General features: G+C 41.3%; 10 protein-coding genes across 16 annotated transcripts; 4 read left to right on the top strand and 6 right to left on the bottom strand.

Moving 5' to 3' along the window:
• Positions 1-8,567: 8,567 nt before the first annotated feature.
• grcc10 (gene rich cluster, C10 gene) lies at positions 8,568-10,854 on the bottom strand. 2 transcript variants are annotated; one of them, XM_041958878.1, is made up of 4 exons: positions 10,810-10,854; positions 10,193-10,246; positions 9,662-9,838; positions 8,568-9,112 (listed from the first exon to the last, which is right to left on the bottom strand). In XM_041958878.1, the coding sequence occupies exons 2-4, from the start codon at positions 10,242-10,244 to the stop codon at positions 8,973-8,975; spliced, it is 369 nt and encodes a 122-aa protein (XP_041814812.1). In that variant the 5' UTR covers positions 10,245-10,246; positions 10,810-10,854; the 3' UTR covers positions 8,568-8,972. The 2 variants fall into 2 exon arrangements, with proteins under 2 accessions (XP_041814812.1, XP_041814811.1); XM_041958877.1 differs by having other exon boundaries at positions 10,193-10,339; positions 10,810-10,837.
• A 47-nt stretch (positions 10,855-10,901) lies between these two features.
• On the top strand, positions 10,902-12,723 carry saysd1 (SAYSVFN motif domain containing 1). The gene is made up of 2 exons (XM_041958876.1): positions 10,902-11,317; positions 11,891-12,723. The coding sequence occupies exons 1-2, from the start codon at positions 11,159-11,161 to the stop codon at positions 12,212-12,214; spliced, it is 483 nt and encodes a 160-aa protein (XP_041814810.1). The 5' UTR covers positions 10,902-11,158; the 3' UTR covers positions 12,215-12,723.
• A 161-nt stretch (positions 12,724-12,884) lies between these two features.
• On the top strand, positions 12,885-20,052 carry bpnt1 (bisphosphate nucleotidase 1). Its single transcript, XM_041958087.1, has 10 exons — positions 12,885-13,023; positions 13,190-13,240; positions 13,656-13,777; positions 13,931-14,035; positions 14,175-14,282; positions 14,489-14,537; positions 15,843-15,934; positions 16,008-16,205; positions 16,408-16,513; positions 16,673-20,052. The coding sequence occupies exons 3-10, from the start codon at positions 13,658-13,660 to the stop codon at positions 16,822-16,824; spliced, it is 930 nt and encodes a 309-aa protein (XP_041814021.1). The 5' UTR covers positions 12,885-13,023; positions 13,190-13,240; positions 13,656-13,657; the 3' UTR covers positions 16,825-20,052.
• LOC121621599 (serine/threonine-protein phosphatase PP1-beta catalytic subunit-like) lies at positions 17,094-23,361 on the bottom strand. Its single transcript, XM_041958088.1, has 8 exons — positions 23,287-23,361; positions 21,649-21,780; positions 21,223-21,453; positions 20,763-20,867; positions 20,521-20,592; positions 19,867-20,018; positions 19,212-19,346; positions 17,094-19,122 (listed from the first exon to the last, which is right to left on the bottom strand). Exons 1-8 carry the CDS (start codon positions 23,336-23,338, stop codon positions 19,018-19,020), a joined length of 984 nt encoding a protein of 327 aa, XP_041814022.1. The 5' UTR covers positions 23,339-23,361; the 3' UTR covers positions 17,094-19,017.
• A 1,776-nt stretch (positions 23,362-25,137) lies between these two features.
• Positions 25,138-39,675, bottom strand: LOC121622436 (phospholipase B1, membrane-associated-like). The gene is made up of 41 exons (XM_041959393.1): positions 39,645-39,675; positions 39,113-39,173; positions 38,991-39,025; positions 38,185-38,269; positions 38,032-38,083; positions 37,647-37,727; positions 36,744-36,809; positions 36,586-36,644; positions 35,705-35,780; positions 35,461-35,568; positions 34,795-34,860; positions 34,616-34,687; positions 34,433-34,507; positions 34,286-34,346; positions 33,976-34,034; positions 33,061-33,134; positions 32,885-32,928; positions 32,668-32,776; positions 32,109-32,160; positions 31,720-31,800; positions 31,572-31,637; positions 31,385-31,485; positions 31,132-31,213; positions 30,953-31,057; positions 30,126-30,221; positions 29,961-30,032; positions 29,788-29,865; positions 29,186-29,246; positions 28,960-29,018; positions 28,544-28,611; positions 28,413-28,456; positions 27,940-28,039; positions 27,805-27,856; positions 27,643-27,723; positions 27,477-27,542; positions 27,286-27,380; positions 26,405-26,486; positions 26,196-26,300; positions 26,012-26,107; positions 25,857-25,931; positions 25,138-25,365 (listed from the first exon to the last, which is right to left on the bottom strand). The coding sequence occupies exons 1-41, from the start codon at positions 39,673-39,675 to the stop codon at positions 25,138-25,140; spliced, it is 3,159 nt and encodes a 1,052-aa protein (XP_041815327.1).
• A 3,508-nt stretch (positions 39,676-43,183) lies between these two features.
• Positions 43,184-47,469, top strand: LOC121622204 (protein yippee-like 5). Of its 4 annotated transcripts, none has more exons than XM_041959099.1 (3): positions 43,184-43,193; positions 45,683-45,828; positions 46,520-47,469. In XM_041959099.1, exons 2-3 carry the CDS (start codon positions 45,688-45,690, stop codon positions 46,739-46,741), a joined length of 363 nt encoding a protein of 120 aa, XP_041815033.1. In that variant the 5' UTR covers positions 43,184-43,193; positions 45,683-45,687; the 3' UTR covers positions 46,742-47,469. The 4 variants fall into 4 exon arrangements, with proteins under 4 accessions (XP_041815033.1, XP_041815031.1, XP_041815032.1 ...); XM_041959097.1 differs by lacking the exon at positions 43,184-43,193 and adding an exon at positions 44,712-44,819 and having other exon boundaries at positions 45,680-45,828; XM_041959098.1 differs by lacking the exon at positions 43,184-43,193 and adding an exon at positions 44,716-44,819.
• Positions 47,470-48,985: 1,516 nt separating this feature from the next.
• On the top strand, positions 48,986-64,212 carry slc35a1 (solute carrier family 35 member A1). Its single transcript, XM_041958242.1, has 8 exons — positions 48,986-49,163; positions 49,448-49,628; positions 50,251-50,410; positions 58,120-58,272; positions 58,452-58,518; positions 58,847-59,023; positions 59,112-59,246; positions 61,129-64,212. The coding sequence occupies exons 1-8, from the start codon at positions 49,154-49,156 to the stop codon at positions 61,260-61,262; spliced, it is 1,017 nt and encodes a 338-aa protein (XP_041814176.1). The 5' UTR covers positions 48,986-49,153; the 3' UTR covers positions 61,263-64,212.
• On the bottom strand, positions 62,349-73,184 carry rars2 (arginyl-tRNA synthetase 2, mitochondrial). 3 transcript variants are annotated; one of them, XM_041958238.1, is made up of 20 exons: positions 73,048-73,184; positions 72,851-72,924; positions 72,654-72,756; positions 71,477-71,560; positions 71,297-71,397; positions 71,145-71,200; positions 70,625-70,708; positions 70,468-70,544; positions 70,123-70,281; positions 69,879-69,985; positions 68,878-68,973; positions 68,371-68,431; positions 67,462-67,538; positions 66,520-66,644; positions 66,120-66,187; positions 65,891-66,000; positions 64,983-65,078; positions 64,770-64,844; positions 64,559-64,622; positions 62,349-62,848 (listed from the first exon to the last, which is right to left on the bottom strand). In XM_041958238.1, exons 1-20 carry the CDS (start codon positions 73,081-73,083, stop codon positions 62,762-62,764), a joined length of 1,740 nt encoding a protein of 579 aa, XP_041814172.1. In that variant the 5' UTR covers positions 73,084-73,184; the 3' UTR covers positions 62,349-62,761. The 3 variants fall into 3 exon arrangements, with proteins under 3 accessions (XP_041814172.1, XP_041814173.1, XP_041814174.1); XM_041958239.1 differs by lacking the exon at positions 73,048-73,184 and having other exon boundaries at positions 62,353-62,848; positions 72,654-72,752; positions 72,851-72,907; XM_041958240.1 differs by lacking the exon at positions 73,048-73,184 and having other exon boundaries at positions 62,353-62,848; positions 71,297-71,560; positions 72,654-72,752; positions 72,851-72,907.
• A 947-nt stretch (positions 73,185-74,131) lies between these two features.
• On the bottom strand, positions 74,132-78,770 carry akirin2 (akirin 2). Its single transcript, XM_041958249.1, has 5 exons — positions 78,268-78,770; positions 77,536-77,670; positions 75,981-76,130; positions 75,820-75,891; positions 74,132-74,780 (listed from the first exon to the last, which is right to left on the bottom strand). The coding sequence occupies exons 1-5, from the start codon at positions 78,437-78,439 to the stop codon at positions 74,770-74,772; spliced, it is 540 nt and encodes a 179-aa protein (XP_041814183.1). The 5' UTR covers positions 78,440-78,770; the 3' UTR covers positions 74,132-74,769.
• A 1,686-nt stretch (positions 78,771-80,456) lies between these two features.
• Positions 80,457-84,540, bottom strand: cnr1 (cannabinoid receptor 1). Its single transcript, XM_041958803.1, has 2 exons — positions 84,357-84,540; positions 80,457-83,511 (listed from the first exon to the last, which is right to left on the bottom strand). Exon 2 carries the CDS (start codon positions 83,464-83,466, stop codon positions 82,057-82,059), a length of 1,410 nt encoding a protein of 469 aa, XP_041814737.1. The 5' UTR covers positions 83,467-83,511; positions 84,357-84,540; the 3' UTR covers positions 80,457-82,056.
• Between the last annotated feature and the right edge of the window lie 37,356 nt (positions 84,541-121,896).

Below are 121,896 nucleotides of genomic sequence, written 5' to 3'. Positions count from 1 at the left end.
GTTCCCTATTTATTTCATCGCTCTGCTGACAGTCAGACCCCTGTGTGCCCTAAAGGGATAAACTTAGAGGTCATTGTCAGTCTGATGTGTAATGTGGATAAATTCCTTTGAATTGTGATTTTAAAACTATACATTTTATCACACAAATTTAATTCAAAGCCAAACTCCTTCGTCTCCCTTTTGTGATTTCATTGGTTTAAAGTTTAATTGCTCGTTCGATTTTGCAGCTGGATTTGCATTTTATGTCTTTATTCTGAAATTTTATGATGAAATGTTCTTTCAATTAGAAAACAGAGGGGATGTCTGTTAGTGTCAGTGATGTTTTTCAGATTCATGTGGACCCTGTGCCTATGTTCACCCTCCACACCTAAAAATACAGTGACTTTGCACTGCTCAGTTTTGGTGCAGTTAGAGGTTCTGACCAGTATGGGCCAGTACACGACAGGTGGGCCCACTGGACCCTCTTCACTGACTCTCGGAAATCCCAGTTCAGACCCAAACTTGTGGACCTGCTTACTGGATTTAGCCAAGTCATGTCTGCTAAAGCTGATGTGGGTTGTTTTCCCTTCACATCCTGTGAGCTGTGACAGATGCTATGTGACATAAACCAGAGCGTGTGAAGCTGTAACCTGCTACCTGCGTTTCCCCACACCTGCATTAAAGATAATTAGCCTCCAGCTGGTGTGTGTGTGCGTCCTGGCGCTGCTCTCCCACTATTTCATTCAATAGACGACTCATCATTTAGTCTCTGGAATCGTCACTTAGCGTGAAAACATTTTCAAACACTAAATCATGCCACTGACAACACTCATGTCGTCGGTCCAACGTGCAGCTGCTGCGCAACCGGTTTGTTTCTGCCTCCTTCTCCGCTTTTTGTCGCATTGGATTTAAAGGCGAAGCGGAGTTGGATATTAGTGGGATTTGGACCCAACTTAGAGATGGTGGCCGCCTCTCTCTAGCTGTGTGGTGAACATGGGGTGTCGGGAAAACATGATTGTCGGTAACTGGAGCAGTGTTGTCTGGTGAATTTGGGGAGACGGGACGCAGAAAAATCCCCGACGGTGAGGTCGAGACACCCGGAGAAGAAAGCCGCCGGCGGGCAGCGGAGGTCCAGGCTGGAGGGCGTCCAGCTGGAGGGCTGAGCAGGTAAGATGAATGAAGCGGGGGGTAACGGTGCGTGCAGTGTCGCTGGGTGCATGCAACGCATGTCACAGCCAAAATAGCTTCTGGAAATAAAATCACCCTCCCCAATACAGGAAAAAAAAAAACGTGACTCCAAACTTCATTCGCCAAGCGTAGAGTTTAGTGCTGCGTGGCTCCCTGCAAGCGGGACGGTGCAGCACAGCGCATTTTCAGGACATTTTGCAAATTGATGGGCGGTCTCGTTTATACGGCACACAATTCATTAAGCAGCACCTTGATTTGATAAAAGCTCCGGTTTTAGAATTAGCTCTCCTGGTGGCAGTAAAATTATCTGCCGAGGCCAGCAGACAGCAGTGTGAGCTGTAAAAAATAAATAAAAATGAAATTTAGTGAGTCAGAGGAAATTATGTGCATGCCGAATTTCCCTGGGGATGCGACACATGACTTACCGAGGTTAGCTGTGACGTTTAATCCTTGCATTTTTTCTTAATAAGCGTGATAACCTTAATCGCCAGATTTTTCACTGGAGTTTGGTTTATCAGAGACTCGGCTCCATAGCACTGCAGAGGAGCCTGTGTATACGTTGTTGTGAGGGATGTTATTGTTTTAACACATCTGTAGCTCTTTGTTGCAACCTGCGTTTATGTTAATGTGTGTGAAAGCTGTGCATCAGCTCTTAATGCTTGAGGAGGCCGGCTAAAAATCAGACAGCTATTGTGAGCTGCTCATCCAAAACTGCAGACAGGTGACACACCTGACACCAACCAAAAACCAATGATATTAGTATATTCAATAAGAAGTGCTAATCTTAAAGGACCTCATTGTCATGCTAGGGAAAATGTGTGGGCTCCCACCTCCAAGTTTACAAGACTGTGCACCAAACATATCCACAACAAAAGTCTCATAAGTGTCTTTTCTTGCCATGTTGCACTCATTTTATTCTCCTGATCAAGAGTTCAGCGATGAGTCACTCTCATGGAAGATTCATATGTACTCCCTCTCGTCCAGACAGCAGTGGACCTCGAGAGACAGAAGACGCAGTGAAGGACACTGAGGTGGCCTATCCAGATCCCCACCCCTGCTGGATCATGGGTAACCACACCGGCAAAGACAGCCACAGCACTAAAGGTACCTGAGGATAAAGGCAAATGACACAAACGATGGTTTTGTTTTAAAACACTAGAAAAATGACTGGTATTTATTCTCATTCATTGAGAATACCACAGTTTATGGACACATGCTTGAACTGACACCTTTCTTCTGCTCATAATACTGTATCACTGACTATATTTAGACTGCTGTCTTCCTGGTTCCAAGACAGAGCATGGAAATAAGCTGGTTTGCACTGAGAACAAAAAAAAAAAAAGTCTTCTGAAGCTTTTATTCTTTTCTGATGTAAGACGGCATCAGGTTTGTGCTTGTCACTCTTCTGCATTACAAAAGAATACAGATGCAGAGTGTATGCATACAGAATGAAGACAGACAATGAGAACGTCAGGAGACTATTAATTCAAACCAGTATATTTTCAGTTACAGTGTGCATACAGTACATTTACACAAAAGTAAACAGATTGACTTGGCTGATTGACACATTTTGGCTGTCTTATATCTGTAAGATTTGGATAAATGTATATGCATATAAGGCTAAATCACAAAGGTGGGCTGCTGTAGAGGTAAGCATCTCATTTCTGCTGCTTGACATTCTATAGATGTTCCCTGTTTGTCTCAATGAAATTCTGCCGTCAGCTCCTATGTGATTATAGAAACATCTCCTGGCAAGCGTGAAGTGATGAATCAGAAGTTTCCAGAGAAAACTTTATCCCAGAGGATTTGGTTAAAGTTGGATGCAGCAACCTCAGATCCTCTATCCTCCCTCGGTATCCCTCGGTTCAAAGCCGGCTGTCATTTGGCTCGGCTGATGTGTGAAATTGCCCTGTGCAGCCTCACACGTCTTGTTCTCTGAAGACGTTAAGCCTTCCACTTGCTTAGTTGAATTCTCACTTAGAGCTGTTTAAAACACTGCTCCTGTGCTCCGGTCTCTTGGCTGACAGTGTGCAGGAGGTACTCTCAGGCTACAGGATGAGAATAGCTCCCCTGCCGTCGCTGAGCAGACTACAACATGCTGCTGCCGGGGAAGTGATGAGTCTGCACTATCCTGCACTACGACGCAAGGGCAAGGAGGATGAAAGAGCGTGAAAAGATCTGAGTCGGAGCAGCCTGCTGAAATCTGCAGGAGTTTATAACCAGTGCACACAATAAACAGCATATACTACCAGCATAATGCAGAAATCACAGCTTTTCAGCAACATTTTAGATGACGTTTCATGATGCATAACCGAGCCAAACTGCTAAAAAAAAATCAATGGACGGTCTCTAATTCCTGGACAAATGTTAATGCATGGTTTTTGCACAATGCTGGCAGCACTGATGATGGATATTATTGCCTCGCGATGGCAGCGAGAGCAGCTGTTAGGTAGTAGATCGGGGGAAAATTGCCTCTCTTCCTGGATCTTGCCACATGGGGGAACGGTGTGTGAGTGTTCGGCTGCCAAGGCGAGGATTTTTGCTGCATCAGTCAGCCCAGGACAGTAAATAAGGGAGCGGACACTGAGAGCTTACATCTGCATCGAGGAAAAGAAGAGGGGGGACTTTGCATTCAGCACACTTTTCAACTAATATTGGACGATTTTAGAGCTCAGGACAGTTTTCTCTTTTATCCCTCTGATGTTCTCTTTGTTTTGCTCCCCAACAATTGATTTCCCCCTCTTAGGTTCTCCTTTAGATTTCTTCCACACGCCTCCAACCACGCCATCAGAGGCAGAGCTGACTGCCATGGCCTTATCCTCTGCAGCTTCCTCTAATAAGGCACAGACGCCATCGCCAGCTGGCAGCACCACCCCCTCCACCGCCTCTCCGGTCGCAGACTGGACACAGCAGCTGTCTGCTCCCTCAGAATGGGCTGTGATAAGCGTAGACAGCGTCGCCTGCTCGGAGACAAACGTGAGCGATGCGTCGGCGAGGCACGGGAAAGCAGCGAGCAGCCCGAGCAGCCCGGCGTCCCCGCCTCCATCTAAAGGATCGCCCTCTGAGCAGAGCTGGCAGGAGAGGGACAGTGGACTGGAGCCGCAGGCTGCAGCAGAGCGAGCCGGAGAGGAGATGACCCTGGTTTTACTCAGCCTGATGGAGCACTACAGGGCCTCACTAGGCCTGAGCCCCAACACTGATGTTACCACAGGAGCAGTAGGTAGGTCCTCCATCTGCACTGTTTTCTGGAAACACTTCAAGTAGATGGTTGTTGACCTCTATTGGAGATCAGAAGAAACTGCAACACTACTTACAGATTATTGATTGCCTAAAACTGTAATTGTGATTCTTTGGATTTAAATTAATCTGACCATGATTTAGTATTGTGACAAGGATGCTTTTTCAGATAGTGTCGCACCACTGAATTCAGCGTAAGGATAAAGAAAATGAGCGAGGTAGGAGGAGGAGGAAACTTGTGCTTCAGTGATTTATTATTTTAAGAATGATCATAATTGAAGCAGTGGAGTCTGAGATAGTGTGGGTCAAAAACACTGGATCCTACATTTCTCACAATGCAAGAGGCATCTTTTGATATACCAACCCTACATGTTAAACCCCCGCACATCTCCAGCTTCACGTCTTCAGGCCCAAACTGAGATAACCCTGATGACATCACAATGACATCATGAGGGTTGTTTTATCAGAACTTGCTCCTTTAAGTACAAGATTTTTCACAATTTAGCTGGACAACTAAGATTTTAACTTAATTGTCCTTCGCTATAGAGTCCAAACTAATTGCACAGGAGACATTATGACTTTTCAAAGATGCGTGTAACAAATAATACAAATCATGGCCACATCCAGTGTAGGTGTACGGGGCCTTGGTATGTAGCATACTGGGTTCACTGATGGCTAAATGAAACAGAGCCACCACGAATGTTATGAGCCTGTCCTTTTCTTGTTCTGTTTAACACCGTTTTTCCTCAACCTCGTCTGTCAGAGCTGCTCCGGCGCTTGATAACACAGAAGGATGAGCTGGTTGAGGAGGTGGACACACTGAAGGAGACACTCAGGGTGAGTTGAAACTGCAGGTCCCAAGACACTTCCCGAACTTCACAGACAGTGCGATAGAGACTTGATTTTGACAACTCTGAACATAAAGGATACTTGTAATTTAATTCATTTTTTCTTTGGCATTTTTAACTTGTGTTGCGCTACTACAAATAGAACAGGCGGTGCTGAAGAAGTTACATGAATTAATAAGTGAATTTATACAAATATTTGTATGATAAGACATCAGAGGCACCAGTAATATCCAGGACTCCAGAGGACACTAAGAGCCACATGGAGAGCGAGATTCCACCGCTCTTTTCCATTTGGTCCTCTTTCTTTTGTCCTCCATGACAGACGGAGAGGTTGGAGTGGCATCAGTTCCAGTGTGACCTGCAGGTCGCGGTGTCTGTGGCCGACCGGCTGCGGGTCGAGTCGGAGCAGGCTCTGGGTTTGCTCCAGGAGAGCCACAGGGCTGTGGAGGAGCAGCTGGCTCAGGCCCTCAGTTCACAGCAGAGGAAGGACAGAGAACTGGAGAGTCTGAGAGTCGAGCACGGAGACGTCTGCAGAAAACTAGCTGAACTCACCCTGCAGCAGCAGCAGGAGCGGGCCGAGCTGGATGCTTTGAGGAACGCACGCCAGGCGAAAGATGAAACAGAGCGGGATCAACAGGCAGACAGACGGGACTCCGAGGAAGGGAAGCAGGAGGAAATACAGGAGGCCGTGCAGGAAAAACCCAAGGAAGCTGAAGCTAAAAGTTTTGAAAAGCAAAAGGAGGAGAATGAAACAAATGCAGCGGTGGATGCTAAAGATGTGGCTCATGATCCTGAGGAGGCAAACGGACCAGAGAGCATACAGCTGACAGGGAAAGGGGTGGCAGAGGGATACCTTCGCAGTTTGGCTGCGCTGGAGAAGAAGAAAGAGAGGGGACAAGTTCAGAGAGATCCAAGGAAGATTGTGATGCTTTCTGAAAGATCTTGGTGAGTCTGCATGAACTCTCACGTCACATTCACCCCTATTAAGAGTACAGCATTAGAAAACATGCGGAAATGTCTTTCAGGAGTCTCTCTCGTCTCCCGCTCCCAGCTGACCCCTCCAGTGAAAATGGGACCTCAAAAAACACAAGCACAACGTTGCCGCTATGCAAGGTAGAGCACTTGTCGAATTGATATGAAAATGTTCTTTAAACTGTCATGATTTCTGGATGAATTATGGGTCAACTTTTCCAGAAAGAAGAGCAACCAAAACGGAGAAGGATGGACCGCATTTTACAGCGGCAGGACAGCTGGTCCAGTTTTTACACAGGTGAGCTGAGACCTACACTCCCAAACCACCCTCATGTCCTGCTAAACAGCTTTGTGAGCATACAGTTGTATGAGTTGTGGCGCCATTTTTGTCTCACAGGAAAACAAGATGAGGATCAAAGCTCAGATTTCATCAAGTAAGTAAGAATTAGGCCCTTTTTCTTTGCTGATATTGACCACCACCACAAAACTCACCTTTTTAAATTGGTTTTAAATTGACTATATCAAACTCATCGCACTACTTTCTGTAATTGTCTTTGTTTAGGCACTTTGTAGCCATGTTAGGAAAACTGTAATACAAATCAGGTTATTCTTAAAACTGTGGTGAGACGTTTTCTTTCCTTCCCAGACCTCAGGACGGTTTCAGTGCTCTGCTGAGGCGTCATGGCGGCTCCAGACGAAACTCCCTGCTGCGCTGGTGCCAGAGTCGTACCCAAGGTTACAAGGTGAGAGGGGAATTCAGGGTGGGTGACTAAAATGCCTATTCACCACTTACAGCTTGTCTTAATCAAGTGTGTTCTGTGGCAGAATATTGAGATCACAAACTTCAGCAGCAGCTGGGAGGACGGCTTGGCGTTCTGCGCTGTTTATCACACGTATTTACCGACTCACATCCTGTACGACACCCTCAACCCAGCAGACAAGGTACAACCGATGCTGTTTATTCTCAGAACGAAAGCAAATTATAGAATTCTTCTAATGTCATTTACAAAGACCTGTGAATCAGCCACAAGTCTCGAAAGCTTTGGAGGCAGAAAATAACAAAAGATATCAGCTTTCCGGTCTGATTATTGATTGATCATCTCTAAATTCATTAAACTGGCCAAACATCATGACAGGTTCACAAAAGATTCTTTCAGTCCAGGTGTGTCACATCATAAACCAAGTCAGAGGACCAAAACATGAGTCCTTGACTGAAAGGTTGTATGTAAAAATGTGTATCTGATGATTCAAAAGCTGCTTCTGGATCAAATGTTGTTACAGAAGGAAAATCTGGACCTCGCCTTTAAGACAGGAGAGAGTGTGGGAATCACCGCCACACTGGTGAGACGTTTTACACAGTCCACTTCTGCTGTCTGTGCAGGCTTTGACAAAACATGTTAGGAAAATGACTTCAAACTAGCCACTGGTCTTCTAATCTTTCCATGTTGACTGTCTGACAGACCATGGAGGAGATGCTGAAGGCCGACGGGCCCGACTGGCAGAAGGTTCTGGGTTACGTCGAAAGCATTTTCCGCCACTTTGAGATGTGAAGTCGTCTCCTCTCGTCCTGCGACCAGAGCGCCAAAGGGCTGAAACACTGTTCACCACAAGAGGGAGTTCTATCTACAACAAACTGGTCCGTGAGGCAATATTCTGTTCAATGTATCAGTACTATTCTGTCACACACAAACAACTTTTTGCCGACGCCCGGATGGAGGAAACCAAACCTTGGAGTATTTTTATTTTTCTATCATCTGTTCAGATCCAAATAGCTGCTGGGTGATGATGCACAAGACACACAAAGATTTGTCAGAGTCCAGAATATTAACACCTGCTCGACAACTACTTTCACATGTTACCGGGTGCTGGGTGCACTGGTTTTGCACTGTTTGCCTTTTTTTAAAAAAAAATTAGCACTTTATGATTAAGCTTGTGTTGTATTTTTAAGTGGATGATTTCAGAATCTGGAGCACTTTAGTGTTATTTATTTGGACTAGTAGCTATTTTTATCATGAATCTCCCCTGCCATGATACAGCATCAGCACGTCTGCATGCACCCAAACCTAAAACCCACAAAACAAAGAAAGGGGACAGACGCGGACCCACATTTGACATGCTGGGATAGTGATGTTTTAATCTAAACACTACAGTCTGTCCAAGGGACGTCGCCTTTGGGGATATGTATATATGTAAATGTGTGTAAGTGCTTCAGTATTTTTAAAAACATGGTAAACATATGAAGATGTTGTTGCCAAAGCCTTATTGCAATAATAAAGTTATGTATATGGACATTTTTGTTTTTTTCTCCCCACATTCTCTCCATTAATAGCACACGGATTCACAGAAAACCTTTTAATATGTAACAAAAGTGACATCTGACAGTATATAAAAATGGTTTAAAATGAGAAAAAAAAGATGGCATTAAAGGAAATGTTTAAGGTTCAATAATGTAAGAAAATGGTCAAAGTGTAACATGTCACAAATAAATACTGATACATTTAAAAAGCAATAATTTAACACGTTTTTGCAAGGATGCTTTAAATGCGACCATAATGTAGGTTAAGTATGAATTTGTCTTTGATGGAACGTATTAGTGTATCAAGCTTGAAACTATCATTTTTCCATTATTTCTCAAGAAAGAAAAGTAGGTGATCGACAAGATATTGGAATTACAGTATGTCCATGCTGATCCAAAGCATTAGATGAAAGCAACCTTGCTGTTGACCAATGAATATAAATATGGAAATCCTATGAAGCTGGAATGGCGCCTCCTATAGGTGGTGTTGACAGCGGTGGCAGGAGGAGAGACTTAAGTTTAACTGACATGGCTGCAATTTCAGGGTCCTGGGTTTCATACATCTTCACCAATCTGGCAAATTTTAGGACACCTGAAAGTGAAGAAGAGCCAAGATCAATGGGACAAAATGCGTGATCTACCCTGAAGGACACAGATAAAGACCATGTGGGTGGACGACAGTACTGTGAGGCGGACTTTAGTCAATTTCAGATGATAGTATCATTTAAAGAAAAAAAATGATGTGTTTATTTTGCTCAGAAAGAAACTCAGCAGGAAATTGTGTCATTTAACTGTATTGCAAAATTTAAGACCAAAAAACACATTTATATACATATTATTCTTATAGTCAAATACCTGATGGCGTTCAGTTTTATATCGTGAAAATGTTACATCAATATGTGGTCAAACTCCATGATCCACCATGATGAATTCTGGTCTAAAGTATTCCTATAAGTTCAATCTTGTGGTGCCCCTGTAGATTATTATATTGCTCTAGCTCAGAATGTACAAATGGTCTGTTATCTATATTATTGGTGCCAGAGTATATCTGACATTCTCAGCAGCAGAATACAGGAAGCCGTCAACTACACTCATATGTACTTTAGGGCATTTTCTAGCCCTAAACCTGCTCTTTGCTTACCCTCTCCTTCGTTGTTGAAGCCGTAAGCTTTGATAACCTCTTGCTGAATCTGGGTGGCCACGGGGAGCACAAGCTGCAGCATCTTGCCCATGTCGTTGCAGGCACTTTCTCGAGCCTCCTCCATCCTCGCAGCATTTTCTGGTACAGAGAAGGCCTGGATCACCTCACTCAGTACCACTGTGAAAGATACGAAACATCAGGAGTTTCTCAACATATCTAACTGCAGCGTAAGTATATGTTGTTTTTAATATAGCATGTAAAGACAGGGTCTTGAAAATAAATTCAACATACTCTTCATTATAGTACATGATATGGCCCGAGCAAGTACAGACAGACAAAGACACTAATAATGAACCTAAATGGAAGTTTTCAGCTTGTGTCTGAACACTGTTGTGACAGATATCAGATCAGCAGTTTGGCATGCTGAAAATGTTTGTCCAGTATGTATTCAGCAATAATGTTGTGGGACACCAAAGAAAGACCAGGAGAGGCAGAATGTACATATCTCAGCTTGCAACCGGTTGTTCTCACCTCTGGTCTGCTCAACAGTGAGGGTGGGCTGCTGTGCTGGAGCTGAGGCCATGTCTGCAGAGGAAACAGAACAACCTGTGATCAGGTATTCACAGAGGACGACACGACCAGGAAGGACAGAAGCTGGATGGCTGAAAGTAATCTTAGCTGTGGAGTTGAAGCGAATAGTCAATCGACAGAATATTTTATGTAGTCATTTGTGTAAATGTACATATATATAGTCAGTTTTTATTTTGTATTTCTCTGTTTCCCCTGGAAATAGAGAAATCCCTAATTGTAAACGGCATATCTGTGTGTCTAGGACTGTCTGGAGACGCTGTTTTCGGCTTTGAGAAGGGGTTTAGCCTGATTTCTCCAGAAATTTGACCATATAACAATACATGTCTAATCTTACGGTAGATTTATAAAAACCCTGTTAGGCAGTGTGGTTTGAGGCAGGGTTATGGTTAGCTGGACGTCTGAGACATCGGCCGTTTTCTTTCTTTCTATCGATAACTTAGACGTAACGTAAGCTAACGTTAGCTTAGGAGAACGTTACCAACAGCGACAACAGCTAAAACATATGTTGCGAAAACATTAACCGCTGAATATTAAAGTATAAAGGTTTGGAAACTCACCACTGATGAAAACAACCAAGCTTGGAGCAGATCAGCGAAAAAGTGCCACAAATCGACATATTTTACGACAATTGAAAGAGTTTTACGACACTACTTCCTTCAGACAAACGAGGATGTAAAAGGTAAACAAACGACTTACTATGGCTTGCTAGCAACATAGTGAAACCTCTCCAAAATGTACTTAAAGTGCAAATTAAAGTGAAAGACAGTTAATATAATTGCACTGGACATTGTGTGAAGCTTTACTGAAGCAAAGCGGCCATCAAGAAGTTTCTCATGAGTTGTACTTTTAGCTGTTGTGCCACGTAAACCTTACAACGTTACTGTAAAGGAGGTGGTTGATGCAGCGATGGAGCAGAAGCTCGCAGAGTTCAGAGCCAGAAGACGGGCTGAAAATGTCGTTAAAAAAACTGTAGCGGACACAACTCCTCAGACTGAAACAACACCAACAACTGACACTCAGCAGACAGAAGATAGCAGAGAGTCACCTCAGAGCTCCCCAGACAAGGTGAGATATGATGAATATGAACACCTGCCAATCATTATTGCACAGACGTCAAAGTGACATCTTCAGGTCGTTTGTTTTGTCTGATCTACCCTTTAAAAAACCCAGAAATATTAAATCTACATTAATATAACACTCAAAAAATCCTCACATATAAGAGGCCGTGAAAGCCATTTTTGCTTGATTAATAGCTGAAACGATTAATTAACTATTGATTTGATGGTCAGTAACTGTTATTAATAACATTCACAGGCAGAACGGAGACTGATGAGTTTGTTTTCTTGATTTGGAAAAAGAAATAAAAAAAACACAAAGTAAATGACTAATACATCAAGATGATTACATTATCAAATTGATCGACATTAGCAAAAAACTGTTTCAGTTTTTTAGTTAGTCTAATGCAGGTCAATAAGAAATATAAGACTTCCATGAAATCCACAGATACAATCTTTAAATGCTAGTTTATATCAGTATTAACTAAACTGAAAATAAATATACACATAAATGTAATCAATAATCAATCACTTCACTCCATAGTACTCCTGGACATACTGAACTGTTGCGTCTTCTCTGCAGGACCGTAGTGACTGGCTGCTGGACAGCGCTCTGGGAAGGTGGCTGGCTTCGAGACAGTTTGTCTTCTCAAACCTTATTCTACTTAAAGTGCTACTGTGGCTGGTGCTGCTTGGTCTCTTTGTTGAACTGGAGTTCGGCCTGCCTTTCTTTGTCATCTCCCTCTTCTACTGGCTCTATGAAGGACTCCGTAGCCCAGCTCCCCGTGAGCCTGGAGAGCTGAGTGCTTATTCTGTCTTCAACCCAGACTGTCAGCCTCTGCTGGGCTCTCTCACTGCAGAGCAGCTTGAAGGAGAGATGGGTTACAGACCTCTGGCTAACAGATGAAATGCTTGTGATTTGCACATTTATATTGAAATTTTCAGGAATATTTAAGGACTTACAATCGTAATTTCAATTTATTATTTCTGTACAAAAAATTAAGTTGAGATTGGTCTACTAATCTTCACTGCCACTTAGTGCACAATATAATAGATGACATGTTCTTAATTATGATTAGAAAATCTTTCTTTCTTTTCTTTTTTGAGCCTTAACCTCAATTTCCTGTATTGATTAACATGGGTTTGATTGAAAAATGTGGGAATGATATTGAGGAGTGATATTTGAATAAACAAAAGGATAAGATGCTTTTTATTTACATGAAAACAAAGTTTACTGTCAACGAACGGCTTCCTAAGTTTAATAAAGAATTTGTAAGCATCAAGCAGTAATGCTTCTTGCCTCTAGGCAAGGTGTTTCAGGAAAATAAGTTATGTCTAATTGAAGAAATGTTAATGTAAATGTATGTAAATAATATTATGTAAATAAATGGGACTGGATTAATAAAAGTAAGGCTCATTGAACACAATGTCAGGCAAGCATATCTAGAATCTTTGGAGTCATCTGTCATTTTTTTCCCCACAAATGAAACCGGCGGGTGCTTGGACCCGTCATATGACTTTTACACAGACAGCATTTTTTTCGCAGCCCAGAGGCGTAACTGCCATATACTTCCGCATTTGCTTAAACGCCGTTACCTGAGTCACAAGCCGGTTTGATCGTTTCTGTGTTTAATTTGGACCATAAAAAGGCTTGACAGGCCAGTTTTGAAAAGCACTACTACGGCATATTTAAGACGGTGCTAACCTCCTGTTTATGTGAGTTAAAGCTCTCATTTGTCAGCAGTTGTTACTCAATGACATGACAAGCTTTCTTGCTAGCTACGCTAGCGCACTATTAATCTTTTGGGTTGCCAGGTAACTATCTTAACAGTCCTTTTGGGTCAAAGATCTTGACGCATTTCCTTTATCTCCTAAATTCAAGTTGTCGACCCTGTGAGAACTGCTTGGTAGCTACTTCTCTGTGTCCAAGTCAGTAAGTATTCACCCCACATCACCATTATTAGTGGTTATTTACTTGATATTCTTGAATGAATGTGTCTGATTTAGCTAGCTATCAAGAGTAACATTTTAGCTAGTTAGCTGATATAGCACATGTTTGCTGCGTGTTCTGTTCACAAGCTCTTTTAGTAACCTGTCTAAACAATTGCTGTAAAAATAAATACAAAAATAAAAGCTGCAACAGGTAGTGTATGAAAGCAGAAAGAGATGTAACACTAGACTGAGAGAAGCAGATAACTTAGAAAAGGATTTTTCAGACAAATAGAAGGAGGGGCAGTTTTTAAAAGATGTGCGCACCTCTACTTCATCCTCAACTCCAGAGGCTGTCGTCAGTTTTTGGTCATGATTTTGAATGTGTCCATTAACAAAGATGTTGCTCTGTCTATCAGCAATGTCTGGAAGCCCTGCTGTCGTGATGCGGCTGTTGGCCTCAGCCTACAGTGTGGCTGAAAAGGCTGGGTCCATTGTGAGGAAGGTCCTTCACAGTGGAGAACTTGGCATCGTGGAAAAGGTGGGACAAATCCATTTGTGGCATTTAAATTCCTTTATATGTGCTACTAGCTTGTGGATGCGTTCAGCAGCACATTACTACTGCCTGCTGTGGAGATTTAAGGGAATAGACTTGTTTTAATCTTTTCTGCTTCCTCCATGTACCCCTGCACAGACAGGAGCCAATGATCTGCAGACACTGGCAGACAGACTGGCACAGCAGAGCATTTGCGCATCACTGGCCAAACATTTCCCCAAAATCACCATCATTGGAGAGGAGGTGAGTACATTAGAGACTCTATTTGGTGTCTTGGTAAAATGAGGTCCATGGACACCCACCCATGTAAGATAATTCTAGTGTTAGGCTTAATCAAAGGCGAGTGAAAGACTGGTCATCATGTGTCTCACTTGTTCATTAGGAGCTTCCGGCTGAGCAGATAAAGGAAGATCTCATTGAGAATGGCCACTCACAGGAAATCCTTCAGAAGACATGTCCAGCAGAATATAGTGGGCTAAAAGAGGAGGAGGTAACCTGCCAATCGAATCAAAAATACAATGAATGAATGAATGTTTCCAGTTAGACATAGAAAAAAGTTTCATCGGTGTCTCCTAAGTACAAAGAAAGAGGTGCAGTGCTGTTGTATCAATTAAAAAATGTACTGTGGTGTTGAGCGATCACACTATTTACTCTTACTGTGTGCATATATTTCTTCTGTTTCTTTCTGAATCTCAGATAGTTGTGTGGGTTGATCCCCTCGATGGCACAAAGGAGTACACTGAAGGTAGGCTCTTAAAACATGCAAACTGCCTTGCATATATGTGTGTGAAATTGTGTGCTATGCAAATGCTTTTGCCTTTAATTTAATGCAGGCTGAGGCATTATCCAGTTCTTGGTAAAGAAACTCCCTAAACAAACACTTTTATCATTCAAGAGACTCCACCTGTTTATATTAAAGGCATTAAAGAACACATTCATTAGCTTCCATATTCTGGATTTGCAGCATGTTGCAACTCTGTACCTTGACCTTGCTTGGTAATCTTTTATTTTCAAAGTCAACAGCAGTTTATGATGTAACTACTCTATAGTTATATTTGTCTCTCTACCAAGTGAATTGGTAAGGTACTGGGTGAAGTGTCGTTGCTATGGTAACAGTTTCAGATTTACTGGGGATGTCGATACTGACATTATCAAGCCGGTATCAGACAGATGTGATTAAATACAGTTAACTCATTATTGTCATTATAAAAGTTCGATGTTGTTTGTTCCTAAAAAACAGTTTGACAGGCAGCTGCTGAACGGGCAGACACAAGCATTTTCTGTGGCCATATATTAACAGGTTTTGCTATTGCATAATCTTTAAAAACAGATATGTGCATATGAATGCACAATCTGTAGGCAAGGGACAAGTTTTTGGTATCGCAAACGTTCTGGTTTCCATTTGTAGTCTACACAGTATTGACCAATCACGTTGAGCGGGCTTTGGTTGCATGCAGGTGAACAGTCCACATGGGGAGCAAAAGAGGCAAAATGCACTGGCTGAAATGTAATCTCATAACCCATCGACTATTGTATTGATTATTTCACTTTTTGTATATTGATTATTTCACTACCTGGCAGCGAATATAAGTACTGCTGCTGCTGAAATCCTTGTTTTGATTTTTGTCAGTTCTTTCTTATTTGCTTGTAAAATGCGCTCTGTAGACCACTTCTTTCTGTCTCTGAACTCTCAGAGCTTCACTATCACTTTTTTCTTTTTCTTCCTTGTGTATCCCTGCTTCTGCTGTCTGCCCGTCTCTCCCTCTCTGCTGACCCAGCGTCGAGGTGTGTCCATCACCCGAATGAGGCCCAGATATCACACAAAGGGTCGCACATCTCTCAGCCTCACAGCACAGCTCTCTGTATGGGAAGGCAGGAAACTGAGAGAAAGATTAAATCCTTAATAATTTACTGTCCTTTACTTTCTGTGCAGCATGTAGTTACCATAATGACACTTGCATGTAACTGGTCACATCAGAAATACAAACTGCAGTAAAACTGATGGCCTTAAGTGGCCTCTAGCTAACATCCTGCTGTTTTCTCATTTAAGGGCTCCTGGATAATGTGACGGTGCTTATCGGTATTGCATGCAGAGGCAGAGCTATTGCAGGTGTCATCAACCAGCCTTTCTACAACTACCAGGTACAGACCAAACTAAATGATCTTGTCTCCTAAAAGCCATCACTCTGGTTAATTCAAAGTGTCCCCATGTCAGCTTGGACCAGGCGCAGATTTAGGAAGAACCATGTGGGGAATGCTGGGATTGGGCGCTTTTGGGTTTAAGCTGCAGGAAGTTCCAGGTGATAGACGTATCATCACCACCACACGTTCCCATAGCAACAAGGTGGTAATGGACTGTGTAGAGGCCATGGAGCCGCATGAAGTTGTACGAGTGGGTGGCGCTGGAAACAAGGTGAGATGGATTGAGAGTTAACAACACCCTGAGCTTGTTAAAATGTAATCTCCACAACCCCAAACTGAACAGGGAGTCCACCTGTGGGCTTGAAACCTGGACTGCATGAGAGGAAATGAATGAACTAAAAGGCTGCCAGTGAATCAGCAAGAGCCTGTTAATGTGTAAAGAGGGTTTATTTTATTGGATCATCTCTTTGCAGATAATCCAGCTTGTTGAAGGAAGGGCTTCTGCTTATGTCTTTGCCAGTCCAGGGTGCAAGAAGTGGGACACTTGCGCTCCTGAAGCCATTCTGCATGCTGTTGGAGGTAAAAAAAACAGTTTAAATACAAAAGTGTGTGTGTACAAACTATAAAGTACTGTACTTTTAAAATGTTAAATTTACATTTTCCAATATGTTTGCTAGTCTTTGAATCATTGTCTAAAATGTTTTTTTTAATTTCTATTCTATTCTTTTTCTTGTGCAGGTAAACTGACTGACATACATGGCAATGCATACCGCTACGATGCTAATGTAAAGCACATGAATTCTGCTGGCGTTCTTGCTACACTACGCAACCACGAGTACTACGTCAGCAATGTACCACAGTCGGTGCTGCAAGCCCTCAAATCAGATTGAGGTCTGTCTTCATCAGAAGTCACACTCATGTCGATCAGTGGTTCGGAGATTCAACACTTAAAATCCAAACAGAGGAAAGTTCCTGGACACACATGCAGGAATTTTCCATGTGGGTAAATGTCATAAAATCTATTTTGTATTATTTTTTAAATTTGATCACACTTTAACAACTTAAAAACATACTTTGTTACACTGTGAAACATGTTTATTCCACAAAGTGAACTGCTGTGGGTTTTGTGTCAGTCAGCATCACAACCAGAAAAACAGAGAACAGGCTCAACAGCACTTCCATTTATTTCACTCGTTTGAAACAAACTCGTACAAATCTCAAAACGTCTTAACATACTGTTTCCAACTTGATGACCAATAGATTTACAAGGCAAAAGGCAAGATTTAAATAAATAAAAATACATTGGTTAAATGTTCATTAGTGAGTTGGAAATGACTGACTTCATTCAATAACCACTAAGTGGGAACAACAACCAAAATGCCATCACCTTAACTGGATGAGTTTGATCTCTTCACAATGTCATGCAATGACTGGAAGTGCAACGAAGTTCAGTGTGTGAGAGCTTGACATCTACTGAAAAAAATGAATATACTGATAAGTCCTCCTTAAAATCCCATACTGTGCTTTAGTTCCTGTCATGTTCTCTAACACCGCCATATCCGTCTCTACTGTCCTACACACCTGCTGTACTTACCAGACTAAAGGACACAAACTCAAAGTGCTCACTCATGTTTGGTTCCCACATTTTCCACATACACTGAATTTACATCAAAACTGAAAATGAAACATTTACGCTATTGCATTACTCAATGGAAATTCTGCTCTTTAATAAGCACAAATGCTCCTTCAGTGATGTGAGAGATGAAAAAGTTTCAGAGCTTGGTACTGGTTTTGAAAAACAGGCTGGGAACATTGATGGAGAGCATCAGATTTGTATGAATGTCCTAGTAAAGGTACAGCTTAGGTTGACTGTCCTTTTTTAAAGTAGGCTTTAATGACCTTTACAGATGTGTTTGGTAATATTTATTGCACTTATATTATTAAACTCAAGATTTTACTGACACCTCCACAGGGAGGAAAACATTCTTGAGTCTTAGGGAAAGTTATATCAATGTGTAACTTCTTAAAGGAAAAATTTCGCGACAAAGTGCATTTCCCAAAATTTTCAAGAGTTGTGCAGGATCGATGCTTAATGTCTCCCCATGAAATATGAATATACAGCCAGCAGCTGGCAAATTTAGCTTAGCATAAAGACTAGAAACAGATAAGCTAGCTGTGTCTAAAGGTAATAAAATCCACCAACAAGAATTTTTTAAACTTGTTAGTTAACACATTGTGTCTCGTTTGTTTAATCCATACAAAAACAAAGCGTAAAAAAAAAAAGCTTTACGTAGGTTGTCTGCCTGACTGAAACAATCAAACACATAAAACTTTGCAAAATGTAGATTTGTTGTTGTCATGCTTGATTGTTGTACAAATTAAACAGACAATATACACTGGATACATTGAACAGAGCCAGGCTAGCTGTTTGCTGTCCCAGTGCTAAGCTATGTTAGCCAGCTGCTGGTGGTAGCTTCATATTCTACAGACATGAGAGCTGTATTGATCTTCTCATCTAACTCTTGACAAAAAAAGCAAATGAGCACATTTCCCAAAATGTCAAACTGTTCCTTTAAGCAGTTTACTACTTCAGCCAATGAAGGGGGAGATGGCAGTAATTAGCTTAACTACATGAACATTAGACAAATCAAGGTCAGACAAGAGAGAGTTGTCTCTGTTGTCTGGGAGAATGTATGGATTTTACAGTGGCTAGGGCAGAACCTGTCTCAATCTCACAAGCGTGCATGCATTCACAAAATCACTATGGACATTGTTAATCTGAAGGCAGAGAAGCATCTTTTCTTAACATCTTGCCCATTCCACAAGAGTTTGGTGTTAATATTGGTGTATGGACTGAGTAGTAGAAGTGAGGGCTGAGTTAATACATACCATGGCATCAAAAGAAATGGAAAAAATACCACATGTTCATAAAAATACCCACAGAACAAGCAAAAAACACTCCTGTAGTTTCTGTTTACACATGAACGAGCTGACTGAGAGAGGGCTGGAGTGTTTGAGGCAGCCTGCAGGGACGTGGGCCAGAGACCAGCCGGGGGAGGAGCAGGAGAGTCAGGGCCAGCTGCTCACCTCTTTTTCGGAGCCTGAGTGGTACGAGGCGGGGTGACAGGGCGCCCTGAATTCACCCCTCCGTACTGGTACTTTGCTTTCTTTTCTGACGGCTTCAGGATCTAATAGAGAGGATGATGGTAGTGATAAATGTGTTACAGCACATGAATCAGGATTCATGTTATGGTATAACAATCACAGAGTTCTCTACCTGAAAGGAGCACATAAGGGACTCGTCCACACTCATCATGCCGCCTGCGTTGTCAAACTCCCCGCAGTAGTTGGGGGCCGAGAACAGCGTCACCAGCTGTCGTTTGGCAAAGAACTCATAGCCATCTTCAACAACCTGTCAGGTGGCAGGATTAGAGCTGGAACAATTAGTTGATCCACAGCAAATTATTTGACACCATTTTTCAAAGTGCCAAAAATTAACCAGATCTAGCTTTGCAAATGTGAATTTTCTTAGTCTTCTATGACAGTATACTGAACATCTTAGAGTTTTGGATGGTTGATCAGAAAAAATGAAATACGTCAACTTGGATGTAGAAAATTTTGATGTACATTTTTCACTACTAATCGATGAAACTATAATCAAAATTGTACAAATCCATAAATAAGTGAATCTTCCTTCATAGGAAGTCAGTGTGTCTTCCTATGCAACTGAACTCAATGAGAATAAAAATGAAAAAAAAAGTTTCTGATTCTATGTTTGAAATGTAATCTCACATTTTAGACGTTCTCTGTGCAGTCCTTGAATTACTAAAATAAGGTTCCAGTTTATCAGTATGCCTTAATAAAGTGAAATATAAGTCTCTCTGGTAATATTTTGAATGTGGCCGTTTATCAAAAAGCAACACAAGTGTTACCTGATGTGCTCGGCAGATGAGGTCCAGGTCGTGACGGTTGAGAAACTTGCTGACCACGTCGGCCCCAAAGGTGAAGGAAACTCCCCGATCATTCTCCCCCCAGCCCTGGACGTCTTTGTCTGGGTCTGACCACAGCAGGTCACACAGCAACCCTAACAAAAGCAAAAAAAAAAAAAAAAAGCATGAGGCATTCACAAACACAAACGTTATCTGAAAAATGATGCAGCATTTCTTCAGGCATCTACAGATCCACAGATTTGTGGTTTCCTAACCGACCCACTAATCCACCTTCAGACACATTCCTCACACAAGTCTAGTCTGTAGTCTCTAAAATGTCAAAACATTGTGAAAATGCTCATCACAACTGCCCATAGCCCAAAGTGACATCTTGAAAACCAATAGTCCAAAACTCAGACACACAAACAGTAAAGTCCAGCAGTCAGTCACAGATTGGAAGTGTATTAAGATGTAATTTTCATTAGTTTTATACTGTAGGTCTTGTGAAGATGAGACTATAGACAAAGCTAATTTAATAAAAATGGTGTCTGAATTTATCAGCTGTATCAGTTTAGGTCTAAAAAAAAAGGACTTTTTGCCAGCATTATTTCTTTAACCCTCCTCCAACACACACACAAATGCTGTAGGACAACAGACCTGTGTCAGGGACATCAGTGGGTCTCATAATGCGTCGAATCTGTTCCATGGACTGTAGGTCAGGTGAGAGCCCTGAGGAACAGATGAGTATGTTATAAGTGACACAAACTAGAATCCTTTGTGAATCACAATGAACATTAAAAAAAGGTGTATTGTTGCAGAATCTGCTGTTTTAAACCCCACACTTTGTTTACAGAAGCACCATCAACATGATGTGTGTGGTACGTTACTGCTTCACAAACCTCCATGGCAGCAGAAAATCTTCTCGTCAATAATAGCAGCAATGGGCAGACAATTAAAACAGTCTGTGAAGGTCTTCCAGAGCTTTATGTTGAACCTGCGCTTGCCTGAGAAAAAAATGAAGACACGTGATTGACAAAGTACAATTGTACATAAGGCTTTTAACTGAATAATATTGGATTTTTTACATTCAGATTTGATGTTTCTGTCATCTAGAGGGCTTTTAATTCCTCTATTCAAACTTGAGAAGCATCTCAGTCAGGAATGAGGACCTTTTTTTGTTTGTGTGTGAAAGTAAGGCTTTTTGCTTTGACAAAGAAATTCAAGGCTGTAAACATAAATCATCAGGTGGCTTGATTCTTAGTTTTATAATTTAGGAAGAATTGTTCATGTTTTTTCCTTGGCTTAATGCAAAACATACATACAACACACACAATAGGCCAACTCCAAGCTCCAGCTTACACTCATCATAGAAGCCGTAAATGCGATTGATGGAGGCACACTCGTGGTTCCCCCTGAGCAAGAAGAAGTTTTCTGGGTATTTGATCTTGTAGGCAAGCAGCAGGCAGATGGTCTCCAGCGACTGCTTCCCTCTGTCCACGTAATCCCCCAGGAACAGGTAGTTGGCCTCTGGAGGGAAGCCTCCATACTCAAATAGCCTCAGCAAGTCTGTGTACTGTCCGTGGATGTCACCTGGAAAGATATGCTCACCTCATTTTTCATTGGTTCACAATTGGCATCACAATCTCAATCAAGGGCAATTAATGAACAGATTATATAAAGTTGGATTAAATGCAAGATATGTTTAAAATTGCTTTACACACACAGGAATATATATTGTATATTAACAAAAAGAAAGGGGTGGCTGTTGATAGGTGCTGTTCTCACCGCAGATTTTGAGTGGAGCCTCCAGTTCTAGCAGGATGGGCTGACTGAGGAAAATCTCTCTGGACTTGATGCAGAGCCCCCGCACCTCAGCCTCTGTCATCTGCACCACCTTCCCTGGACGACATCCTCGCACTGCAAGTACAAAGAGGTCAACAGTCGACGTGGGCCGATCCTTAAACAGGGATGAGTAAGTATTAAACGCCAGACTTTCAGTAACTTATCCCAGTGATCAGGTCTTATATGGATCAAATTCAGTCGAATGATGATGGGCCAAGTACTGTAGCTACATTTTCGTATTATAAGATAAATCAGTACTATTGTACCCATAAAGAAGGTGCATTCAATATATATAATTAACGAGCCTGAGCTATAGCTAAAAGTCAGCAATTTCTGCATTTCAGGCCTGTTTCACACTGATGTTTACACACATACTGTATTTACAAAAATCTCAAAATCTTTCATAGATTTATAAATATTAAAATGCTTTGCAGGTACTCTAAAGAGTGATAGCATGTATCAGTCGTGCACCGGGTTAGCTACCCTTACATCTGCATCACCACATGCCACTAAAGAGAGCTGAGGGGACTTTTGCACATTTGCTTTGCTACTGGCCAGACATGCCATTTACTCCAGTCAGCACGGGTTGTTGTGAACTGGCAAGTAGAGGAATGAACAGCTTGTTGGCTCAGCTGGAGTGTGTGTGAGTGTGTGAGGGCAGTGTGGTGCAAGTAGGACAAACAGTCTAGAGGGCAGCTTCATCCACTGTGTAAAGAACAAACAGCATGCTTGTTTAGTAATTTCTTAGCGTTGGCTGTAAATGCATGTTGGTTGGCGAAGCAGGTTTGTGTTTCTTTACACACGGCAGTGCAGTTTCATCATGGCAGTCCTTTTGCATGTTTATGAGTAGCAAGAAGAAGAAAAACTTGTAATATCAAAGAAGAAAACTAGATACATAGACTAATAACAAAAATAATGAATATAGGTGGAATTAAAACACAATAATATATAAAAAATTAATAAAGAAAAGTAAAAAATGTTAATTAGAAGTGGCTAGGTTATGCAGGCTTTAATGATTTCCTGCGTAAAGGGGGTGTGTCCGGGGAGGTAGCCGACTTGCTAGCTACCTGCGTTGCCAACGGGAACAGTTAACGTTACTTAGCAACCACGGTATTCCGCGGTTATTTCTCGTTCCATTGTACTCCGTGTTTAATGAGAAAACCTTAACCTGACCGCACTCTAATGCCCGGCTACTTTAGCTGTTGTAACGTTAAGTTATAGCACCGGTTAACATGTTAGTTATCTCTCCATCTGGTAGCAGCAAGCTGAATTTTGACGCCACTCTCCCTTTTCACGCTCAGTGCCCCGACTAACATTAGCGAACAATCCAACATTAGCGAATAGGTAGCTACTGGGGGCTGTGACATCATAATAACGCTTACATTACTCCTGGAGCAGAGGGCTTTTAACGTAACGGTTAGCTTACGGCTTGGGGATGAACAACACGGATAGCTAAGGATGCGAGATGCTAAAACGATTCTTGACATGTCGTGAAGTTACTGGTTTCAAACGAGAGCGCACAGTTAGGTCTCTCCAGTGACAAAGAGCGCGGAAAGACAGAATATCACAATGCTACCGTACCTTCCAGTAACCGAGAGATGATGCTGTCAACGTTCAACTCGCTTTCCGCCATGTTTGTGATACTCACACAGGCAGAGCGGCGGGGGAAGTTGGCCCTGAATACTGACTTGTAGGCTCAAACAGGACAAGCCTCCCCAGGCATGTACACAGACCACGCTGTCATGGATCCACCAGTGTTGGAATGTAAATTAAAGTAAATTAGCTTAAGTACTGAACTAAAATTTGAATTATAATTAAAATTTATTCTACTTCACCACATTTCAGAGGAATATCATAGTGCACATCGGCCAACACTCGGCTACACTGACCGGCAGTTATACTTAATACTCACTTTTCTAATTAGGATTTTACATAATGAATAATCATAATTTTAACTTTTTTTTGCAGAATGCGGCGTTCAAAACATTTTTTTAAGTTTTTTGTGGTGCAAACCTTACAGTAAGACAACATGTACATTCAAAAAGACAGTAGTAAAACAAAGATGAAATACCTTAATATACAGAAAAAATAAATCAAATATAGAATTACACAAGAAGATACAGTGAGTAATACCTCAACGCTGTGTTGGAATGTTACATTATAGTCAGGCCTCCATTCAATAGATGTGAATTAAAGGGGTAATGAGTAACAAACTAAAACTTTGGGGGGAAAAGGGATAATTAGTATACAAAATGCAGCCATTTTGCCTTCATTAGATAGCAGCAGTGTTCAAAAATATACAGACAAGCCTCAGCACAAACCATAGGTTAAACAAACCGAAAGAAACCGTGGCAGAGCTTTGTTCAAAGCACATTTTCCTATATCATGTTTGCCATCAAATGAGAGCTGCGTTTTAGACTAAGACTCTGCAGTCATGCTATGTGAGGCTGTACATATGCATGCTAGTGGTTTGTGCTTGTGTTTAACCGGTTTAATGTTTACCATGTTCACAATATTAGTTTAGCTTAAGAAGATGCTAACATTTTCAGTACTGAACACAAAGTGCAGCTGAGGAGAAATTAACATCTTGACCTCATGATGGTGCTAGATGAAACGCACCATCATGATTTATTTTAGTCTGGTGGTGGGCATACCAACTGAACAACTGATATTGTAATTTCTAAAAACAAAACAAAAACAACAAAAATCACCTAGATAATCAGTTTTATTTAAAGTTTATTTGCTGTAGAGATCAGGAAACATCTGATCTGCAGGACTCCTTATTGTCTTAGTGGGTACAACAGTAATCTTTACAAAGTACATCAACTGACTCGAACATCGTTCCGATTTTATTTTCTCAATAAATAAAAACGAGAAATGTACAAAACATCTGGATTCAGTCAATTACATATGGAATATTTCACCATTTCTATGCAGTATAAAAAATCCAAATATTTCACATGTAGCAACATTATATCATATTTTTGATACTAACTAATCACGTAAGTCTGTATAACGTGAACAGGCTGCTAGTGCTGCCAGTGTAACTGAGAATCTACATCCCAGTCTGCAGCTCCATGTGCATGTGGGTCCTCTCAGATAACACCCACACTGCAGCTTCAGACAGGCTGACTGTTCACTGCCTCGAGTACAACAGCACAGAGTTAATCTAAACTCGCAGCTGGTGCATGAAGTAAAAAATGTGGCAAAAAACACAGAGGGGCACATCATTTTCTCAGGAACTAGTGGACCAAACCAGGGCTGTAATGCAACTGAATATTTGACTTTCTTTTGAGCAGAAGAATAAATAATGAAGAACCATAGTGTATATCATTGTTGCTGTTTCCACTGGGTTTCTTCTGTAGTTGACGTTCTCCCCCCTAGTGGCCAAAAATCGCTCAATGTGGCGACAGCTTGATAAGAACAACCGCATTAAAAGACAGTTCCTTTCATTGCTTCTGCTCTCTCCGCTTTACTTTTCTGATGCTGGAAGCAGGAGAAAATAAACGCGGTGACAATAATGCCAACCAGTAAACTGGCGACTCCAGCAACCACTGGCACCCACACAGGCAAAGAGGGGGGGCACTCCATCACAGGGTTGGGGGTGGTCACTGGAGGACTTGGTAGACTGTTGATGTTAGTGAAGATGAAGGGATTGACCTATAGGAAACGTGACACCAATCAGAGCAGACATTTAAGAAATGAAGAACTGAATGAATCTTTGAGCTGTACTCAAGCTCTGTACCCTAAATTATTAAAGATCCACACTTCAGATCAGGGATTAATCCAGTATATTTAAAAAAAAATCAATAATGATAGAAATGCAAAAGTTTAAAATACATTTTTCTTTGAGAGACAGGCAACGTTTTGATCTGTAAGATCTCCCTCAGAACTTCCTTTTTCTCTCACACTTGAGGGTTTTTGCCTGGATGAATGCACACTTGACCAGTCTAGCATTTTTTCCCCTAGTAACTGAGATAAGCCACTTTTATTCCCCTTTTTTTCATGAGACCTTTTCTGCAAAGTTTGCTTCATATTATCCATTTGTCCCAATGAGTCTTATTTCATAATTCCACATTTCTTTGTCAGAACTGTAAGAGCTATGAGCAGTGGGATTTCTCTGCAGACTCTTCAGATATACTGATACCTACCTCAGAGGGACAGTGAATCTTGAAACGGTCATATGTGAAGTTGTTGTAGGCCTGCTTTCTGCCTACTGGCTCCAGCTGTTAAGACAGAAAGACACATTCTGTAAACCGAACAACACTTGCACACATTGTGCTTCAGTCCGGTCCAGCCTGCTCACCATGTTATTCCACAGGGAAATGGCCATCTCAGCATGAGCTCGCTCGCTGATGTGGAAACAGTCCACAGAGAAGAAACTCGGGTCAGCCTCTCCCTCCTGGTGAAAACAGGAGAATTTCAGCAAATATTTCATTATCTGTGTGTGGCTGCTTGTTTGGATGCGCCTGTGTGTCTCCCTAACTTACTCCAATATGAGGGATGAAGAAATTCTCTAAGAAGGGTTGAAGAACAACAGCAAAGTCTTCTTTTCCGTCATAGCGATTTCCAAAAACAAGATCCCTGACCTCAGCCTTAGGAAACAAGTGAAAAACAGAAGGATGGAAAGATGGCAGAGGGAACCCCATTATTTTTTTAAAAATATATTCAAGTGGTTTAAGGAGCTCTTTGTTTTTACCTGATACTCGCGATTGATTCGTTTTATCTCTTGAAGCTCTGGAGAGTTTTCTGCTGGGTTGATGACGCAGGGACAGCTGGTCCTGTAATAATCAGATTCCAGTTAATTGCAAAGATGAGGAGTGAGCTGCATCCAAATCAGTGACGAGAATCAAATACTTTTCTCATGCCAAAATCCTTGAATTCCATCTCAAACGTTCTCAAAAAACAGTGCTCTGCTTCATGTCCACTGAAGCCGCTCTGAGTGAGAAATAAATGAATGAATAATCTAATCTGTAGCACTATACTAACCTGTCTCTTTTAATTCTCACATCTGATTGAGAAAATCTTAATCCATCTAATATTCTTAATTAATAACCTTTGTCTTGACTGGATTTTTAGCCTTTTCAGGGAAATTTATGCCACTGGAATGGTGGCATCGGAAAACAAGCTTAAAACACAGCGCTGGCATATTACTTTTTAAGATGATATTGCAAACCTGTTGGCTAACAGTTCCTTATTTACACGCCCAGCAGACGCAGAGGAACATTATCATTCATTCATTTCATTCATTTTGGTGTTTCAAATCCCGCGATGAATGTAAGTCCAGTATTCCCTCTGTTTTTGGCTCTGTTTTGGCCTCCACCAACAACACCAAAACATTGAAGTTGCAGGCTGTCAAACCAAATCAGTGAGCTGAAAGATGATTAAATGGTCTGTAGAGCTCAGGAGAACTACAGATTGATGATAATGATGATTCCCTGCAAGTTCAACTCTATGAGTGAAACCTTTTACAATACACAGTCATGTGACTGTTAATATAAAAATATTGGTAGGTAATAGGTGCTCTAAAATCATGGCATTTGGGAAGATGAGGACACAGAGAAACAGGAAAAAACAAACCTCTGCAAGAGCGAACAGCCAAGCGTGTTCCTCTTCACTGATTTTACTGGATCTACCTGCAAGATCTCCACGACATTAACCAACACCCTCGGTACCTGAGGATACAGAGAGGGAAGAGGCAGCAAAGACATGATCCACCTGTACTCAAGAGGACAGCAGATGACAATAACTCACAGCTTTTATTATCTCACCTCTTCGTAAAGCATGTCCAAACTGAGCATAAGATTGTGGCTGTAGTTCTTGGGTGACAGGTTATTCTGCAGAGATACACAAAGCATGGTTTTCACTGCAGTCTCATAACATAAAGAGATGTATGGTTGCTCATGCACAGTACTGGAATTTTTTAAGAACACTTACTTGGTCTAGGCAGTAACTGCAAAGATCACTTCCCCCTACGAATATCGTCACAAGTTTCCAGTCCTTTTCAAAATTCACCCCCTGTGTAACAAGTGAGCAGAACATGAGCATGAAGGAGGCAGACACGATTAGAGTCGTCTCATAACTGACTTCAAGTCTTACCTCATGTCCTTTCATGGCCTTGATGAGAGCTTGGACTTGCGCTGGGATCTCTCTGTAGCAGAACAAAGTAGGCATTAGAGGGATGACAGTGGGCTGTTTTACTCAGGTGGAGGAACTACTAGAAAATGCACATACGAGGTTTTAGCTCCAGCCACAGCCATGTTGAAGCCGTCCCTAATTGAGTTGTAGTCCACGGAGAAGCCCTTTAAGGAGGGGTTGAACTTCCTCAAGATGTCTGAGGACAGAAAGAGGAAAAAGGATCAGGTACCTGCTGAGAAGCAGCCCACTGCTGGTTGCTGTCTCTCCTGCAGCAAGGTAACAGCAGACATTGGGCCATTATCTTTAATATCTTTTTACATGAGTGTTGTTAGAGTTAAAGAAAATGCTACATGTGAGGAAATAAGTGAGTCTCGTACGTGACACTTAAGAACGTATCTGTATGTGTGAGTGTTTCTTGCACAAGGCCCATTGTTTAGAAACTGCCCCACAGGCTGCCATTACTAAAAGGAACGCTCCATTGCAGCATTATGTTGGAGAGATTGTTATTCCTGTCAGTTATAGTGACTCAGAGAAATGATTTTTTTGCCAAACAAATGGCCAAAACTCACTTGGCAGTGTTGTGACATACTCCAGAGTCTTATCCCCTCCGATGCTGCAAGAAAAAGCCCACAGTCATCAGCGTGGTTCATAAAATGCGACGGTGAATATGAATCTCATTAACACTGCAGGCTTGTCGTACCTCCACGATACTCCTTTATAGTCTTTATTAAGGTCAGACAGGCTCGTTGCTTTGGCGCCGGTGCCTGCCTGTAAGAACAAATGAGCCGCATGTTAGGAAATGGAAAAAATGAGGTGAAAAAGTGTTAGCGTATGGTGACACACCGTCATAAATAAGTCTGAAAGACCGAACACCAGAACATAAAAGGGATGATCATCACCGGTGCAGGCTATCTGGCTGATAACAAATTGATTAGAGAGTTCATAGTTCAATGACACCAAACAGCTGATACCAACAGGTTCACAGTCAGTGCTGAACTGCAGCTGTTTGCCTTTAATACACACATGTATACCATGTTATGTTAAAGAAAAATCAAGCATCAAGCATCCTCCTGACTGAGAAGAATTAACTGGATATCATTGTGTTACAGCACTAACCGTTGAGGAGTCTCCCAGCGCTGCCACCACCTTGATGTCTGCTGGTCTCAGCTTATGAACTACAAGATAAACACGACATAAGAGATGAAACGTCACCTTTATAACAATGTAATGTTTCAGCCTTTTTATTCTCATACAGCAGCATCTCTGTTTTATGCTTCAGTCAACTGAAAGAGGACGTGGAGTCTCATATCGACTGTGTGCTGATCATGGCTGCCGGCCTCACCTGAAGTTGGCACAGTGTCAGATGGAGCAAGGTCCACGCAGGAGAAATTACTCCCCCAGTTCTGGATGAAAAGAAGCATCAAGTATGTTGGCAGTGTGTAAAATGACTACACCCTGAAATCTATTTCTATAACTTTACCAAAACAGTCATGTGTTCACTGCTGTCAAGTTTCTGTTACTCCCAGAAGACGAGCTGCCATTCAAACCTTCTTCCTGATTTATTTGCCAGTTATTTTAAAAACCAATTGTTTAATCATTTAGTCCGATAAAATGTCTCAAAATAGAGAAACATCTATATGATAAGTTACTAGAGTTCAAAGTGCAAAGTCCAAAACATGAATATCTTCAATTTATAATCATATAAAACAAAGAAAAATAGCAACTTTTCACTTTTAAGAAGCCAGAACCAGAGAATGTTTGGCCATTTTTCTTGATAAATGACTTTAAAATGATAAATAGCTTTTCAGATTCGTCGGTTAATTTTCTAATTCTATTGTTGTTTAATTGTTTCAACGGTATTTGGGTTTCTCTTAAATTTTAGCTTTGTTCAGGTCTCACTAGAAAATCACTCCTCAGCCCCTCACAGTGAGATCACATGCTTACTGTGACAGGTGTAGGTGCTGGAGTGGGACCGGCATAGCTGTAGTTGCTGTTGTTATAGGTGCGGAAGTATGGTGAAGCCTGTAGATGAAGGAAAGAACTCACCATCAGCATCTTTAAAGCCTCAAAATATAGAAAAATTACACCCAAAAACATTATTTAAACACTTTTCCTACCTTGGTTGGACATGTCAGATTAATGCCTACAGTAAAATCTTGTGTGGAAGTCTTATTGCCCAGAGGCTCCAGCTGGGAAAACAAGAGTGACAGCTGAGTGTCATTCAGTACTCTCAATCTGAAATGCTGGTTACCTGTGAGAGCTGCTTGTTGTGTGATGCTCACCATGTTGTTCCAGAGGGAGCGAGCCATCTGCGTCTGGGCCCTCTGGCTGAGATGGAAGCAGTCAGCGCTGAAGAAGGAGCGGTCAGCTCGGCCGTCCTGTGGAAAAGGTGAGGTGGACATTTGAATCCGATGAACTACCGACTACTGCAATGCAATATGGTGCAAGAAAAGTATCGACTAGAAAACAGTTTTTAAAAGAGAGAAAAGGAAAAACTGTATATGATGTGACTGCATGGCAACCACTGCACAACTTTTGAGGCTTATGTCCTAAAATCCGGCATTTCATAATATCTTATGTGGTGACCCTGAAAATTCTCTAAGTGCACAGCCGCAATGGGAAAAGAAGCCGTCTTCCCTCTAGAAACACAGAGTCGATAGATGTTTTTTTCCGCAGGATTCCAGGCTCTCAAATGTGACGTATTTTGTTTATACTGACAAGTAAATGTCAAAAGGGTTACATTTTGGAAAAAAACAGAAATAATGTGTTAGCATTCTTGTAGAGAGTTAAATTAGAAGGTTGATACCACTCTTATTTATGTATTTGAATATAACGCTACAGCTAGCAGCAGGTTAGCTTAGCATAGGTACAAGAACCCGGGGGAAATAGTTAGCACTGCAAAAGGCAACAAAGTCTGCCTACCAGCACCTCTAAAGCTCAGGAGTTAACATGTTATAATTAATTAACTTGTTATAATTAACCTAGAAAGAATGTTAACCAGTGCCTTTGGACAGATGGTTCAACTCTTTGTGCTAAGCTAAGCTAGCTGGTGGCCAACTGTGGTTACGCACTGGATTCGGGGTCTGATGGACAGAGCTTTGTTACTGACCGGCAGTCTGGGGACGATGATTTCTCTGAGGAAAGGCTGGAGAACCACAGTGAAGTCTGAGCGAGTTTCATAGCGGCCAGACTCCACGAGGTCGTGCAGTGAACGCTTGAAGAAAGAAAGAGGAGGTGTCAACTGGACTGTTACTGGAAATATCACATGGTTTCTGTGGTCTTTCCTACCTGATAGTTTCTAGTGAGGTCTTCCACCATTTGGAGGGCTGTAGAGTTTTCCTTCGGCAAGAGAACGCAAGGACACAGAATTCTGACAAAGGGGACATTATAAGGTGTTTATGAGCATTTATTTAGCAGTATTTAGGGGAAGATGGTGAAGATGGGAGCACATGAGCTGGAATCAAAGCTCACATCATGTGACTGCTGCATTGAGGATTTTTATTTTTGTTTTGTAGTGAGGCGGGAACAAAGTGATACTCACTTTACCAGCCAAGTTGGGCATTTAAGTGAAGCGTCATTGTGCATTTCTCTCAGCGGGATGATTTGGAGAGGCTCCACTAAGTTCACCAGAGCCCGAGGCACCTGACGGAGACGAGCTCAGTTAATGCCAACAAACAATCGACCAACCGATGTGTCTGAAAGAGTGGCAGCGTGTTAGTTGATTTTACCTGCTTGTGCAGGTAATCCAGGCTGTCTTGAACGTGACGGGCGTAATTCTCCACAGAGTGGAGCAGCTGTAAAGAACAGGAGAACACTCTCAGGCCGTGTCTTTAAACTGTTCTGACTCATGAATTATTCCTCCGCAGGAGCACTCACAGAGTTGTAGCAGTGGTCACAGATGTCGTTTCCACCGATGAAAACGGTGATCAGCTTCCAGTCTGATTTAAAATTAATTCTCTGTACAAAGAGGAATGTGAGGGAACATGAGTTTTGTCCTAGTTTATGTAACATTTGCTAAAACATGGGCAAGTGATGCATTTATAATGTGTGTTTTCTCTAACTAGCAGGAAGCTATGAGTAAATATATCCCCTTGATGGAAGCATGAATCAAATTCTAGACATACAAACAAAGTTGCAAAGTTTTGACTTTCAAAAAGCAGACTTGTCTTTATTATTGTCATTGTCCAAAGCTGGTGTATACAAGAGGATTTTATTGTGCTGTTTTTAAAAACAAGTGAAGAATGAACGTTAATTTATAAACTTACAGGGTCTTTCTTCATCCTCGTCACCAGAGCTCGGACCTGTGCTGGTACGTCGCTTCAGACATAAACGACATAGACGTTAAAAGCACACTTATCTTAAGATACATTCATCCAAATTCTACATTATTTCAGCTTTTACAACAACTGATTCTCAAAAAGATGTTTCTTCAGAAATGTTTGTGTTGTCTATGACAGTTTTTAGAATTTTCTATAACATTCATTTAATATTAAAGCAAAAGTACATATAAGTAAAACTGCATAACTGCATAAAGGAAAACTGTCAGAAGTTTGTGTTCTCTTGCAAATAAGTATAAATAAATGTACTGACACACTCAATTAATAGAATATCTCTATAAGATTGTTAGATTTGTCTTTTAAAAAATTATAATCATTTCACTCAGCTACATTTAATAGGACAAGGAGGATGTGTTGTCTAGTTGACATCATGCAATGTAAAAATATGAACCAACAGACAATAAATTTGAATATCAGATGGATTTGAACAGCTCTGATGCTTGTATCCAGTGTTCAGGCTGCTGAAAAAGCCTCTGACAGGACTCACCTGCTCTTAGCTCCAGTTACAGCCTGGTTGAGGAACGCCTTAGCAGTGGTCTGCTTGCCAGTGCCAACAGAGTAGCCCGTCACGTTGTGGTTGAAATGTTTCAAGATGTCTGATAGAACAAAGGAATAAAGGTAAAAAAATAAAAGATTTCAGTGTGAACAGTGGCGAAACTGACTTTAACACGTCATTTGAACCATAAAGCAATAAAAGGACTCACTGGGCAGCGTGGTGACCGTTGTGAGGTTTTCATCTCCACCAATACTGCAAAAAACAGACAAAACAGTGTTATGATGAAATCATAGAACCACATTTGTACCAGCACATGCAACATTATGCATGAATGTGTTACCCTGCAGTAATGTGCGATAGTTATGTTGAAAAGTCTGGACTCACCTCCAGGACAAACCTCTGTACTGACGCAGGACGTCCAGGATGTTGTCAGGGCTGGAGGCGATACCGTTTCCTGCCTGACGGACAGAAGAGGACAGTATTTCAGTGACGACAGAAGACAGAAGTTCTCAATACTGTACAGTGTGTGACCTTCCACAAATATACACCAGCATCTCAGGCTCTTCTTTCACTGTACATATTAAGAATGTGCTTCCATTTTGCTGATTCGTTCAAAGACAATTCAGATGGTCCAAATGTCCACTAATGCTTTGAGACCTTGAGAAACTGGAACACTAAACAGCAATAACATTGCGGGGTCGTTACGGGGCAGGTTTTCATTATTCTTATTTATTGTATTTCTGTCAAAAGTTTTTAGTTTGTGAAGCACTTTGTATTGCATTTTAATTGTATTTAAGGTGCTATATAAATAAAGATTGAGTTAGATGTTAGGGAGTTCCTTGACAGATAATTGAAAACTTAAATCCTGCTCCCAAACTACCATCACCTCAGTGGTATTGTTTCATATGATCGACATCTTTTGGAATTGTTTCTGAAAAAGGTTTTGTTCTTCTTGGAATAAATGTTTAATTGAGGAAAAACACATTTTTGTTATTATTTTCGGCCATATATTACTTTGTTAATATAAAAATTTAAACATTAATGGATAATTGTTGGTTAATTTTCCCGATGATAGATTCATGTGTGCCACAACCTAGAACACCCCCACATTTTAAATGGCTGTGACGCCCCTGTTCTACAGTATAGTATATGTAGAGTTAGTATCTACTTTTAGGATCAATGTAATTCTGTTTATTATTGATGGATTATACAGCATTTTGTTCCCACCATCCATCTACCTATCTATCTATCTATTCATTTATTGAATGATTGATTTATAATAGGAAAAAAATGACTCACTGTCAGAGAGTCTCCCACAGCGGCCACCACTTTGATATCTCCTGGCCTGAGTTCATGGACTGGAAGGACACAAAACTTAGTTAATCAGACACTTTCAGAGCGACCGTCCAGTAATATAATGCTCTTAATATGTGTCATTATGATAATATTGCAATAAAAGAGACAGAAATACTGTATAGTGTATAATAAGAATTCAAATGAGCTATTTCAAAGTATTGAAAGTATTCAAGGAAAATTCAGAATAAAGTGTGTTGGGTTATTGGCCCAATATTAGACAAATTGTTCTGTATCTCAATGTAGTGAGTCTTACCTGAGGTGGGCGTGGAGGGTGAGGGGCTGAGGTCTTCACAGGGCATCTCTGTGCCTGTAAACTGAGCAGAAACACAGAGCACATGCACAGTCAGAGCTAAGCAGGAAGCAAACAACGCTGCCATGACCTCCATTTGACAATACTGACTGGGTGAAGGAGAGGAGCGGCATCGCTGTGGTGATACGAAGGAGAGTTCCCCTCCGTCCTCAGGAAGGGTCGGTCCTTGGGGAGGGAGGCGGGAAAAGTATTTTCAATCACAGCGCATGTAATGACGCGCACTAACATGCCGATTTAAGTGCAGGCGTGTGAGTTTTAAGCGCGGTTGCTCACCTCAGTTGGACATGGCAACGCCACCGTCTTTCCACTGGCGTCTGTGTCGCGTTGGCCGCCCGTGGGCTGCAGCTGAAAGACAGAAAACGCTTCATGTCTGAGAGAACAATGACTCTGTGTGTCTGTGTGCCTGCAGGAGAGAGACGAGGACACATTGCTGAGATTGTTTCAGGCCTCACCATGTTTGTCCACATCTGCACCATCAGGTCATCAGCTCGTTGGGCCTCAGAGAGACGCTCCCCGCTCTGTTCAAAGTAGGAACACCAACAACATTGTACAACACGTGAGACACAGAAAGTATATCTACTCAGTAAGATAACCAGCACTCTCTGCATCTGTTACTGTCACAAACAGACATTGGCTTTCATTATCTCTGAAGATAAGGACTTTTTGTTCCTGCCTTTTTTCACTGACTTTATTTCAATTCTTCTACTTCACTTTTTTATTTTAATGATCTTTCAGCTTTGATTAGCCAGCATGCTAGTTGCTGTGATCCCGAGTTAACAGGAAGTTCGTTTTGTGATGTTTATTTCTTTGATTTGCTTGCAGCTGCAGCCCTTTTCCTTTGTTGCTCTCCTCGCTTCTCTAAATTATGTTGTTTTATCCATTTAGTGACTTTTTTAACCCCAATCGTCTGCTTCTAAACAATGGGTCAACAATAAAATGGTATGAAAAGAAAATGTGTCCTACTCACAGGAGGATTTTAAAGGACTATGAATTGCATTGTGAAAAATAATTATAGCTGCCTTTACCTCAGCGAGGACTAACAAGGGATGCAAAATGGTGCAAGCAGGCTATAAAATGAAGATTAAAGGGTCGAAGGACGGTGTCCGTCTGTGACTCACAGAGACAGATGAAGGGTCTGTGATCAAAGGTGAATCCTGCAGGATGACAGTGAAGTCGTCTCTGTCGCCGTACCAGCGCTTCTTCACCACGAGGTTATCCAAGGACTCCTGAGTTTGAGAGGAAAAGGTCACCATGAAGAGGTCTCGCACAGGCTACAGCTAACTCCACCATCACAGCCGCCAGAGCGACCAGAGGTCTGGATGGAGCTAGCGGACATTTTGGACAAATGAATAATGGACAAACCTGCAGAGCTTGACTCAGCATGGCCCTCTGAAGTCTGACCTCTCCTTCACTCTCTGCCTCCGTGCACGGACACGTCCTGCCGTCAAGACAGATTCACTCATTCAGACGTAAAAACGGAGACATTCTGCACTCTCACGCTGCTTCATCAGCAGTTAAACTCATCATCTTCATCGCAGTGCGTCACTCAGGTTGGATGGAATTAATGATCATGTCATGGTGCCGCTTGTCTCTTTCCTATTTTAAATCTTGTAACTACAGAACACCAGTAGAGGATGTACTCACATCTATTCAAGTACTTCTATGTTATTTTACTTTAAACTATATGACTACGTTTAGGAAGCCAACATTGTACTTTTTCCTCCACTACATTTCTTTGACAACATTAGTTACTTTGCAGGTTTAGATTATTTATGCAAATTACAAATCAACTAATTAATTACAATGTATTATTATAGATTAGGCTGCCCATCAGCATATACAGCCATTCTGTATAATTAATGCTTTTACTTTTGGTACTCTAAGTATACTTTGATTTTAATACTTTCATAAGCTGTAGGATGCAGGACAGAGTAGAGCAAAAGTAGTAACAAAGTGAAAGTCAATACTTCCTCCACCATGTCACTACACAATCCAACAATCCACCTCAGATATCTCATACGTAGCACTAGCCTTGGAACGATTATTGTAGTTTTAGGTACTCTGCAGCTTTTAATTGAACTATTAAAAGCTTTACTACGTTCACTCATCACTCGGTTCTCTGGCTTTATTGCAATTGTTGACTGTGTGGCTTTTGATCTCAATGAGACAACATTTATGTTAAGCCAGAGATTAGGAAACAGTGTTTCACCAGATATGAAGCCTAATCTTACAGATGAACTCACTTGTGGAAACTGTCATGCTCTCCATCCCACAATGCAACGCTGACGATGGTCCGCTTCAGCTGCAACACGAGTGAAGTGACACAGAGACCGTGTGAGATGTGTGAACACTGACAACACGGTGACTGAATGAAAAATACTGTATTTACTCTGAAATGTACCTGAGAGTGAAGCACCTGCAGAGCATCATCCACGTCCTTAACCACAGCTTTGATGTCGGACTGAACCTGCACACATACACAACAGTCTGAGACCCCCCGTCGACTAAAAAAACACGTATCTCCAAATCACGTTGATTTTGATTTTTTTTTAATAAATCGAAGTGTTCCTTTGTGAGTTGAGAAAACTCTCCTACTTCTTAAGATAAATTAACAATTTAAAAACCCTCTTGGATCAGCTGGAAAATGCATCACCTCAAAGCTGAAAAGGCTTCTTATGAAAAGTTGACTTTTTAGAGATACGTGGTTCTCACACAGCAATGCAACTAAACATATGATGATCTCATAGAATACGATGCATTGCTGTAGACTAAACTAGCCAACAGAATGTAAAGTAGTTCAAATGAGCTCAACCTTGAACATTTACGGCAGTACAATGCAACACACACATGAATACAGCAATATCACACCATTTTACTGTACAGTAAGTACTTTTACTTTGATACTGATAATACTTACATACTTTTACTAAAGTAAGGCTTGAATGCAGGACTTTAACGTGGAGTGGAGCGTTTTCACAGTGTGATATTAGTACTTTTACTCGAGTAAAGGATCATAATACTTCGTTCACCACTGGCCACAACACCTGTGAGGATTCTGAAAATTACTTCTTTTCCTCTTCACACTTGTTTTAGCTCTTAGGGTTCATTCAGAAACTGTTGGTCATCAAAGACAATATACTGAAGAAAACAATGATAGACACTCTTTATCAGCTTGAAAGGTAGAATAAAAGAATAAAAAAGCTGGACTCTGTAACTTCAGTATTTGAGGCAACAGTGTTTAAAGAGACACAGAAGAGTGATTTGGCCTCTTGGCTTTAACTCTGTGAACACTGTTGCTGTTTACCTGCTGCTGCTCACAGGTACAGAGCTGATCCACCTGAACAAAGAGAACGAGCAGCTTCCAGTCTCTCTCCACATCAGCGACCTGCAGGAGAAAAAAAATCAACCTCTTTTCCTCTTTCCTAACCCAATAACCATCCCATGACCCCTCAGATTTATTTTGAGACCCTTTGGGGGGCCACTTCTTAAGCCTTCTTAAGATGGGAACCACTGGGCTAAATTACAGTATGGAGCATGAGCATTTAATATTAAATGATTTAGTATTACAACCGTTGCACCTGATATTAACTGAGATGGAGATGTAGGTGTATAAATGTCTGATGTAAAAAACAAAGAAATGATAAATATCCTTTAAGATATTTAAAGGAAGCAGGCACCGAAGCACCTACCTGATTGTTTTGGAGGTGGAGGGACACTTCCTTTGCCTGCTCCACCAGTGAGCTACAACCAAACCAAACAAGGAGAAAACAGCTTCAGATCACTGGAAGCAGCCAGAGGCGTTGGCGGCATGTTTGTCATGTGTCACAAAGTGCTGTTTGTACCTGTGCTGACCAAACTGAGGGGCGTACAAGTTTGTCTCATCTGACAGCGGACTGATGAGCGCAGGATTGAACAGGGTCATCAGCTCTGATGGAGGGACATCAACACAAGGTTAACAGCAAAACCCAGAGCTTCTCTTTTTATAGGTGTAGCTACAGCAGAGCTTAAACAATTAGTCAATTAATCAGGTTGTAATGTGGCAGAAAAATTCATCATCAAAGATTTTAATATTTGATTAATTGTTTTGAGTAAAAATGCGAAACATTTACTGACTCTGACTTCTTGTGTGTAAATATTTGCTTTTTTCCAGAACAGAATATCTATTCATACACTTTTAACACCATTACACATGTACTAATTCCCCTTAAGCCAGTACAGTTAGTGTGTAAGTTCAACACTAACGTGACAGTGACATACAGAAAATTATTACTTAAAAACAGTGCTGAGTAACAGTTTTTCAAAAGGGCTGCAAATCCTGGATTGACACTTTTATCAGAAGGAATTCAAATAAAGATAACAGAGCACGGGTCGGGTGCATGGAAAGTGTATCGGGGTTCGCTGTTTCAGATCATTACAGTCAATGCAGATATCAGTGTAGTAAAGATAGCGCACAGTAGTGGAATAGAAAGTCATATCAACCGCGATGCATTACACCATGTGTTGAGACTCTAGGCTCATTCTAATGACAGTCACATTTTGATTTAGCAAATTTACCATCAAGCCTGTTAGAAAGCAGCGGGAAAAAATATAAGAGGGAAGCATGCAAGCGTAAACACAACAAACAATGAAATAAAGCTTTGAATCTCACCTCTGAGTCGGGATATCACCGTGGACAGCTCAGTGCTGCAGGAAAAGAAACCACAGTGTGATCACGTCTCTACGTTGTTGAATTTTAGACCTTCTGTTCGTGCTTGAAGCTAACGTGCTCACCTGTGCATGTCGAGGCCAATGAAGGAGAGCTGAGCCACGTCTGAGGGCTGAACGCTGTGTACTAGAGAGAGAGAACAAATAATCATTTAAAATGGGAGAAATTGCTTTGTTGTAGTCTTGTAGTGGGTCTTTGAGCTGTGATTAAAAAGAAAAGGCTGATATGTTGATGTATCAATCAATCAATTATTTTTTGTTTTCAAATTTCTTGCAAATGAGGCATTATCTAATTAAATATGCATTGATTTGCATATATTTCCAGAGCAGAAATCTGGATTAAAATGAAAACATAAATGTGTATTTTGAACGTTTTCTTCCCACTAGCCTAAAAGGGGACATGTTATGGAAGGTTACTGGTACATAATATCCACAGATTTACAGCAATACTAAACTATACCATCAAACTCAATAATGGAGGTTTTATAAATCAAATCATCATTTTTACATAATGTGCACATTTCCATCCACATTAACAATTAGGGAAACCAATTGAAACCTATAGCAATTAATATAAGTTGGGCTGTAATGAACTTACCATTTGAAGGAGGTGACTGAGAGGGGGACATCTCAGCACAGGGCAGTCCAGCTACTGAAATCAGGGATAGGCAACAAAGAGTGCACATATTTATTTAATATAATGGGTAAAATATTAAGATGACTTAATAATGCTCAAATCACACATATTACTGTTCCATAAAGCTATTTTTCTTCTTCCAACATGAATTTTGCACTTTTTGCATGTGAGAGATGAAAACACTTCAACACACGTGTCTCCATGGGGATTGGTGTGTTTGCTGTAGTGATCCCATGCATTATTTTAATGCAAATTATGAAAAAGTGATTGGAAGTAATGGGAAATTGGTTCAAATTCAGCTAAAACCCACTCATCATTTGTCACTTTTAACAGCTGAGGACCCATGCAGGATCTTTTAATTCACACCTTTTTGTTGTCATTTAAAAAAAATAAATAAAAAAATGTAAAATTCTAGGAGAATAAAACAGAAAGAATAATGCTTTCCGTCAAATCAAATTAAATTAAATGTGATTTTAGAGTAAAACACTGATCTGTTTCTCAGATTTAAAAGAAACTGCAGCATTAAATGAAGCAAACGGTGGAAACCTGTTGTCCATGTGAGCCCCAGGACTGTGATCAGAACCAGCTGCGGAAGCATCATCTCCCTGATTTTCTCTGATTTTGTCCTCATGGATCTTTGCTTGCTGCCGTCCTTCCTCTCTGCTCTCTGTCTGGCGGTCTGTCTTTGTCATTATCAGCCATACCTGTAAACTATAAATATCATAAATATGCACAGAGGGGAGGGACTGGCCTACTTGTTTCGAGGACAAGGCCATAAGGTTTTGTAATGAAACAATCGCAGGGATGATCATTTATCACGATAACGAGTGATAGTGAACTTCAGGGTGTTCATTTGATTTTATTTCTGGACCATCAGAGATTAAGCTTTATTTTTCATTTGGTTAACTGAAACGTTGCTCTATGTTCTTGTTTAGTAGTAGTAGTACTCAATCACACGGAAAGTAACTTTAGGGTTCTAGCATTCCTCTGATGAAAGAGCAATACATTATCTGTTCTGCAGCCAGATAAGAGAAAAGACTAAGATCTTTTTTGGTTCAACGGGCTGCATACAGTCACTATTAATCTGTTTTGTCGTGATGATACAAATCTGCACATCTGCATCTACACAGCATGACTCAATTATATAAGCTTTGTTTCATCGTCATGTCAAAACTGAGGAATAGTGATAAGTGATGGTTATACAAGTTATACAAGTCCTTGCCATGTTGACTTGACCTCTGCATTACTAACTGTGTCCGGTCAGGCTACTTTGTAGGCTTTCCCTCGAACAACAGACCCATGGTGCGACAAGAGAAAGATTATCTTGGTTATTACACAAGTTGATGTGGCTATCGCTGTTTTATCTGTCGATTTTATGAGCACAATGAGCTAAAGAATAACAACTTTCCCGGCGACTGAGCTCCTTCATGTCAGATGATTACATAAATATGAAATAAAGGGACTGAAGTTTCTACACACTCTTTGATTTTTGATGAAAACGGCCACACAGTAGCAGTGGAAGGATTAGAAAAAGCATTTGGTGTAACGTTGGTAAGAAGGTAGCCGCTGAAATGAAACAAGTTGCTTGTTTGACACTATAACTAACTTTTTTACACAAGCAAGGAAATGAGTCAAGTTTATTTAGCATCTCTTGCAGAGAAGGTCAGAAAGTGCTTCACTAGAAAAAAAACAGTGAAAAGAACCAAATAATAAAACAACAGCAGACCTTAAAAACTCAGAAAATGACAAACACTAGGCAGCAGGAGGTGCCTGATCGTGCAGGGCTCTATAGGCGAGAACAAGAACCTTCAGATGAACCCTGAACTTGCAGAGATTTATAGATGGTCCAGAGATGACTTGCTGAAGCAGGTGAAAGGGGGCTTATGGCATGAATGATCATCTCTAGCTCAGGTTTGTGATACAACAGAGCTGAATGTGGCAGCTATTCTAGCCTAATCAAATATAACAGATTTCTAAGATTTGACTGTACAGCTGAAGAGAGAGACCCAATAGACCGAGTAACCTTGAAAGCTCTGCTATCAGAAGCAATGATTTGTACATCACTGTTATGTAACTGTATGAAGTCGTTAGCCATCCAGTCCTTAAAGGCACCCAGACAGTTGTGCAAAACCGTCAGCTTGTCCGTCTCATCAGGCTTGAAAGTGGTATACAGTCAGATATCATCAGCATAACGGTGATAAGAGACACCTAAATTTGCTAATAATACGACATCCAGTAACAGTGATGCTGTGTTGTAAAACTCGACTATCTCTTATCAGCATTCAGATTAGAGAGGTGGTGGCTGACCAGAGGGGCAAAGAAGTTAAAAAAAACACATACATTTTATTATTACTACTGATCTTGTGTCATGACCTACAGACATTAATACTACCCCTAATACTGCTAGCGTTAGCATCATATCAAATCAGCTGGAAACACATTCTGTACAGATTCAAAGGACTCAGCTGAGGGTTGGTCTGTACTGAGGAATATACCGTCACCATTGTGTCCTTCCAGCAGAGCTATGAACGCTGATTACCATAATGGCCAAACTGCCTTTACAGTCTGTTATCTTCCCTCAAGGACGTTAACTTTGCATGAACCCCCTGCAGAAGCATGGCTTTTATCTTCTCAATCTATGCTAATCTTTGTACAGGTTTAGTTGAACAGTATGTCCTGTAGTTGCAATGCTGCATATGGAAACACACCAAACAGTCACCCTCACAACAACTGATCTGGTCTAATTTGACCTGAAATTAATGTCCATTTTCTGTCTTTGTTTTAAGAAAAGGTGCGACAGACAGGATTCCGTCAAAGATCTTAAAACATCTGACCACAAACGAGGCCGGTGCCTGTTCAGAAGCCTGAGATGGAGAACAAGATGTGTAGCGAGGTGAGAAGCAAAATTTGCAGACTTGAATCAAAGCTATATATCAATTTCTTACAACTTAAAAATGCTCTTGAATTTAAGGAAGTGGTGAGTGTAGAGCTTCTGAGCATTTTGGAGTGACTGTATTGATCATGGTGAATAATATATATTTTTGGACTAATATGTGGTTTTTATTTATATACTAAAAATATATTAAACCAACAGTAGAGGAACAAATGTAAAATGTTAGGCATGTTTTTGCTGATTTCTTTTAAAGAATTAACAATATGGCAGATGAGGGCAAATACTTGTATCTGATTGGCTGAAGAGCATACAACTGATTAATCATGTTGCTCTTAAAAGAGAACTCTGCTGATTTAACATTACACTTCTGTAACACTGTTTCCACTTCTAATAGACCGCTTAAAAGAAAGGATCAAAAATGGATGCAGCAGTACCGGAGACGTTGTCAGATTTAATTTCAAACTTTCTTCTTACTTATCAAAACCAGGTGCCTACATTACCCAAAATCGAACACCGACAGTTCAGCTGGAGGTTCAGGTGTGCTATGCTAATAGCTGCTAATGTAGCCTCGAGCGGCTAGCCTCGTGCAGAGATGAGGAGTGGGCTACAGAGGTCGGGTAAGATGACTTCTTTCTAACTCCACACCCTAGATTTTTTTTTCCTCAGGTGTAAACTTGTAGTCTTTAGCTCCACCTTACACTGACTCCTGTGACACAACTTGAGACAATTTATTTTTAATTTCCCTCTGGAGTCACAAGGGGCATAATGCAACTTTTTTCACATGTGCAGCAGAACTCAGCATGACCTGTAAACTGTCTTTAATGTGTAGTTCCCCTTTAAAAGTTACTCTTAAATTGGGTTAAGTTACTTGATAATGATGTGTTTATCACACTCAGTGAGGAACTTTTTTACTCCTAACTTGGCACTTTGGAGCACTTTGGAGTAAAATCCTTGAAAGTTTAAATGAATTTGGACCCTGGAGTAAAAACGGCCTCTGGGAGGAGTGAATGAGATGCCTTAGTAATAAATCTGAGATTTTCAGACTTGTCTGAGGAAGGCAGCAGCTTATGAAGTAATGGAGAAGGCAGTCAAGAATGACTCTGCAGGGAAATATGAAGGATCAATGGGCAGCTTTGCCGAGAGCAAGCAGTCTTTAGAAGAGTTAAACAAAGAGTTGCAAAGCTTTCTGCAAAAACTGACTGAGATTTCCTCAGACAGTCTTTTTGTCCTTGATTATTAAAGTGAAGTATCAAAGGAGGGAACAGAAGAAACAACAACCAAGGGTGTAGGGAGACAGGGCCGCCTTCATATCCCACCAACTGGAGCAATGCACCACCAGATGGATGACACTGATCACTGCTTCTCTGGCTGCTCAGAGAGCACAAACATGATTTGGCACCAGATGCAGCCAGGAGGAGAGAGATCCCTATGTGGTATTTTGGGGGCACTGCTTGATATCTTTGGCTCTCTGTCACACAACTTAAGGTGGCAGGATTTGAGGTTTTTGAACAGTCTGGTGAAGACATATGAAATGCCATGGGAGGATAAAGTGCATGAGGCACACAGCTCGGAAGCATAAAGCTCACTGAGCTGGTAGAGGTGGAGCAGGGTAGTGTGAGTTTGGATGGAAAGCGCTTGCAGTTAAGCCTGCTGGTATTTCTCTCGCATCTGTCTTTTCACGCCCACCCATCCCAACAAAAACTACTCACAACTACCAATTTTCACTTTTAAAAAAGGCTAAATAATTTCTTGAAACAGCTGGGGACTGTAGTTTTCATTAGGTAGTTTGCACTTGGATACACAAATGTCTCTTGTACAGGCGCACTCTGCTGCCTCCCTGTGCTCCTTACTTAGAGGTGCATGAAGCTCCAGGCGACACACGGGATGCACTTCAGAATAAAAGCATAGATATTGTAACTAAAAATCAAATCTGGTTACGCATGAAGTTGTGGACTCTGTTCTTCAGTGCAGACTCTACTACAAATTCGAGATGATGATCAATTATGATTATGATCGTTGCTATTAGGATGTTACAATTTAAAACGGCCTTCTCTCGATAAATATTTTTGGCGATGATTTACTTTGAAAGTATTGCGCGGAAGATGTCGTTGTCGTTATTGCTAACTTGATAAAGACAAACGCCGTTGGGACTACCTGGTTGCATCAACTGCTGTCTTCTGTTGTCAAACTCGCCTCATAGCAAACAGGACCCATTTAATCAGTCGACATTAAAAGACATACAGGTGATTAGAGACACTTCGACGAGAAAAATATCCTTCTCTTCTCGCAGCTGCCATTCTGCTTGCTAACGTTAACATTACAGCTAAGCCGTTGCTTGGCCTGTTAGCGATCATTTGAATGCCTTTGAGATCGTTTCCTTTTTTCTGACCCTGGTAAAGTTGTTCTTTGGTTTCTTAAAACTCACATCTTTTTCTAGTTTATGATAAAAAGCTGATCCACAGAGAAATGTGTTTTTCTTGTCTTTAGCGTAGCCTCGTATCTGACATACATGGCCTAATGATGCTTTCATGTGAGGTTAGTTTGAGTTGCAGAGGCAAGAAAAGGGGGTCAATATCCGACCTACTGTAACGTCAACTGATTACAAATAATGCTTGAAATACCTAAAATTAGTTAAAACATCGAATGCACATGAAACAGCACCCTCAATGGTTATAATTTATGCCAAAACATTATAAAACTGCTTTGATTATATGTTTTTTTTTTTCATTAGGACTCACCCCTTAAATATCACCTTTTAGAAATGTCATAGCAAAAAAAAAAACGTGGGAAATATGGATAAAACCATCTGTCACAGTATAGCTCATTTTATGGAACTATATTGATTCCATAATGTGTAAAATTGATCAATTTGGAATTTTTTTTGGCAAATCCAGAAAATTAGACATGCATCAGATCAAGAAACAAATCTCAGACATCTGCCAGTACACATCGTCATTTTGCTCAACCATAAAAAGAAAACAGCATTTTCTCTTGTATTTGTTTACGTGGGGTTGCACAGTGCTGTCTGTTGCTATGGAAATGTGTGTCACATCATCTAACAGGTCTACTTTCTTTGCATGTTTCTGTTTTTACCTGCTGGCAGTAGGCACAATGGGGCGGATCTTCTTGGACCACATTGGTGGGACTCGCCTCTTCTCCTGCGCCAACTGTGACACTATTCTGACCAACCGAGCTGAGCTCATCTCCACACGCTTCACTGGAGCCACCGGCCGTGCTTTCCTGTTCAACAAGGTACCTGTGCATCGTCTCCTTCACCTGGATGATGGATAACAGTAGTGTTTAATTTGTTTTCAACACACATCTCAGGATGGTAGCCATTTCCACTCTATTTCTTTGTGTAAACACTGAGATATATCTATATTTTAGCCAGATTATGTTGTTCATGTGATCAGATCCTCATTAACAGATTGTAAGACATTTCCTCATTAGATAGTAAGCATGTCAAAATCCAGGAGGTGGCAGTGTCACACCAAGACAAACTAGTACAAAATAGTCCTGATTTATGATTTGTGATTTTAAAGAATTTAAGAATCAGTATTAACACAACTTTGGAAATAGTTTTGAACAAAAATAAGAAATAAATTGGTCCTAATTTGGCTTTGTTGACATTATTAGAGCTAATACAATTACTACGTTAATCAGTTACTTCATCTCTAATTATTTTGAGAGTTTAGTAATTGTTTCTAGCAAAATGCAAAAGTTTTATAGCATTGTAAATTGTAATCAAGAAATTACAGTAATTGTAGTTGCAGCTCTAAGAACCCCAAATTCATTCATTTTGCGCCTGCATCTGTTCCACATTTGTCAGACTCTGAAATGTTTTCTAAAATGTTTTTTACTTGCTGAAATTCGATTGAAAAACCTAAAGGATCCCTGTAGGGAAGCAGTTAACCATGACACACGTGTGACTGCTGCCCCCCAGGTTGTGAACCTGCAGCACAGCGAGGTGCAAGACAGAGTCATGCTGACGGGAAGACACATGGTGCGGGACGTCAGCTGCAAGAACTGCAACAGCAAGCTGGGCTGGATGTACGAGTTCGCCACCGAGGAAAGCCAGCGCTACAAGGAGGGCCGCGTCATCCTGGAGAGGGCGCTGGTGAGGGAGAGCGAGGGCTTCGAGCACGTCCCCTCTGACAACTCCTGAGTTCACATGTGTTGCCGCTTCAGTGCTCAACCCGTGCACACTACAGCTTTTCCTCCAGCAGCGGTGCACGGACTTGCATGGACAGTGTGCCATTCGTGAGTAGAGCTACACCAAAATATCACAAGCTGGGTCGTTGTGGGAAGTTTAAACGTGAAGTGGTGGACATTTTCCCATAAATTTAAACATCTAAGAATTTCTTCTATGATGGGTAATAATACCATTGCTTCTCTGCCCATTTAAAACCGCCTGCAGCTTCAATATGTGCCCGACAAGCTGTGATGTTCGTAGAATGTGTTGGTGTGGTGGGCTTTTTGGCTGCTGTCAGAGCGAGGGGATTCGCTCCTGCTGCTCTACAAGAAGCTCAGACAGATCCACAGACTGTTATGTAGAGGTTTGAACAGCCAATTATCAGCATTGGTGAATTCTGACTCTTAGCACAAGATTTAGTCTCTAAGCAGTGTGTTGCAATACATTCCTTTCCTGACCAGTGATCAGTGTGACGCAGCACCAGAAACAAGTTACTTTCCTTTAATATTAATGTTTATCATCTTGATCATATCCCCACTTTTATTTTATGTTAACAGAAATGTTGATAAATTTCATCAGGTTTAGGTTTATAAGTTTATCCTCTCGATGCCAACCTCCCAGTCACCGGGTTTACTGACCATAAATCCCTGTGCTGTTCATTTTTATGCAGTTAATTAACAGTTTCACCATAAATTACTTAAACGAGAACACAATTATTTTATTTTGTTTTTTTTTTCAAGAATAAATCATTCAAACAATATGTATTTATTGAATCTGTGTATTCTTATGTCTGTCTTGTATTCAGATTTGAATATGGCGTCCTGCCGGAACCATTACAGCTCACCAGTATTTGTACTATCGCCTATGTATTAGTCAGTACTAAGAGCCTATACTGTGTTTTTATCAAGACTCAGCCTGTATCATGGTGGTAACTTAAGCGATACAAAAGTATATCTAAATATCTAAAAGAAATGGCTTCCATTAAATTCCTTAAGTCTAACTAAACATACACTGACTAGAAAAATGAAAACTGGACAATTTCAAAGTATACTCCCATACATAATGTGATACATACAACTACTACCTTATTTAAAATGTTCATTTTTGACATTTAATATTGTGCCAAATATGTTGTCCATGATCAAATGTTTTGAACACCTTACTTTATATAAATCAATGCAAAGCAAAAATCTTAACTCAAAGTTGAAGGTTGAAAGCACCCTCGCAAAAAAAAATCCAAGAAACTCAGAACATTTGATCCCAGGACTCCAGACATTCCTCTGTGTCTCGGTCACATAGAGCACCTCAGATTAGAGGCCACATAAATGCTTCACAGAGTTCCAGTAGCAGCCACATCTCATCATTAACTGTTTGGAGGAGACTGTGTAAATCAGGCCTTCATGGGGGAAAAGAAACCGCTATTGAAGTGGACCAGCAACAAGGAGAGAAGGGCCTGGGCCACAGAACAAAATGGAAATTAGACCAGCGGATATCTGCACTTTGGTCTGATGAGTCCAAACTTGAGATTTTTGGTTCCAACCACTGTCTTTGTGAGATGCAGAGAGGTTGAATGGATGGTATCTGCTTGAGTGGTTCCCACTGTGAGTCATGGAGGAGGTGTGATGGTGTGGTGGTGCTTTGCTGGTGACACTGTTGGGCGATTTACTCAAAATTCAAAGCACTCTTATCCAGCATGGCTACCACAGCACTGTGCAGCAACATGCCCAAGCCATCTGGTTTGTGCTTTGTGGAACCGTAACTTGTTTTACAACATGACAATTACACAAAACAAACCTCCAGGCTATGTAGGGGCTATCTGAGCAAGAAGGAGGGTGATTGAGTGCTGACCTAAACTCAACTGAGATGGTTTGGGATGAGTTGGGCTGCAGAGTGAAGGAAAAGACGCCAACAAATGCTCATCATATATGGAAACTTCTTTTAGACTGTTGGAAAAAGGTGGTTAGCTCATGAAGCTGGCAGAGGGAATACCAAGAGTGTGCAAAGCTTTCATCAAAGCAAAATATGGCTACTGTATGTGTTGTTTTATAGTTATAGTAGTAGTAGTAGTAGTAGTAATAGAATAAATAGATAAGTAAAATTGACTGAGAGGTGTGTCCAAACATTTGAGTGATGTACGGACGTTTAACAAACCGGAAGTAGAGACACAAAACAAACGCACCCCTCCTGTCGTCTAGCATTCCGGGAATTGTAGGAGGTACGATGCGAGGCAGAGAAAGATGAACCCTGTGAGCCTGGTGGCTGCTGGTCGGACAACGTTGCCGAATTCATACTGAATATGTCGATTAGTTTTAATAGCATGTAACGTTTAACTGAGCAGGATAACTGACTTCCTCGCCACCAGGACGGACACAAACCAGAGCAACGATGGCCGGCGGTGAGTTTAACTAGCTAGCATGATTGGCTAATGTTAGCTGTAGAGGACCGTTAGGCGGAAGGATAAAATGAGCAAAATTAAAGAGCTGCTAGCCAGCGGTTATGTGTACTTTACAGTGTACATTTCAGTTAATTAAGTGGCAGTACGTGCTGTGACTGTTAAACAACTGCGATAAAGTTCCCTCTTTTCACTGTAGCCTTGAAACGGTTCTCCACGCTGGACACGTAGGGTAATGACCGTTAGCTACATTAACGTCACTTCATTTTCGCCCTGTTTCTCCTCAGAAAATGTGAGTGTGGTCTTCAAACTGTACTGCCTCACGGTGATGACACTGGTGGCAGCTGCATACACAGTGGCACTGCGATACACAAGGACCACCTCGTCAGGAGATATGTACTTCTCCACAACTGCAGTGTGCATCACTGAGGTCATTAAATTAATACTGAGTCTGGGGATGCTCACGAAGTAAGTGCTTGCCACCGTTGCATGCTCTTTTACAAAGCTGACCACAGGAGTGTACATCAATATTCAACTGTGATTATGCATAAAAGCTTTTACAGTTATCTTGTAAGTAGAAATTAGGGCTGCAACTCATGATTATTTTCATTGTCGATTGTTTTTTTCATTAAAGGATGACTTCAGGAAATGGCGAAGTGTTGATCAGTGTTCCCAAAGTCCAAGATGATGTCCTTCAATGTGTTGTTTTTGTACAGATATTCTGTTCACTGTCATGGAGGAGGGAACCTGAAAATGTTCACCTTTAAAAAGCAGAGGCAGAATATGTTTTAATACATAAACAGTTTCAGCTACTCTCAGATATTTGGGAACCCTGTTCCAGCATAAAAACTAAAACTAACTGAAAAGCAAAGTAAGTAGCATCACTAAACTAGATGTATTATACACTTTTAAACAACTAAATCTTAAGATCAGAGTGCCTGAGCTGCCGACCTGTTTCATACATTGCAAGACACCGTTGTCAGTTGTCAGTGATTAAACATCTTCCATAAGTGGAATTAACGACTATTTATGTGAATCATCTGTATCTACCTCTCCTCTTCATCTGTGTTTTGTATGTGTCCTCTCCCAGAGAAACAGGAAGTCCCGCCAGACTGAAGAATGCCTTAGTGGAACATGTATTCTGCAGTCCGAAAGAACTGCTGAAGCTGAGTGTGCCCTCAGTAGTGTATGCAGTTCAGAACAACATGGCCTTTCTTGCCTTGAGCAACCTTGATGCAGCAGTTTATCAGGTATGTTCTCGTTCCTGTTTTTTTTATTGGGCAAATAAATCCACTGTAGATTCAAGATTTCTTTATTGTCATTGAGCATGACATGTCAATGAAATCTGTATTGCAACCCCCATGTTAATCAAGATACTAGAATAATATAAATCAACATGCAGTAAAAATATTCCTAAATGCAATAAAAATATACCAGAAATGAAAATATACTAAACAATAAACAATAAAATATACCAGTGAAATGTACCAACAGAATAAAATATACCAGTGAAATGAACCGACAGCAACTGAAATATACTAAAATGTATATACTGAATGCAAATGGCTAACCATTTAGCTAAGTGCGTGTGTACTTGAATGTTAAGTACACAGAAGGTGCAGGTGAAGTGCAGTGTGCAGTGGCTCATAGTTCTCACAGTCTCTCACTCCAGTGAGGGGCCGCTGGGCGTGATAGCTCTGACAGCTCTGGGGAAGAAGCTGTCCCTCAGTCTGTTGGTGGTGGTGCGTATGTTCCTGTACCGCTTTCCTGATGGAAGCGGTACAAACAGTCTGTGGCCCGGATGGCTGGGGTCTATGGCGATGGATCTTGCCCTCTTCCTGACCCAGCCTTCATATATAGAGTCTAAGTCAGGAAGGGGGCAGCCCACGATGCCCTGTGCAGTTTTAACCACCTGTGCCAGTTGTTTCCTCTCCTGTGCCGTGCAGCTGCCATACCACACTGTCACACTGAGGCAGAGGATGCTTCCAATTGTGGCCCTGTAGAAGTTGACGAGCAACCAAGAGGAGAGTCCAGCCTGTTTCAGTTTCCTGAGGAAGAAGAGCCTTTGTTGTGCCTTCTTCACCAGGTGGGAGGTGTTCATGGACCAGGAGAGGTCAGATGTGATGTGGAGGCCCAGGAACATGATGTTGTCCACACGCTCCACCACTTCTCCATCCATGAGAAGGGGGGCGTGATTTGTCTTTCTGGACCTCCTGAAGTCCACAATGACCTCCTTGGTCTTCCCTGTGTTCAGCACCAGGTTGTTGGCTGAACACCACTGGGTGAGCTGGCGTATCTCCTCTCTGTAGTGGGTCTCGTTGTTATCTGAGATGAGACCCACTACTGTAGTGTCGTCGGCAAACTTCACGACTGTGTTGGTGGGGTGTATGACAGCACAGTCAAAGTAAAGTAAAGTAAGTAAGAGGGCTGGGTGAATTTGCCTTTGTGGAGAAAGCTGGTTCTGCTGTGTGTCTAATATGCAATGATAAAATTGCATCTATGAAGCGGTCAAATATAAAGCGGCACTTCCACACACGCCATGCTGCATTTGCATCGAAATATCCTACTTGTATTTTTAGTTTTAAACATATTGTATGGCTCTCCTGGAATTTCATTCAAAAATATGTGGTGTTCATGGCTCTCTCAGCCAAAAAGGTTCCCGACCCCTGATATACAGTGTTGAGCTTGGTATGCCAGTTACTTCATTATACAATACAGTGAAAAGCCATATGAAGCAATCTTTTTTTCTTTATTACCATTATTATTGTTAAAGTAATATTTGATTTGCTTCCATATGTAACACACACTTTCTACTCTTAACTGAGTACAATTGCTCCTAGTTTTAAAAAGAGATTTCAACATCACAACAGGCCCGTCCATGAATAATTATGTTACAAAAAGGAGCTGTTATATTACAGAAAAGGAAAATAAATGAAATTCCTCAGCTATCGTGTATTTCAACCCACAGGGAAGCCCATCTACAAGCTTCTAACATCGGGTTCTGTGCTGATCACAACAGAACAAACTTGGAATTGCCGCCTCGTGGCTGTATGCCTCCAACAGCCAGTCAATTTACAGTTAACATCACCTTTTAGTGACTATTTCTGCTTTATTTGTGGGCCTTTGCAGAAATGCTGCTTCCTCACAGGTCTCGGTTTATTACTGAGCGTGATGGGCTTCTGCTATCAGACCCTCAACACGATGAAACTCTCTGGCTTCTTTTAAATCTCACCTCATTCATGTCGACTTGGTTGCGACCTAAGCAGTGTGCATGTGTTTCAGCTGAAAGACTGGGATCTCTGCTCTAAAATGTCCATGCAGCCAATCACACAGATGCTGTCATTAACCTGCACTCGTGCTCATTTGGTCAGCCGGGCTGTCAATCACCGCTGTTCTGAACACACCAAAACAACCACTGGAATATAAAGTAGTCACATCTGTGACCTTTTTCTTCCTCTTTATAATTATAAGACACACTTTGGTTTTTCTGCTACAAGTCCAATAGCTTTATTTCAGGCTGTTAACAATCCTATCTACACAAACAAGACACTTTTGCCACCACCTAATTCCATCAAGTCAAATACAATTTGTATTGGGTTTATTTTAAATTTGTTTATTTTATCGAAATGATTCGTTCTTTGGAGTTACATTTCATTTTGTTTTTGGAAAAAAAAAAAATCAAATTTCAAAAAATAGCCTCCTGCAGCTCTTCTTCTTTGTCTTCTTCGTCGTGAGTTGGATGTTTTCTTGCGTTGGTTGTTGGATGTCTTCGTTCCTTGCTGCCTCTTCGTGGGCCCATATTTTGGGCCCAAGAGCTGCAAGAGGCTATTTTCTGAAATTTGATGACCCTCCTTATCATAAACTACCTTTACATTTTTTTCCAAAAACAAAATGAAATGTAACTCCAAAGAACGAATCATTTCGATAAAATAAACAAATTTAAAATAAACCCAATACAAATTGTATTTGACTTGATGGAATTAGGTGGTGGCAAAAGTGTCTTGTTTGTGTAGATAGGATTGTTAACAGCCTGAAATAAAGCTATTGGACTTGTAGCAGAAAAACCAAAGTGTGTCTTATAATTATTAAGAGGAAGAAAAAGGTCACAGATGTAACTACTTTATATTCCAGTGGTTGGTTTGGTGTGTTGAGAACAGCGGTGATTGACAGCCCGGCTGACCAAATGAGCACGAGTGCAGGTTAATGACAGCATCTGTGTGATTGGCTGCATGGACATTTTAGAGCAGAGATCCCAGTCTTTCAGCTGAAACACATGCACACTGCTTAGGTCGCAACCAAGTCGACATGAATGAGTTACTCTCATTGCAACTGGATGGAGGTCAGAATTCAAGATGAATGAAAGGTGCAAAAAAGACAATGGGTGAAAACACTGAGTCTTATAGATCAGCTCAGTTATTGCAATAGGTGTGTCGTCCCAAGGTGAGCTGTAATCATAATATCATCACGTCAACAAGCTAAGAAGGTGAAGATGTCAGCAAGGAGTTGCCTTTCAGGTAAAAGTCCAGGAGATTTAAGATGCCAGAGGTGTTGGCATACGACACTGACTTCCACACTACAGAAAAAATGCATGTATAATAATAATAATAATACAACAATTAACTTTATTTATATAGCACCTTTCATAACAATGTTACACACAGCTTTACAAAATCAAACTCAAAATAAAACCAGATGAGGCAGAAATGTATCAAACATTTCCAAAAGCTTCCACAAAAAGAAAAGTTTGAAGATGAGATTTAAAAGAATCAAGAGTTCAGGAGGCAGCAAAGTTCCCTCTAATTTTTCATGTGTCTGAGCAGACACACAAGCTCCCTGAGCACACTGAGGACCACCGTGAACAACATCAGATGTGTACGCTGTGGCCACACACCAGTATCATGCCTGTTCAAAACCTTGGATCATAGCAAGTTACATGGCTTATTAAAAGAATCAAATTACAGCAGCAATTTTCATTAGTTTACTTTTAATATAATTGATTTTGCCCACATAAAATGAAAAAGACAAAAATATCGTTGTTCATGAGATGTGTATGTTATATGTGAGAGTCATACACCTCTCAGACATAAAGTTTTGTTCACATTAAAACACTCACATTTTGCACAATGTATATACATTTAAAATTGTTTTAAATCTGGAAAAAAAAAATCATCATTCTGAAGGCGTGGCGGTGCGACACGATGAATTACGTGTAGCGGAAACCCTGCCCATACATTATCAAATAGTAGCAGCATTTAATGATTAATACATATATGTCACTAGAATATGCACAAATCTGTGTTAAATTTTACCTTATTGTTCGCGTCTGTCCTTCTCGCTTCTCCAACGCTTGTACACTTTGTCCAGGTTGATGACTTCCTCTGCTTCTTGCTTTGACTTTGTGCGCATCAGCTGGTCCAAATGTGCCACTTCAAGACGATTTCTGGATGCTTAAAGAACTGCATGTCTTTTTTACCTTGGCTTGATGAGTTGATATGTCGCTGCCCGTTCGTTTCGCCATGATAAGGGCTTAGCATTTGCGTCTCTTCACTCCGCTGCACTGTTGTTAGCTGGGCAGGGCACATAATGCAAACACTGTCAATGCTATGACTGGCTGCGTAGCGTAAGTGAACTGTATGGTATTATTGGCTGGACACCTGTCGCTCATTGAGTTACGTTGCAAAATGGTACAGAAAACAATATTATTGGTCTAATAAACTACATTATATCAGTTCTAAATATAGATATTAATTAATACGTTTCTGTTGAATTTTATTTTGTGCGCTGCATAGATTTTCTTGTGCGCTGAGTATGTTCACGCAGTGCGCGATTGCACAAGCGCGCAGCTTAGAGGGAACATTGGGAGGCAGCAAGTTTCATAGTGTGGGGGTCTGATAGCTAAAGCCCATCACCCTCACTTATAAACCGAGACCAGCGAGGAACCAGCAGGGCTCCATCCACCAATCTTAATGATCAAGGGGGCACGTACCAGGTCAACAGATCAGAAATGGGTTTCGGGACAAGACCATTATAGACCTTTAAATGTAAGCAATACATTTTTAAACCATTTGGAAATCTATCAGGGAGCCAGTGTAGGGAGGCAGCACAGAGGTCCTGTGATCATGCCTCTTTGTTGCTGTAAAGGATTGAGCAGCGGTGCTTTGTAGCGCCTGCAGATGGTGGAGGGAGCCCTAGCTGATCCCCGAGTAAAGTGGGTACCATAGGTCACTTTCTTGATGACTTGAAAAATGTGTCAAATTGACTGAACTTGCTTTATCAAGTTATCAGTTGAAAAAAAGAAAAGCGGGGAGAAATGGCAGTACAACATTTCTATTAACTTAAATATTTTGATTTTACTTTTGTCATTTTTTAAATTTTATTTTTGAGTTAATAAAACTTTTAATTTTTGATTAACTTCAACTGTTTCAACATTACTGCATGCGTGTGACATCACTCAGTAAAACCAGTAACACGCCGCATGCAGGAAAGTGGATCTGCTCCTAATTTTCGGCAGTAATCAGCATCACTGGTTCATGATCTGTATATTTTAATAACCTTTGAACGTCATAAATGCCTCTTTTCATTGGCACAATGGCAGCTGCATCCTCACCACAACCCATGATCCTTCGTGTTGTTGCACCAGACCAGGTTAGAAAATTAAAACTAAGTTCACGTCCAGCCTCTGTTGATGCGCTGATTAAAATAATGAAAGAGCAGTTGGAACTAGACCAGTTTGCAATATGAAGATTCAGACTTTGATGGAAAATTATTTCACATTGACATTGAGGAGTTACCAGAAAAAGGCTGATGTGCATATCTCACTTGCACAATATTTCAGCTCTATCGCATCTACCCTGAATTAGATAGTTCATTAACAGTTTGTGACATCAATATATTTCATCAATGTTGGTACCCCCTTGTCCTGTTAAGGTTTTAGCCAGATAGCCAAAAGCATTCTTTCTTTTCCATTTTCAGGTTTTCAGTCAGGTGGCCCAGACTGCAGTGTACCTTTGTACTAAGGCAGGGGTCGGGAACCAATGGCTCGCGAGCCAGATGTGGCTCTTTTGACGGCCGCATCTGGCTCGCAGACAAATCCTTTGCGCACGCGCGAGCCAGCGACTAGAAAGCCGGTTCGCAGTCATTTCAGTGGGAAAGTGGCAAACATACATGTCGTTGTGTCTATCTATTTATCTATCTATCCATCAATCACAAAGGCAACGCAGATGAGGCAACGCAGATCGGGTAGTGACAGGCACTGTTTAAGTGAGGCTGCTGTATTTTGCTGTCGAAAATAGCGGTCGATGTGCGCATGCGCAAAGGGGCGCACTACAGTGTCGTTAATCCCGCTGTCAGCTAACTAATTTTTGACACGCTTCTGAGAAGATGGCTAAAAGAAAAAAAAGACGACGAGTATCGTACTTTTCAGCAGGAATGGACAGAGGAATTTGCCTTTGTGGAGAAAGCTGGTTCTGCTGTGTGTCTAATATGCAATGATAAAATTGCATCTATGAAGCGGTCAAATATAAAGCGGCACTTCCACACACGCCATGCTGCATTTGCATCGAAATATCCTACTTGTATTTTTAGTTTTAAACATATTGTATGGCTCTCCTGGAATTTCATTCAAAAATATGTGGTGTTCATGGCTCTCTCAGCCAAAAAGGTTCCCGACCCCTGATTTAGACTGTAAAATGTTGAAAAATTTCAAACAGTTTCTTGTGTGACATCTTAAAATGTGACGTCTTAAAATGTCTTTTGACTGGCAAACAGTCTGAAAACCAAAGAAAATCAGTTTACAATGAGAGAAAACAGAGAAGAGCAGCACATCCTCACACTGTAGAAGCTTAAGTCAGAGTAAGCCTAGAGTTTTTAAATAACAAATTACTTAAATGATGAAATAAATGATGAGTTGATTATCAAAATAGTTGCTGATTAATTTTCTGTTGATCAACTGATTGTTGCAGCTCTAATAAACAACTGTTTAGTAGCTTATTTACTATTTGGTGCATTTTAGGACTGTTGTCTCCATTCTGAATATGAAATAGTGTAGAGAACACAATGCAGTTTTCTTATTTACGACATGTCAGATAAAGCGCACTAGCTCGATCTTTACCAAATTATGTGATGTCGACAGCTGCCAAATTATGAAATACAAATTCATATAAAAATTAATATCATACAAATGTACGTTGATGTAATTTTGTGACATGGGCTTTTCATCGCTGCTGTCTTTGAGTTGTGGCTGCAATAATGAGCTTGTACATATTGGACAAAGTGTAGCTTGGCAGTTAGCCTGATCAAACAGAACTGCACCTCTGAGGACTGGACTGCAGCCATTTCATTGGCCATTATAAATGTTTTGATATTGTTTTCTCCTTTGGGTGGCAACTAACAGTTCTTTTATTTATTATTGAATCTGTTGATTATTGCTTAATCATTTAGTCTATGAAATGTCAAAACATAGTGGAAAAAATGGCTGTTGCATGTTGCCAAAAGAGACATTCTCAAATTTCTTATTTTGTTCAACCAGCAGTCCAAAACTCAAGATATTCCAATTAAAACAGAGAAAGGAAGCAAACCCTGGCACTTGTAGAGCTGGAACCAGTGTATGTTTTTTGCATAAAGTTAAACATTAACTTCCTGTTACTCATTTCGGCTCTACTAGACACATCATGATTGTGCACGAAAGCTGAAGCTTGTAGTCCACTTTAGCTTTGGTTTTAGGGTATGGAACACATTTTGATAAACTAAACCTTCCTAAGAGTGACAATGAGATGTGAAGTTCATGGTGGAAAAACAAATGGCTGCACAGTGGCACTTCTCATCAGTTCCCATAGTATTTACAGTATGTGTGGAGTTGTATCAGTGTGAAACAGAGAAGGAATGCTCAGTCCACCTTCCCTACATTAAAAAGGTAGAAAAAACAATAGATATTAGGCCTAACTTTTGTTTTCTGGTGTAGGTGACCTATCAGCTGAAGATCCCGTGCACAGCCTTGTGTACAGTCCTCATGCTGAACCGCTCTCTCAGTCGGCTGCAGTGGTTCTCCGTCTTCATGCTCTGCGGAGGCGTAACGCTCGTCCAGTGGAAGCCTGCAGAGGCCACTAAAGTCCAGGTGGGTGTGGCACAAGTTAAAATTTAACTGGTGCTGAAGTTAATTATAATCCATGTCCTGTGACTCATACTATCATAGATCTGGCTTTTTAGTTACCTACTTTGTATATCTGCTCACACTGCAGATAATATTTTAATGTTTTATTCTTACTGTTATTATATATTTTTTCTTTTTTTCAGATTGAACAAAATCCGCTTGTTGGCTTCATGGCCATTGCTATTGCTGTCCTTTGCTCTGGATTTGCAGGTAAAATTAGCATAGGATTCTGAGGAGTGCTAGTGGTTTCACATTTTTTGCCGGTTACTGATCAATCAACTATACATAATACAAATACATTCAGTTACTAAACAAATACTGTGCCAAAGCATTCACCAGCCAAGTAAACAAATGACAATGGACTCAAACACGATACCAACAGATTTCTTTTGTCATCACAGGCTCATTAAAGCTAATTGATTATTTTATTTGCACTGCTGCTGAGTCAGATCTGTCATCTTGTTTTTAACATTATTTAATACACCCATCATAACATATTTGGGCATATTAACAGTCTTGTGTCTGCTTTCTGTTTGAGGTGTGTACTTTGAGAAGGTACTGAAGAGCTCAGACACATCTCTGTGGGTGAGAAACATCCAGATGTACCTGTCTGGAATCGTGGTCACCCTGATTGGTGTTTACGTGAACGATGGTAAAAAGGTGGTGGAGAATGGCTTCTTCTTCGGTTATACACCCTGGGTGTGCTTTGTAGTGTGTAAGTACGACTAAACCCGAGGATGTTTTCTGTTTGATTTCACTTTTCTTCGCAGTATTTTGGCTGACATTGCTCTTTGTCCTTCCAGTCTTGGCCAGTGTGGGTGGCCTCTACACATCGGTGGTGGTGAAGTACACAGACAACATCATGAAGGGCTTCTCCGCTGCAGCCGCCATCGTCCTCTCAACTGTGGCGTCTGTCATGTTGTTTGGACTAAAGATAAGTACGTTAGTTTCTCACGGTGGTTGTTGTTGAAATAGATTTTTATAGTTTCTGCAGTCCTTCTGTTTGTGGTGTTGTGACTCATGACTTTGTTTTTGTAATTCACTTTTTATTGCTCTTCACTAGAAACTTCACAGAGAACCCTTACCCTTCACAGAGAACACTGTATCGCTTTACTTTCAGAGACATAATGATATCATTATCATACTGTGGAGGCTATCCCTTACAAACGATGATAACAACTCTGATAACATAATCAGTTTCTCCCTAGTAGACATTCAATATTATATTCATGTCAGGGCCCAATATTTTCAAAAATACCTCCTGTCTGTTGTTCAATTTAAAGATGAACTGTTCATAATGGCCTATTTTGGTCATTTCTCCCAACCATTCATTTAAAAGGAGAATGTTTTTTGTTTTGAATGCCTGAGCACAATTGTACGACCTGTGGTTAGGGCCAGTCTGCTGAGCCAGTAATTCCATCCCTTCTGGTGAGATTGTCTCACAAGACTATAAAATCTAGATTTAGATTAGCCACCTGATTTTCCTGAAAATATTTCCTGTAGAGTCTGTTTGAGCTATTAGTCAGAGTTTCCTTAGGGAGTATAGACATTATACAGCTCCTCAATTCCACAAGTCCTTTCTGGGGAGTTTGTATTTAATCATCATGGCCCAAGTCTTTCAATAAAAGGTTTATTAGCCAAAGTGATGAGTTTTTAGTAAAACAAGACTTTGACCCTGTGACCTGGGCTGATTGATAAAAGAAGGTCTTTTGCTCATAAAACAAAGAAAAGCATTTACATCCTTTTTTGAACCTTGTTAGTTACAGAGGAGGGCAGCTAAAAGATAAAGGTTTGCAATATAGTTGATTTGTGGAACAATTATCATTTTCAGGGAGTTTATTTTAGCCAACAAGGATGGCCCCAGTTTAGTCCAGTTCTGTATGTTGATGAATGTTTGCACATTCTTAATAAAAGAAGCCAGCTGCATAACATTTAGCATAGTAATAGCATATCAGAATCATGTGTCTTTTATTAAAGAATAAACAACACACACACACACACTGACACACTGAAGAACGTTTTCAGTTACTTTTTAGCGAGGACAGATGTCAAGTCACCAGGACCAAATTAGCTGTTCTCTGAAACAGGATAGAGAGCATACATGTGTAAATGTGGGTGATCTGAGTGGGCAGCTCATGTTTCCTGTAACCGTGTGGAGCCATTCACAGTCACTGTCAGGTTAGAACTGACAAACTCTGAGACTTACAGGTTTACATGATAATCTTTCTACTGTAGCTGGTCTACGCTTCGTTTTATGGTTCCCATAGTTTCCTCTTCTGTTCTAGAAAGCAGCTGAAATTGTAGCTTTGAGTTCTTACTAATGTTTCTGCAAAGGACGTGCAATTTGGTATTATAGGAAAGTGGAAAAACCGCATTCACTTGATACAATGTTTTAATATTTAATTCCAGTTACACTTATTGCAGGTGAAACACTCACTCATGGTACAATTCACAGAATAAGGACAACAGAGTTTCTTGTAGTGACTATGAATCTTCTCCCCGGTTTAATTGACACTTTCAATCAGTCGACTGATTATACACACACAAACTAACTAAACTCAAATAACTCGTCTGGGACTGCGTCTCTGTTTCCCATATAATTATTACCAAACCAATGTTAATTCTGGGAAACTTGTTCATTTAAATTAGTAGGACATTTCAGGATCTGTAAAATAATTTTTCCCTGTTAATGTTCTGCTTTGAACCTTTCAAAGCGTCTTCAGAAACATTAGAAGAAACAAACTTTCAGAAGTGATACCCATTCCACAGATTTTTAATGAAGGAAATGTCTCGTTTTGCTTCTCTATGCCTCTTGTGCAGCGACCTCGTTTGCCTCTGGAGCCATGCTGGTGTGTATTTCCATCTACCTGTACGGACTTCCAAAGCAAGACACGTCCAAGCTGAGCAGGCAAGACGTGGACAGCGAGTCCAAACAAAAACTGATCACTGTGTGAGTCACCGACCTGCAGCAGAGGAGTCTGTCTCGCTGGTGGACCAGGTCTGTGTTGGGGTTATCTTTTCAAGGGACCTAGAAAAGCTCCTGCACCGGGGAGATCAGGGAGCCAAATGAACACTAAGTTGAGTTGGCTCTGTGTCCACCTCATCACAGAGACACCAGCTTTTGTTCCACTTAAATGTAGGTCTGCTCCCTCTGTCCAGCCCACGTCCACCCATGTGGGACTGGTGACAGTATTATGAATATATAGTATATTTCATTTATAAAAAAACACTTTTTTTTAAACTGACAATTATAGATAGCTGCTTTTTAAGTTTGTAAATAATCAGAAACAATCAATGAAGTCTTGCATTTCATCATCAGCCATGCTGGAGCGATAAGTAGTAACAAGATAAATATCTGCCCATAAGTATCACAACTCCTTATCAATCAGTAGTCTGTTTTACACTGTGCAGTGTTAGTGTCTCATGTCCATATCACATAGTGCTGATTCTGAATGTGCCCAACTCACAAGAAGACATACTTGAAGGAAGGATGACGACAGATTGCATGTGTGATTATGTTTATAGTATCATCTCTCCAGCATCTCGTTATATTTTGTATCACATCTGTGTTGCCTTCTGTTCTGAAGCTTTTATTAAAACTGGATGGGAGTAAAAGAGACAGCTACTATTTCTACTCAGAATGTACACAACCCTACCACTGTACTCTCAGCTGATCGTTCCTTTATTCTCCCCTTTAACAGTGATTGTCCAATTGTAGCTGAGCAACCATAACTTGGCTCAGCGCGTACATTTAAAGAGTTTGGAGGGCGGTTTCTCTTTTGTTCAGCCTTTCCAAATCAGCCACTGTTGTTGATCTGTACCCTGTTATACATACAGGCGGATTATTATTTTGCCTACACCCATTTATATCAATGAAGGTAGGCTAAATAACAGTAACACTTCTGTTTTTAATCATTTTATCCATGAGCTTAGAAGCATCAATACTTTGTCTTGTTCCCATTAAACAAGTCAGCTACTCCATTTATTGTTTTACAGTAAATTGTTTGAAATATTCTGTTTATACTGAGAAAAGCCTTCAGGTGCAACTCATCTGAACCACTTATACCATTCTTCTGTTAACTGTACTGTTATAACGTGCCTCTCATTACTATCAGGTTACCCACTGACGTTAGTCAGCAGCGCATCAACAGTGAGTATAAAATGAGTCGAGCTGCATCACTCTGCTCTGATTTTACACATTTCCAGCATCAGCAACAGTCAATATGAAACCAAAGTGACTCACTGAGGAGTAACTTTCTTTGATTTACACCTGAGTATAATCTGTGTGAGTGGAAAATACCTGAGACAATAGTAGGAAAAGCAAATCCTTCTGTGGGAGAGTTCAATCAATGGGGAGATTTAATTTTGAAAATATGTTTTTTATTATTTACAGTAGAATTTAACTACAGCGGTGAACTAACACTGATAAGGTAATAACAAACTTTGTTAAGTTTCACATTTTATCAACTGGCGTGATGCCCAGTATCCTCATCCCATTGGCCAGGACTGAGCAGGCGGCGCTGAAGAGTCGTAACCTTGCCTGTTGACATTTAGCAAATGAGATAATATACATGTTTAATTTTTGCATTTAAGAGCATTTTTATTTGTTGTAAACAGTTCATGACCAGGCTGATAAGTGGTGTCAGCTAAACCTGAAGACGACTTTTCACTATCTGTGGTCACTTTTTCTCTGCATTAAAGGTCCAGTGTTTAGGATTTAGTGGAATCTAGCAGCGACTGCAACCAGACTGCAACCAAGTGAACAACCCCCGCCTAAAAATGCAAAAGGCCCTCTCTAGAGCCAGAGTTCAGTTTCTGGGCACACTCTGGGGAAGAGGACCCACTCCCTCTGTAGATATAAAGAGCTCATTCTAAGGTAAAGAAAACGCACTGAGCATTATTTTCAGGTAATTATTCACTCATGAAAACATACTTATGAATATTCTATTCCATTTCTGCCAATAGATCCCCCTAAATCTTACACACTGGATCTTTAAGAGGCAGATTTTTCTGTACTATGATATAAAGACTGAATTATCATTTTATACTGAAAACACAATCAAATAGTGCGTTTTCTATTTGCAACACTGGTAATTTTAATAACAGTATTAGAAATGTCTTAAAGTGTTCTTGTCAAAAATAAATGTGTTCTTCTGCCTGGGACAAAGCTACTGTCTATAAGTGTATACTTAAAGCAAGACTAACTTTTCATTTGTAAGAAAAGGGTTATTTGAATTCTTTAGCAATAAAAATAATTTTTCAGTTTATTCTCTAGCTTATGGTGGCTAATGCTAGCACACTTTGGATAGATATTGCAATGGAGCTAACATTACGGAGTCAGCTCGCTTGCTTGATGACTCTCCTGTTCTTGTACTGCAGTTAAAATGTCTTGCTTTAATACTACGCAGACCACCAACAACTAGAGTTTAAACAATACAGTAATAAGTTTCAAATAACAATTTTGGTCTGACAAATATTTTCCTTGAATTTGCAGCCATCTGCAGAGAATAGAAAAGTTACGTTCATAGTGTACTGTATGTCCTGTATGTTGTGCCACAAAATAATGTCACAATGCAGTCCAAACCTGCTGCAGAAAATGTCTGATTCACTGCAGAGGCTGATAGAGGCAACCAATTTGGAAATCTTGTTGATTTATGGTAATTACTTCAATGTCTTTAGGATGCTAAGGATTTCCTGATTATACAACACTGATTCCAAAAAGTCGGTATGCTGTGTAAAACATAAATAAAACTGAATGTGATAACAGCACAAAAACAATATATTCAATGTTTGACCTCATTAGCTTCATTGATTTTTGTAAATATTCTGGATTTGATGCCGCAACATGTTTCACACAAGTTGGGACATGAGCAACAAAAGACTGGGAAAGATGTGAAATGCTCCAAAAACACCTGTTTGGCTCATTCCACAGGCAAACAGGTTGATTGGTAACAGGTGATAGTATCATGATTGGGTATGAAAGGAGCATCCTGGAAAGGCTCAGTCGCTCACAGTGAGGATGGAGCGAGGTTCACCACTTTGTGAACACATGATTGTATAAAAGATGTTACTACATGGGCTCAGGAACACTTCAGAAAACTGCTGGCAGTAAACAGCTAATTTGCAAATGACTCTGTTTTTACGTTTTATACCACGTCCCAACTTTTCTGGAATCAGCGTTGTTTAATGTAACATGATGGTGCATTTATAGGAGAAACCGCAGATATGTACACAAATGATTTTTCTGTACCTGTGCAACATCCTGAGCGCTTCCTTTAACCGGCAGCTCTCTGTGTGCTGAGGCGATCATGTGGCTGAAGGAGATTAGATAAGAATAAATATTAATACCCCTGAGAAAAAATCTGCCAGACACCTTTATGGTCACAGTGACTATAAAGAAGCAGGTAAACACTGTGCAGGAACTGTTCCCAACCCCTCAAGACAAACATCCGGTTCCTTACCACAACTTTAATAAATAGTTGACGAGGTGTTTCGGTTGCAGATCCTGTGATGACTGGTACAACACCTCATCATAGCTACAAGACCAGATCAAGTAATGTGTTAAATGTGGAGCAAATACTGAAAACTGATCAACTGTGACATATTTTATTGTCTTATATTTGAAACACGCAGAGGAATTAAAGGTGACAGGTTTTAAAAAGTACTTTGCCTACCGAAGGAGGTGCTGCAGGATGGTGATACTGGTCTGCTCAAGTAGAAGGGATGGATCAAACGTAGCTGCTTCTACACCTTCATTCCTCTGTATTAAACTGCAGTAAGAACGTCACAGTAAAGTTGTGAATGACTCAGCATCTTGTTGGAGAGTATATGTATGAAATAGCATGCACATATGGATGTATGTGTATCAGACTAAATCCCAAGAGCGACCGCAACTGGTCAGTGGATTCACGATTGTGTTTCTTATATTGCAAACAAACACTAGACCGACATTGGAGGAGAGCTAGTAACTGAAATTAACTGTGCAGACCACACAGCATCGCATTTTTGGAATCTGGGTTGTATTAAGACACACATATTCACCTTTAACTACTATTAATAAGTGCTTTATGATGACAAAGAGCCAGTATGCTACTAATATGCATGCTAACAAGCAGCGGGCTAATGGTGAATATGTGTTCCTTAATAAATATATAATTATAAAGTGTTACCAAAATAATGTAAGACTCAATTTGTACTTCTGATACATACAAGTACATTTTGCTGTTTACTTAAGTACAATTTGGAATGCAGGGTTTCCACTACCTTAATTAAGGACTACTGCAATACATTTAAAGTAATGTAATGTGGAGACTGTTTAACACGTAAAATTTACAGCTGATAAAATAAACTTTACCTCCAGTAAATGATTAGTTGATCAAAGGATGTATGACTTGACATGGCTTGTACTAAATTAATTTATGAAGCCAAAAGTAGGATCGTTTTTCTGTTTTAAATCATCATCTGAATACCTTTGAAATTCTTACTGTTGGTCATTCAAAACAAGATAATTTCTGATTATTTTCAGACATTTAAAACTAAAGACAATTAGTTTTGTCATTTTCAGCAGCCGAAGCTTACAGACCTGCGGAGGCGAGCATGCGTGTACTGGAGGAAAACTCCTGTGTCTCCCCGAGCCTGCAGCATCCTGTCCCAGTCAAACGTATAGTCTGACAGCAGGGGGCCTTTGAAGTCCTGAAACAAAGTCAATGGAAAACTTTCAGTCTCTTTTCACACCGTGCAGACGAATCAAGAGACGAAACAGGCAGGAGTTGAATATTTGAGCTCAGAGGTAAAGTTTAAAACCAGCTCACCTGGACTATTAATGCACTGATGCCCACTTTTTCTGCGGTGTCCTCTGGGTTTTCCATTTCCTTTGTTGCTGTGGACAGAAAGAGAGCTGGTGTCACTGGCACTCTGCCAATCAACATTCAGGCCAGGTTACCAAATTTATCCTGATATATTGGAAAAACAATTGTAAATTATACTGTGGTTGAGACATCGGGGAGCATCTGTATTGAGCTGCACAACACGAGTGCCAGCGCTCACAGTAATGGCCTCATTTCTTTAAGGTAATTATACAAATGCATCAAAGGTCAGTTTCATCGCACAATATTACTCTGCTGTTGCTTGAGCAGCGAAGGGAAACGAGTACCTCTATGTCGTGTGCGCGCCTGTGTGCAAAATAAGTGCCTAATGTGTGAGAGGCTTTACTTGTTGCCCGGCTCATGTTGTGCAGCATCCTGGCCCGAGCTTCATCCAGCACGTCCTCCAGAAACACCACCTCGCCGCTCCGGGTCTTCATGCCCCGCACCAGGCCGAAGGGCACGTGCTGACACCTGCAGACAGTGGTGAACACGCATTTATATCCTTTACTACAGCCAAGGTCACAACACTGTAAAAAATACTTTAAAATGTAGAGGTACTAACTATGCAAAATGGCTATTTTCAGTCTTACTATTTATTATTACTGATGCATTAACAGCAATTTAATGTTGACGATGGTGGAGGTGGAGCCAATTTGAAGGACTTTACAGACTGCTTTTGATATACACTACTTTTAGAAGTAGAGGTATCAAGTAGCATAAAATTGATACAAAACATATAGAAAATGCACATGAAATACTTGAGTGAGACATCTCAAAAGGTTTTTGAAGTAAATTATTGAATGTATTTGGCTACATTTCACTTCACACGAGACAAAACATCAATGTTTCTACAACCTCGAGTCCAAAAAGCTGGGACGCTGTTTAAAACATGACTAAAACAGAATGTGATAACTTCCTGAACCAAATGATGATACAAATTAGTGCATGGGCTCAGAAACACTTCACTGAACAAATGTCGGTAAAGTCTGTTTGTTTGTTGTTCTGTTTTTACATTTTACGCAGCAGTTTACAGTTTTATACAGCGTTCAGACTTCTGAATCAGGGTTGTAATTAAAACAGCTGTCTGTGGTTGGGCGGGTGCTGGTTACATGAAGTGAAACCAGGCAGCGAAAATACTCTTAAAGATGACGTGCATTTCCATCAGAGTGTGAAAAGTTACTCAAAGATATAATACCACCCTCTGATCTCTAATTAACATCTTCCATTAAGTGACATCTGCCAGCTTCATTAAACCTGTCTGTGTGTGTTCAGGTGTTTTTGCTGCTACCTGTCAGCCCACGCGTGTCCCATAGCGAGCAGGATCTGGAACAGCTGGTGGAAGTGATTCGCTTGACTTTTATCTGTCTTGAAAAGAAACAACATGATAAATGAGCAGCAGTAAAGTTCATGGGTGGAGTGTAACAGCTGGACAAACACATGATCTAAACTTTGATTAAGCGGCTCTGTGGTCACACATCAGCAGATAGCTGTGAGTAAACGTCCTCGCTTCCATTTTGCCTTTTTGTGTTTGGCATCGTCACGTTAGTCGTCACGTTAGTTGTCATGTTTTGCATATTTGTTTCTGGTGTCAACAAAGTGGATGAAAGCACTTGTTTCATGAAATGCTCGTCATGAAAAGTGAGTCGGTAAACTGCTGAGTCAGCACCCGTCTGCCACCCCAACTGACTTATTTAGGCATGAATCCTTCATCAGAACATAATGTATAATATATCAAAGTAATCAAAAACACCATTTAAATAAGCTATTTTTATCATCTCTGAAATTTGCAATTAATCAATCGGTTGTTTAGGCCATAAAATGACTAGAAAATGGTGAAAAAGGTCCATCGCACATAATATCACACCCTTATATGTGTTGTTTTTTCAACTGTCAGTCTAAAGCCCAGAGATGTTCAGCTGACTGTCGCATGAGACAAAGAAATCCTCACAAAGAAGAGCCTGGAACTTTGGGATTTTAGCTTAAATGATTCATCAATTATGGAAAAAAATATATAATTAGTGAATCCTCAGAAAATTAACTGTTTTTAACTCTATAAAAGAAGATAATTTAAGCTCCATCATTAAAATCCGTTACGCACTGATCACATATGACTACAGTGCTAATTCTACATTTTACTACTGTAGCTCATGTTGTAGATACGACTGCTCCGTCACGTCTTTAGCAGCAGTTTTCTTACCACATAAATCATCTCGTCGAAGTGGTATTTTTCTGCTCGGTCGATGGCTGCCGCAAGATCTCTGAAATCCAGAAAATGGAAAATAAGCTAATATTGCCAAATGAGCTGTTATATCTTATAAATGATTCATCTGATAACTCAGCTTTGACCTGTCATTTCAAATATCTACATATGTCTGTTTTCAAAGAATCAAGGTCATTTATTTGTCATTTTACACACACATACTTTCCATACAAACATTTTAAATACAAATATTATTGTATAATTTGCATCTGGGGGAATGTTTGCAGCTGCATGTACTTGTACTGAGTTAATGGACTTAAATTCATATATTTTCAACCAATATTTTTTACTGTATATGTTGAATGTTCTGTTAAAGTCTACAGTCACATTGTGTAAACTCTGTGGGCTGCTTCAGTATTTTCTCCAGGTCGGGACGTTAATGGAGTGAAATGCATCATTTTAATAGCTTTTGTATTTTAATCGAGCGTTTCCAGCGGTGCTCACCTGGTGATATAGAGCGTTGTGCCGTCGCTGCGGAGCACTGTGCAGACGCTGCTCATGTCTCCACCCGGGGAGAGATCCACTACACCTGCTCCTTTCCTGTCAATACAAGTCCATTCATTTAAAAATACCTCAGCAATGAAGGAGCACTCATTCAATTCCTTTCATATGAGAAAAAACTGAACACAAAAAGCCACCAGATAATAAAAATCTGTCTGCAGCTTGTCTCTGAATAGATGCTAAAATTAATGAGTAATAAATAATAGGCAGTGATGTAGGAAGGCAAACACCAGAAAACTCATAGTTCTTGCAGCAACTGAGTATTTCTGACTCTGATATTGACATCGATAATGTGAGACTTTAAAAATACATTTTAATAATTTATCAACCGACACATTTCATAGGAATTTCCTGAATTAGTTTTTTAAAGAGCAGTGATCGACTTACAGCTGAAAAATCAACTTGTTAGTGCTCTCTGGTGGATAAGCTGCTGCATGAAACTACTTCACAAATATATCTTTGGTATTTATGCCCTGCGGCACACACACCAGTAAAGATCTGAGATCAGCTGATTATGCTGGTCGGGCGAACTTATTTAATTATTTTTGGGATCAGGGAAAAGAAAAGTCTTATATTTTCTGCCCTCCTCTTTCCTCATGGATGCCAACACTTCCAACACCCTAAACTTCGAAACACACAACAGCCGACCACAGTATGTGTGACTGCATTGCACGTGTGTATCTTCATGTGTCTTTATGTGCATGGATGTTCTTGTTTATCTGCACTTGTATGCTGTTTTACTTTGTCTTTTGTATGTAAAGCCCTTGTTTTTGTACGACACAGAATTGAACTAAACATTAACATTACTCATAAAGTTCATATAGTCCAACTACTCCGTCAGTAAATAAACCCACTGGGACCTACTGGCCTCCAAACACGTGTGTACTTGTCACGTCTGTCACGCCAGTTTCAGATTAAAGGCCGTCACACACGCTGTCACATACTCAGAGGTTTTCAACAGGCCTCTGCTCTGCAGCTGCTGCGCCACCTCCTGGGCTTGATCTTGGTGGAAAGACTCCCCAGAGTAAACATCAAAGTGGACCCCTAACCGCTGGAAAGATGTGAAACGACAGTCTGTCATTACAACAGATGATTCTCTTAATTCTGCTGATATTTTCTTTTCTGTTTCAGAGTTTAGGTTTTTGACCGTGGCGTCAGCTCGCTGTTATTCAGTCCAGATGGTTGTACCTTATAAACGTGTTGATACTCGTTCACTGTGATCTCTCTGAACTGCTGCCATAACGACACAGCCTCGCTCTCGTGCTGCTCCAGCTGTCTAAAGAAGTCTCTGGCAGCCTGTTTTACATCCTCATTGTGCTCTGCTTCTTTGTTCACTTGAACATAAACCTGCAAGACAAAACAAACAAAAAAAACGAATCAGGGGATGGCAGTTCAGCAAACATTTGGGGAGACGGTTAACGTTTCTTATCACACACTCATTCAACTTGTCAAACAGGTCTAAATACATGATAGATACCACAGCGCTCTGTGATTAGAGTCAGTGTGTCACTTTAGCCAAACATTCAGACTCACCTCAAACAGATGCTGTAAGGGATTCTGCTTCAGTTTCTCCTGACAGCCAAACTGGCCAAACCCGGCTCCCAGCAAGCCTGAAATCCACAACTGGTGTCGTCAAGGAAATTCAGTGGATTTGGACCACAGGACACCTTCTGAACAATTATTCACTCACCAAACTGCATACCCCAGTCTCCCAGGTAGTTCATTCGAATAACATTGTTCCCAAGCGACTGCTTCAGGTTAGCGATGAAGTTACCTGGAGATGGAGATAATATTAATGGATTATTATTCATTTTCTTTACCCAACCCATAAAATAAATAAGCATTTTTAACAAGGTTCCCTTAAATGAGTTTATTCAACAATTGCAACCAGGAAATGTAATGGGCGGAGCATTTTGCAGTCTCTACCTAGCTGAAATAACTATAAAGGGAGACACTGCCACCAATCATATATTTGGCATTGTTGGACTTCAGTTTCTTGTCATTTATTGGCTGACGTATAATTCCAAAAAACTTGGGACGCTGTTTGAACCATAAGTAAAACAAGATGCCATGTGATAATCCTGAAAGTACAATATTTCCCTCAGAAATGCAGCAGTACTTTCTCTACTTCACTGCATTTCATGTAACATAAAAACAAAACATAAAAAGCTTGAATTACTGAATTAATTAACTCAAAAGCCAAAACTCACCAATAATTGTGGACCGCAAGTGTCCAGCGTGGAATTTTTTGGCTATATTTGGAGAGCTGCAACATGAAAAACACATTAATTCTGTCTGATCTACAAGGGGAAGACCATGCATGTAGTGTTAAAGAAGATGTACAAACACTTGTCAAACATACCTATACTCAACTAATGTTGTTCCTCTCTTGAGAGTTTTGAAAAGCTCACTATTTAACCCGAATTTCTCATCCTCGCCCTTTCCAAACGGCTCCAGCATTTTCTGAGAGATGCAGGAGAGCAGATTTTGATCACTGTCGAGGCTGTTAATGTCACCACAGCGGAAAAGAAAACTGACAAACCTGTGCAAGAAGTGTGCGATTAACTCTAAAGTTGACGACTCCACATCCAGCTGATATGTCCTCCACCACGCCGTCCTGCTTCAACTGAGAAATGCAAAGTAGATTTCATGACCCTGCGTGTTTCTGACTTCAGGATTCTCTGCAGAAGAATGTACTTATATCCTTTAAATGTGTCTAACATGAAGAGTGGAGCATTCAGACCTATTTTAAAAGCTATAAGAGCATGTGTGCGTCTCTCTATGTCTGTTTTTTGGGTGTACTCTCTCGTCTTTCTGATATTTAAGTGGTAATAAGCTGATCTTGAGACACTGTTGAGGTGTTTGTGAAAACCTGATTCATAACTTGGCCAAAAAAACTGTTCTCAAGTCAAGTCCTGTACTTACCTACAAATTTGAGGTAGTTATACTTAATATTTTCAGCTTTAGCTACTCCATACTTTAAAAATGTATATCGTTACACACAAAAACACACAAAAAGAGTTTAGAAAATACAATGTGCCGTTATAAATTAATCTACCAAGCAGTTTACACAAGTACAGCTGAGACGATTATTAATTAGCTGATTGACAGAAAATAAACTATTTTGATAACATTTCATGGTTCCAGCTTAACAAAACTGAAGATTTGCAGTTTTTCTTTTCAATTATGATAATTTTCATGTATTTTGAATCATTTTCAGGTGAATTAGTTGGACAAAAACAAGCATTGTGAAGGCGCCACTTTGGGCTCTGGCTGATTGTGAATTACCATTATCAGAACTTTTACAAACAAATCAATGAATCAATCGATGGACAAAATAATCAGCAGCTTCATTCATAATGAAAATGATCACTAGTTGCAGTCCTGTATAAAATAGCTCAAAATGAGCTCCACCTCAATCCACCACAACAGTTAAATCCTGCGTTTACAGGAATGAGAAATAAATATACAATAATATAATATGTAACAGTATAACAGTCACAGGGGACACTTTTCTGCAATGAGTAATTTAATACTAAATAAGTACATTTACCTGATTATACTTGCATACTATAACTTACTTTTCAATGCAGGACTTTTGCTTATCATAGAGTATTTACTTCAGTGTGGTATTAGTACTTTTATCAAGCAAAGTATTCGAATACTCCCTCCACCACTGCAATACACTGTGTCATGAAAATCCTTCCTCTGAATCTTACCCGAGAGGCCAAGTCTTCAGTCTGCAGCTGGATGTCACCATTGGATGGTAAAATCCCACTGATTCGTAATGTACTAATTGACAGTTTGAAGTCAACAGTCTGCCTGAGGAGCACAAGGTTCAGGGAGCTTTAACAAACTGGTGAGAGGACACACACATATGTAGACTCAAAGACAAGTAATGTTAAACACACTTAACTGTTTCTTAAAGACTGGAACCGCTGACAGAGCTGGTATGAAGGCATCCTCAGACTGCTGCAACGTCCTACCCAGCTGCACATCAAAACACACAAACAGGTGTAAGACTTGAGTCTGAGGTAAGCTTACAGAGCACAGGCTAACATAAAGTTAGCATTAGCATGCAGAGTCATCTTTCAAGACTTTCAGCTTCATTACCTTTTCTGCAATTCTTCTTCTGAAGAAACAAGCCATGTTTCTTAAGCGTGCAAACAGAAAAAACCTATCGCAAAATTAGCTACAATCAAATTTTGTGTCATCAGTTCACATTGACATAGACATGGACATAGCTACCATACTTCCTCCTTCGTCACGCTACTTCCGCTCAGCTCGCCCAATCACAAGCCTCGTTCGTCACAACGTGGAAAGGTTTGTTCCATTATAATCACCGTTGCTCCCGACTTAGAGTATCGTCTACTCTACGCGGTCACTTGATCCGACGTCCCAGCTCCAAACTTTTAGTTTTCTTGTAACATAAAACATTCATAATTAAATAAGTAACCATCAACGTATAAGTTCTAAAAACAACCCTGATTATTATTCACAGGGTGTTTAACAACTTAAACTCAGGAAACCACTTAATTAAGACCGTTGGGTGCGGTTTGATCTAACTTGATGGCGTTTCCTTGACAACAAAATCTAATGTAAATGGTACGATGCTAAATTCTGATAAGCTCACAGACATTAGTAAGATTTTTTTCAGTATAATCAGGAATATAACAAGCAATTTAATTTATCATTTTGAGTTGAGTCCCATTTAAACTTGTACAGGACGCCTGTGTTCTAGGTTTTAAAGCCCACCTAGAGGATTTCTCTAACAGGTGGGCTTTAAAACCTACAGTATTCATAAGGTTTAGCTTTTGAGACAGGAAGTCTGGTAATTTTCCAAGTAAATCCAACAGCGACAATAAACCTGCCCTTGACTTACTCCACTCATTTCACATCAGTGGATTCCCTGGTTTCCAAAAGCCCAGCTGTCTTACACCTTCTGCTTATTTTAACTACTTTTAATTATTAAAGTCTTAACCTTCCCAATATTGACACACTTATCATTTTCATCATCACTTGCTTAATTGTGAAGTCAGATGCCCTGCAGAAAACAGCAGCCTGGAGCTAACATGTATTGGAGCAAATCCCTACAGAATACTGCAGCTTTACTTTTGTGAACCCTTCAAAAGATGCCGTTAACTGTGGAGACTCAAACTGGTAATTGGAAATTGAAAAACGGCAAACCCGAGCAAACCATGTGTAAACACTTTATTTGTTCGCTTTTCTTGAATCAAAGCACCTTTATACCTAGAGCAAATAAAATCATGAAATTTTGATACAATGAACAAAAGTCAAGCAAAAAAATAAAAAAAAATACAGTGTATACAAATGCAATCGCAGTAACTGCAGTACAGTTTAAAACAATGCTGAAAAAAGCCAAGATGCCTGTCCCTGGAATCCAGACTGAAGGCGGCCTTGGTCTGTCCACTCGTCAATGTTCAATCCCTTTTTCAAAATGTACATATAGAGAAGCTGCACAACTAACATCCTTCTGTGGAAAAAAAACTACATTTGACAAAAATAAAATTAAAAGGCCAAGTGTGTGGTGGCACTCGGCCTTTTAACGAAGGCATCAGAAACAAAGCCAAATAAATATTGACACGGCAGTTAAGAGGCCACTGGTAGAGTCAGAGAGTCCTTGAACAGGTTGGCAGCAGGAAGCCCTCCTAACTCTGGCAGACACAGCAAACGTGGATGCCACTAACTGATGCCTGAGGCAGTGAGTCCACATAGAGGCGATATGGCACAGCTAGGAGAAAAGTCCCACTAGACCCACTGAGTCCCTGGAGTAGTTTGCAGCAAATGGTATTCCTGGATATCACACGCTGACACTCAGGAAACATCTGTGGAGGACAAACCAGACGACATGGCGACAGGTGCATTTTAATATTGACATGTTTCATGACGACTTTAGAACTCATCACTGTGGCTTGTATAGGAGTGTAGGTTAGCCCTCCGTTGGGCAGGCGAGACCAGCACTTCAAAGTTTCAAACACCCTCTAGAAAAACAGCCCATAAACAGTATGCTTCTTTCATCTCTTCTACAGAATTGGCAAGTTCACATCCAAATCTGATCTTTAAACTGCAACAGGAAGTGAAATTGGATCACCTGATATCTTTGGCAGATTGTACATTTTTGAGTCGCTATTGTCCATTCCTGTACCTGTGTTGGTCACAGCTGAGCGAAGAGTGGTTTGTTAAAGTTAACTTGACCTTCGTTTGTGTAAATGCAAAAAACTCCTTTCACAGAACAGCCCTGCGTAACTAAGGGCTGAATTAGTTAATTCTAGGAGTCTGTTTTACAATATATTTACTTATTACCACAGCTAGTTTGTTCTTGAGTTATACTAGCATGGGTCAAATGAAATTTTAAGTCAAACTGTCTCAGTTTTAACTGATTTACACTAATGGGTTAAAAGTTAAGCAAAATTTGGATCACCAGGACAGTGGAAGGACAAATACTGGTTTTACTTGACTACAAAACTGAGAACTGCTGATTCTAGAATAAAGTTTTCTTTAATGCTGACCTGACTCAGCGGCTTAACTTGAATTGAATATGTTACCATGAGCTGATTATGGGGCATCATGACAACTACTGGGGACTTTAAAAACGCTGCATTTTTACAGCGTAAAGCAGAAAATAAGGTGTCATTGGGTTAACAATGAACAACAACAACAAGCAAACTTGTTTAACAGACATCAAGTTTTTATAGAAATGAATTCAATTCAGGACTGATACTTAAATGATGTCTCTAACATTTTTAGCAGCTGATACAATTGACACATTTTCCAATTTATCGCCAATGTGACAAACCCACAGAGGCAAGTTTGGTAGAGACCATCAATTATCTATGAGTGCAAAACAATAATAAATATACTCACAGCTAGCAGGCTGCTCTCCAAACCTTCGCATCAGTTGATCATGCGTGAACTTGACGAATGCATCATATTGCTCTGTTGGAAAAATAAACATTTTTTGGCACCCATTATGGATTACTCAATACAAATTGTTTTCTATAGCATTAAAAAAAGAGAAAACATACCTGCAAGCTTTGTAGTCAGTATCTCGTCGTACTCCTCACGGATTTTGTCCTCTCGCTCTTTCAGTAGTCTTTCACAAATCATCCCAACCTGTCTGAGGGAGAATAAAGGCTGCTCTTTCCTGGTGGGGGATGAGGCACCTGAGGACGTACCTGTTGGGAGGTTTAATATCACACATTTAACACAAGACAAGAGATTAATTACAGTTCTGCAACTTGGCCAGACTCTTATTACAGACATTAGACTGCAATCGCCAAGCAGGTACAGCAGCATACTGATGGACAACAAACATGTATTGTGCAGTGCTGCCATCACCATTCCTCATAAGGGCTCAACACTAACTTTTAAAAGTGGGTGCCAGGCAGCCAACCAGGCATCGACTTCTGGATGCCAAAACTGAAAATATGGTTGCCATTTTTTGTCACCTTTTCTTCTGAGTAATTAAGATACTGTAATACTGTATTGAAAAGGTGAGATAAAAGAATGTTTGTAACTTTGTGTTTTATCTGATACTTAACAGAATGCTAATCTTAAGTGCCATTGGTTAACACATCTACCTTCAAATTACTGATATACAAAATGACAGTGCAGCTGTTGTCGTATTCTTCACAGATCCCTCAAAATTGAATGCAGCTAACCCTAATGGGTGTACCAGTTCTTGCAGCCTACACCTCAGCTGCCTGCTGGTGTTGCCTTGGGCTCCAGTGCTTGTCTAGGCAGATGGGTCTGTAGGATCCACTACCTTGAACAAGTGAACTTGATGTGTCACTAATCAAGGTGCATATTGCACATTATCTGCAGTATAATTTTCTGCCCAGTTTCATCTGATTCTCTCTCAGTTGAATCAATTTGCACATTTATTTGTGGCGCGATTTGCTCTGCCACTGTCTCTACAACAGAAGCCTGTGCGCACATGAGTAAACACAGCCCATGTGCACCATTGATCTGGCTACGATTCTGACTGCAACAGGTATATTTTTTAAATATCCGTAATGCATAAGTATGAAAAATTATTTAAAAATGTATTTTTGAGTGCACCTTTTGCTGTTTGCGGCCTGTATTTATCTTAAAAAGTGGTTGCCACTGATGGCGACCCAAGGCCAAGAATCAGTTGCCAATTCCTCATACTGGTTGGCAACCTGGCAACTGTCGAGCCATGCCCATTGCAATATCATTCCATTTTACTTTCTCACCGAGTGGGTTGAGTTAAAAAAAAATAATAAAAGAAAGTGAAAGGTGTCTTTTCCTCGCTGGGAATTTACTAATCCACAAATTCCGGCGAGCACGGTTGCACCACATTCCAGCTGCAGTCACTAGTAACTGGGTGTGCCAAGAGAAAAGGGCTAATAAGAAGGCAATGTCAGACTGAATTATGAAGTACTGACAAACATGGCCATTCAGTGTGAATATCACACAGTAAGCTTGCCATCCCGAGAGTTGATTGGTAAAATGACATATATATTAACAGCATTATCCTTAAAATTCTGATCTCAAACAGGAGGTTAATGGATTTATGAAAACTATAAAATAATCTTAAAATGTGTCATTGGAAGGTACCTGGTAGCACAGGTCCACTTTGAATGTTCTGCAGCTCTAGAGGACAGCAGCCATCTGCCTGCTGGAAAGCACTGTCCAGGTGTCGTCGTTTCTGCAGCCGCTTGTACTCCTGTTTGATGTTGTGTAGAATTTGCTCTGAAACAGAAACAACATTTGCTCAATCATGCAAGCGACATCTTCACAAATATGCTCCGCTTGAAGAGACAAAGACAGCGCAAAATTTAAATTGGATAGTTTCATGTGGCCTTTATGATGCAGCCTGCTACATCACAACTTCAGACAATTTAAGAGACAGCATAAATCATTCTGAAATTCAGTGCGCATCAAATAACTTAACTGCAAGTAGCACAACATCTGTCTATTATTTACACAGCAGTCACACAAAGCGTAGATAAATGCTGATTGTTATTCACACGCACCTTACTTCTCGAAACCACTGTAACACTAAAAAAATCAAATATAATTTCAGAAATCTGCTGCACAATGTATGCCGAATTTACAACCGGGTAATAAAGATTAACACACATTGTCAACAATGTGCGTTAACCGACGGGAAACATTAACATCAACAACACTCATTGAACATGGCAAACTGCGTATGGACTTTGTTGAGACAAGACACATTAGGGAAATGCTAACGGCGTAAACGCAACGCGGTTTATAAGTAGAACTGGTATAACAATGCTAACTTCAGACAACATTTAAATATAAACTTAGGATTTAGATTCCTACCTGTAGTGAGTCTGGAGGACACTTCCCCGAACGGTGAGGGCTCCATACGCAAATATTTCTGTGGTGAAGAGACTGGAGACATGATCGGGGCGCACCTCCTTCTTTTAGGCGAAGCCGGGTTCATTAACGGATCAAAGTCCAGAGTCCTTTTCAGGGTAGCCCCACAAGCCATCACGCTGAGCTGTGTCTACAGATCTAAAATTGAAAACCTAAAATTCCCTGTTATCCAGGAGAGTCACTGACCTGGGCCCAGGTCTGTGCTACTAATGCTAGCTCACGTTAGCTAGGTCAAATGGCAGAAGCGGTTACGGGCTTCAGACAAATACGTACTCTTTTCGTTCCTCGTTGCCTTCTGCTGATAAATCTCACGGTGCTTAAATCACCGAGTATATCTTGAAGTAGTCTGGATAAACTAACGGAGGGTAAAATTGGTATAAAATCAGATGATAGCAGATTTTGCGACACTACTTCCGATACTAAACACAACGGCTCAAACTGTTTTACCTTTTATTTCGTTCAATTTGATCGGTTACGAGCATGCGCAAGAAAACTGTGTTATGCTGGTACTTGTAGTTCTTATACCCAGTCAGCCCATTAGTGTTTATGATCTCGAATACTACATTTCCCGAAAACCTTAAAACTGTGCTTTTTTTCAAATTTGTTTTCTATGCATCCATAAACAAACCCCCTGAAACCACGGCGAAGTTTCAGTTTTATACGATGCTAACAAAGTATTATTTTGTGCCCACACAAGATATGGATCTTGAGTGCACAAATTAATAACTTCTATTAATAACTGAAACAATTCAAAATTATAAATGAAGTTGTCTGTGGATCGTGTTCAGATTTAAAATAGGAAATTAAGTTGTTCAAAATCCAAATATTTGGTGATAATAGTGTATGATTAACTATGAAGTATGAAGATGATTTGGTATTGATGAAAAGAAAGTGAATTGCTTACTAGGCATGTGCTTAGACTTTCCAAAGTTTACTGTGGCTGCAAAACTCCCTGTCTGGCTTGCAGTTTTTTATTTGAAACAACCTCCCACCTTGCACACACACGCAAAAAAATTTAATATTTCTCTTCTGTCACTACCACTTCCTCAACCCTGTACACACACACACACACACACACACACACACACACATTGAAGTGTACAAAAAACGGAAGAGGAAGTGTGAGCCACTCGTATTTCAACACTCAATCTCCAGCCAAAAAGGAAGGTTTCATATCCATAGACTGTAGTTTTTTTGTGGCATTGCCCTCAAAATCTCAGCAGGAAAGTCTATAAGACAATATGAAAAATACTGTATTTGAGGTACCAACTAGCTGCAAGAAAAGAAAAGAAAAGATAAGATAAGATAAGATAAGATAAGATAAGACTTTATTGATCTCACAATGGAGAAATTCACTAAAAAGATCAATTTCAGTTGCCAATTTTCCTCTTAACTGCGACATATGAGCCAAAGAAAAGAAGCAAACCCTCAAAATTGAGAACTCGAACTAGGTAATGTTTAGTCATTTAGTCAAATCAATTAAACAATTATAAAGAATAGCTGATTAATTTTAATCAATCAGTTAATTGACTAACTGTATTGCCTTTAGTCCCAGCAAATGTTTATTTATTTATGTGTTGTATTCAACCCTGAATGCAGCACATGGTGGGTAAGCTTGCCTCACGGCTTCTCGTAGGTTGGAGAATTTTGGCAGATGAATCAAGAAAACCCTGTTGACATCTGTGTGAACAGATGCTGTATTTTCCCAACCCTTTAAGCCAAGAGATGAAAAGAACAGAGCAGATGTTGCTGTCGGATGATGCTGTGGTGGCCATTTTCTTGCAATTTGTCACTTTCAGGGTTATAAGAAGTAACCAGAATAATACTGACAAAAATAAATTCAATGTGAAGAAATGTCCTCTTCCTTCAAAACGACTGCCTCTATTTGACAGTACGATCCTCCACAAGGGGGCACTATAACACCACTGATGGCTTTGGGTTGCCTTCGCTTCCTCTCACAGTTGGTCTTCCTCCTGGATCAGTGATCGCTGGATGAATTAAGCAAAATGTGCTGTGACCTCCTGTTTCCTCAGGAAATCAAATAATCAACCAAATGACTGCAGGCGCAATGACAACCAGCTGTGACTTTATTCAAAAGTTTGAAAACAGCAATACTAAAAACACTTGACTGACAGTGATTTTTCAGTCGTAGATTCCTCATTATGCCACCACTGTACAGAAGCCACTTGACAATTGACATTTTGATCTTCAATACTCAATAATACAAGAGGCAGCAAAGCATACTGATAAAACAGCTGTCTGTATAACTTTACACCAAGATAAATGTCTACGGAACAATTGTGCTGAGATTTCTAGATTAAAAGTACTACATCACATCTTCTCAGTATCTTTTGCACGGTCAGTTGTCGATTCTCCACACGACGCATACACACAGACTTCCATTCAAGTTGCCAGCTAATGAAAAGACCCTTGTTTCTTTGTTTCGATAAGTAAAATCAACAGCAGACATATTTTCATTTAGAGTTACGCCAAAAGTACTTCACTAGGCCTGTGCATGGGTTGCTTTTATTTTCCGAAATGGTGCCCCGCTGCAACAGTATTGTAGCACTAAAACAAGTCACTGCAATGATCAAAAAGGCTTGGGGTTGGAGATATATCACCAAGTCACAAGGTATCACACACATACAAGGCTGAATCCAGTGAAACCATACATTTGATGACAGCAGCTAAAGGCAGAAACCACAGTAGTGACCAGCACACTGCATCCAAATTCAGTTTCGACGAGTTCAAGCTTTTGCCAAAAGCTTGCTGTTGCTGTTGCTGTTGTTGTTGTGTTGGCTGTAGAACTGGACGAGTCGATTTGAACACTTTATTTTGCGAGAAAGCACTGTACAGTTATTAGGTATACATTAGAACAAAGACACGTTACTCTAAAGGTCTAACAGCTAGCGAGTAAAGAAATGGACAACAGGGACGATCGTCTCTCCGCCACAGAAAATGCCATTTCAGATTAGACATACTCAAAAGCCGTGAATCTATGAATTTCCATCTCATCAGCGTTTATGTGTGATGGTGATAAATATGTTTTGTTTTTGTTTTTGTTTTTTTTTTGTCTTGAGCATGAATCACCTCTCATTTCTCAAAATCTCTTCATACATTTGCCACTCAGTGAGCGTTGTCAGATGAAGTACAAAAATGACATATTTAATGGCAATCCTGGCATTAAACAATCATTTGAACTCTTTTTTTTAATCATTTCCTCAGAGAAATGTTTATATGCAACATGTACATGAAGCCTGTAGAAAGTCAAGGCGCAACGTTTTCTTATATTTATGGTCAAAGACACATGTCGAAGTCTAAATGACACAGTAAAACATCTCGAATTAAAAATGTCAGTAGCCCCTTATCCCATAAATGAAGATATATTGTTTTTAAAACCTGAATTCACAGTACAAAAATATAATATGCCTCCACTAACTGGATATCATGAAGTCTATGGTAAACAGCAGACTTATGATAGTCTCTGATAATCCTTTCAAACTGTGAGTCCTGTCTATCAACTTGCAATACCATTTGGCACTTTGGCACACTATGTACTCACACACTGACATTAAATAATGCAACCACAAAAGCGTCTATGTGAGCATGTAAGTCAATACTTTCAGGAGAGGATTTGTTTTTTTTTCTGTGGAATATCTAACTTCTGCTTTACTGTGTTGAATGGCATTGTTTGGGGTGGATGACATTTACAGTTTCCCCCATGACGGCCAATTAGACAGCCTCTGCAGAAGTTTCAGTTGACACGGACATTGTTACTTTGGCTATTTTCACAGTGGTTTTCACGCAACTCTCCGCAGCCCTGTTGGCAGAAATGTTGGCATTTCTGTTCTGGCAGTCTGACTCGAGGCTATTGTCCAACTGCTGGGCACTGCCCCTGCAGGCATGGCAGGAGCTGAGGAAGGCGTGCCGTAGGTCCTTGCTCCTCAAGGCGTAGATGATTGGGTTGACAGTGGAGTTGAGCAGGCAGAGCATGCTGCAGAATGCAAATACTGTCTTGATGTCATCGTCCATCCTCCAGAAGAGGTCATAGACCATGATGGCGAGCAGTGGGCCCCAGCAGATGACCAGCACCACCAGGATAAGCACCAGGGTCTTGGCCAGACGGATGTCCATGCGCGCCTGCTCGGGGCGTGTGGTCTGCACTTTAGTCCCTTCGGCCGAGTAAACGACGAGGCTCTTCTGGGAGGTGCGGCTCAGCATTCGCACAGCGTGGTGGTGTGCTTTCCACAGGATGTATATGTAGGCGTAGATAATGAAAAGAACCAGCACGCTGGTTACGCCGATCCAGAACAACAGGTAGTTCTCATCAATCAGAGGGAATATGTCTGAGCAAACAGAATTGAGACGTTTACAGTTCCAGCCCAGCAGAGGTAGCACAGCGATGACGATAGAGATGGTCCACATCATGCAAAAGGCAATGACAGCCTTGGTCCGTGTTACGATGCGCCTGTAGGCGAGAGGCCGGTGTATGGAGATGTAGCGGTCGATAGCGGTGAGGAAAAGGCTCCCCACAGATGCGGTGAACGACGCCGTGACTCCACCCAGCTTGAAGAGAAAAACGTTGGGGCTGTCCTTCCTGTGGAAAACATGGAAGTCCAGGAAGCTGTAGACAAATATGACGCTTCCCAGCAGGTCAGCCACAGCCAGGCTGCCGATGAAGTGGTAGGACGGACGGCAGCGGAGGGTGCGGGACTGCAAGATGACACAGAGCACCACCAGGTTCTCCAGCACCGTGAAGGTGCCCAGAGTCAGAGACAGCACAGCCACAGCCAGCTGCTGGCTGGGGGTCAGGATCATGAAACACTCCATGTCCATAAAGTTCTCTCCACATTGTATACTGTCAGACTCATCTCTGAACGTGCTCTTGTTGCCAAACAAGTCTGTGGCATTGGTGGGGTAGAAGGGGATGCCTTTGAGGATGAGCTCCTCATCCGCAGGAACCTTGTCTGGGAAGGAGTTGCTGCGGAAAGCAGATAAGGGCTTCTGCAGAGAGAAACCCGCCTTGAAGTCTACATCATTGAGGGGGTCGTCATAGTTAGCGTCGTTGGAACCCAGATACTGTAAACCAGATGTGATAGTCCGGAAGGTGGTGTCCGCCACACCGTCCAGCACAGATTTCATGGCTGTGTCTGAGGGTAATACGACAGTCTAAGACGCCTGGACAACCTACAAATTGATGACAAACATTTCAGACATGTTTGAAAAGCCTAAAAAAGAATCCCATGCTTATCAGAACAGCAGTGCAATGTCTGAGTCCACACCTTTGATATTAAAATGCCTTTAACATGAGATAACACATTATCACCATTTCACAAACATTTGTCATGGCAAATATTTTGATGTATTTTGAATCGCTGACAGTTTTGCACAACCGGTCTTTAATGCATTTTATAGAGTTGACAGAGACCTGGCTTCTCAGAGCTGGTGCATCATGCGCCCTGTGTCGATCAACACATATGAAATTATTCATCACTGAGCCCTCACTTTTCAAGAACAGAAACACACTTCTGAAAAAAAAAAGAACATGAGGCTGAAAATGAAAACGGCTCTTTTTTTTCTATGATGTGCAGAAGCAGACAAAACACGCAATTCCTTTCTATGGACTGGAACAATATTGCAAATTAATACAGCTAGCTGTAATTGCATTAATGTGTAAAACAATATAGGCCTACAATATACGCATGCTCAAATTTCGGTAGTCTGGTTTACTGTAACAGTAAAGGGGAATTTAGCAGCGAGATAATTGACATTACATAATTTAGAAATACGCAACATTTGGAAAGTTATTTTTATATTTGTCTATTTAGAAAGTCTGATCATCTGCAGAAGTGTGGATTTGTCGTTAATCTGGCGTCAAAAGCAATCAATGCAATCAGGAATCCATACAATGAGGGAAAAAAAAAACACTGATACTTTCATGCAACATAAACAACATAAAGCATCTAAAGTACAAATAAAACAACATAAAAAGCCGCAATTTAACATTTGGAAGAAGAAAAGTGCTTCTTTACCTTACATAATTTGCCAAGTGCGCAGAATCGCCCTTTATCGCGCGTTAATCCAAGTCAGAGGCGCATCATCCAACCGACACAGATCTTACATAAAAGGAGAGACAGCCAGCCTTCATGTGTTAGAAAGAAGCCACAATTAGAGTCATGACTTGTTGTTTCTTTCTCAGATGCTGCTTTGACATAAGTTTTGTAGATGTCTGGAGGGGTGATGCCGTCGCTCTTGGAGTGCGCTCCTGCGTTCTGGACGCAGGCTGCTGTTGCTGCTGCAGCTGCCGGCGGCTCTCCAATCGTTTGCTCCCAGTCTTCACACTTATGAAGCGTCGCTCCTACAAGCCCCGTCACGTGTCTCCATATAGCTTCATCTGCCCAACCCATGAGGCTGTCAAGTGCACTGCACGGGAACAAGGGAGACGACAGTGGCGGCGGAGGCTTGTGAAAGGAGCTGGTTTGAATTCCCAAAGCTCCTCTGAGCAGACGATGCGCTCGGACAAAGAACCAGCATCAGCACAAAGCACACACAAAGATGGATTAATAGCCTCTTAGAATAACCGTTCTTATGTTCCCAATTCAGGTAATTGTGCACACAATTGCCTGCATTTTCTGCATATGAGGGGAACTTTCTAACGGGTTTGAGCAGGCTCTCCTTTCTTTTCCACGCATTCAAAGGCAGCTAGAGGCTGCAGACTTCATTAACAGTCAGTGCATGCTTGATTACTGTGTGAATAATTAAGCAAAATTGAGAATCTCAGAGAACAGAAAGCAAAACATCCTCATCCTCAGATGTGCCCCCCCCCCCCCCCTTTATAGCTGTTTTTACTCTGCACCTTTCACCTTCCTTATGTTTATAGATCCAAACCAACTATTTTTACTATTTAAGAGCAAGTGTTTGTATTTGGATGAAACTCACAATAAATATCAGAGGCAGGTTTATCAGCACATTCAACCTGATCACACATCACCACACTAATCACACATCAAGTCAGATCCTGCTATGCATCACAATAAGAAATATGGCCTTTGCTTGGCCTTAATAAAAACAGATTAAATTCACTGATTATGAATGATCTAATTTCCATTTGTTCAGCTGGTCATATCCCTGCAAAGACAAAAGAGTGTTTTTCTTCTTCTTCTTCTTCTTCTTCTTCACACTGTCTTACACAATGGCAGAATCAGTGGTCCAAGCCAAGGAGGCAGGGAGTTGAGTGGCTGCACTGTCGCACTCAAAATCAGAAAAGATGCCTTAATGTGCCATTCTGCAGCCACAGAACATGAAACCCTTGTCGGGGCTAAAATGAGGCTGTGGCTCTGTCATCGTCACAGGTGTAATCTTTAACATCGCTCAGCCATGGCTGCTGTCTCTGTCTGAAATGAACAACATGTTTCCGGACAACATGAGAAGAAATTTATGGTCAGAAAGCGACAGACATGCTTAGTACACATAGCCCAGCTGTCAAGGAGTTACTTGTAAATCTTCTCCGAGCTGAATCTCATCCATCTTTAGGCGAACTGAGAAAGAACACATTGTATACAGTCATGATCATCTGGACTGATTGAAACCTGAGAGCGGCCCAAAATAAAAGCCTTCTTCCTCACTGATAACTGATTGGCCCTATAGCAGAGTAACTGGCAGATAAACGCCTTGTTCTAGGAAACATCAAAGAACTGTGAGGGGAGAAACACAGGTTCACTTCCCCTTTCTCAGATTGCACAGAAGCTTGGCGTAATGATCCTCTAGTACCCAGTTTGCCTCCTCTTAAACCCTAGGAGGAAAACAACCACCCTCAGACGCAATTTCACTGTTATGGAGCACCCCTCTCTGATGTTTCAGTGCATCCTAGGAGCAATGTTTTGATCATGTGTCGTAGTTTTCATTGTTTGTACCTTCAGTGTTTCGTGACGACATCTGAGTTTTGTTTCCTATGTTTCTGGGAGTTTCTGCGGAGAAGATGTACGATACATGATACATGACACGAAAAGGTATCATCTGAGCCAAACAACTGTGGATCTATGATTGCCGTCACGTCTATAGAGGCTATCTTTTATAAAGGAATCCATATCTCTGCCTCCTCTATGATGGATTTCTCTGTGCATTGTAGGGAAAACAATTATAGCGGGAGCGACACCAAAATGTGTTGTTTATCACTGAGGGGTTAGATTACTGAAAAATAAACAATGCAGCAATTCCTCCACATGACATGGCTAGTTATTAATGGGGGATGCAGCCATGTGATTCGCTCTGTGAGCATACCGGGCACAGTGTTCTTTAAGTAGCTGTTGAGATACGTGAGCATTTTGAGCTGCTGGGGATGAAATGTCAGGGGATCAACGTGGTTTTTAGGGACCAGCATCTGAGGACTGCAAATATCTGGACAAAATGTCATGGCAGTCCATCCTGCAGATGTTGAGATATTTCAGTCTGGACTAAATTGGTGGACCGGTGTGTGGCACATTGGTGGACCGTGGGAGGTTCAGCAGCAGCAGTTCTTACTATAACTGAATATTTTAATGGTACATTTCACTTACTGTAAGCTTGATGTTACTTGGCAGCATGCTGAATTAAGCAGTTTTTTCCTTAAAGCATGTAATTTCTACAAAATGCACAACTGAGTATTCACATCCATTTGATTGACAACTGGCAGCAGCTAAATATGTCTCTGAAGCCTGGATACCTACAGTCCTCCTGTCACAAATGTGCAAAGTTGTCTTTTATGTCTGCTTAGAAATGCAGCACTTAATATAAATTACATCCAGCCCCTAAAATAGCTGAAGGCATGTGTAGAATGACACATAAAAACCCGATATAGGAAATATTAGATGTTTCAGTGAAAATGTTGAACATAATTAGCTTATAATTCTGATCCCAGCTACTGAGACTTTGTAATATCCACCACATGGAGGAGTTAGACTTTAGGCAGCAGGGGAGTTTGCCAAACTGACTGGTGTACTGTGACAGTTTTCTCTGACTTGGTTGGCATGCTAACCTGTGAGTGAGCAATGAGTGATGGCTCAAGCAAAGCTCACGGCCATCTGCGTTTCAGTTGTGGTACATAACATTTTGTCCTGCAGTGACTCACGTTGAGTCCATGGATCAAAGGAAAGAGCTCGGGGGGTAGTGGGGGAGTCTTATGTGATCCAGTTGTAATTTCAACTGATTGCTATTCAGTGTTAAATGTCACAGTCCCCAGTTTAGGTCTGTTTGGCAGTTTATTGCCACTTGAGCACATTAATATTAATATGCATAAATAGAAGATCACCTCTATAATGAAAGGAAATGAATTTCTCAACACGTTACCAACATTATTGTATAAGAAACGTGTTGCACCAAACTACTTTTTACATAGAGGTTAGCTCTTAGTAATTATTCCCCCCATAATAACTTCCAGGTGTAACTGTTGCTTGGCTAGCTGAACTAGCTAACTGACAGAATTAACGTTAGCTTGCTGTACATCTTATGGAGGACTGTTACTAAATACTGCGCAACTGCCAGGTGTAACTATTGTATAGCTAGCTGATCTAGCTATATGACAGAATTAACATTAGCTTGCTATATATTATTAAATACCTCGTAACTGCTCGGTGTAACTATTGCATAGATAGCTGATCTAGCTAGCTGACAGAATTAACGTTAGTTTGCTATAGTTATATTATTAAATACCTAGTAACTGCTAGATGTAGCTCTTGTTTAGCCATCTGATCTAGCTAGCTGACAGAATTAACGTTAGCTTGCTGTAGTTCTTAACAGCCATGTATAATGGTTGCCTAGCTAACTGACGGAGTTAGCGTTAGCTTGCCATATTATTAGACATCGTCATATCTGACCTGACATTCAAAATGCTGTTTAATTGTGATGCTAGCTGGGACTTGAAAACTTGAAAACTTAAACTTGAAGTAATAAATAAAGAAATAAAAGTGAAAACATAGGGCTATTTGAAATTGCAAAAAGTTAATATTAGACTAAATGTCCAAATAATGTTCGTCAATGAGGTTAGCTTAATTGTATATTTCCTACTTGTTCCAAACTTTTAAACATGCTGATTTCTCTGTGTAAAGACTGCATATATGAATGAAGCAAAGTGAAAAGAATCAGTAAAATATAATATAATATATATAATATATATTGTGTGATTATTTTTGAAGTTTTGTTAAAGCTTTGTGCTGCGGCGATTGTCACGCTGCTTCTTTTTAACAACTACATAGCAAGGGCCTTGCACATAAACTTAGTGAAGGATTTACGAATCGGTAGTAGAATCCACTCCAGGAACGCAACAGGTTAAACCCATGAAGTGCTAAGTGCCTCCTTGCTCACATGGTTCGTATTACAGGGATGCTAGATGAGAGGCAGATAGGAGTTCACTCAGGGCTCATAATGCATTTTGCAGCGGCCGCATGTCCGGCGCCTTTCCTCCAGGTTGTTTCACATTCAAGGCTTTTTCAGGGGGAAGCTCTAGCTGACAGAATCCAAGCCAGAAGTGCCCAGATAGCCTAATGCACCAGTAACAACCTCATCAATATGAGACGCCAACTGAGGCTGGATGAACAAACGCTAGGAGCACCAACACACCAGGAGGTATCAATGACCTTGAGCCAGGAGACCCCACAGAGGTTACATGCCTTAGAACTGAAGAAGCAACTTGGATGAGAGGTGAAACAGTTTCAATTTTTTACAACCAAGTCCAGTTGCCCTAGAGTCAACCCTCCTATTAATCAAAATCTGTCTTGGAGGCCTGCCTTCATCGACATTTTGTTCCCACTAGTATTCCCCTGATCTGAATCCTAAAACCGCTGCTCTTCCTGAGAAACATGACAGCACAGTTGTTGCTTTTACTAAATAGGCTAAACCACTGATTAAGGTTATCACACGGACCTGCAACGCCATCTCAAAATAGGTCACATGCACTGCAAGCAGATGCTTTGTCTTTTTTTGCCAGTAAGCACTTCAGCTAACTTGGAGCTCATTTTTCACACGTGGCACTTTGCTCGTGACTCTGTGTGAAATGCTGAGGAAACTATAGAGGCGAACGAGCCGTCGCCTGGCGCCTCCACAAATAGGCACAATCCAGCTAGAAAGTCTGTGTTAATGTTAGAGAGCCGCAGCTGCAGCATCAGTTCAGGACAAATTACGGTGTGCACCAATTCTATGACGACCATACTTAACTTTTACTTAATTATGCTAAACACTGAATAATCATCAGAAATGTGATGGATGTCTTTGATTAGTTTCAACACAGTAGTTATGGGCCATCGCTCGATTAGACTCATTTGTATCTAGTGTGGCTGGAGAAGACTCTCTGTGTCAAATTACTGCTAGATGGATGTTTCCATTGTCAGTCCTAACCCCTTGAAAGCCTCTGTAATTTCAGAAGGACACCCCGTATTGGAAAACTGTCAGGCAAATACTGGGTTTGTTTTTGTTTTTATTGATTAGATTTTACGTATTTGGAGAGCCATTTTCACGTACAAATCAAACAGCCTTCCTTAACAGAGACAGCAACCAAAAAACAGACGGGGCGAAGCAGAAAGGTTGACAGTGCTGGGAACAGAACACCATTTAATGACTCAAATAAAGACTTTAAAGGTTTCTTAAAGGGGCATTTTGAGTCGTAGAGACTCCGTTTCTGTTGGTAAATGTAGAAATAGTGAATTGCCAGTGGCAGTTTTTAAAGAAACATCTGACAACATAGTTTTATGGTATGTTTACAGTGTGCACTGAAATTATTATGTCTCTTGCGACAGTTATGAACATTATTATATATGTTTTGGTTTTACAACTGTCCTACTTTTGGGCTTGCAGCATTACACTAATGATTGCAGTGTAAGTCTGTTGGTCCACCACTTCAGACTGAAATATTTTACCATGGATTAAATTTTCTACAGCTATTCGTGGTCCCCACAGGATGATTTCGAATATTGACTCCTACTGAGTTTGTCGAGCCCCTGATTTTTCCTCTAGCGCCACCAGTAGATGAACATTTGTGACATTTTGAGTGAAACATCTCACTATTTAATACATTGCCATGACATTCGGTACAAACATCAGTGTCTTCTCTCAGGATCAATTGCAGTAACTTCAGTGACTTTTCATTTGGTGCCGCCATCAGGTCAGAATTTGAATTTGTCCAATCCTTAACTTAATGAGCAAAGACCTTCAAAACGAATGCCATTCCATCCATAATTAGCAAATGTCAGCATGCTAACATATGAGACTGAGATGGTGAACATGGTCAACATTATAGCTTCTAGACTTCAGCATGTTAACACGTCATTGTGAGAATATTAGCATGCTTATGTTAGCATTGAGCTCAAAGCACCACTGTACCTAAGAACAGCCTCACAGAGTCTCTTTATTGTAATTTTTTGCAAGTTGCAGGATCTTGGAATGAGAAGAGTATGTTTTGTTGAATACAAGTATAATGACAATAAAAGCTAACCTAAACTGCATTGATAGAGACCAGTGGACTCACCTGCTGGGACCATCCTGGGGGGCTTGCTTGGTTGTTACTGACTGAGTGTGTCCAGTGCAGCACACTCTCACATTTGTTCTTGGGTCTTTATGAAGCAACGTGTGTGTACAAGTGTATGTGCACGTGGTTAATGTGTTCAGTTTGTAGATGTCTATGTATAAACTGCACGTCGTTTCATTTGTCAAAGGGGTGTTGGAAGAGAGTGAAATAGGAAACAAAATGCAGTGCAAGCAGGAAAAAAACGGCAAATCAGCATTTGTTTATCTCCCTGTTCTTGCTAAATGTATATACGTATGCCATAAATTTGGAACGTCTCACATGGATGAACAGCTCTCTGCTGCTGCATGTGGACTGATGATACCACCTTTGCAAGCATCCTCAAACACACTTTATGAATTATAAGTCAGAACGAGTAATGTGGGTGAACACTCTGCACTCTAAGCTGAAAATTAGGACTCCCGAAAAAGGTACATACCTACTTCACTTAATCACATGCGGGCCTCCATCGACTGCACATAGCCTGCATCCCATAATCCTGATGAGAGGGGCATGTGTGTAATCAAACTGGACTGTAAAGGCACAGAAGTGTGAGGATAGCCATTTATCTTGTGAGCTGACTTGTCAGAATCACATTCAGTTCTTAGCTGCCAGTTAACTTTCAGCTTTTTCAAGGAATTGTATTATACAAAAGAGTAAAAATGAGTAGTTGTGGTTTGATCAGGCTAATTCTTGGCTGCAAGCGGTGACTTCCTGAAACTTCTTTTTAAATTGCTTTATGGGTTAAACAAGATATATGTATTCAACAGTGAGCCTGAGAGGTTCTAGTATGTGCATCTTTTATGCTGCACCCCAGTTTCAGTTTCTCCCAGTTTCAAGGTTTTATGCCAAGCTAAGCTAAAGAGCCGCTGAAAATGTTTTTTCCTTTAAAGTAAAATGAGCACATCAGTCTAATGCAGCTCAACACTAAGTAATACTCCAAGATGACAAGTGCAGGATATTTGCATGACAACTTATAATATATTTGAAAATTGTTTGACAAAACGATCTCACATCCATGTCCATTTAGTAGCCGTTCTGGAGCTTTCGAGCGCAGGATCCTCAGCGGTGCCTGGAAAAAAAATTGAATTTTCATTCATTCAAATTTCTTTCATGCCAGCTGAGCGAACTCTTTCTCCTAATGAAGACCATATGATGATCTAAAGCTCCAGAACAGCTACTAAACAGACCCTGAGGTGAGACTCCTATGGCTGGGTCAAGGTTAAGAATGGGCTTTGAAGGTTATGTTTCATAATACTGTGAAAGCTGTTTATTATGACTGGTGATAATCAGAGTGTGCAGGTTTTATTGTTCTGATTCAAGCAACTGATTCATTCAGTTTCGTTGTGTGTGTGTTTTATCTTCCATCTTGTTTTGTTCATTTATCTGTTATATGAGACATGATATCCCATCATTAAAAGGTCGTTACGTGTGGATGGGAAGGTTAAATGATATGGTGGTGGCGTCTTTGCTGTCTGCAGATATTTCGTCCTTTCAGCTACTTTGGGCTGTAATCTTCAATGTGCACTGAAGCAGATGACATTTCAGCTTGACACGGTTCAAACGAGGATCACCACCTCTGAGTCACAGTTCACAATCCTCCCAGAACAAAGAGGCCTGTCCCACCCAGGTGACAGGGGGGCCGCGGCCATCCGGCAGCCGTATTCTTCAGAGAGTTTAAGAAGCACGGTGAGACTGACTGCCTGTCATGCAGGCTTTGTGTCAGGCCGCGGACAGACAGGAGCAGGGCAGCTGGCGAGGATGCCCGCCGGCCTGCTCCTGTTTGGAAGTGCTCTGGGTAAGACTGACTGGGAGGGGACCTCGGGGCAGAACCGGGACTCACTGGAGGACTACGTATCCCATCTGGACTGGGAATGCCTGAGGCCACAACTCATTAAATCTTACTACTCACAACAATAGCTGCATGTGAATGAGAAGCATCACATTTAAGTGCTGCGTTTTGGAAACAGGACAAAGTTAATTAGTAATCAGTGATACAAAAATTTAATGCCAGGAGGCTCCTGATATTGATTCATCTTTATTCTTCAAAGCACAGTGAGACCTAGATCTCGGGATCTATGTTCTGTTAAAAAACAATATTATTTATGATATCTGATCAAACAGAGACCAGTTAGTCTTTGCAGGTGATGATAAAGCTCTCCTGAGATCACGATTTGGTCACAACAAACTTGGTAATGGTGGACAAAACAAAAAGGCTTCTGAATGAAAAATGACCAAATATCTGGAGCTCGTCCTCCTGAGGTGGCTTCCAGAGAGTGATAACAATATTTATCATGGCAATATTAAATCCAGCAGCCTTTGTTAATGTGAAATTATATCAGCTCTATGAGACTTTTTGCCGCAGCACTGAGCCAGACTCAAGCACGTGTTGAATAATTTAATTCAATTTGATCTGACTGTTTGTTTGCAAAATCTTTAAAATCACCTCAAAGGGGCAAGCGACTAATTAAATACTTCACAATGTTAAAACACTGCTACTAAAATCTTTTGGCTTGTGACATTTTAAGGCCCCTCATCTCATGCTGCACGAGTTGTGAGCAGTTCATCACATTGATCCTTATATCAATGCAATTCTAAATTCTTGTTGAGATCCCAAAGATACGCCTCTCACGGTGAACATCACACAGCTTCGGTGAAAAGGTGGGGCAAGATCATGGATTATATTATTAATCAGTGTGGATTAAGAGGATTTTACTAACCTTAAAGGCTGTGAAAACGTATTTCCTTAATCAGCCGCCTACTATCAGCGATGGGAAACAGTTGCTATGCTACGCACCAATCAGGATGTACTGTCACAATCACTGTCTGCGCTGCCAAATAAAGCAGATTACATTACATCCTTTATTTCCTAAATATCAACTTTGTTGCGTACTTAGTTACAAACATTTAATTTCACGGCAAAATACTTTTAAGATAAGTTCTCCCAGGCTTTGAAGGTCATTAAAGCTTTGGCAGGTAATATTTTAAATCTTTACATCCTGACAGCAATCAATAAATCAAATGCTCTGACAAAAAAAAAAAAAAAAAAATCCCAGTATTTTTTGGCTGTTGCAGACCTGTTAGAAGCACATCTAATCATTTCATTCATACCTGCCGACCCACGTGCACTCTGCCTGTGCACTCACTGCAGACATACTGCTAAAGCTATAGCAAGGTCGCGCAAGAATGGCCGAGAAAGTGCATCCAAAATTTCTTAATGCTAACATGCTGACAGCTGTGCAAGACAGCCATGTTCATTGTTTACATTCCTTATGAGAATGTCAGGTGTTTTGCCACATGTGAATGAGCCATATTTGGATACGGTTTCAGTGATGTTGCTCCAGTAAACACAGCCTGCACAAAAAATGTTTCAAAAACTATTTTCAAAATTATTATGTGACCTCTGAAAAAATTACTTCAGCACAGTGGAAGGAAGTGCAATATCCAGTTTTACAATGCAATTATAATGCACTTCTTACATCAAATAACATTGCAAAGGAAAAAAAACAACTGCAAGCTGAGTTACAAATTGGGAAAGAATGCTACAAACCAGCACGTCTTGAGGAAATTATCAGAAAGCTCAAAATGCAAACAGGATGTTTGTTGGACAATCAGGAACTCAAAAGAAGAGCTGACAATCCACTGCAGATTTATTCATCTGAGCAGAGGGCCTGTACATTTACTCCAGATCCTAAATAATGAAAGATCTTGTATCATTAGAGAACATGAACGTGCTTGTGTACCGGCCAAACCAAAGTGCACACTCTGACCTACTGTGTGCACCTACCTGCCTGTCTGTGAAGTGCAAACATCACATCCCTCCACTGAACTGGCACGGCTGCCTTAGATATACTGTTGGCATGACAACCAGCGAGGATTGAAATGACTAGTCACATGACACAGCCAAGGTTGAGCACAGACAAAGCAAGAGAACATAATCATTTTTTCCACAGGGAAAGACTTCACAACAGTCAGCGCTGCACCAAAATAGGGGCCAATAACAAGATGTTCTGTGCCAATTATCCCAGGGACATCCAGTAGGTGCAAGGATGCCTCCTCTGCTGCACAACAGAGCTGAAGTGGGTGTTTATTCCAGCCCGGCACATCGTGATCCGACAAGTGTTACTGAGCCACGCACAAATGGTGCATTACAGCTCCTTGAGGAGAGGTGAGAAGACAACGCACAAAAGAAATAATGAGTAGAAAACGGTAAACATCTGTTATCTGAGCCAAAACTAAGCTTGGGCGTCATCGCATCGGAGTCCCTTTGAATGAGATGTTGGCTGAGTAGCAGGCTTCCGGACAGATATGGTCGTGGAGAGCTGATCCCAGCAGGAGTGCGAGCACTGAGCAGTTGCAGTCATTCACACTACAGCCCAGCACCCGTCCCCCGAGACTTCAGCAGAAGACTCACAACCTTCACTGAGACGGGCGTAGATCCTCAGTCAATAAAAGGTGCTACATTATGCATAGCTTTGTTTAAACATGAATACACATACAGTATGTCCATCAGGTCACAATCCTGAGCCCTCATCCATGTAAGTGGATTTTGATGCTTTTATCATTACTTTATTTATTATAAGGCTAACTGATTAAATGTATTGAACCCAGGATGAAAAGCTTTGAGGTGTGGTATCTTTCTACAACATCTGTTATCTGAGCCAAGGCTAAGACAAGGCAGTGCCTTTTCTATACGGTGGTACTGTAAGATAAGATGAGTCTGATAAGATAAGCTTTGCAATTTGCTTTGAAATTTAAATGCATTTTGATCACGATCCGAAAAACTAAAAAAATGAATTTTGTTACATGGGATGACGTAACAAGAAGACTCTCAAAGTGACACACTGTCAACTGCTGGTCTCTCCTGCAGCTCAAACATGAAAAAATGGATTGCAATGTAGCAAATGTCTTTTTTTTCTGTCTTTCAGAACTTCAAAGGAAAAGAAAGCCGTTGATTGGCTGCACAAATACTGAGTGGAGGTAAATTCCATGTTTGTCTATGAAAACCCATCAGAAATATAATCAGGCTCTGAGCCTGACGGGGTTATGGAAATACTGAGGTCAGGAGCACAAATTCCCCAAGAACAGCCTCACCCACCTAAAAAAAAAAAAAGTTTAACTAGCCACCAATCACTAGAAAATATAAAAAATACATTTCCCAGTGCAAGTTGACACATTACAGTAACTTGTTTTGTCTGATCAGAAGTCCAAAACTCAAATGTATTCAGTTTAATAACAGAAGACAAAAAACATTTGAGAAGCTGGAACCACTTATGTTTTGGTATTTTTGCTTAGAATTAATCACTTATCAAAAATGATATTCTAAATTGGCTTGAATCTGACTGGTTCAGCTCTAATTTATTTCAATGAGTCTTTAAAAAGCCAGCAAGTGAAATATTTGAGTGATTGTAGAATGTGAACTCAATACAATCCAAATTTGGACATTACTCTGGTCACGGTCTGCTCAGGCATCTATTTTTTTATGTTGCGATTTCCATGACTGCTGTTTTTGTTGATGCATAAGTCATTTTTTTTGTGCTTTTCAAGTTTGAAGATTTAAATGTCAGGCTGAATTTTGTTGTTCAATTTAAACTTTAAACGCCTCAGTAAGCTGGAGTCTGCAGTGTGCAAATAGTAATACACATGCAAGAGATATGTGCTGCTTAATTAGCCATCAGGTCTTAATATCTAATGAGAAAACACTGGTAAAAATCAGTCTGATCAACACAGATAAAGCTGCTTTTTCAACACCAACGTGCCTCTCAGTGTCTGACCTGAGTGTCTCTGCCCCACTCACACAAACACAAGCTTTCAGTTTTAACATGCACATGTGCCCAGTGATTATCAAACCCCTGACTCTAAACTTTGCCAGACATACGCATGAAACCGCTGCACATTTTTGCTTCAGACCTGAGCAAGGTCATGTTTTGTACTCTGGCAGCTGGTGCACTCAGCCTGCTGGTGTTTGCCAGGTTTCTGTGGACGGATCACTCAGCGGCCGCTGTTGGGAGACAGTTTGTGTTTCTCTTTCAAGTTCCTGTTTACCAGCGACTCTAGCCAAGCTCCAGAAACAGATTTGGTAAAACAGAGTCAGCGTTTAATATGTCAGCTATTTGGGATGAGACGCTGTTTTTGTGCTAAAATTTTGCCGCTTTTGCTCTTATGCTGTTGTTAATCATTTTGGGAAATGAGAGATAACAGATTTTGCAGCTAATGTTCTACATGCTGCCACCTGCTGCACTGGAGGGGAATGTGGCAAACACATGGAAATATGGGAAAGAAGGGTAAGATACGGGAAAACAAGAGGGTTGACAGGTCTGACGTGTTAACTTAATGTAGACCATGTGGTGGAAATGTTGCTTTAAAGGTTCCTTGTCCCTGGGGAAAGTTCCTGTGACAGAAACATGACGCAAACTAAACAAGAACACCTCGCTTGTATATAATGAGCTTTAAATATGCCGGTAGGCAGATTTCATTTTACCTTTGGACAGAGTCAGGCGATTGGTTTTCCCCATTTTCAGTCTTTATGCTAAGCTAACCGGCTGCTGGCTCTGTAGCATCATATTTAACCTAACATAAGAGTGATATCAATCTTCTCTGTGCAAGAAAGCCAAGAAATGCATTTTCCAGAATGTCAAACTATTACTTTCAAATTTAACATTTCAGAGCGAGAACAGAAAGATGAGGAAGAGAAAAGAAATTCGTCCACATCATAATAAGAGCAACTGTAGAAAAACTCCTATCGCTGCTCCATAACGATGAAAAGAATCAAGCTTTAATGTGAAAATCTAAACTTCAGTCACATAAAGGCTCATTTTCAAAACTGTCATTAGTATTCACTGTGCACCCAGACCGTGTCCTGATATGATTTATGTGGGTAGACTTCATTTATGATCCACATCCACATTAAGATCACATTTTTCTCTGCTGAAATGCAGATGCAGATAAGATGGGAAGGAACTTTAATTACTCTTTGGGTGCAACTGGGATGATGCAGCAGTCTTATTGTAAGAAGACACAACGAAGAATAATCTAAATAAGAATAGACCAAATGGGTTTGTGAACTTCGACTATGCAACAAAACTTCAGCTCTGGAGCGCTTAGAAATACATGAATCCCCTGAGGAACAATTATGCACAGCAGCATTTTAAGTAGCAAGAAGAAGCTGTTGACAATGAACAAGTATGTGTGACTAGTTGAAACATACTGCAGTTAGTAAGCTAATTACTTCATTTGTTGTGTCGTGCACACACCACTGCCAAGCCCACATGGACCTTTAAGACAGCAAAAGCTGCAGCAGTGAAACACTTATCAGACGACAGTTTAGCTTCTTATATAAAACATTACATTGCAAATGAGGACACTTCGTCTCCTGCCCTAAACTCTACCGATAAATATCCACATAACATTGTGGTCTCACCATTAATTTTTCTTTTTTATTCCACTCATTCTTCTTTCTTGGCAAAAACCTGGCACCTACATTGCCCACAATGCATCGGCCTCCAGTGGAGATTTAGTTAGTCCAAATATGGCCACTTCTGGCTCCAAAAAAACCAAGATGGCGACGGCCATAATGCCAAACTTCAGAATGGTCAGTGGGTCTTGTGCAGCTCTGCAGCCACAGAGGGTTTTATACAACTCTTTTCACATATGCAGTTCTACTCCCCAACACCTGCAAGCAGACTTTGATGTGTAAAACTGGTGGTGTTCCCCTTTAAATCTGCCTGTTTATGCAGCTGCTGGTAATGTACCTGAACATAAGAGTGCACACAGAGATCTTTCAGACATCTTTGTTTGTCATCACGGACAATATGTTCCTAATTCACAGTGCAGCATTTAAATGAGATATATAACGAATGACGGGTTATGAAGAGAATACGTAATGAGAAATGAAAAAAATGTGCATCACACTGAGATTAATTGTCCATTTCTACCTCGAGGTGTCTCTGCGTGTTGATGTGCCTTCAGCTTGGCAAGTGTGTCTCGGTCACAGATTTAGATTGTACAAAATGTACAGATCTGAGTCTGTCGGCCATTTTAACACCGAGAAGGGAAAAACTGCACAATGTGAACCGTAGCCTGCGGAGAAAAATGACACTTCACAAGGAGTATTGATCTGCTCACAATGATGATGATGATTACATTTGTACGACACTTTCTATATACAAGAAATATCATGAAATAAAATATGAGAAAAAAATCAACTAATAAAAACTGCAGATGCAACGGAAGTACAGAGTGACACCAAATAAAGATAATTTAAGAGAAGGCAAATCTAAAATGTGTTCATTGATTTGTGTGTGTGTGCGTGTGTGTGTGTGTTCAGCTTGCAGAAGGAAACATTATGCAGCCTCACAGGGTGGGAGGTGTTGCCTCAGAAGAAGCTAAGGTGGAGCGATGCAGGCAGGCTGATGGAGGCCGGTGTGGGAGGTAAGGCTGAGGATGTGACTGACGGACGAGCCGGAGGAGGGGACGGCTGTAGTCTCCCCCTTGTGCTATTTTGATCTTTTCCAGAATTTTGCACGCACGCACACACACACACACATTGTCACAATACAGACTCTTGTTCTTACTTTTTAAAACAGGAGAAGAGGTTTGACACAGTTTAGAGAGCTCTGCTGAGCTGACGAGGAGTGAAAAGGTTCAGGGGTGCTCACCTGACAGAACAATCAAGAAAAACGGGATGTAAGAGCTTTAATAGGACACATATTTTAAATTTTAAATGGTTTCTCCTCAATGTTTTCTACCTGCTGTCTTTGTTTTCTGAGGATCAGGGGCTTAGTGGTGCAGGGATTTAGTATGAATAAGTTTGTTTTTATCTGCAAATTTGTATTATGTTAAGCTGATGCTGCATTTTAGTAATTTGACTATTTCTTGTACCTCAAACAACCTTAGAGCCACTGAAAAATGCATGTGGTTTCCTCCACTCCTGCCGCAGGTTGGACGAAATATTCCCTCTCCAGACTTCTCTTGAGCAGTTGCTGCAAAACTTTGTGTTGAGCAATTGTGTTGTCTCAAAAAAGTAAACTCAGGCTGCCGAAAGAGGGAAAAGAAAGGTAGGAGGGAGACGGAAACCAATCGCGGGAAAGCAGCTGTTGATATCAGTTTGTCAGAAAGGTTTAACAAGGGGAAGAAGCATGACTGCCAGCTAATGTGACAGTAAGCTTGTTCATAAATGAAGCAGCATTGCCTTCAGTTTGAGAACCTGCTTCAAACTGGAAAACACTTAAGTCTGCAAATAAACATCATTCCAGTGAAGTTTTCGGTTTTCTTCTATTATGAAATATAGTAACACAGCAATCCTTCCTCTATGCATAGTTAGGTGACTTCCCCCCTTTGTTTTATGCTCTGAGTAAAATGAGGACCTAAAAACTGTGGCAGAAATGATGCACAATGATGTAAACATGGTGAAAAAAAGGTTCCCATAATAACCGCTACAGGTGCACGTGTTTGCTTCTTGATCCAATCTGCACGGTCACTGCAATGGATTTATTGAAAGGGAAGGGGGGCCACATAGGCTGCATATCTGTGGGACACTGATTTTTGTGCCACACCACTGCTGAGAATAATTTTACGCTGCCGTTGTTTGAAAAGCTCAAAGCTCCGGTGATCAATTAAAGCCTTAAAAAATGTCTTTCGCTGAACAAACGGACACCCAAACAAAGCCAGGAGCAACAGGACTGCGTCCTATCAGTTGGTAACGTACTTCAGCTATAGATCTGGGGCTTTAAGTTAGCCAAGGTGACACCTCTGAGGTGTTTGTAATCGAAATCCCTGTCTAACTCAGGAGATAAAGCCCAGAACTGTCAGTCCCTCGTTATCCTTAGACACTGGATTGTGCGGCTTGTTGTTGAGTCTTAGCTGTTAAAACCACTAACATCTACAAAAGATGAATACAAAGAAAATAATTAGGAACTAAGTTCAATAAAACAAACAAGCCTCATGTCGAAACCTGCTGCATTTAGGTACATTTAACTCCATTTCCCTCCTGTTTGTCTCCTCGCATCCTTTCCTCCTTAACCCCCCCCCCCCCCTCCCCCCTCTCAGTGCAAAGCCTCAGGGGGGAAAAGATGCAGCCATGACATGCCTCATCAACGAAACGCTGCACCCACCCCGGGGGCTCCTCACCGAGTCATCCCCTCACGTGTGACCCTCTTTTCATCCCCGTTCAGCCCGTCTTTGATCCCTCCATCCCTACGCTTGGTTTTAATAAACTAATCAATACCTTTGTAAGTGCATTTTCACTAATTAGTTGTTTTTCTCGTAGGGCCTAGTGGCACTGCTGTTTTCTTCCATGCAGACTGCTTTCCTAGATCGCATGATGAAGTGTTGCTGCCTTTTATTAGTTCTTTAAAACATAGAATAAACTTGTGATATTATGACTTCCTAAGCGTAGCCCTGTTAGCATGTGTTGCTTTAAAGACTAACCATTGCTCGTCAACATATCTGTAATTTTACAGCATTCAGCTTCACTTTCGTGCAGGGCTTCTTCTCTTTTTAACGCTCTCCCTCTCCACCCTTTCTCGCTCTCTCTTTCTCCTGCACCGTCCAGCTTTTCTCCACACTGCTCGGTCACGCATGTGATGACAGGCAGGGATCAGACCATCGGGGTGAAAGCAGGCGGGCTGGATGACGGTTCTGAGCATTAATAACAACGGCCGGATACTTTGGCCACTGGGACTTCTACCAGTCTGATCCTGTAACCACTGCAAAGCCTCCCAACCTTACTGGCTTGTGCTGTGTTATAATGGTGCAATTTCAGCATGTGACCCCCTGGATCTCAGGTCCTCTCAGCTTTAATGTGGCCTTTTATTGTTTGACCGTCTCACCCACTGCGTCACAAATCCCAGATGATCCACACAGAAAAGCTCTCTCAGCTGTGGGGAAGTTAACCAGACGTATATTTACCAAGCCAACAAGTTAGGCTGGAGGCGTGCATGCTTTTAACAATGCGTTTGCATGCACATGATCCCGTATCCTGTGTCTGTGTGGAGCATTGGTTGTACATGTACTCAGACATTAATGCACATGAACACTAGGGGCAGTTTAAGGGCAGTATGAAGGTGATAGCAGCCTGTTGATAGAAAGTAACCATAGTTGGTAACCTCTTCCAGTGTCGCCAAGTTTATTGTTTGCATCATGCAAATTCGAAAGTTGTATACAGTTATCTAGTGTGCCATCTAGTGGTATCCTCCAGTAACACATGTAGAAAAAAGGCAATTACAATTACATTACATTCACGAGACAGCCGGCTGTCTACAAAGCAAGTATATTTCCAGTCTTACTGCTCATCCCTGAAGTCTTCTCTCTTATCAAACTAAAAAATACTTCCAAAAACCTTTCCATAAAGCATAAATCTCACCCCTGTGTTGGTTTAGTGGTAATTAAATAGACCCAACCTCAAATCATTCTACCAGCACTACCTGTGATGTGAAAGAATGAAATAACCAGTAATGTATACGGAAAAAACAAAATGCATAAAAGAGTCAGAAAAAATATACATATATGATCATATACATGAATATATCTTTGTAACTGCTATATCAGAATAGAACAATCAGAATACTTTATTGATCCCAGAGGGGAAATTGGGTCAGTTGCTCCCATTGTAGAACAGTAATGAAATAGGAAAAGGAAAAGAGAAATATCAGAGAGAATATGTAAAAATATGTACACTCTACAACAATATAAATCAAACATAAATAATAAACAATCTGAAATATGTAAATGTAAATATGTAAACTATGTGTATTATGCTACAGTAAATAGCAACTGTCGACATAGAAATCGATCAGTTGTGCAATGTTCTACATCAAGTACCAATATATTGATCGTCTTGTCATCCTTAGTGCTCAAGTGCACTTCAGATGGGGTGAAACACTAATGCAACCTCAAACAGTGTGCTGCTGTGTGAAGGTATGACACAGCATGTCGAGATGTGGGAACAGAGCGGACTGCCTGTATAATATGTGACTCTTCATCTGAAGGATTTAGCTGTTGTTTTGGGATGGTGGTAATCCCAAGATACCGGAGGATGCAAGAGGACGCTCATTAATGTTGTCCACTGTTAAACCAACAACAAGGAGCCTGTTCATTTGGAGTTAGAGTGCACTCTCTGATGTAGCGGCACCACTACTGTCGGCTAATCCAGCCTTTTAAATCCATCCAAAATAATGCTGTAACTCAGATCAGCGGCGCTCTGTGTCGCCTCTGCCCATATAGACAAAGAGTCTGTGCAGCAGTTTCACAAAGGCTTTTCTCTGCTCTCCTTGCTAAAGCTCTCATTTCAAAGCTCTTCCCCGAGCTCCATTATATCAATTACAAACACCCCCTCACACTAAAATCCTGACTCGATTTTCTGCTCTTGGGTTTGAAAAATGCATAATTACAAATAGCAGCTGGGGTGCAATTTCCAGCTTCTATTTTCTTTCCAGCCTCACGGCCAAATAGGCTGCAGGTCTGATTCAGAGCGGAAATGTCTTTTTGATGCATAGAAATTTGAAAAGCAATTTGTAATACTACTATTGTGTGTGTTTTTGTGTGTGTGAATCATAGCTTACAATGCTCAGCAGCATGAGAAAGGACTCATTATTTCTGTTTTCTCTGTCTGTGCAAATTACAGAATAAAGACTCTGTGGTGTGTTTTCATTCACATGTCAATCAGTCTGTTTTAGGCTGTTTGAGAAGTGCCACAGTCTGGGAGCAGGGTGTTGAAAACCACGCCAGCTACTGTTGTGAACACACTGTTGGCTAAATGATGCTCGGAGTTCCCCCGCTCTAAGTGTCTCATCCTCGGCTATCAAATGCCTCCAATGACACCAAGTCGTGTCATTAGTGCAGCTGGAAGCCGCGGAGAGAGGCGGAGCTCGCAGAAATCAAACAGATCCCTGCGGTGAGAGCTGAGCAGAGCTATGCCAACCTGTAACACTTCTGCTGCTACATTAAGCTGGTTTTCTATGAAAGCAGCAGAGAGGGAGGATTGGCCAGAATTGCCCTTGCTTTCAGTTATACTGGCCTGTAATTGACTCCAGAAATAAAGTCATATTTTCAAATTAGAGGCGGGTTAGGGTTAGACCAGCCAGACAAAGGCTGTCAGGTTCATCATTTGCTTTCTTGGCTTAAAGGATAAGCTGTATTCTCTAGTTTTCTTATTGTCAACAAAACCCCTGAAATAACCAAAAGCAATAATTAATTGAACCCATTAAGTTCTGCCTGTGCAGCCAAAACCTGGTTCTCCACTGTCGTCCAAAAACTATTAAAAACACATCAGTGAGCCGCACTGTTGCACCGGGCGATTATCATTATTGCAAACCACCGAAATTTGTTTTGAGGCAATCCAGCATGCGTCTACATCAAATGTGTATTAAGCCACTAAAATAGTCCACAACAAATGCACATTTGCCTCAGCTGTTATAGGAAACAACAGCTCCAGGGGTGCACATAGCTGCGTTTCTTTCTTATTATCAACCAAATTTGAAAGAAAGGAAAGTTTAGTAGTGCGGTCAGAAGCTGGGTACCCTACAAACCAAAGCAGGCTCGTGGTTTGTCTCTTTTGCTCTGAGAGAAAAGACCCAGTGATGATAAGAACTGCTCGAATTCATTAGATGCAAAGGAAAGGTGCTTCAATGTAGAAGGTGCACTAGACCATCATTTACAAAAGGAAAGGAGATAACGCTGGCCCACAATTCCTTGCAGCAGCAGCATTAAAAGCAACGAGCGCCATTCGTCCGTTCAGGACAACAAACGATCAACATGTTACATTACACATGCGTTGCCTGCATCAGCCGTATCAGCTTCAAAGCACAATCCAGTCTTCAATTCAAGGTGTTTACTGAGCTGTGGTTCTTAAGCTATTATATAGATTCATAATGAGCATTTTAACCAGAACACAGTCTGTTTTTCAAGAAATAAGTGATATGAGATGTTTTTGGCCAGATGATGTTTTTAATTCAACATGTTTTGAGAGCGTTTTACTCTATGCTTATGCAGCACACTAGAGCACCAACATGCCGTATGCTGTACGTATGTATGTATGTATGTGTGCTGTATACACAGAGCTAGTGTATGAGAAGTAAAAGCACCTGGATGTGGGCTGCAGATGTGACCCACCGCCAGCTCCTCATCGTCTGTGATAACGCAGCGCAGTGAGGATGCAGACGTTTCACAGAGGAGAGGAGCTGTCTGTTTGTCACTGTTAACACACTCCAGCCTGCAGAGGAGTTCACAGGCTTCACTGATGAGCCACAGAGCTGCAGAGTAACATAAGCTTTCATGATCAAAGTACGTTTTTATTTCACTTCTGTGCATATTCTGTCCGCAACACACTTTTTATCAATTGATGGATTTTGGTCGTAGAGGTGCTGCAGCCCCATCAGCACCCCTACTTCCCACATCCACCCACATTCCTTTTTTTATTTACTCCAACCTCGGTAATGAAATAATGTCTTTGATGTTTTCTATTAAAGTCAAGGAAAGGTGGTTAGGAAAGGACACAGAAAGTCTTTTTTTTTCAGCTGCCAAAAAAACTCAAAGAAGAAGAAGATGAAGAAACGCAACTGTCACCTTGGCCATGCACGAAAGAAACATGGAGGCATGGCAGTGGAAACAGCTTCTTCTTCTCCTCCTCCTCCTCTTCCTCTCACAGTGGAAACAGTGAGTTAAGTGAGTTAAATGTTTGCTACATCAGAAGTTATCCAGAAAAGGTGTTTCCATCTCCCATTAAGTTATAACTCTCAAGTGAGCATAAGAACTTTTGCTAAATTCGGGAAGTTTTTTCAAATATTTGTGATATGCAATACTTCAAAATGCGCATAAAAATACATTGATGGAAACATCGATAATGTCGGTCGATCGCTCAGTCCACCACATTCATCCAGACAGAAATATCTTCACAGCTATTTCATGAACTGCCATGAAATTTTGAGCAGACTTTCATGTGAATTCAGCCTCTCAGAGCTGCTGGTATACTCTTAGTTTAGTCTAAAAATGAACCAGTGGGCTTGGTGCTGAGTGCCATAAACAGGGTTGGGAAATTGGAAAGAAAAAGTGTGTTTGTAATTAAAAAGTTTTGCATTGCTGTGTTACACGTTCCTTCCTCAAATAATTGGAGAATCTATGGTTGGATTTGTCTTTAAATTCCACTTGTTAAAATAAGTTAGTATATCTTCTGTATGTGACAGGAAATGAGGAAAAATGTTGTTATTACATGTTTTTGCAAACATCGGATGTTTCCAGCCGTGTTGTGGTGACAAATATGGGTATTTTAAGCCAAAATATGGTCTCTATGTACCAAAAACTAATCAGACCTTAACCACAGCACTGTCACAACATAAAGCTGAAATTCAAACATAAACCAGCACACCCGTGGTTTGTAGAAATGTACAATTCCAACATTTATTCTGGCATAGAACCACTAGTACTGATGAAGAACCCTGTAAAACCCTGTAATGGGGTCATTTTGAAGTCCCAGGAAAAGTCTGCCAAGAGTGCTGCTATTGTACACAAGCCAGGACAGACCTCCATAAAAAACGTGCTTCCTCTCACCTTGACCAGTGCCAGACAACAAGCTGAATGCACCACAGACCGAGTGATGCCTGTCAACCTGCTCTGCTAACACTGGGAGTAACGATCTGACAACACATGTGACATGACACCCGACTCGACCAATCCTCTGGCTCACATTCACATTATTAAAGGCCTCAAGCCAGATGTGAGTCATTAGTTTTGCACGTCCCGATGCATTTTGGTGCACGTTCATTTGCTCTGGCTGCAGGCACACGTGGGTGATAACAGTGCGGTGATTTGTTAGAAGCAGGGCGGCTTTAACAGCAACACCAAGAGAGGTCTGTATGGAAAATTCAACAAAAGCAATTCGAAGCTCCACCAGATTGCATCCTCAGTTTCACATAAACATACATCAGCTTTGCACATAGGAAGTGATGAAGAACAGCCTTCCTTATGACAAAGAGATAGTCCCTCTCAGAACTGTTGACAGTGCGGTCTGCAGAGGAGAGCTCAGTATCATTATGAAAGACGTTCATAATGGCTGTCAAGTGCCATCATCCAGTACCAGCGCAGGCTGGAGTGTGTCCTTTATGAAGCACAGCAGAAAGTCAAGAGTGTGTAGATGGTTACATCTGGCTCATATAACTTCACAAGAGAAACCAGTTTTCATATACCTGCAGCTTATGTTTGCCTTTTTAAGAAAAACTTTCTAAAAACATTATTTGCCTAGTCTTAATCAAGTCTTTTTCTAACCTTGAACATAAACTGCCGTCATGTGCAGATGAAATGCAATATCAACATTCTGTCTGGTGATGGGCCTGATTGATTATCTAGAGTAGCTGTTTGAAGAGCACAGATGATGTTTAAATGATGAGTTTGATCTGATATGGTTCAGTTAAAAAGTATTAAAAATCACATCCACCCCCTCTCCCTCACTGAAGTATCCACAATCTATGAATATGCAAATATCATTAATTTCAAGAGCTTAATTACTGAATATAATGCACACTTCCAAAGCGTTAATTCTTGATTCATAACAAAAGTGCTGATTTCATTTGCATATCGATTCCAGTTTCCTTTTGTCCCAATCGATGTGAAGCTACCATGAACGCAACTAAAGACTCCCAGCACATTTTTCATGTTAAAAGTCTTCCAACCTGCCAGTTTTAAGAGGCTTTCCTTGTGAAAGATATATAGGAAGTGTGCCACTGATGGAATTAGTGATGTGGGAATGGACATTACAGCAGAGTGAATTCAGGCCTTGGTGTTCTCTCTCCGCCACTGCATGAGAATTTATGGTAAATCTGCACTTTCATGTTATGTAATGGAGACTTGTACTGTTACAAACTTGTGCATGTTTGGTATGAGGATACATGCAGTTTGTATGACAGTGAATGGAATAATAAGTTGGTCTCCTTCTGCAGAGCTAGATGAATATGTGATTTATCATCACTATTCTAATCCGCTTTTTTATTGTGCATCGGTGCAATGGTTCAGACCAATCTGCATCAGCCAGTTGGTGAATGGACTGCGGTTGCAAATGGAGCTGTATCTGCAGCATCGTTTGTTCATGAAAGGGACCATAAAGGGAGCTTCGGAGACAGAGATCGAAGGCGAAATGAGTGTTGAGAGCAGTAGAGACGTATCAATAATGTAAAGATATTTCATCAGGAGCTTGGTTCAGGTTGGCAGTGAGAGTTGCTTTACAGGGAGCGCTGACGTCCAAAATGACTCGCCAGATTCTCCAAAGACAACACAGTCAAATCTGCGCCGACTGTGTCATTAAGACTGCAGGCTTGTTCTCGGAGCCTTTGTCGAGTCCATTTCCTTTACGGCTCCTCATTGGACACACGGCAACGCTCCCCACACCTCACTGTCTCTGCTTCCCCGAACATAATGAGGTGTGGCAAGATGAGACTGTGCCTTCTGGCATTATTTTTATGAAACTTTGTCAAGGAAAAAGTAAAGTTTATGGATGTGCCCACTGAACAAGGACATGCTTTTTTTTCCCCTCCATCAATTTTCATACACAGCAGCAGCAGCGCGCGCTCCTGCAGCTATACCACATGAAAAATGACTTTTTGCTGTGACAAAAGCTGCCCCCTCCTTCCTGGCTTCCACCAAATCCAATTTACCCGTCTCCAAACCACTCGGCCGCCTCTTTGAGTATTTGCATCTGTAAATCTGCAAGACCCAGTCAAGTAGAGATCCTGGAGATCGGGTTTTAGTTTAATTATGCAGAAAAGTTGGGATGATTACATCTGGAACCAAAGGAACCAAAAAGCTCCATTCATGACAAATGTACAAATAAATGCAGGCAACAACAAACCTGTGGGGAAAAGTAGTTTTAGCCCAAGGAAAATATAATGACATCATCTACAAAACAAGGAATTGTTCTTTAAAAGAATACACACATGCACACACACACACATAATGCATCTGTATTATAACGGCTTGGATGACGTGGCGCCTCTCAAATCCCTTTGCTGGATATTAAGGCTGTCGCTTGCATCCTGTTATGTTGGTGCACCAAAATGGCAGCAGTGTTCGCCTGTTCGACTGAGTCCAAAAGTGCAGAGTTAATGGCCACGTTCCTGCTGAATCTGTCCAAATCTAGAATTTATCCACAGCCGCACGAGGCCTCAAAGAGATTTCCTGTGGATGTCCAGAGACTCTGCTTTGCCTTCAGACTTCACAGCCTCACTTATTATAGATAGCAGTGTGCATGTGTAACATGCATGTATTGATGTTTGGAAGTTTTGATGTACAAGTTAATTTGTGTAGAGAAAATAGGGTTTATAATGTATACGTAATGTATGCAATGAATGTATGTATGGATGTATAATGTAATTCACTCACATCTATGGGAATGTGATGAATGAAGTCACATCTCAGCACATTTTTGCATCATCACATCTCGTCTGCACTGTGGCCACAAGGGGATTGTTACAGTGTTGTGCACGAACGCACTAAAAGGGCGCATGCGCTGAACATGCTTTTGTGGTTGGTAAACTGTGAGATAAACATATACATAAGTGGGGTGTAGAGGTTTTGTTGCAGGGTCAGCTGTTTCACTGTTGAGGGAGCTGGGAGTGCATGGGCAAAATTTAAGAAAGACAGTGAGGGAGATGTCAGATGAGGCTGCTAGGTCTAGTCAGTGGATATGGATCAGGAGAAATAATAGTAGTTGGGGGGTGAAATAGGGACAGTGGGGGGGGGGGGGCAGAGGACATGCATGCCTAACCCGGCAAGAGAAGAGGTTAATGTCTGAACAAGACACCTCTCCTCTGCTCTGCTTTCCCCGCCCCATCTTCTCGCTCTGCCAATAGGAAGAGAACCAGGAAGTTTAGATAAGGTGGGGGTGTGGCCAGCTAGAGTCTCTCTTTGGGACCATGCGGCCTGTTCAGGTGAGTTTGCGTGGTAAGACACAGAGTTGGCTTGTTTTTTTGATCTTTTTGGTTGTTTTCCTGTTTTGTTTGCTTCTTGAAGGAAATGCTAGGGTTTGTTTTCCTGCTCTGTTTGCTTTTTGAAGGAAATGGTAGGGTTTGCTGCTTCTTGAAGGAAATGTTAGAAGAGGCTGTTAACTCAGTCTGTGGTTTAGGCCTTCAGCACCTTCTAAATTTTCCACCCCCTACCCGAACAAGGGTCTGTATCCAATCCCTACTTTCATCTTTTGACTCTACCTCTTTATTTTCTATCCCCTACCCGAACCAGGGTTTGTATTCCCACCCCGCTTTTTCTTGGTGCAGTTGGTGAGAGGCAGGGGTAGATGATGGTAGTGTGGCAATCGGCAGTTACATGTGGCATCTAGGCCTGTGGTAGCATTGTAGCAGCTAACAATAGCTAAAGCGGTGAGAGTATGATAGTATCTTAGCAGTTAGTATTGGTGGCTAGCAATTAACATTAACAGTATAGGTGAATCTAGCTTTATTGTCTTCTTCTGTTCCTCTTAGCAGGTAGCGGTTAGCACGTAACATTAGCTAAATGGTAGCATCGGAACTGTATTGTCTTCTTCTGTTCTTCCTAGCGGTTAGCATTAGCATTAGCAATAGTTAAATGGTAGCATCGGTACTGGCCACTACCTGGAGTATCTCTGGGTCAGTTGAACGTGGCGGTGCTGTTTGGATTGTGTAGGAGCAGTGTGAACTGGCACTAGGGGGGGTGACTCTGGGACGCCGGAGTTCACTGCCTAACCTCCTGGAGGTGTAGTGGGACTAAGTAGGCGAAACACTGTTGAAGGGAGGTTTCCACCTGATGACCCCCAGAGACGTGTTAGGAATCACTGCTCTTTGGCAGGTATAGAGGCAGATTAGAGCTCCAAGGTTCTTCACTGAGAATGAATCCTCTTTTTGAGCACAAGTATCTTGTGTTTAAATTAACTCCGTTTACAAGTAATGAACATGAGCATTGTTGACGACCCGTGAGCATTAACGGCACTGACGCACTGTGTTTTATGGCGCCGGGCAAGCCAGAAGGTCATGGCTCATGCAACTGGTGGTGCAGCGGTGGCTAACTGAAGATTTATGAACAAATCAGTCCAGATTCCACACATTTAATGCTAATTCTGCCCGCTGAGTGTGAAAAAACAAGTCCGAACATCACCAACACCGGCAACGAATTTGAAACAGCGCATCTAGTCGAAGCGCCGGTCTTGGGGAATAATCTGCAAGTGAATGATGTTCACAATAAATCATTAACAAAGGGTCAGAGCACGAACCAACAGCTGCAAAGTTCCTCCACCCGAGTCAAACTCTTTCAATTTGTAAAAGATTTATGTTTTCCAACAAAATGAAAGAAATGAATTCTTACCTGTGTGACCAGAACTTTGAGCTGTTGTTCAGTGTTAGCTTGCAGAACACGATTATCGTACGCAGAACTGAAAGCCTCGAGGGCTCAGTGAGGAAGAGAGGAAGAACAAGCGAAATTTGAAATGTAGGCATTTCACATCACATCACATCAACTGGATGTGTTAAGGACGAAAGATGCACATGATGCGCTTCATCCTCAGGACAGAGGGCCTCCCTGATGCTGCTGAATAGATTTCACATCCTGACGTAAGTGCTTCTGTGGGTGGAGAAGATTTTCTTCATGACTTTAAGAATATCAGGTGGGCAACAAGCATTGTTTTATCAACCCGCATCTTGATTTGTGGAGAACCTGCTGCTCGTTTCTGTCACAGTCTAACTCTCTGAGTCATGATAATAAGATGGATGGAAAAGAAAATTCTTGCCAAGCGCAGCTTTAAACTTCAAACAGCAAATTTTCCCGTCATACGAATTTGACAGCTGGCAGCAACCTGGAGAAATGGGATGGAAAACGACAACGACGGCGAGATTTTCTAAGCATGTGAGAAGATTCTCTGGTGTGAACTGATTCAATCAAAACTACAAAACAAGGTTTATCTTGACGGAAATGTTCAGAGTTTCCAAACACCATCCTCAAATTAAGTTTATTTCAAAATCAAGCCTCCAAGGGCTTCACAAAAGCCGCTCTGTGAAAGCTGTCAACGAGGACACAGAAGAGCTCCAATGAAAGAAACCTTGTCAGACAGAAGTGGAATAACAAATGAGTCTATACTGACAACAAATTTAAAACAAACACTCAGGAGAAATGTTTGCTGCAGAGCATCAACACCAACCAGGTTAACACTGTTGTCTGCAACATCAAGGTCGCCGCAGCAGAGACACACAGGAGGAGCATCAGCGCCACGCCGGTTACCGCGGGCAACAGCATCCACTGACATAAGGAGGAGGAAAAGGTGAGGGACCACTCGACCGTCCGACGGCAAACCTGAATTCTCTTATTGATCATCAGTGGACAGCACATCAGTGCTGCATCACCAGTCAGAGCTGTTATTCTCTGCAGGGCTCTGAATTATTTATGTGGCCAGTGTTCCCCTTGAACTATTGAACTTAGTACAGATTGAAATTATTAGAGCGTGAGGTTGGTCGAGGCCTGCTGGTTTCAGAAAAAAAGAGGCACTTGTTCTATACTTATGTTATAGATGGAACATGCTCTTAATGCACTGTAAGGTAAAGTATGTCTAACTTGCGATTGTTGAGTACTCTCACCGCAGGGAATGATTCATCCCTGGGACAAAGGTAATGCTCTGTGAAGTGCGCTCCAAGCAGGAAAAACAGCCCTTTTCCATATCTGGAAAAATTATGTTAAGAGTCCAGTACTGCACTTCCAGGAAATATAAAAGAGATCGGCCATTGGTCATATCATGACTTTTAGTCTCTGGCATTATGTCAAGTTTCAACATGATCACAAGAGCATGTAGAGATGTTAGCCACTTTAGTATGGTGCGAATGTCAGCTACTGACATGCTGATGTTTAGCAGGTTAATGTTAACCATGTTCTCCATCTCAGTTTAGTGTGTGAGTATGCTAGTATTTGCTAATTAGCTCCAAAAACTACTGAGGCTCATGGGAATGTTGATCATTTTGCAGGTGTTTGGCCATAAATCAAAGTGTTGGCCAAAATAAGAATCTGACCCGATGCTGGCGGTAAATGAAAAGATATGACTTTTAGTCTCTAGTACAGGTGTCATTTTAAAAACACTGCATGATTTTACCATGATGCTACTCATTGGTGTCTCTGATTCGGCCGTTTCCTAGAAAATACTCATTAATTTCAATGAGACCATGCTCTGGGACACAAACAAAGGGTCACTCGTGCAAGTGCATGTTATTTGAAAGTTGAATTAATTTCTCCGGTTTCCCTCATGGTTGTAAAATCCTGTCTAAAAGTTTTCTGAACTTCAGGATTTTGGTATCTGATAAGCCTTCAAACTCATGCATATGCGACTCAAACTGGATTTTCCTGGATTATAATTTACCGACTCACAGGTAGCTGAAGTTAAACTCCTGAACCAATGCAGCCCCTGGCATTTTTTTCTTGCTGGTCTGAATGCTTGTTTAGATCCTCTCCAGGGGTTTGATAAGACAGTTTGTCTCATAAGCTGTCTGTTATCTGTACGATTTTCACAAGCGGAGTAGTATTTTCCATGTCTACTAAACTGACTTTAGGGTGTAAAATCAGTTTTTAAGTCGCTCTGCGGAATTTTGAAAGGTGGTGGTCGCCCTTTCCCTGTTCACATCGTTTACTCAGCAGCTGCTCTATTAAAGCCCCAGTGACTTGATGCAGAGGAGCAGGGAAATAAGCAGTCACGATTGCCTACATTTACGCTGAAAAGGTCAGGCCGTTGTTTATTGAATTTCCCCTTTTTTTCAAACACGTCTCCAGCGCCTGTCATGCACAGCGGTGCGCCTTCAGCACGCCAACATTTGCTGTAATCAACATTAAATCGCTTTACCGATAAAGTGTGTGTTTTCTGCAGTTCCACAAAGTTTGTAAAAAAGTCAATGATTTTTTTTTTTTCTGCTTTTCCCCGCTGGCTACTGAGGAGTAAAAACCCAGAAAATTAAAAAGCGAGTTGTGATTCATGCTTTTTCTTTACTCCATTAACTTTTTAGTGTGTGCGAGAATGTCAGCATGCATTCACCTAGTAGACGTCATCTCCTTTTGTTTTGTGACTGATATTTTCAAAATCATTACGAGTGACTGCAGTTTGGCCTAAAACCTTTAAATCTGATGCTTAAAACACAAACCAGGCTGTGTTTTAGCTGCATTCGACTGAGCCTTTCATCAGCAGTCTGATAGTACTGTAGCATGGCCTCTGGTTGTAAGGATTTGCTCCGGAGGCGGTTGTATCTTCGATGTTCGCTTTATTGTTAGCCAGAACTCACACATCAACTCAACAGTTAGGGGTACACTATTCGAATGCCCTTCGTCAGGCCAGTGCCTTACTGTACATCAGGGACGTACCGTATGTAACACTGTATGCGCGCAGGCACATCAATTACCGTATATGACATCTCCCCCTTTAAAATGGATTATTCCCCTTAGAACAAACAACCTGTTGTTACAACTAATACCATTACTTTTTCAACCATTAGTCATACATTTACTAGGAATCAACAGTATCAACCTCCTTATGTAAATTATTTTACTGTTCTGTAACTCAGTAAGACTAAGGTAACATAGACAATAACGTCAATAATAATGTCAAAACAACTTTCTTTTTTTTTCACATTTCACGTTCTCTTTTCTTTTCACATTGTCATGTTCTTTTTTTTCATATCATCTTTTCATCTCTCCCCCCTTTTTTTTTTTTTTTTTGGAAATCCCCCCAAAGGCCATAGGTTTGTCTACAGGTCAAGCCTGTTGACTGGCTTGCACAGCCGTCCAGATCTGGTCACTGTCTGACCGGGCGTGGGGGTTGAAGGCGTACACACACTCTGGCTGCTGGGCGCTGTCTCTGCCATCTCAGAGTGTGTATCTGTCTCTGTGTTTTCCCTGATCGCTGGTCGGGGAGACTGGGGGACAGGCTCGGACTGAAGGTGGCGACGGTTCCGCCGAAGTTCCGCTCCCCCCTGTGTCTTGATGATGACTGATCTGGGAGTGGTGCTTTCTCCCAGAACCATCGCTGGCCTTGACCATGACTTTTCATGGTCCAGCTTGGACCTCACCGTATCACCTGGCTGCAGGACAGGTAAGTGTCGGCTCCATGGCGGCGATTGTAGTAGTAGGCCTGCTTGGCCTTCTCTCTGTCGTCCTTCTCCTTCACTGCTGCTTTGCTCGGCCACTTTGGCTGAAGATTCTTCTCCAGGATAGGGAGGGTGGTTCGTATCTTTCTCCCCATCAGCAGCTCTGCAGGACTGTGGCCGGTGGATGAGCACGGAGTGGACCTGTAGATCATGAGGGCCACCACAGGATCTTCGTGCCTGAGAATCTTTTTCGCTGTTTGCACAGCCCTTTCCGCATGTCCATTGCCCTGTGGGTGATGAGGGCTGGAAGTGCAGTGTCTGAAGTCAAACTGCTTTGCGAACTCCTGAAACTCAGCACTAGAAAACTGCGGCCCATTATCAGTCACTACTTCGTCTGGTATGCCAAACCTGGCCAGGACTGCTTTCATCTTGAGTATTACGTGTGCACTGGTTGTGGATGGCATGTGCAGTATCTCTATAAATCTAGAGTAATAGTCTGAGATAACCAGGTAGTTCTGGTGGTTGTACTCACATAAATCCATTGCGATTCTCTTCCATGGGCGATCTGGAAGTGGTGTAGGGATGAGTGGCTCCCTTTGTTGCGTTCTCTTCTGCTCACAGCACACCTGGCATGATGACACTAGGCTGCTTATCTCTGTAGTGAGGCCAGGCCACCACACTGATGAGCAGGCTCTTTCCCTACACTTAGAAAGGCCCTGGTGCCCCTCGTGGATTTTCTGGAGAATTTCTTGTCTCATCAGCTGCGGGATGACAATCCTGCATCCCCTAAGGATCAGGCCATTGTGCTCTGACAGTTCTGTTTTGACCTGCATGTATTGTCTCATACTCACGGGTACTTTGCTGCTGTGTTCAGGCCAGCCTGTCCGTATCAGCTTGATGAGTGACTGCAGTTCGGCGTCGGCTGCAGTTGCCATCTTGATTTCGTCCATCTTGCTCTGACTAGCAGGGATTGTCCCTACTACACTGGCCACATAACATGCCACGTCACTTTCTGTGCCCGACTCAGCTGGCGTGGACAGCGTGAGAGTGTGTCAGCGACGATCAGAGTTTTCCCTGGAGCATACTCTGCAATGGGGCTAAATCTCATCAGCCTCATGAGAAGACGCTGGCACCGCACAGGCACGTTGTCGAGGCTGCGGCTGTTGATAAGTGGCACAAGTGGCTTGTGGTCAGTTGCTAGTTTGAAAGTGTCCATGCCCATGAGGTACCTGTCAAATTTCTCGCACGCCCACACGCCAGCCAGACATTCCTTCTCAATCTGGGCATAGCGGGTCTCTGCGTCGGTGAGTCGTCTGGAGCAATAAGCGACAGGTTTCCATTCTTGCTCGTGGAGCTGGAGGAGCACACCTCCCAGTCCATAGCTACTGGCATCGGCCGACACAGCCGTGGGCTTGCTGACATCGTAGTAGGCAAGGACCGGCGCAGTTGTCAGTAGCTGTTTGGTGTGTTCAAAAGCCGCCTGTTGTGCCTGATCCCAAGCCCATACACTTTTGCTTTTCAGAAGCTCATACAGCGGCTGGGCCACTGTAGACAGATTGGGGATGTATCTTCCAAGATAGTTCACCATGCCCAGGATCCTCTTCAATTCTGTCACGTTCGTTGGTGGTGGCAGCTGCTGTATGGCCTCAACTTTGCCTGGATCGGCCCGTATTCCATCCTTATCGATGAGATGCCCCAGGAAGCGCAGCTGGTGTTGTCTGATGAGGCACTTGTCGCGATTGAGCTTCAACCCTGATGCCTCGATGCGCTGCATGACTTTCTCCAGACGCTGGTCGTGTTCACTCACCGTGGCACCATAGACGAGCACATCGTCCATGAAGATCTCCACTCCTTCCAGGCCCTCCATCGTCTCCCTCATCTTCCTCTGGAAGATCTCAGGAGCGCTGGTTATCCCGAACGGCAACCTCTTGAATTGGAATCGGCCGAACGGGGTGATAAAGGCTGTGAGGTTGCAGCTGTCTGGGTGCAGTGGGATTTGGTAAAACCCACTGGCTGCGTCCAGCGTGGAAAAGACAGTGGCACCACTCAACTTTGCGATGATTTCATCCACGGTAGGTAAGATATACTGTTCTCTCTTAACAGCTTGATTCAGTCTTTTTAGGTCTACACAGATGCGTGCCTTGCCAGTGCTCTTCAAGACTGGCACCATAGGCGCACACCAGTCAGTGGGCTGTGTTACCTTCTCAATAATGCTGTTGCTCTCCATGCGCTGGAGTTCCTCTTTGACCTTTTGGAGCATGGGAATTGGAACACGCCTGGCTGCATGAACGGCATACGCTTGAGCATTGTCTTTTAGCTGTATTCTTACAGGTTCAGTCTTTAAAGTTCCATGCTCACCGAATGCCTGCAGATATTCCATGCTGCACGCTGCTTCCTCCACTCTCCTCACCAGGTTCATTTTCACAGACAGCGGCCTGCTGAGGAGATTACTGACGGTGCGGCCACGAACGACGTAAGCAGTCATCGGTTGTGTCTTGCCTTTGTAGGACACGGTGCTTTGGAACTGTCCTATGCACTGCAGCGCGCCGCCCGGGCTGTATAGTGCAACGATTGCAGGCTGAAGCGGTGCTTTGGGTCGAAGTGAGTTGTAGGTTTCCTCACAGATGACGTTCACGTCGGCCCCTGTGTCTATCTTGAACTCCACGGGAGTGGTTCCCACCCGCAGTTTGACGGTCCATAGCTCTGGTGAGCCCTCGTCTGCATTGCTCACTGCCCCTAGGTAATATGACGGTTGCTCCTGCTCCCGCGGCTGTTCCGTCACTTCGCTCACCGCCCTGCTCTTGCACACTCTGCTCCAATGTCCCACTTTGTTGCACGAGTTGCAAGTAGAGTCCCGCGCAGGGCAACTCTCATCTCTGTCGTGGCGCATTTTCCCGCATTTTCCACATTTGCTGCCCACACTATGTCCACTATTTCCCCCTTTTTGCTTTCTTTGCAATCTTGCATTTTGGCCGAATTTGTGACTAACTTCATGCACAATCCCAGTTGCATCGCCTTGCATGCTAACTTGCGAAGCAACCTGCTCTGACTGCCTCACGGTCTCGATAGTCAGTGCTAGGGTAAGGCCATTCATTAGCTGTAGCTTTCTTGACAATTCCTTGTCTAATATCCCAACCACGATTCGGTCGCGGATGTTCTCTTCCTTACTCCTGCCGAAGTCACAATGTTCCGACAGTTCATATAAAGCCCTAATGAAAGTCTCTGCTTTTTCCCCGGGTCTTTGAACACGTTGGTGGAAACATGCTCTCTCATGAATGACGTTTCTGCGTGGCACGAAGTATTCATCGAACTTGGCTAGCACAACATCGAAGTCGTTTTCGTCTTCCATTTCCCCTTCATCATTTTCCTCAAATGTGAATGAACGAAACACATTCCCAGCTTCGCTTCCCATAGCGTAAATCAAGCTGCTCACCTGCACCGCGCCATCTTCATCACTGAGTTTGGTAGCTGTTCTGAATCTTACAAAACGTTGCTTCCAATCGGGCCATTCTGCAGGTCTGTCGAATGCAAAGTTTGTTGGAGGTTGAAATTTCGCCATTGCTCTCCGTCTTGCACTTCTGACACCATGTAAGGATTTGCTCCGGAGGCGGTTGTATCTTCGATGTTCGCTTTATTGTTAGCCAGAACTCACACATCAACTCAACAGTTAGGGGTACACTATTCGAATGCCCTTCGTCAGGCCAGTGCCTTACTGTACATCAGGGACGTACCGTATGTAACACTGTATGCGCGCAGGCACATCAATTACCGTATATGACACTGGTCTACCGTGACCTTTAAACAGGCATCAACGCAACATGCAGCAGAAAATAATATTGAAAACACATTCAGATTTTTGTTTTCTAAGCTGCAGCCATTTGTTTTATTAGTTAAACTGTTACTGCCTACACAAACTGAAATCTTATAATGCTAAATAAATATCTAAATATATATAATTTAACCACATGCGATTTGGGTTGGCAAGCAAACCCGTCCATCATATAGGGCGTATCTGGCTGTTAGCCAGTGACTCAATCTTATAATGCTCAATAAATATCAGTCCAATGGCGCAACAAACACAAGCAATCAGACAACAATGCAGGTTGTGAGAAAGCCGTCTCATTTGGAGGTAAAACCAAAAGTGAGCATGTAATATCACCAATGATCCCTTTTGGACCAGAAAATGGTGACATCAGACAACTGCTGGCCCTGTCTGAGGGATGTTTGCCACAAACATCTGGCAAACCTCTGGGTTTGTTCACACATTGTCTGACCACACTTGTTCGTTGGACCTGTTTCTATCCAAAGCGGCACGTTTCCAGATCTCAGTAATTACTTTGAGGAGTTTGCCATTGTCATAACTGACAGAACTGAAGGCCAAGCTACAAAAAATTAAACTGGAGTTGTGTTAAAGAGCAAGTTTTCCTTCAAAAACAATAATGATCCATTGTCTTTGTGCTAATTGCTATTTCTTGGAACGTGCCAAATCTGCAATTAAAAAATAAATAAATATTTAGTACTTTTATGTAAAAATGTCACTTCTTTTCCTGTAAAATCTTGAGCTTTATGTAACACTTTTACACAAATATATCTGATCCAATATAATCTAGGGCAACAAGCTAACTGGAACATCAACCGCACTTGGCCGTCAGCTAGCGACCGTGTAGCTAGCAGGATGCTATCATAGCAGGGTGTGTGTGTTTGTACCGTTAAAAAGCCTCTTTTCTATCGCTGTAAAATATTAAAATGACTCTGATGATTCATCTTGAGGGCAGGGGTGTTTACATAAAATCATGAAATCAAATATGATCTGGGCCAGCTAGCTAATTGGAACACCAACTACACTTGGCCGTTAGCTTGTGCGCTCTAGTAGCTAGCACTGTGTAGCTAGCTACTAGCCACTAGCTAGGCTGGCTGTAAAAATGCCTCTCTTGTCCCTTCCTGTAAAACACTGAAATGCTTTTGATGACTGATCTTGGACTGATTTAACGACATGTGATTTGGGGTGACTTGCAAACCATCATATAGGGCGTATCTGGCCGTAAGCCAGTGAGTCATAGTAGCTAGCAGAGTGATATGATAGCAGGTTTGTGTGGATATCGGTTGGCAAAAGCCTTACGCTGCACTACACTGGTCTGATTGAATCTGAAGGATTGAATGTAACTAGACTGCCCACATATTTGGTTTTGCTCAGACAAACGTCACTTTCGAGCTGAAGATGCTCTCCAGCTGCCATTTCGTGGTGACTTCAAAGTGATTTCAGTGGCGTGGGAGTCTTGATAAATGCAGCAGCAGGCGTAAGTGCAGCTTCTGTCCTCCTCAGACTCTGATGAGAAACTGCATTTGAGCAGAGAGATCATGACGACTGCAGCCTCGCTGTGCTCCTGTTACAGGCGACGGCGGCAGAACGGCCGTCTGCCGTCACAAAAGCCCGCCAACTGCTGCTCCTGTGTGGAGACGGAGGACCAGCGCTGCAGCTCTGTCGCCTTCCCCACCAAGTCGCTTGCTGTCACGTGGCATCACGCCTGGGAAGAGCTCATGAGGAGGAAAATCTGCGCTAATAGATTTGTGGCGCCATGCCTCCCATCTCCAGCAGCTGAAAAATTTATGCAATTAAATTTCTAATTTCGGCGGGGTAATCAGGTCAGACCTGTCTGACTTCATTATCAAGAGCAAAGCTTGTTATTAAAATTAATCAGATGAAGATTTGATTTACAGTCGTGACTTTGGGGTTCACTGGGGCTCTTTTCTGAGATTAGAGCGGTGGGAATTATCACTATTGTTTTTTTTGTTTGTTTTTTTTTAACCTCTGCAGAACCATAACATCAGATAAACAGTTCAACTAAAGTCACAAGATCAAAATTATTTATTAGCAACATCAGAATGTTGGAGAAGAGGCATTGAAAACCACGCCTCATTTTTGGGGGGGTTTTGCCCAAAGTTGAAGAGATTCTTGGGGAAAAAAAGTATTCTGCAAGTTGAAAAAACATTTCAAGCCTTTTGACTTTGCATAACTTGGTAGAATATGAACAGAACAAACAAAAAGCTCACTGAACTTGAGTGTTGCGCTGAATCGACCACTGCTACGTCACTGCCACCTCACACCCACAGATCTTCCAGCCACTACGGGTGAAGCTGCTTCCAGTAAATTTCAAGATTAAGGGACGGAGGTGGAGACGGCCCTTCAGTGTGCTTTGCATCGTTTTCATTATTCCAAAGAGAAACGACCCTGACTTATCTTAGCTGTGGAGGTTTTCTTGTAAATGAACAAAAGTCCTGTTTACATTCAGTGTTACTCACACAGTGTGGATCCTTGAGGTTTGACAAACCTGGTGTTGAATGCTTTTCCTTCCTCGGTAAACATTCCCTGCCTGTGCTGGCACACCGCTGAGGAATAATATGAAACCACTGGTAGGACTGAGCATCACGTCACCCCTGCATGAGATAAACAAAGCGGGGATCCAGTCACAGCACTGCTAGAGGTCAAAAGCTACACAGGGAACCTTTAACATATATCACAATCAGACAGCATGTTCCATCACGTTTTCTTCTAACTACAACAAACAGCTCTCAATGCATGCTGGGAATTCTGCTAATATGCTGATTATACTTCTCTAAAAACTTAATCTGATGAGTGAGAGGTACCTCCTCTAATTCTTCAGTGGTCTGACAAGAAAAACTAGAAATTTAAGATGAATTAACTTGAAACGACTAAATTCCAGAATGATGTTTAACATTTTAAGGAGTTTTGAAAATTCTGACCAGATTACAGTCACAGAAATCACGTCCATGCATCCATGACTGGAAAGAGAAAAGGACATTTTAAACCAGGCAGCAAATTATATTTAAGCCAAGAGGAAACTTGCATGTGGCGAAAGAAGATGACAAAGACGCGTGTCGGAACTTATGTAACAGAAAGGAGGATTTGGTCTGATATTGGATTTTTAGCATTGTTATCAGGATGATAATAAAAAGGTGAAGTGGTTT

The sequence above is a fragment of the Chelmon rostratus genome, chromosome 18, assembly GCF_017976325.1.
Source record: "Chelmon rostratus isolate fCheRos1 chromosome 18, fCheRos1.pri, whole genome shotgun sequence".
Classification (NCBI taxonomy): domain Eukaryota; kingdom Metazoa; phylum Chordata; class Actinopteri; order Chaetodontiformes; family Chaetodontidae; genus Chelmon; species Chelmon rostratus.
The sequence above is the reverse complement of the archived record's forward strand: the minus strand, read 5'-3'. Positions and strand labels throughout refer to the sequence as shown.

Bases quoted from the DNA above. Each gene is read 5' to 3' on its own strand.
- slc35a1 (XM_041958242.1), top strand. The intron at 50,411-58,119 runs GTATGTTCTCGT...TTTCTGGTGTAG, and splicing joins TTGATGCAGCAGTTTATCAG to GTGACCTATCAGCTGAAGAT. The intron at 59,024-59,111 runs GTAAGTACGACT...TTGTCCTTCCAG, and splicing joins CTGGGTGTGCTTTGTAGTGT to TCTTGGCCAGTGTGGGTGGC.
- LOC121622436 (XM_041959393.1), bottom strand. From the start codon at position 39,675: ATGTCCCCCTCTCAGTCACCTCCTTCAAATG. The intron at 39,026-39,112 runs GTGAGCACGTTA...CTTTTCCTGCAG, and splicing joins ATTGGCCTCGACATGCACAG to CACTGAGCTGTCCACGGTGA. The intron at 38,270-38,990 runs GTGAGATTCAAA...TCCCTCCATCAG, and splicing joins GGTGATATCCCGACTCAGAG to AGCTGATGACCCTGTTCAAT.
- cnr1 (XM_041958803.1), bottom strand. From the start codon at position 83,466: ATGAAATCTGTGCTGGACGGTGTGGCGGACACCACCTTCCGGACTATC.
- saysd1 (XM_041958876.1), top strand. From the start codon at position 11,159: ATGGAGCAGAAGCTCGCAGAGTTCAGAGCCAGAAGACGGGCTGAAAAT. The intron at 11,318-11,890 runs GTGAGATATGAT...TCTTCTCTGCAG, and splicing joins CTCAGAGCTCCCCAGACAAG to GACCGTAGTGACTGGCTGCT.
- LOC121622204 (XM_041959099.1), top strand. From the start codon at position 45,688: ATGGGGCGGATCTTCTTGGACCACATTGGTGGGACTCGCCTCTTCTCC. The intron at 45,829-46,519 runs GTACCTGTGCAT...GCTGCCCCCCAG, and splicing joins GTGCTTTCCTGTTCAACAAG to GTTGTGAACCTGCAGCACAG.
- LOC121621599 (XM_041958088.1), bottom strand. From the start codon at position 23,338: ATGGCGGAAAGCGAGTTGAACGTTGACAGCATCATCTCTCGGTTACTG. The intron at 21,781-23,286 runs GTACGGTAGCAT...TTGTACTTGCAG, and splicing joins CATCTCTCGGTTACTGGAAG to TGCGAGGATGTCGTCCAGGG. The intron at 19,123-19,211 runs GTAGAGAACTCT...CCTCTCTATTAG, and splicing joins CCCTTATGTGCTCCTTTCAG to ATCCTGAAGCCGTCAGAAAA.
- rars2 (XM_041958238.1), bottom strand. From the start codon at position 73,083: ATGGCTTGTTTCTTCAGAAGAAGAATTGCAGAAAAG. The intron at 70,282-70,467 runs GTGAGTCTGAAT...TTTGTCTTGCAG, and splicing joins CCTTACAGCATCTGTTTGAG to GTTTATGTTCAAGTGAACAA. The intron at 62,849-64,558 runs GTACAGAAAAAT...AAATGTCAACAG, and splicing joins GCGCTCAGGATGTTGCACAG to GCAAGGTTACGACTCTTCAG.
- grcc10 (XM_041958878.1), bottom strand. From the start codon at position 10,244: ATGGCCTCAGCTCCAGCACAGCAGCCCACCCTCACTGTTGAGCAGACC. The intron at 9,839-10,192 runs GTGAGAACAACC...TATCTTTCACAG, and splicing joins CACTGTTGAGCAGACCAGAG to TGGTACTGAGTGAGGTGATC. The intron at 9,113-9,661 runs GTAAGCAAAGAG...CTTCACTTTCAG, and splicing joins CTTCAACAACGAAGGAGAGG to GTGTCCTAAAATTTGCCAGA.
- bpnt1 (XM_041958087.1), top strand. From the start codon at position 13,658: ATGTCTGGAAGCCCTGCTGTCGTGATGCGGCTGTTGGCCTCAGCCTAC. The intron at 14,036-14,174 runs GTGAGTACATTA...CTTGTTCATTAG, and splicing joins TCACCATCATTGGAGAGGAG to GAGCTTCCGGCTGAGCAGAT. The intron at 14,283-14,488 runs GTAACCTGCCAA...TCTGAATCTCAG, and splicing joins GTGGGCTAAAAGAGGAGGAG to ATAGTTGTGTGGGTTGATCC.
- akirin2 (XM_041958249.1), bottom strand. From the start codon at position 78,439: ATGGCTTGTGGGGCTACCCTGAAAAGGACTCTGGACTTTGATCCGTTA. The intron at 77,671-78,267 runs GTAGGAATCTAA...TTTCTGTTTCAG, and splicing joins GTCCTCCAGACTCACTACAG to AGCAAATTCTACACAACATC. The intron at 76,131-77,535 runs GTACCTTCCAAT...ACCTCCCAACAG, and splicing joins AAGTGGACCTGTGCTACCAG to GTACGTCCTCAGGTGCCTCA.